This window comes from Chiloscyllium punctatum, chromosome 2, assembly GCF_047496795.1.
Source record: "Chiloscyllium punctatum isolate Juve2018m chromosome 2, sChiPun1.3, whole genome shotgun sequence".
Taxonomy (NCBI): domain Eukaryota; kingdom Metazoa; phylum Chordata; class Chondrichthyes; order Orectolobiformes; family Hemiscylliidae; genus Chiloscyllium; species Chiloscyllium punctatum.
Window position 1 is genome coordinate 12,521,459 of NC_092740.1, and position 144,179 is coordinate 12,665,637.

Sequence of the window (144,179 nt, forward strand, 5' to 3'; positions counted from 1 at the left end):
TCCTTTCTGCAGAGATGCTGTCAGACCTGCTGAGTTTAAGAAGTTTAAAGGAATTTATAGTATCGACGGAGATGGTGGTGATGCAGTTGGCAGTAATCTTTCCAAGAGTCCTCAGATTCTGGATAACTGCCAGCGGATTGGAAAACTGTCAAAGTTATACCTTTATTTAAAATGGGAAGAGACAGAATAAAAAAGGATAACTGTACATTAGTTAGCTAAATAGGTGTCATCTTGAAAACCTTACAGTCTATTAGAAAGCATGGCAGGAAGCAGTGGGTTTAGAGAGGATTTGAAGAGTTTTTCTTTCACCCAGGGGGGTGGTGGAAGTCTGGAGTGTACTGACTAGGAGAGTAATTGAGGTAGCAAGTGTCACAGCCTTTAAGAAGTCCTTGGATGAGCACTTGAAATGTTATAACATTCAAGGGTACAGGGCTAGTGCTGGAAAGTGTTGATTTTGTTAGTACACACTAGAAGGGTGGAAGGGCCTCTTCTGCACTTTGTGATTCTATGATTCTTGATTTAATAGCAACGTAATTAGAAATATATCATATGGTCAGAGTCAACATTGGGGACATCATGACAAATTTAGAACATAGAACACAAAACATAGAACATAGAATGATACAGCGCAGAACAGGCCCTTCAGCCCTTGATGTTGCGCCAACCTGTGAACTATTCTCAGCTCGTCCCCCTACACTATCCCATCATCATCCATGTACTTATCCAAGGATTGTTTAAATCTCCCTAATGTAACTGAGTTAACTACATTGGCAGGCAGGGCATTCCACGCCCATAGCACTCTCTGAGTAAAGAACCTGCCTCTGACATCTGTTTTAAATCTATCACCCCTCAATTTTGGCCCCTTGTACAAGCTGACATCATCATCCTAGGAAAAAGACTATCCTCTGATCATTTTGTGTGTCTCTATCAAATCCCCTCTCAGCCCTCTTCTTTCCAATGAGAACAGACCCAAGTCTCTCAGCCTTTCCTCATAAGACCTTCCCTCCAGACCAGGCAACATCCTCGTAAATCTCCTCTGCACCTTTTCCAATGCTTCCACATCCTTCCTGTAATGTGGTGACCAGACTGTACACAATATTCCAAGTGTGGCCACACCAGCGTTTTGTATAGTTGCAGCATGACATTGCGGCTCCAGAACTCAGTCCCTCTCCCAATGAAACCTAACACACCGTATGCCTTCTTAATAGCACTATCCACCTGGGTGTCAACTTTCAGGGATCTATGTACATGGACTCCAAGATCCCTCTGCACATCCACACTACCAAGAATCTTTCCATCGACCCAGTACTCTACCTTCCTGTTATTCTTCCCAAAGTGCATCAGCTACCTTCCCCCCAACCCCACCCCTCTCCCATTTATCTCTCAGCCCCCGACCCACCAGCCTCATTCTGGATGAAAGGCTCATGCCCAAAACGTCGATTCATCTGCTCCTCAGACGCTGCCTGCCCTGCTGTGCTTTTCCAGTGCCACACTCTTGACTCTGATCTCCAGCATCTGCAGCCCTCACTTGCTCCTGCTGATAGAAGTTGCTGCCCATTTCTTCTGGTGGCACATTGTGAACTGGTCCTCAGAACGGAGGACCCATTCACAAAGAGCCCTACCCCAACCCATATCCCAGAACATTGCCATATCATTCCAGATGGATTTGCCAATGGCTGGGCTGCTGGGTATATCCAAGAAAGAAATTAATACATTTTTAAAGAATATGGTATTCACGTTGAGGATCAGCCATGATCATATTGAATATTGGAGCAGGGTCAAAGAGCCTCATGGCCTACTCCTGCTCCTGGTTTCGATGGACAGACAAAGAAATATGTCAGACCAATAGAGAAAGGCAGCACTATCATAGCAGGAGTTTTGGATAGACTGCAGTATTGTGAGATGAGGCTCTGGTCTCTTTGGGACAATTGCAGACGCTGAGGATGCTGGAGATCTGAAAGAAAAACAAAACAGAGTGCCGGGAGAACCAGAAGGCATAGTATTAGAAGGCCATTCAGCCCATCAAATCTGCTTCACCATTCAATGAGTTCACAGCTGGTCTGATAATCCTCACCTCCACTTTCCTGCCTTTTCCCCATAACTTTTGATTCTCCTTACTGATTAAAAATCTATTTCAGTGTTGAATTTACCTAACAATCCAACATCAACAACCTTCTACCATAACGATTTCCAGATTCACAATCCTCTGACAGAAGGGAAATCTCTTCATCCCCCAGTTTAAATGTATGACCCCTTATTCTGAGATGATGCTTCTGATCCTAGACTCTCTCACAAGGGGAATCAACCTTTCTGCATCTTGTCTGTCAACTCCCTGAAGAAACTGATATGTTTCAATAAGGTCACCTCTCATTCTTCTAAACTCCAATGAATGCAGGCCCAACCCCACTTCTCCTCTTAAGTAAATCCCTCTACACTCAATATCGGCCTTGTGAACTTTCTCTGGACTGCCTCCAATACCCCTATATCTTCCCTTAAATAAGGACACCAAAACTGTTCACATAATTCCAGCTGTGGTCTGACTTGTGCTTTGTAGGAGGTCTTCCTTAGTTTTCTATTACAGTGTTATATATATTGAAATAATTGTGGTCTCTGTATTGATCCCTTGGCACACCACTAGCTACAGGTTACCATTCCGAAAATGTCCCCCAACTTTGTCTTCTATTTGTTAGCCAATCCTCTATCCATGCTCAGACCCTATGTCTAATACCATTGGCTTTTATTAAGTAACTTTATTTGCAGTTGATTATCAAATGCTTTTGGAATTCCAAATATATTGCATCTTCTTGTTCCCCTTTATCCACTACAATTATTTACAGTGTGTATTAATGACATGGATAAGGCAAGTGAATGTGCTGTTTCCAAGTTTGCCGATGAAACGAAAATAAATGGAAGTCAAGTGGTGAAGGTGATGCAAAGAGTCAGCACAGGGATACAGGCAGTTGTAGCAATTGGACACAAACAGGAAGAATAGAAGAGGTGGATATTATTGAAATGGAGAAAGACTGCAGAAAGCTAGAGAGCAGAAGGATTTTGGAATCCTCGTCCATGAATACAAAATGCTAGCATCGGAGTTCAGCATGTTCAGCAGGTTAAAGGAAAAGCGAATGAAGTGTTGGCTTCTATTTCAATGGGAACGCAATACAAACATAGGAAACTAGTGAAACCACAGCCGGAATACTGTGAACTGTTTTAGCCCTCTTACCTAAAGAAAGATGTACTGACATTGTAGTAGGTCCAGAGAAGGTTCACGAGACTGATACCAGGTATGGAGAGATTGTCTTATGAGGCGAGGTTAAGTCAGTTGGGCATGTGTAGTTGTTGGAGCATCAAAGAAATTATTGAAATTTACAAGATTCTTAGGGAATTTGAGCGGGAAGGTTGTTTCCCCTTGTGGGGGAGTCTAGGAACAGAGGACAAAATCTCAGAATAAGAGGTTGTACATTTAAGACAGAGAGTGAGGAGGAATTGATTCTCTCAAAAGTTAGGAAATCTGTGGAATTCTTTACTACAGAGGGCTGGCAAGGGTGAGTCATTAATGTTTGTTCAAGGCTGAAGTAGACAGATTTTTAATCAGGAAGGGGTATCATGGGTTAAGGGGAAAATGCAAGAAAGTGGAGCTGAGCATTATCAGTTCAGCCGAGATCCCATTAAATGGCAAATAGACTCATTGGGCTGAATGGTCTACTTCTGCTCCTATGTCTTGTGATGGCTGTAACCTGCTTGTTACCTGCTCAGAATACTGTAGCAAACAGATATTGCGTGTCCTTGATAGTATGTCCCTGTCAGGCAGGGAGGAAGTGAGAAGGTAAGGGAACCGTGGTTTACTACAGATATTGCATCTCTTTTTAAGTGGAAGAAGGAGGCTTATATGTTGATGAGACAAGATGGTTCAGATGAAGCGATGGAGAGTTACAGATTAGCTAGGAAGGATTTAAAGAGAGAGTTAAGAAGAGCAGAGAGAGGACATGAGCATTTTTTAGCAGGTAGAATAAAGGACAACCCTAAATCTTTCTATTGTCATGTGAGGAATAAAAGGATGACGAGGGTAGGAATTGGGCCAGTCAGAGGCAGAAGTGGGAAGTTGAGTGTGGACCCTGTGGAGATCAGAGATGTGCTAAATGAACATTTCTCATCGGTTTTCACTCAGGAAAAGGAGAACATTGTAGAGGAGATGAATGAGATACGACATATTTGACTAGAAAGGATCGAGGTGAGTAAGGAGCAGGTGTTATCAATTCTAGAAGAAGTGAAAGTAGATAAGTCCCTTGGACTGGATAGGATTTATCTGAGGATTCTCTAGGAAGCTAAGGGAGAGATAGCTGAGTCTTTGGCTTTGATATTTGAGTTGTCATTGTCAACAGGTTTAGTACCAGAGGACTGGAGGATTGCAAATGTGCCCTTGTTCAACAAGGGCAGTACAGATGACCCAGGTAATTATAGACTAGTGAGCCTTACTTCTGTTGTAGGAAAGGTTTTGAAAAGGATTATAACAGATAAGATTTATAATCGTCTAGTCAGCTCAGCCACATTAGGGAGATTTAAACAATCCTTAGATAAGCACATGGATGATTTTGGGATAGTGTAGGGGGACGAGCTGAGAATAGTTCACAGATCGGCTCAACATTGAGGGGCCGAAGGGCCTGTTCTGCGCTGTATTGTTCTATGTTCTAAAGCAATAGGTGGATGAAGGTGAGGGAGAAGGTGATACATTAGAGGGGGAGGGGGAGCAGATAGATGGGAAAGGTGATGGACAGGGCAGGAGGGTGCTGCCGAGTTGGAGGCTTGGGACTGGGATAATGTGGGGGGAGGGGAAATGAGGAAGCTGTTGAAATCCACATTGATCCCGTGTGGTTGCAGGGTTCCAAGGCGGAATATCAGGCATTCTTCCTCGGGGGGGGGGGGGGGGTTCTGTCCTTGTTGCATTGGGAGGGGTGGGGTTCAAGGGCGGTGGTGTGTGAAGTAGAGGAGATACGCTGGAGGGCATCGTCAACCACGTGGGAAGGAAAGCTGCAATCGTGGAAGAAGGAGGCCATCACAGACTTACTGAGGTGGAATTGGACGGTACGGTGGCACTACTGCCTCACAGCGCTAGAGACACGGGTTCAGTTCCTGCCTCAGGCGACTCTTTGTGTGGAGTTTGCATATTCTCCCCATGTCTGCGTGGGTCTCCTTCGGGTGCTCCAGTTTCCTCCCACAGTCCAAAAATGTGCAGGTTAGGTGAATTGGCCATGCTGAATTGCCCATAGTGTTAGGTGAAGGGGTAAATGTAGGGGAATGGGTCTGGGTGGGTTGCGCTTCAGCAGGTTGGTGTGGACTTGTTGGGCTGAAGGGCCTGTTTCCACACTGTAAGTAATCTAATCCTGGGAACAGATGCAGTGGACTTGGAGGAATTAGGAATAAGGGATGGCGTTTTTACAGGAGGTAGGGTGAGAGGTGGTGTAGTCTATGTAGCTGCGGGAGTCGGTGGGCTTGTAGTATATGTCTGTGATTGGTCGGTCGCCAGAGATGGTGATGGAGAGGTTTCGGAGATGGTCCAGGTGAATTTGAGATCAGGGTGGAAAGTGTTGGTCAAGTTGATGAACTGTTCAACTTCCTCATGGGTGCCGATACAGTCATCGATATAGCTGAAGAACAGGTGGGGTGTGGTGCCGGTGTAGCTGTGGAAGATGGCCTGTATTAGGAGATCCGGTAGTGACAGAGAAATAAGGAATTGGTACGGCACAGAAAAAGGCCATTCAGCCCATTGTGGCTGCATTAGATCTTCAAACAAGATTCGTCACCTAGTGCTAACGTCCTGCCTTTTAACCTGTATATTATTGCTATCCAAATAGACATTCAAAACCCTCTTGAGTGCCTCAATTGAACCTGCCTTCATCACGTTTCCAGGCTGTGCTTTCAAACCCTAACTACTCACTGTGTGAAAGAATTTCTTCTCACATCACCCTTGCTTTGTGTGCAAATCACTTTCAATCTGTGCCCCCTCGCTTTTTTTATTTTACAAGTAGGAATACAATAGTCTCTTTCCTATCTGCTCTCTCCAGCTGCTCATGGTTTGGAAAAAATATACCAAATCTCCTCTTAGCTTTCTTCTCTCCAAGGAGAATGGCCACAATTTCTTCAGTCTATCCTCATCGCTGAGGGGAATGTCTATGAATGTTGTTTATACGTACATCTAGAAGGCATTTACTAAGAGTTCACACAAAAGATTAGAGCAACATTGAGAGCAAATAGAGCTGTAGGTGACCTGAGGACATAGAGGCTGCCATTGGAGGGAAGGTAGACACAGAGAATAGGTACAGAGGGAATGGCAGAATATGGCAATTTCCACCGATCCATCCTGGGGATTCAGCTTTTCACCTTGCATTGGCTGATGAAGTACAGTTTATAGGTGACCCTAGCTTAACAGGAATAGCAGTTCATCCAGACAGGGTGATTAAAAATTGCTCAATCCTTTGAGCATAGGAGTAAGGAAGTCATGTTGAGATTGTACAGAACATCGGTGAGGCCTCTTCTTGAGTACTGTGCAGTTGAATTGAATTGATTGTCACATGTACCGGGGCACAGTGAAAAGCTTTGTCTTGCGAGCAATACAGACAGATCACAGAGTTAAGTAGTACTGATAAGTAAATAGTAGGTAAACAGCGGCAAAAACCAAAACACAGGAACAGCTGAATGCTTAGGGCTTGTGAGTCCATTCAGTATTCTAACAACAGTAGGGTAGAAACTGTTATGAAACCGGCTGGTGTGTGTGTTCAGGCTTCTGCACCTTCTCCCCGATGGTAGAGGTTGTAGAAAACCATTGCCAGGGTGGGATGGATCTTTGAGAATGCTGTCGGCCTTTCCTTGACAGCGGGCCTGATGGATGGATTCTGTAGATGGGAGGTTGGCCTTTGTGATTGTCCGGGCCAAGTTCACCACTCTCTGTAACCGTCTCCGATCTTGAATGATACAGTTGCCATACCAGGTAGTGGTACATCCAGACAGAATGCTTTCGATGATGCACCTATAAAAGTTGGCAAGGGTATTTGTCATCATGACAAATTTTCTCAGCTGCCTGAGGCAGAGGAGATGTTGTTGGGCCTTTGGAACCAGTGTGTCCACATGAAGAGTCCAAGAAAGCTTGTTGTTGATGACCACTCCCAGGAGCTTGACACTCTCCACTCATTCCACCTCTGTGCTGTTAATGTGTAGGGGGGGCATGAGTAACATAGAACATTACAGCGCAGTGCAGGCCCTTCAGCCCTCGATGTTGCGCCGACCTGTCATACCAATCTGAAGCCCATCTAACCTACACTATTCCATGTACGTCCATGTGCTTGTTCAATGACGACTTAAATGTACTTAAAGTTGGTGAATCTACTACCGTTGCAGGCAAAGCATTCCATACCCTTACTACTCTCTGAGTAAAGAAACTACCTCTGACATCTGTCCTATATCTATCACCCCTCAATTTAAAGCTATGCCCCCTCGTGCTCGCCATCACCATACTTGGAAAAAGGCACTCCCTGTCCAGCCTATCTAACCCTCTGATTATCTTATATGTCTCTACTAAGTCACCTCTTAACTTTCTTCTCTCTAACAAAAACAGCCTCAAGTCCCTCAGCCTTTCCTTGTAAGACCTTCCCTCCATACCAGGCAGCATCCCAGTAAATCTCCTCTGCACCCTTTCCAAAGTCTCCACATCCTTCTTATAATGTGGTGACCAGAGCTGTACACAATACTCCAAGTGCAGCCGCACCAGAGTTTTGTAAGCTGTAGCATAACTCATGGTTCCCGAACTCGATCCCTTATTAATAAAAGCTAAAACATTGTATGTCTTCTTAACAACTCTGTCAACCTCGGTGGCAACCTTCAAGGATCTGTGTACCTGGACACCGAGATCTCTCTGCTCATCTACACTACCAAGAATCTTATCATTAGCCCAGTACTTTGCATTCCCGTTACTTCGACCAAAGTGAATCACCTCACACTTGTCCGCATTAAACTCCGTTTGCCACCTCTCAGCCCAGTTCTGCAGCTTATCCATGTCTCTCTGTAACCTACAACATCCTTCGTCACTATCCACAACTCCACCGACCTTAGTGTCGTCTGCAAATTTACTAACCCACCCCTCTACGCCCTCATTAAGGTTGTTCATAAAAATGATGAACAGCAGTGGACCCAACACCGACCCTTGCGGTACACCACTAGTAACTGGACTCCAGGATGAACATTTCCCATCAACCACCACCCTCTGTCTTGTTTCAACAAGCCAATTACTGATCCAAACTGCTATATCTCCCACAATCCCATTCCTCCGCATTTTGTACAAGTCTACTGTGGGGAACCTTATCGAACGCTTTGCTGAAATCCATGTACACCACATCAACCAGTTTACTCTCATCTACCTGCTTGGTCACCTTCTCAAAGAACTCAATAAGGTTTGTGAGGCACGACCTACCCTTCACAAAAACTGTGCTGACTATCCCGAATCAAATTATTCTTTTCTAGATGATATAAATCTATCTCTTATACCCTTTTCTAACATTTTACTAACAACTGAAGTAAGGCTCACTGGTCTATAATTACGAGGGTTGTCTCTACTCCTCTTCTTGAACAGAGGAACCATATTTGCTATCCTCCAGTCTTCTGGCACTATTCCTGTAGACAATGATGATTTAAAGATCAATGCCAAAGGCTCGGCAATCTCCTCCCTGACTTCCCAGAGGATACTAGGATAAATCCCTTCTGGCCCGGGGCACTTATCTATTTTCACACTCTGCAGGATTTCTAATACCTCTTCCTTGTGAACCTCAATCCCACCTAGTCTAGTAGCCTGTATCTCAATATTCTCCTCAACAACATTGTTGTTTTCTAGAGTGAATACTGTTGAAAAATATTCATTTAGTGCTTCCCCTGTCTCCTCTGACTCCACACACAACTTCCCACTACTGTCCTTGATTGGCCCTAATCTTACTCTCGTCATTCTTTTATTCCTTAAACACCTTTAGAAAGCCTTAGGGTTTATCCTGATCCTATCCTCCAACAACTTCTCATGTCTTCTCCTGGATCTTCTGAGCTCTCTCTTTATGTCTTTTCTGGCTACCTTGTAACCCTCAAGCACCCTAACTGAGCCTTCACATCTCATCCTAACATAAGCCTTCTTCTTCCTCTTGACCAGAGATTCCACTTCCTCCGTAAACCACGGCTCCCGTGCTCTACAGCTTCCTCCCTGCCTGACAGGTACATATTTATCTAGGACACACAGGAGCTTTTCCTTGAATAAGCTCCACATTTCTAATGTGCCCATCCCTGGCAGTTTCCTTCCCCATCCTATGCTTCCTAAATCTTGCCTAATCGCATCGTAATTGCCTTTCCCCCAGCTGTAACTCTTGCCCAGTGGTATACACCTATCCCTTTCTATCATTAAAGAAAACATAACAGAATTGTGATCGCTATCACCAAAGTGCTCACCTACTTCCAAGTCTAACACCTGGCCGGGCTTATTACCCAGTACCAAATCTAAAGTGGCTTTGCCCCTTGTTGGCCTGTCTACATACTGTGTCAGGAAGCCCTCCTGCACACACTGGACAAAAACTGACCCATCTATAGTACTTGTACTATAGTATTCCCAATCAATATTTGGAAAGTTGAAGACCCCCATGACAACTACCCTGTCTCTCTCGCTCATATCGAGAATCATCTTTGCTATTCTTTCCTCTATATCTCTGGAACTATTCGGAGGCCTTTAGAAAACTCCCGACAGGGTGACCTCTCCTTTCCTGTTTCTAACCTCAGCCCATACTACCTCAGTTGACGATGCCCAAACATCCTTTCTACAACTGTAATATTGTCCTTGACCAACAATGCCACACCTCCCCCTCTTTTACCATCTTCTCTGTTCTTACTGAACCATCTAAATCCTGGAACCTGCAACAACCATTCCTCTCCCTGCTCGAACTATGTCTCCGAAATGGCCACAACATCGAAGTCCCAGGTACCAACCCATGCTGCAAGTTCACCCACCTTATTCCAGATGCTCCTGGTGTTGAAGTAGACACACTTCAAACCAACTTCTTGCTTGCTGGTGCCATCTTGTATCCCTGAAACTTGATTTCAGACCTCCCTACTCTCAACCTTTTCTATACTTGAACGACAATTTTGGTTCCCATCCCCCTGCCGGATTAGTTTAAACCCACCCCAATATCCTTAGTGAATTTCTCCCCCAGGATATTGGTACCCCTCTGGTTCAGATGAAGACCATCCTGCTTGTAGAGGTCCCACCTACCCCAGAAAGAGCCCCAATTATCCAAGAATCCAAAACCCTCCCTCCTGCACCATCCCTGTAGCCACGTGTTCAACTCCTCTCTCTCCCTATTCCTCACCTCACTAGCACATGGCAGGGGCAACAAACCAGAGACAACAACTCTGTTCGTCCTAGCTCTAAGCTTCCATCCTAGCTCCCTGAATTTCTGCCTTAAATCCCCATCTGTCTTCCTACCTATGTCATTAGTGCCTATGTGGACCACGACTTGGGGCTGTTTCCCCTCCCCCTTAAGGATCCCAAAACCACGATCAGAGACATCATGAACGCTGGCACCTGGGAGGCAACACACCAACCGTGAGTCTCTCTCATCCCCACAGAACCTCCTATCTGTCCCCCTAACTATGGAGTCCCCAATGCCTACTGCTCTGCTCCTCTTTCCCCTTCCATTCTGAGCAGCAGGGACAGACTCTGTGCCAGAGCCCTGTGACCCACTGCTTTCCCCTGGTAAGTTGCCCCCCCCCCAACAGTATCCAAAACGGTATACTTATTGTTGAGGGGAATGGCCACAGGGGATCCCTGCACTGCCTGCCGATTCCTTTCCCGTCCCCTGACTGTAACCTATCTGCCTTTTTCTTGTACCTGAGGAGTGACCCCTCCCTGTAACTCCTCTCAATAACCCCCTCTGCCTCCCGAATGATCCGAAATTCATCCAGGTCCAGCTCCAGTTCCCTAACGTGGTTTTCGAGGAGCTGGAGTTGGGTGCCCTTCCCGCAGATGTAGTCAGCAGGGACACTAGTGGTGACCCTTACCTCGCACATTCTGCAGGAGGAACATTTAACTGCCCTAACCTCCACTCCCACTATTCTAAATTCCCAAAGAGACTGTTGAAAAACTAAGGAATAAAAAATAAACTCTTTACCAATATGGCGCTCAGAACGTTTTTTTGGTTAGAGGAGGAGGATGGGTGGGAGACACTACCCAAGTAGTGTTTCGGGTAACGCAACTACACAAATATATGAATTCCCAGAAGTCCTTAAGACCATAAGACATAGGAGTGGAAGTAAGGCCATTCGGCCCATCAAGTCCACTCCGCCATTCAATCATGGCTGATGTGCATTTCAGCTCCACTTACCAGCGTTCTCCCCGTAGCCCTTAATTCCTCTAGACAACAAGAATCTATCAATCTTGGCCTTGAAGACATTTAGCATCCCGGCCTCCACTGCACTCCGTGGCAATGAATTCCACAGGCCACCACTCTCTGGCTGAAGAAATGTCTCCGCATTTCTGTTCTGAAATGACCCCCTCTAATTCTAAGGCTGTGTCCACGGGTCCTAGTCTCCTCGTCTAACAGAAACAATTTCCTAGCATCCACCTTTTCCAAGCCATGTATTATTTTGTACGTCTCTATTAAGTCTCCCCTTAATCTTCTAAACTCCAACGAATACAATCCCAGTATCCTCAGCCGTTCCTCATATGCTAGACCTGTCATTCCAGGGATCATCCGTGTGAATCTCCGCTGGACACGTTCCAGTGCCAGTATGTCCTTCCTGAGGTGTGGGGACCAAAACTGGACACAGTACTCCAGATGGGGCCTAACCAGAGCTTTATAAAGTCTTAGTAGTACATCTCTGCTTTTATATTCCAACCCTCTTGAGATAAGAGACAACATTGCATTCGCTTTCTTAATCACAGACTCAACCTGCATGTTTACCTTTAGAGAATCCTCGACTAGCACTCCCAGATCCCTTTGTGCTTTGGCTTTATTAATTTTCTCACCATTTAGAAAGTAGTCCATGCTTTTAGTCTTTTTGCCAAAGTGCAAGACCTCGCACTTGCTCACGTTAAATTCCATCAGCCATTTCCTGGACCACTCTCCCAACCTGTCTAGATCCTTCTGTAGCCTCCCCACTTCCTCAGTACTACGCTCCTTCACTCCTCCCTCGCACCTCTCGGCAAATGGAGGCCCGACTTGTGAGGTAAGTCCCTTTTAATGCGGGAAATCTCACCCTTTCTGGCAGCCCTCACTTCACCACTCCTTCTCTCCTCGCTGCTCTGGCAAAAGTCAATAATGAATTCCTTGGTTTTGCCAGCATTGAGAGCTAGGTTGTTCTCAGTGCACCATTTTTCCAGGTCTTCCACCTCCCATCTGTAGTCTGTTTCGTCACCATCTGAGATTCAACTGACTATGGTGGTGTCATCAGCGAACTTGCAAATGGCATTAGTCTGGTAATTGGTGACGCAGTCATGGGTATACAGTGAGTACAGTAGGGGGCTGAGTACACACCCCTGGGGGCTCCAGTGTTGAGTGTTAGTGAAGATGAAATATTGTCCCCAATCTTCACTGATTGGGGCCTGTGGGTCAGGAAACTGAGGATCCAGTTGCAGAGAGTGGGGCTTAGTCTGAGATCACTAAGTTTAGTAATCAGTTCTCATTATAGGAAGGATATTACTAAAGTGGAGAGGGTTCAGAAGAGATTTGTCAGGAGGTTGCTGGGTATGGAATGTTTATAAAGAAAGGCTGGATAGGATGGAACTTTTTTCACTGGAGCATAGGAGATTGAGAGGTGACCTTATCGCAGTTTACAAAATCATGAGAGGTATAGATAGGGTTAATGGTAGGTTGGTTTTATCCTGAATGGGGGATTTCAAGACTAGGAGACAGATGTTTAAAGTGAGAGGAGATAGAGATTTTAAAAAGACATGGAGGCTTTTTTTTTTAGAAAATGATGGTTCGTATGTGGAATGAACTTCCTGAGGAAGTGATGGATGTAGGTACAACGTTTAAAAGACATTTGGATAAATACATGAATAGGAAAGGTTTGGAGGGATATGGGCCAAGTGCAGGCACATGGGACTCGTTAATTTTGGGATTATGGTCAGCATGGATTGGTTGGACCAAAGGGTCTGTTTCCGTGCTGTATGACCCTCTGATTCTATGTCTGTATGACTAAGAGAGCATGAAATTCAGAGAGAGACCCAAACTGAGTGTGTGGGAGAAACTGTGGCAGATACAGTTCAATATGAGAGCGAATCCATTTTGGATCTGCAAAGAACAAATTGGGGCATTTTCCTCATCATAGGAGATTGCCACCTGTGGAGGATGAAGAGGGTTTAAGGTTCATAACCTTAGGAAAACAACCGGTAATAGTGACAATCAGCCCTTAAGTGGCTTTTAAAAGGCCCAAGGTAGAAGTGCCACAGAAGGCAGATTGGCATGGTGACCCCCTTGCCAACCAATCTTATTTATGTACCTTACCCTCTACCTGCCAGGCCACATCCAGGGTGGGGGGTGCAGTGTGGGTTGAGGGGGGACCATGAAATATAGGAGCAGAATTAGGCCATTTGGTCCATCGAATCTCCTCCACCATTCGATCATGGCTGATATGTTTCTCAATCCCATTCTCCTGCCTTCTCTCCATAACCCTTGGTTCCCTTACTAATCAAGAAACTTTCAATCTCCGCCTTCAACACACTCAATGACTTGGCCCCACAGCCCAAAGCGGCAATGAGTTCCACAGATTCCCTACCCCATGGCTGAAGAAATTCCCCCTCATCTCAGTTTGAAAGGGCTGCCCCTTCACTCTGAGGCTGTGCCCGAATCCTAGGCCCTCCTACTAGTGGAAACATCTTCTCCTTGTCCACTCTATCCAGGTCTCTCAGTATTGTGTAAATTTCAATCTGTGAGGTTCAAAGGAGTTGCCTAATTTGGGAGCTAAAATGACTAAAAGACTTGATAGAGTGGATACAAAGGAACATTTCCACTACTGGAGTAATCTGGAACACTATAATGAGAGCCAGGCCACTTAGGATTAAAAGTAGAAAAAACTATTTTTGCAGAAGGTGGTTGAAGTTTGGAAACCAATCACATAAAAGACTGTGGATTCTGGGATTCAATTGACAGTTTCAAATTTGGGATCCATAGATTATTACACTCAAATAAAGGCAAAATGCAGCTGATGCTGGAAATAAAAACATAAGAATTACGAGCAGGAGAATTCAGCGCCTCCAGCCTGCCACACTATTCAATGGCTGATCATACCTCAGCCTTAACTCCACTTTCCTGCCGGCCCTTCAGAACCTTTCAGCAGTTTACTAATTGATCATCTGTCTGTCTCCTCCTCAAATCGACTCAGTGTCCCAGCATCTCCTGCACTCTGGGGTAGTGAGTTCCACAGAAGCCTTTGACAGAAGTTGTTTCTCCTCACTTCTACTACCCCTTCACCTATAACTATGACCTCTTGTTCCAGATTCTCCAACAGAGGAGTTCTCAATATTGAATTCATTAACTTCAGAAACTGCATTATGTCTGCATTGCATTTTTTTTAATTCCCCATTCTCCAACACCCACCCACACCAGACTCTGCAATAATCTTGTTACCTTTCTGTCTTGTTTACTTACTCTTAGTAAAGAGGACCCAACCTCCCCTTTTCACAGCTTAATTCTCGCCCAGTTTACCTCTCTTTTTCTCTTTCTCTGCCATTGACAACTCTTTTATCGTTGGCACTGGGCCTCTGCCTCTGCCAAGAGTATATTTTAAAAAAAAACATTTTCCAATCCCTTTCAGTTCTTAAAAGGAGCCATACCAGGCTCAAAACATTAACTCTGTTTCCAGTTCCACGGATGCTGCCAGACCTTCTGAGTTTCTCCAGCATTCTCCGTGAGGGTTTGAGCTACAGGGAAAGGCTAAATAGACTGGGAACCTTTTCCCTGGAGCGTCAGAGGCTGAGGGGGGACCTGATACAGGTTGATAAAATCATGAGGGGCATGGATAGGGTGAATAGTCAAAGTCTTTTTCCCCAGGTGGGGAAGTCCAAAACTTGAGGGCAGAGGGGTAAGGTGAGAGGGGAAAGATTTAAAAGTGACCTAAGGAGCAATTTTCCATTCGGAGACTGGTGAACGTATGGAATGATGATATGGTGGAGGCTGGTACAATTTAAAAGGCATTTGGGTGGATATATGAATAGAAAGGATTTAGAGGGATATGGGCTAAATGCTGGCAAATAGGACTAGATTAATGTAGGATATCTGATCAGCACGGACGAGTTGGCCCAAAGGGCCTGTTTCCGTGCTGTACATCTCCATGACTCTGACTCTAAAAGAATTTTGTTGGGTTAAGGGCTGTAAAGCAAAGGCAGGCAAGTGGAATTGAGATCTATTTTGGCCATGATCCAGCTAAAGGGCTGAATAGCCTCCTATCGTCCAAAGTGCTAAAAATACATGTCATCCACAAAACTTGAGATAAAATAAGTACTGGCCTTTCAGCTGATGACTAAACAAGTTGTACGAACCTATTACAACACAGATACAGACAGATGAGTTAAACAGTTTCAAGGAAATTAAATCTCAATGAGAGCCATTATCATTAAAATCGCTGCCTGCAATCCTTATGATAGACAATTTAATCCACTACCCACCTTAATTGTCCCTGCAAGCTACTGATGTCAGATACTTACTCAAAATAAAGTGCAACGGATCTTTACTGCACTGAATTTATCAAAGAAAGGCAGGGTTAAATGGAGATTACAGAGCTGCTAAATCCCATCATGACATCTTCTGCTTAAAATCAATTTCACTCAAATCTTGTCCCATAAAGGAGAAGAGGGAAGCTAGAGATGGTGTATACTTGATGCAGAGTTCTTGTTTATATTAGAACTCAGGCTATACTCAAAGTCGATCTGATCTTTTCACGTCAGGTAGAGGCACATTTAATACTTATCTCAAACAGGTGGTCAGTGACCAAATTTCAGGAAGATAATCCTAGAATCCCTATAATGTGGAAACAGGCCATTTGGCCCAACAAGTCCACATTGATTCTCCGAAGTGTATCCCACCCAGACCTATTCCCCTACCCTATTGCTCTATATTTCTCATGACTAATGCATCTAACCTGCATCCAAACAATGTACATGTTAGGTGAATTGGCTATGCTAAATTGCCCATAGGTTAGGTGCATTAGTTGAGAATGTGTTGCTGGAAAAGCACAGCAGGTCAGGCAGCAGCCAAAAAGCAGGAGTGTTCCTGATAAAGGGCTCTGGCCCGAAACATCAATTTTCCTGCTCCTTGGATGTTGGCTGACCTGCTGTGCTTTTCCAGCAATGCACTCTCAACTCTGATCTCCAGCATCTGCAGACCTCACTGTCTCCAGGTTAGGTGCATTAATCAGGGGAATGTAGAGTAATAGGGCAATGGGTCTGGCTGGGATAGTCATTACATTACTTACAGTGTGGAAACAGGCGCTTCGGCTCAACAAGTCCGCACCGACCCGCCGAAGCGCAACCCACCCAGACCCATTCCCCTACATTTACCCCTTAACCTAACACTACGCCTTAACCTAACACTACGGGCAATTTAGCGTGGCCAATTCACCTAACCTGCACATTTTTGGACTGTGGGAGGAAACCAGAGCACCTGGAGGAAACCCACGCAGACACGGGGAGAATGTGCAAACTCCACACAGTCAGTTGCCTGAGGCGGGAACTGAACCCAGGTCTCTGACGCTGTGAGGCAGCAGTGCTAACCACTGTGCCACCGTGCCACCCACAGTCTTCAGAGAATCAGTGTGGACTGGTTGGGCCAAATGGCCTACTTCCACACTGTAAGAATTCTAATTCTAATTCAAATCCCTGAATATCATGGACAATTCACCTAACACGCACATTCTTTGGATTGTGGGAGTAAACTGGAGCACACCCACACAGACACTGGGAGAATGTGCAAACTCCACACAGACAGTCACCTGAGGCAGGAATTGAACCCGGATCCCCGGCCCTGTGAAGCATCAGTGCTAATCACTGAGCCACCGTGCTGCCCATAACATATAGAACATAGAACATTACAGCGCAGTACAGGCCCTTCGGCCCTCGATGTTGCGCCGACCTGTCATACCATAAGGTTTGGCACAACAGTAAACATTAAAATTACTTTTAAAAATTTCTGAAGCAATACATTGATCTTTAAAATAAATTGGTAGTTAATAATAAACACCATTAAAGAAGCACCAAGCAACAGAATCAATCAATAAAATCTTGATTTGCTGTTTTGGTTGAGAAGCAGAGATAGCAAGAGAGACAGATAAATCAGGTGTCCAAGGCCTAATGAGGTAAGGAGGGTACTGTGTCTAATTGAAAAACTGGGGTTATCTAAATAAAAACTGAAAAAAAACTGCAGATGTTGGAAACCAGAAACAAAAACAGAAGTTGCTGGAAAAGCTCAGCAGCTCTGGCAGAATTAGTGAAGAGAAATCAGAGTTAACATTTCAGGCCAAGTGACCCTTCCTCAGAACTGATGGCAGCTAGGCAAATAAAAACCAAAAGAGCTGCGGACGCTATAAATCAGAAACAAACACAAAAATTGCTGGAAAAGCTCAGCAGGTCTGGCAGCATCGGTGAAGAAAAATCTGACTCTGGATCTAAAATATTAACTCCAATTTTTCCTCACGGATGTTGCCAGGCCGGCTGAGCTTTTCCAGCAATTTATGTGTTTGTAGCTGGGAAATTGGTGTTTTTATGGGGAAGACAGGGTGAGGGAGGGATAAGGAGTAAACTATAGGTGGGGATATAGCCTAAAGAGAGAGAGAGGAACAGTTGGACAGACAAAGTGGATAACGATCTGGCTCGGAGGGTGAATAGCTGTTGATGGGAACTGTTAGTCACTAACAATGGGGTATGTGTAATAGCAGACTACGTGATAACAAGGCCTGGTGAATGGGAGTCAGTGTAAGGTCATGAGAGAACTCTTAAAGTCTTAAAGTTGCCAAACTCAGCATTGAGTCCAGAACACAGTAGGATTGGATTCTGCAATGTCAGCAATGGGATAACACCTACCCTCCTAGCCTTGCATGTTCCCAAAGTACTTTTGCTATTTTTCTGAGTTTTCAGCTCCATGTAAAAATATCATAGTTACAAATCACACAAGACCAGGTTATTCTCCAACAGGTTTATTTGCAAGTACAAGCTTTCAAAACCCTGCTCCTTCGTCAGGTTTCGGGCTCCAAAAGTTTGTGCCATTTTTAACTTTGTCCAACCCAGTTCAACACCGGCACCTCCAAATCAGAAAAATATCTTGACTGAAATCTAGTATGAGCTCAAATTAATTTTGAAATGATACAGTCAAATGAGCTCTCCTTTCCCAGTGTCCCAGTTGAAAAAATGGCCAGGAGGGTCCTCTACTGATGCCTATCACAAACGAATCTGCACAGGTTATTACCGTCACTGGATCCTCTAAAATCAACATCATGGGCATTATCATTGATCAGAGACTGAAGTGGACTGGATATAAAACTCCTGTGGCTACAAGAGCAGATCAGAGGTTAGGAATATACCTTCTGATTCCTCAAAGCCTGTCCACCATCCACAAGTCATAGGTCAGGAGTGTGTTGGAATACTCCCCACTCACCCGGATGGGTGTGGCTCCATTAACACTCAAGAAGCTTGACACCATCCAGGACAACACACACTCTTCTTGGGGGTTGACACCACATCCATAAGCATCCACTCCCTCCACCACTGACACTCAGTAGGAGCAGTGTGTGCTATCTACAAGGTGAACTGCAACGTTCAAGCAAGGCTTCTAAGACAGCATCTCTAACATAGAGGGACAAGGACAGCAGCTACATGGGGACAGCACTCCCTGCAAATTCCCCTCCAAGCCACTCACCATCCTGACTTGGAAATATATCACCATTTCTTTAGTGTCACTGGGTCAGAATCCTCCTTAGTCATCCACCTATAAAAATTATTGCTGCAGTTCACAAAGGCAGCACCTCACCACCTTCTCAGTGGTAGTGTCCAAACCTCCAGACTATAAGGTCACAATTCAAGCCCTACCTGCCCTGGAGATGTATTATAACATATTTGAGTGGGGAACATGGAGAGGAATTTCACAGATTCTAATTTCCCCCACTGCCCCCTTTCTCACGGACCCTGGATGTTTGCACACACTTGTTTGACTGTTCTGGTGAGAAGGTTACATTGCCGCACCAGCGATTTAGGTCTTATCGAGTCAGCGTGCTGCAACCACTGTGGGATGTGGTCCCTTTCATAAAATATTTTCACGGTGGAGAACATAATTGGTGAGGCCAGCATTTGTTGCCCGTCCCTAATTGCCCTGGAGAAACTGGTGCTGACCTATCTTCTAGAACCACAACAGTCCATGTGGTGCAGAAACGCTCAGAGTGGCATCACGGAGGATTCAGATCCAGGAACAGTGAAAAGCCATTGTTGTTCCAAAGCTGGACCTCCAGAGGGGGAAAAGCAACAAACAATAAGCAGCAATACTTGGAAACGAATGTGCTGATCCTCCATTTTGAAGTATACAATTCAGACCAGCATGTTCCGTTCACCAGCTTTACTGGTTTCTCCTTCTGGGAAAATAAAGACATATCAGGCTGCGGTCTTGGTAGTATCACAGTGAATGCAGCTGCAAAAAGCAGGCTGCCCACTTAGTGGTGGGGATTGCTGTGAAATTGTGCTCATTTCATTTGAAATATGATACGGAGGTGAGTAACTTCTTCCCACCGTCACCAACACTCAAAGGACAAGGCTTGTGTTGCTAGTTGCACGCACACAGATAAATATTGAGAAACAAGTATTTTTGCTCACAAGCTGAGCAAAGAGGGAGGAGGAATTATGAGAAAACAGTGATCAATAGTGCTTTTTGTTTCCCATGGGGATGTGGGTGTCTGACACGCACAGCACATACAAGGGAGGCTAAGTAATGGATGAGCTAATGAAAGAAACTACAATCTGTTACAGAAGTTAATTCCAGGTCACTAACTGCTATGTATGTTGGTTAAATTATTCAATTTATTGCATTATTCAATTTCTACATCCATGCTTTCATTGCAACCAGGAATCTTCTGGAAATGTCCTGTGTTCCTCCTTCCTACTAGGAAAGGCTGAGGGCCTTGAGGCTGTTTTCATTAGAGAGAAGAAGGTTGAGAGGTGACTTAATAGAGAGACATAAGGTAATCAGAGAGTTAGATAGGGTGGACAGGGAGAGGCTTTTTCCAAGAATGGTGATGGCGAGCACGAGGGGGCATAGCTTTAAATTGAGGGGTGATAGATATAGGATAGATGTCAGAGGTAGTTTCTTTACTCAGAGACTAGTAAGGGTATAGAATGCTTTGCCTGCAATGGTAGTAGATTCATCAACTTTAAGTACATTTAAGTCATCATTGGACAAGCATATGGACGTACATGGAATAGTGTAGGTTAGATGGGCTTCAGATTGGTATGACTGGTCGGCGCAACATCGAGGGCCGAAGGGCCTGTACTGCGCTGTAATGTTCTATATTCTATGTTTCTTTGCCACTGAGGTTTTGTACAGCTCTGCTGTGAGTATCAATTTGTCCCATTGACCCAGCAACTCCATGCTTGGAACCTATAATAGCTACTGGTCCACCAGCACCACAAAGTTTAAAATTCCCACCCGGTGTTCAAATCCATTCAGGCACTCATCCCTTCTTAGCAATCAATCTCTCGCAGTACTACAGCCTTCCTGAAATTCTGTACTCCACCAATTCTTCCTCCCTCTTCCACATCCTCCACTTCCCTTTGCTCTTTTTTTTATTTATACATGGGATGTGGCTGCTGCTGACTAGGCCAGCATTTATTGGCCATCGTTAATTCACCTCGATGAACTAGGTGGGTATTCACAGAACACTTCCGTTCTGCCCACAAAAGAGAGCCTGAGCTTCCAACTGCCTACCACTTTAACATCCCACCCTATTCCCTGACCAACATCTCTGTCTCAGGCTTACTGCAGTGCTCCAGTGAAGCTCAGCACAAGTTGGAAGAACAGCACCTCATTTTCCGCTTGGGAGCTGTACAGCCTTCTGGACTCAATATCGAGTTCAACAATTTTATGACTTGAGGCACCTCCACATGTGCTTACCTCAACCCTTACACACCAGGCCTTGTTATCACATGGTCTGCTAAACACCCAAGTGGCCAGTGACAAGCAGTGCCTTTCACATCAAAGGGCAATGCTGTGTGATCAAACAGTGAAGGGGAGGGCAGGGACTAAATCAAAATAGAGTTGGAGGGGGAAATAATGCACTCCACTCCCTGCAAGCACCCACCTCTCCCTGAACAACTCCAGGGTGTTGGTGGAGACCACGTGCTCCTTCTCCAGAGACACCCGGGCCCGAACGTAACCCCGGAAGAGGGGCAGGCAGTCGGCCCTAATGACCCCCTCCACGGCCCACTGCCTGGACCTGTTGATGGCCAGTTTGGCCAGGCCCAGGAGCAGACCCACGAGGGGGTCTTCAGAACTGTCCTCCCTCCTTTGTGGGACTGAAGTGCAACCAAAAGCAGAGAAAGAGGTTTTTGAGAAAATCAAAAAGGGAGTGCAAACGCCCACACCCAATTTATACATGGTCCACGGACTCCACAGCACCACAGAACAAGCAGTTGGGCTGGGAGTCCGTGAACCACAGAAATCTGCGGTTGCAGGGGACCGCTGCGTGCAGCACCCTCCACCCCAGATCCCCGAGAGAAAGGGGGAGGACCTCCGTGTAGAGAGCCCTCCACTGGGGATCCCCACTGCCCGGTGGCAAATGGACAACATGGCTTGCTATTACACACCACCCATCATTAGCCACCAATTGACCACTAATAGCTATTTATCCTCCCAGGTCAATTGCTATCCACTCCTTTATCTGTCCAACTGTTCTTCTCTCCCTTTGGGCTCTATCCCCACCTATTGTTTACTACTTACCCCCTCCCCCACCCTATCTTCTGTATAAAAACCAACCTTTTCCGAGCTACTATCAGTTTTGAGGAAGGGTTTTTGTACCTGAAACATTAACTCTGATTTCTCTCCACAGATGCTACCCCAGACTTGCTGAGTTTTTCCAGCCATTTCTGTTTTTGTTTGTGAGACTCCTTCAGAACTCAATAAATCCATGCTGGTTTCAGGAATATAAGATGATACCTCATACAAGAAAGAATCCAACTAGCATTACCATCGCTGAGTACCCACTATTAGCAGATTGGAGGTTACCATTGACCAGAAACTGGACTACACGGCACAGTGGCTCAGTGGTTAGCACTGCTGCCTCACAGTGCCAGGGACCTGGGTTCAATTCCTGCCCTGGGTAATTGTCAGTGTGGAGTTTGCACATTCTCCCCGTGTTTGCGTGGGTTTCCTCCGGGTACTCTGGTTTCCTCCCACAGTCCAAAGATGTGTAGGTCAGGTGAATTGGCCATACTAAATTGCCCATAGTGTTAGGTGCATTAGTCAGGGGTAAATACAGGGTAGGGGAATGGGTCTGGGTGGGTTACTTTTCGGAGGGTTGATGTGGACTTGTTGGGCTGAAGGGCCTGTTTCCACACTGTAGGGAATCTAATCATATAAATACCATGTCTACAACAGCTGGTCAGAGACTAGGAATCCTCAAATGAGTAACTCACCTCCTGTTCCCTCAAACCTGTCTATTATCTCCAAGGCACAAGTCAGAAGTGTGATAGAATATTCCCCACTTGCCTGGAGGGGTGCAGCTCCAACAGCACCACCCAGGACAAAGCAGCCTGCTTGATGGTACCACGTACATAAACATCCACTCCCTCCAACACCCAAGCACATTAGCAGCAGTGTGTACTATCTACAAGATACTCTGTGGCCACTCACCAAGGCTACTTGGGCAGTGCCTTCCAGGCGCATGACCACTCTCATTTGGAAGGACAAATGCAGCAGATACATGGAAACACCACCACCAGCAAATTCCCCTCCAAACCACTTACCATCCTGACTTGAAAATACATCACCATTCCTTCAGCCTTTCTGGGTCAAAACACTGGAATCCCACCCCCACCCCCCCCGCCAAGGGCATTGCAGGTCTACCTACAGCACACGGACTGCAGCAGCAATTCAAGAAGGCAGCTCACCACTACCTTCTCAAGGGATGGGCAATAAATGCTAGCGTCATCCATATCACATGAAGAGGTTTACAGTACAGTACAGCATCTGAACATCTTGCGGACCATGCTCCAGCCGTTTGTGCAAGCCTCCTGTCTTCACCAGGTCAAAATCAGAATGACTGCCAGAGCTCGTCCTGCCACAATGCACAACCTCTTTAAGAACTGCAGCCTGGTAGCTGTGGTACTAACCTCTGATGGTTTTGTACCTCCTGCTCAGCCATGCAGCCACTTAATGCTGGCAACAATTTTTTACATCAGTACACAGCATGAAGTCTGCTTTAGAATGGTGCTAGAAAAGCACAGCAGGTCAGGCAGCATTCAAGGAGCAGGAAAATCAACATTTCAGACAAAAGCCCTTCATCAGGATGAAGGACCTTTGCCCGAAATGTCAATTTCCTTGCTCCTCGGATGCTGCCTGACCTGCCGTGCTTTTCCAGCACCACTGTAATCTTGACTCTCATCTCCAGCATCTACAGTACCCACTTCCGCCTAGCATGAAGTCTGCTGACTGCCAGCATTGCAATCCTCGATCCGGAATTTGGGCACTGTCCAATTTCATGGACCATGGACTTTTGATGGATTGTGGTAACCCAAACAGAACAGACTGACTTCAGGAGGATTCACTTAACTGAGGTTTGACAAGGCCACACAGCTGATTACCTGCTTGGCCAGGCTCGGGAATGACTTTATTCCTTCTTCTCCTGGGAAAAGATGACGGTAGATGACATCCATTGACACCACGATATGACTGAGGTGGAGGCAAGGTGTGGAATGTGGAAGTGATGTACTCACAATCTACCAGTATCATGCTGTTATTTTAATGTTAGCTTCTTTAACATAAAAATGATAAACAGAAAGGGTCATGTAACACTGCCAAATACAGCACCTGGTCTCGACACGGGTACATCACGATTTCAGGGATGCAATAGCCTAGTGGTATTATCAGGAGAATCGACGTTTCGGGAATGAAGAAGGGCTTATGCCTGAAATGTCGATTCTCCGGTTCCTTTGATGTTGCCTGACCTGCTGCGCTTTTCCAGCAACTCAATTTTAAGCTCTGATCTCCAGCATCTGCAGTCCTCACTTTCTCCTAGTGGTATTATCCCTAGATTATTAATTCAGAGACCCGGCGAATGTCCTGAAGACACAGGTTCAAATCAGCCACAGTAGACAGTGGAATTTAAATTCAATTAGAGAAAAATCTGGAACGAAGAAGCTACTGATGACCATGAAACCCATTGCTGATTGTTGGGAAAGCCCATCCAGATCACTAATGTCCTTCAGGGAAGGAAATCTGCCATCCTCATCTGGTCAGGCCGACATGTGACCCAAACCCATAGCAATGTGGTTGACTCACAAGTGCCCTCGGAGATGGCACAGCAAACCACTCAGTTCAAGGACAAGTAGGGACAGGCGATAAATGCTGCCTCAGCCAGGGATAGCCACTTCCAATGAATGATTGAAATAAACGGAACATAGAAATGCAATTCAGAAAATATCGTTCTAAGAATGCTAAGATGACTCAACCCAACTTTTCAGGTTTTCTATAAACTGGAAGTCAACAGCTCTCATTCACAACATCTGATGAGGGACTAGATTTGGTTTCTTAACTGAACATAGGATAGCCAGCTGGGTATGGACTTTTATTTTTAGATTCCCCACAGTGGAAACAGATCCTTCAGCCCGACAAGTCCACACCAACCCGCCGAACAAAAACGCAACCAGACCCATCTTCCGCTGGCTAATACACCTAACACTATGGGCAACTTAGCGTGGCCAATTCACCTGACCTGCACACCTTTGGACTGTGGGAGTAAGCTGGAGCACCTGGAGGAAACCCATGCAGACACAGGGAGAATGTGCAAATTCCACACAGACAGTCACCCAAGGCTGGAATCGAACGGGGTCCCTTGTGCTGTAAGGCAGCAGTGTTAACCAGACAAAAGTGAGTACTGCAGATGCTGGAAACCAGAGTCTAGATTAGGGTAGCGCTGGAAAAGCACAGCACGTCAGGCAGCATCCAAGGAGCAGAAAAATCGACGTTTAGGGCAAAAGCCCTTCATCAGGGCCTCCATTCTTGATGAAGGGCTTTAGCCCGAAACATTGATTTTCCTGCTCCTCAGATGCTGTCTGACCTGCTGTGCTTTTCCAACACCATTCTAATCTAGAACAGTATTAACCACTGAGCCACCTTGCTGTCCCTTGGGGAAAGAAAAGGTCATGTAGCTCTTTGAGCCTGTTCTTCCTATTGCTTTGGTCACGACTGACCTGGATCTTAACTCCATTTACTCATTTTCATTTTATATCCCACCATCACTCAACCAAATAAAGATCTACAAATCCTCAATTCTTATATTTGAAATTGACACTCAGCCTTGACAACTTGCCGGAGAAGAGAGCTTCAGATTCCCACGCAGTACCTTTGCTCCTAGTGGTCACATTGAACTGATCGTTGTCCATCCTCGCCCAGTCGTCATGTCACTGAAGCCTTTCAGAAAACCTACTCGCTGATTGTCTAACCCACACAGTACCTCAGCCAGTGAGTCATCAGCACTATCTCAGCTCACCAACTAGTCACCCTGCACGTCCTCCCATTAGCTTCTGACCGAAGAGCTCTATCCCAACACAGAGTTACATTGTATTTACAACACAAAACCAGACCATTCAGCCCATCTGATCCATGCCAGAGTTTATAAGCCAGATGAGCCTCCTCCCTTACTACGTTACGAGTTAACAACACAGCTGGCTCAGTAACGTCCATTTTTGCAGGAGCAGTAGCAGCAGCAGTGACAGTGAAGACCAGGGGGCTGCTGGGAAGGTAAATTAATCCTGGAATAACTTACCTCATGAATAGGCAGAGCATCCTCTGAGCAGGAGTGGACACGGGAATGCTGAGTAAGTGAGGTAATATATTTGGGCGGTTGCATTACCCTAAACACTACTTAGGTAGTGTCTCCCACCCTTCCTCCTCCTTTAACCAAAAAAAGGTTCTGTGCACCGATTTGGTAAGGTTACTAGTTTTTTCAGTAGTCTCTTTGGGAATTCAGAACAGTGGAATGGATGTTTAGGGAGTTGCCCATGCTGCACCTGTAGGATGTGGGAGGGAAGGGTCACCACTAGTGTCCCCACTGACTTCATCTGCGGAAGTGCACCCAACTCCAGCCCCTCAGAAATGTGTAAGGGAACTGGAGCTGGAGCTGAATGAACTTCAGGTCATTTGGGAGGTGGAGTGGGCAATAGAGAAGAGTTACAGGGAGGTAGTCTCACCTCAGATACAGGAGAAAGGTAGACATGTTGTCAGGGAATGGAAAGGGAGAGTGCAGGGATCCCCTATGGTCATTTCCCTCAATATTAAGTACACTGTTTTAGATATTGTTGGAGGGGATGACCTACCAGAAGAAAGCCAAAGTGGCCAGGTCTCCGGCACTGAGCCTGGTTCTGTGGCTCAGAAGGGAAGGGGGAAGTAGAATAGAGGAGCACTATTGGTAGGAGACTCAATAATTGGAGGAACAGACAGGAGATTCTGTGGTTGTAAACAGGTCTCCCGGAAAGTATGTTGCCTCCCAGGTGCCAAGGTCCGGGATGTCTCTGACCAAGTCAACAAGATTCTGAAGGGGGAGGGTGAGCAGCCAGAAGGCGTGGTGCACATTGGCACCAATGACGTAGCTAGGAAAAGGGATGAGGATCTAAAATATGATTTCAGGGAGTTAGTTTGGAAGCTAAAAAGCAGGACGAGCAGAGTAATATTCTCAGGATTACTACCGATACAATGTGCTAGTGAGGCGAGGAACAGGGAGCGAGTGGAACTCAACATGTGGCTACAGGTCTGATGCAGGAGGGAGGGCTTCAGATATTTAGATCATTAGGGTACCTTCTGGGGAAGGTGGGACTTGTACATGAAGGATGGATTGCACTTAAACTGGAGAGGCACCAATGTCCTGGGCTGGAGATTTGCTGGGGCACTTTGGGTGGGTTTAAACTATTATGGCAGAGGGATGGGAACCAAAGCTATAGATCAGAAGACAGGGTAGTTGTTGAACATCAGAAATAGAAGGCAGAGAGTCTGTCAGGAAAGATACACAGTTGATAGGGCAAAGGGATGGGTTAAAGTGCGTCTGTTTCAATGCAAGGAATGTCAGGAATAAGAGTGATGAACTTTGAGCATGGATCCGTACTTGGAACTACAATGTTGTGGCCACAACGGAGACATGGATTTCACAGGAGCAGGAATGGTTGCAGGATGTTCCAGGGTTTAGATCTTTTGAAAAGAACAGAGAAGGGGAGGGGGGTAAAAGAGGAGGGGGAATAGCATTGTTAATTAGAGAGTGCATCACAGCTGCAGAAAAGGAGGTTGAGGAGGGTTTGTCTTCTGAGTCAGTATGGGTAGAGGTCAGTAACAGGAAAGGAGCAGTTACTTTATTGGGTGCTTTCTATAGAGCTGAAAATATGTTGCTGGAAAAGCGCAGCAGGTCAGGCAGCATCCAAGGAGCAGGAGAATTGACGTTTCGGGCATGAGCCCTTCTTCAGGAATGAGGAGAGTGTGCCCAGCAGGCTAAGATAAAAGGTAGGGAGGAGGGACTTGGGGGAGGGGCGTTGGGAATGCGATAGGTGGAAGGAGGTTAAGGTGAGGGTGATAGGCCGGAGTGGGGGTGGGGGCGGAGAGGTCAGGAAGAAGATTGCAGGTTAGGAAGGTGGTGCTGAGTTCGAGGGTTGGGACTGAGAAAAGGTGGGGGGAGGGGAAATGAGGAAACTGGAGAAATCTGAGTTCATCCCTTGTGGTTGGAGGGTTCCTAGGCGGAAGATGAGGCACTCTTCCTCCAGGCGTCGTGTTGCTATGGTCTGGCGATGGAGGAGTCCAAGGACCTGCATGTCCTTGGTGGAGTGGGAAGGGGAGTTGAAGTGTTGAGCCACGGGGTGGTTGGGTTGGTTGGTCCAGGTGTCCCAGAGGTGTCCTCTGAAACGTTCTGCAAGTAGGCGGCCTGTCTCCCCAATATAGAGGAGGCCACATCGGGTGCAGCGGATGCAGTAAATGATGTGTGTGGAGGTGCAGGTGAATTTGTGATGGATATGGAAGGATCTCTTTGGGCCTTGGAGGGAAGTAAAGGGGGAGGTGTGAGCGTAAGTTTTGCATTTCTTGTGGTTGCAGGGGAAGGTGCCAGGAGTAGAGGTTGGGTTGGACGTGGACCTGAAAAGGGAGTCACAGAGGGAGTCGTGTTTTCGGAACGCTGATAGGGGAGGGGAGGAAAATATATCCCTGGTGGTGGGGTCCGTTTGGAGGTGGCGGAAATGACGACGGATGATATGATGTATATGGAGGTTGGTGGGGTGGTAGGTGAGGACCAGTGGGGTTCTGTCCTGGTGGCGATGGAGGGGCAGGCTCAAGGGTGGAGGAGCGGGAAGTGGAGGAGATGCAATGGAGAGCATCGTCAACCACGTCTGGGGGGAAATTGCGGTCTTTGAAGAAGGAGGCCATCTGGGTTGTTCGGTACTGGAACTGGTCCTCCTGGGAGCAGATGCGGTGGAGACGGAGGAATTGGGAATATGGGATGGCATTTTTAGAGGGGGCAGGGTGGGAGTCGGTCGGTTTATAGTAACTGTCCGCCTTGATTCGGTCGCCCAAGATAGAAATGGAGAGGTCTATGAAGGGGAGGGAGGAGTCTGAGACGGCCCAGGTAAATTTGAGGTCGGGGTGGAAGGTGTTGGTAAAGTGGATGAACTGCTCAACCTCCTCGTGGGAGCACGAGGCAGCGCCGATACAGTCATCGAGGAAAAGGTGGGGCGTGGTGCCAGTGTAGCTGTGGAAGATGGGCTGTTCCACATATCCTACGAAGAGACAGGCATAGCTGGGGCCCATGCGGGTGCCCATGGCTACTCCTTTGGTTTGGAGGAAGTGGGAGGATTGGAAAGAGAAATTGTTCAGAGTGAGTCATGTTGCTATGGTCTGGCGATGGAGGAGTCCAAGGACCTGCATGTCCTTAGTGGAGTGGGAAGGGGAGTTGAAGTGGGGTTGGTTGGGCTGGTTGGTCGAGGTGTCCTAGAGGTGTTCTCTGAAACGTTCCACAAGTAGGCGGCTTGTCTCCCCAATATAGAGGAGGCCATATCGGGTGCAACGGATGCAGTAAACGATGTGTGTGGAGGTGCAGGTGAATTTGTGGCGTATACGGAAGGATCCCTTGGGGCCTTGGAGGGAAGTAAGGGGGGAAGTGTGGGAGCAAGTTTTGCATTTCTTGCGGTTGCAGGGGAAGGTGCCGGGAGTAGAGGTTGGGTTGGTTGGGGATGTGGACCTGACGAGGGAGTCACGGAGGGAGTCGTCTTTTCGGAACGCTGATAGGGGAGGGGAGGGAAATATATCCCTGGTGGTGGGGTCCGTTTGGAGGTGGTGGAAATGATGAACGTGTTGCTATGGTCTGGCGATGGAGGTGTCCAAGGACCTGTCGTGTTGCTATGGTCTGGCGATGGAGGAGTCCAAGGACCTGTGAGAAATCACTCAGATTTCTCCAGTTTCCTCATTTCCCCTCCCCTCACCTTGTCTCAGTCCCAACCCTCGAACTCAGCACCACTTTCCTAACATGCAATCTTCTTCCTGACCTCTCCGCCCCCACCCCCACTCCGGCCTATCACCCTCACCTTATCACCCTCACCTTAGCCTCCTTCCACCTATTCCCCCAAGTGCCCCCTCCCTACCTTTTATCTTAGCCTGCTTGGCACACTCTCCTCATTCCTGAAGAAGGGCTCATGCCCGAAATGTCGATTCTCCTGCTCCTTGGATGCTGCCTGACCTGCTGCGCTTTTCCAGCAACATATTTTTCAGCTCTGATCTCCAGCATCTGCAGCCCTCACTTTCTCCGAGATGCTTTCTATAGAGCCCCCAATAGCAGCAGAGAAGAGCGTATTGACAGCTGATCTTGGGAAAGGTGCCGATGGAACAGTTGTTGTTATGGGTGACTTCAACTTCCCCAATATTGATTGGAACCTCCTTAATGCAGATGGTCTGGATGGAGCTAATTTTGTCTGGTGTGTCCAGGAAGGATTTTTCATTCAACTTGTAGATAGGCTGACTGGGGGGAGGCCATAGTGGATTTGGTGCTCGGCAATGAGCCAGGCCAGGTGTCAGATCTCTTGGTGCGAGAGCATTTTGGTGACAGTGACCACAACTGCCTCACCTTTACCATAGCCATGGAGAAGGATAGGAACAGACAGTATGGGAAGGTATTTAATTGGGGGAGGGGAAATTATACTGCTATTAGACAGGAGCTTTGGGTATAAATTGGGAACAACTGTTCTACAGGAAATGCACAACAGAAATGTGGAGGCTGTTTAAGGAGCACTTGTTGCGAGTGTTGGACAACATTGTCCCACTGCGACAGGCAAGGAATGGTAAAGGTGAAGGAGCCTTGGATGACAAGAGACGAGGAGCTGCTCATCAGGAGGAAAAAGGAAGCTTACGTAAGGTTGAGGAAGCAAGGATCTGGCACAGTTTTAGAGGATTATAGGGTAGCTAGGAAAGAACTCAAAAACGGACTGAGGACAGCTAAGAGGGGGCATGAAAAAGCCTTGGCGGGAAGGATTAGGGAAAACACAAAAGCGTTCTACACGTATGTGAGGAATAAGAGAATGATCAGAGAGAGGGTAGGGTCGATCAGGGATAGTGGAGGGAACTTGTGCCTGGAGTCTGAAGAGGTAGGGGAGGCCCTAAATGGGTTTTTTGCTTCAGTATTCACTCGAGATAGGGACCTTGTTGGGAGTGAGAACACCGTTGACCAAGCTTGAACAGATTGATATTAAGAAAGTGGATGTGCTGGAAATTCTGGGAAGCATCAAAATAAATAAGTGCCCAGGACCAGACCAGATATATCCAAGATTAGTACAGGAAGCATGGAATGAGATTGCTGCGCCTCTGGCGATGATCGTTGGATCCTCTCTATGGGAGTAGTACCGGATGATTGGAGGGAGACGAATGTTGTTCCTCATTAGGGAATAGGGAAATCCATGGGAATTACAGACCAGTCAGTCTTATGTCTGTGATAAGCAAGGTAAAGGAAATGGTTCTGAGAGATAGGATTTATGACTATTTGGAAAAAGTTTGATTATAGATTTTGTGAGGTCACTTATTGAGCTCTTTGAGGATGTGACGAGACAAGTTGAAGAAGTTCGAGCAGTGGATGTGGTGTTTATGGATTTCAGTAAGGCATTTGATAAGGTTCCCCATGATAGGCTCATTCAGAAAGTTAGGGACACAGGGAAATTTGGCTGCCGGGATACAGAATTGGTTAGCCGAAAGAAGATAGTAATGGTGGATGGAAAGTATTCCACCTGGAGATCAGTGACTAGTGGCGTCCTCCAGGGATCTGTTCTTGGGCCTCTGATCTTTGTAGTGTTCATAAATGACTTGATGAAGAAGTAGAAGGATGGGTTAGTAAGTTTGCCAATGACACAAAGGTCGGTGGTGTTGTAGAGAGTGTAGAGGGTTGTTGGAGACTACAGCAAGATACTGACAGGATGCAGAGCTGGGCTGAGAAGTGGCAGATGGAGTTCAACCTGGAAAAATCCAAAGTGATGCATTTTGGAAGGTCAATCCAAATGCTGAATTAAAGACAGGTTTCTTGGCAGTGTGGAGGAACAGCAGGATCTTGGGGTCCACATACATAGATCCCTCAAACTTGCCACCTAAATTGATAGGGATATGGTGTTTTGGTTTTCATTAACAGGGGTATTGAGTTTAAGAACCGCAAGGTTTAGCTGCACTTCTATAAAATCCTGGTTACAGCACACTTGGAATATTGTGTCCAGTTCCAGTTGCCTCATTACTAGAAGGATGTAGATGCTTTTGAGATGTTACAGAGGAGATTTGCCAAGATGCTACCTGCATTGGAGGGCTTGTCTTATGAAGAGAGGTTGAGTGAGTTAGGGCTTTTCACACTGGAGAGAAGGAATAGAGATGACTTGATAGAGGTACACAAGGTAATGAGAGGCATTGATAGAGTAGATAGCCAGAGACTTTTCCCCAGGGCTTAAGTGGCTGTCACTAGGGGTCACAATTTTAAGGTGATTAGAGGAAGGTCTCGGGGAGATGTCTGAGGTAGATTCTTTACACTGAGAGTGCTGGGTCCGTGGAATGCACTCCCGGCAGTGATAGTAGAGTCAGAGACATTAGGGACATTTAAGCGACCACTGGACAAGCACATGGATGGTAATAAATTAAAGGGTGTGTAGGTTAGGTTGACCTTAGGCTAAGATAAATACTCAGCACAACATCGAGGGCCAAAGGGCCTGTACTGTGCTGTACCATTCTATGTTCTATGAAACTGCCATTCGTATCTGGACTGGCCTACGTGAGACTCCCCACCCACAGCAATGGGGTTGACTTAACTGCCCCTGTTGACAATTAAATGTTGGCCCAGGCAGTGACACCCACATCCCGTGAATGAATGAAAATATGACACCCTACCCCGTCATGGACTGATCTATTTTCCTCTCAAGGGCAATAAAAAATTAGAACACAAAAAATTTAACAATAGTTGAACCAAACTAAAAGGAACTGAGAAAATGTAAGTTTGAAATCACAAAACTTGCCTGCACCATTCTATCATCTAGTGTCAAACTCCTGCTTTTTTCCACCTATTCCCGCCCACCTTTTCTATCCAAATAACCATCCAATGTCCTTCTTGAAGGCCTCAGCTGAACCTGCCTCCACCACATTTCCTGGCAGTGTACTCCAGACTCTAACTACTCGCTGAGGGAAGAAGTTATTTTTCACATCACACTTGCTTTATTTTGATTTTGAAAACCTCTATCAGATCTCCCCTTAGCTTTCTTCTCCCTAAGGAGCACAGTCTCAACTTCTTCAATCTATCTGCATCACTGAAGTTATAAAATGTCCACCCATCTATTTTGACACACACTGATGGATTTCATGTGTAGTTTCAGAGTTTTATGCTGTAAGGAAGTGTTTCTGTTTATTAATTTATAATTCATCAAAGTGAGTAAGTGAGAGTTGATGTTCCTACTCTGCCATCTTTCAGTTCTGAGCGAAAGCTCAGCAGATAATAGGCAGAAGCTTTAAATATTTAACGTCGTTTCAACATCAGGTTTTGTAAATGTTGCATACTTAATATAACGTCCTATAATTTTCCATCAAAATAAAGATGAGGCTAACAGAGCTCAGTGTTATTTATATGCAGTTTACATCTACTCCACTCCAATCTAAATGCCATGTTACATGATAATTGTTAATTACGGCTAATCAACCTCTACAGCAATAAAAATTACAATATTAAAGAGTGGAGAATTTAAAAGTGCGAAATTAAAAATCCATAAACTTTTTAAAATCCTTTGGGTTGAATCTTATAGAGGCGTGAACAACCAATGTGGACCAAATCACAGACGTTGGGTGAGGCCTATCTACAGAAACATAAAAACAGAAAATATGAGCTGAAGTAGGCCATTCGGCCCCTCGAGCCTGCTCCACCATTCTATAAGATCAGGGCTAATCTTCCAACTCTGTCCCGAGTACCCTCTTTTTCCCCAAACTCTTTGATCTCTTTAGCCCCAAGAGCTATATCTAACTCCTACTTGAAGACATTTAGTGTTCTGGCCTCAAATACTTTCTGTGGTAGTAAATTCCACAGGCTCACCACTCTTTAGGTGAAGAAATTTCTCCTCATCTCAGTCCTAAATGGCGTGCCCTGTACCCTTAAGACTGTGACCCCTAGTTCTGGACTCCACGGTCTTCAGGAACATCCTTCCTGCACCTACACTGTCTAGTCCTGTTCAAACTTTACGGTTTCTATGAGATTCCACCTCATTCTTCTAAACTCCAGCAAATACATTAGGTGAATGACAATGGTCTTTTCCCTTGGGTTGGAGAGTTCAAAGCCAGAGGGCATATTTTTAAGGTGACAAGAGAAAGATTTAAAAAGGACATGAGGGGTAATCTTTTTAAACCTGAGAGTGGTTCAGAGATAGTGGTCGTTGTAGATACAGTTACGACATTTGGTTAAGTTCATGAATAGGAAGGGTTTGGAAAGATATGGGCTAAGCGCAGGCAGGTGGGACTAGTTTGGAAAGATAGTTGGCATGGACTGATTGGATAAAGGGATCTGTTTCCATGTTGTGTACCTGAGAATTGGTTCTCAGGTAACTGAACAGCTTGGGACTGGGAACAAGGTGTGGAGAGGCATGATCAGATCTCCCAAAAGCTCAGGAATTGTCTCTGTTCTCTATCATCAAAACCCAATTTAAACCTGAAGAAAACCAATTTCTCTTTTCTTCAGCAGCTACTGTGACTTTTAGTTGACAGGTCAGAGCCTTTTCTAAGTGAACCACCCACCCTGTGCCTTTAGCAAATCAGGGGAACATTCATAAAAAGCCAAGAAAAAAATCTTCTGATCAGCAAGAATCAATTCAATAGATCTTGTGAAAAGAGACTATAGAATGTTTTTTCCAGTTTTCCCTCTGCCAATTTCTTTCCCTATCTATATCTGTGTACATGTAAGGGAAAGTCGATAAGGGGTTTAGAGTTTTAACTGGTGGAGTTGTACACTAATGGTTTATTACTGTTTACCTGTAGCGAGAGACGAATTACTAGGAATAGATAGTGAATCCTGTTAAGGAAAGAAACCTTGCCTGTGTGTTCTATCAACATTAAGGAAATTAAGGCGTCTTTAATAGAATTATTTTAAAATATTTAGTTTTTAGATGGCTCCACAAATTCTGGCTTCATTTCCAATGTGCTGCCCCATTTGACTCATGACACCACTCTAACAAACAGTCCCCCACTTTACAGGCTCCCACCCACCTCCTCCTTCCTTGTCATTGTTCTCATTCAGAAAGTCATAGCAGCTTTCAAGGTTCAAAATGGAAAAACGTTTGGGAACCACTGGGCTAAGACTTCAGCTCGACTGCTTCTGTATTGAAACGTTATTGAGGGAAGATTACGTCTAAATTAACTTCATGAAATATTGTGATATATCAAAGAGAGTCGATGAGTCTAGTACAGTCGATAGAATTGACTTGATGAAAAGCTTTTGATAAGGTTCCAATACAGAAGAGGTCAGAAAAGTAACAACCCATGGGATCCAAAAGGCAATTTGTATCCAAAAATTGCTTCAGTAGCAGGAAAGAAAAGATAATGGTCGACAAATATTTTTGTAACTGAGGAACTTCATGCAGCTCAGTGCTGGATCCTATGCCTGGATTCTGAGGGTGATCCTGGAGAATTACAAATATTACAGCCTTGATCCAGAAAAGGTTGTTAAAGTAGGCCAGTAATTACAGACCAGTCCCTTAAATTCATTAATGGAGAAATTTTGAAAAACAATCAGTTGGGATACCATTGATAGTTGGACAGCAAAATGTTAGTTGCTTCAGATATGATGTGGAAAAGCACAGCCAGTCAGGCAGCGTCCAAGCAGCAGGAGAGGCAATGTTTCAAGCATAAGCCCTTCATCAGGAATGAGGGGGTGGCCCAAGGGGGGCTGAGAGATAAACTGAAGAGAGTGAGGCTAGGGGGAACGTAGCTGGGAATGAGATCAGTAGATGAAGGTGAGGGTGAAGATGATAGGTCAGAGAGGAGGGTGGAGCAGAAAGGAGTGAAGGAAGATGGACAGGTAGGACAGTTCAAAGAGGGTAGTGCTGAGTTGGAAGGTTGGATCTGAAATAAGGTGGGGGGGGGGGAGGGGAGGGGAAACTGGTGAAATTCACGATCTTGTGTGGTTGGAGGGTCCCAAGGCAGAGAGCTCGAAACATCAACTCTCCTGCTCCTTGGATGCTATCTGACCTGCTGTGCTTTTCCAGCACCACACTTTTCAACTCTGATCTCCAGTCCTTACTTTTTCCATGTTTCAGATGTGGCAACATGGAATCGATCAGGTACACCCTGTAACTAATTTGGAGGTTTTTGTTTTGCACAGGCAGTCGTGCAAAACAGGAACAGGAACGGGAGAGGTCACACTGCTGGGAGTTTTTTTTATAGGCCTCCGCAGAGTTCCTGGGATGTGGAGGAGAGGATTGGCAAAACAATTCTGGGTAGGACTGAAAGGAGCAGGGTGATCATTATGAGGGACTTTAACTTCCCGATCATTGACTGGAAATATTATAACTCTAGTACATCGGATGGATCAGTTTTTGTCCAATGTGTGCAGGAGGGTTTCCTGACACAGTATGTCGAATGGCTGACGAGAGGGGAGGCCACACTGGACCTCATACTTGGTAATGAACCTGGCCAGGTGTTTGATTTAGTTGTAAGTGAGCACTTTGGAGAAAGGGACCATAATTCAGTTACATTTAGTTTAGCAATGGAAAAGGATAGGTACATTCCACAGCACAAGAGTCATCAATGGAGGAAGGGCAATTACAATACAATTAGGCAAGACTTAAGATGCATAGAATGGGGCAGTAAAATACAGGTTTGGGGACAATGGAAATGTGGAGCTAGTTTAAGGATCAGATACTGCATGTCCTTGATAGGTATGTCCCTGTCAGGCAGGGAGGAAGTGATAGGTAAGGGAACCGTGGTTTACTACAGAAATTGTATCTCTTGTTAAGCAGAAGGAGGAGGCTTATATGATAATGAGACAAGATGGCTCACATGAGGTAATGGAGAGTTACAGATTAGTTCGGAAGGATTTAAAAAGAGAGTTAAGAAGAGCAAAGAGAGGGGACACGTACAGTTTTTAGCAAATAAAGGAGAATCTTAAAACTTTCAACAGGTATGTGAGGAATAAAAGGATGACTAGGGTAGGAATAGTGCCAGTCAAAGACAGAAGTGGGAAGTTGTGTGTGGACCCTGTGGAGATCGGAAAGGTGCTAAATGATTATTTCTCATTGGTTTTCGCTCAGGAAAAGGAGAATATTGCAGAGGAGAAGAATGAGATACAAGACACTTGACTAGAAAGGATCGAGGTTAGTAAGGAGCAGGTGTTATCAATTCTAGAACAAGTGAAAGTAGACAAGTCCCCTGGGCTGGATGGGATTTATCCGAGGATTCTCTGGGAATCTAGGGAAGAGGTTTTGGAGCCTTTGGCTTTGACCTTTGAGTTGTCATTTTCCACAGGTTTAGTACCAGAGGACTGGAAAATTGCAAATATTGTGCGCTTGTTCAAGAAGGGCAGTAGAGATGACCCAGGTAATTATAGACCAGTGAGCCTAATGTCTATTGTAGGAAAAGTTTTGGAAAGGATTATAAGATACAGGACTTATATTCATCTAGCAAGCAACAGTTTGATTACAGATAGTCAATATGGTTTCATCAAGTGCAGTTCATGTCTCACAAACCTCATTGAGTTTTTTGAGAAGGTGACCAAGCATGTGAATGAGAGTATGGAAGTTGACGTGGTGTACATGGACTTCAGTAAAGCCTTTGATAAGATTGCACGTTAGGCTGTTGGAGAAAATGCAGAGGCATGTGATTGAGGGTGATTTAGCAGTTTGGATTAGAAATTAGCTTTCTGAAAGGCGGCAACGAGTGGCGGTCGATGGAAAATATTCAGCCTGGAGTCCAGTTACTAGTGGTGTGCCACATGGTTGGGACCACTGCTGTTTGTCATTTCTATAAATGACTTAGACACAGGCATAGGTGAGGGGCTAGTAAGTTTGCAGATGACACTAAAGTCGGTAGAGTAGTGGACAGTATGGAAGAATGTTGCAGGTTGCAGGGGGACTTGGATAAACTGCAGAATTGGGCTGAGAGGTGGCAAATGGAGTTCAATGCAGCTAAATGTGAGGTGATTCACTTTGGGAAGAATAACAGGAAGGCAGAATACTGGGTCAGTGGAAAGATTCTTGGTAGTGTGGATGTGCAGCGGGATCTTGGGAGTCCACTGGTCTATAATTACCTGGGTCATCTCTACTGCTCTTCTTGAACAAGGGCACATTTGCACAACATAGATCCCTGAAAGTTGCCACCCAGGTTGATAGTGCTGTTATGAAGGCATGTGGTGTGTTAGGTTTTATTGGTAGAGGGTTTGAGTTCTAGAGCCGTAATGTCATGCTGCAGCGATGCAAAATGCTAGTGCAACCTCACTTGAAATATTGTGTGCAGTTCTGGTCGGCCCGATACAGGAAAGATGTGGAAGTATTGGAAAAGGTGCAGAGGAGATTTACCAGGATGTTGCCTAGTCTGAAGGGAAGGTCTTATGAGGAAAGGCTGAGAGACTTTGGTCTGGTGTCATTGGAAGGAAGTAGGCCTAGAGGGATTTGATAGAGACATACAAGATGATCAGAGGATTAGATAGGGTAGTGAAAGTCTTTTCCCAAGGATGATGACGTCAGTTTGTAGGAGGGGGTATAGCTACAAATTGAGAGGTTATAGATTTAAGAGGAATGTCAGAAGCAGGTTCTTTACTCAGAGAGTGGTAAGGGCGTGGAATGCCCTACCTGCCAACGTAGTTAACTCAGCCACATTAGGGAGATTTAAACAGTCCTTGGATAAGCTCATGGATGATGATGGGATAGTGTAGGGGGATGGGCTTAAATTAGTTCACAGGTCGGCATAACATTGAGGGCCTGTTCTGTGCTGTATTGTTCTATGTTCTATGTGACAATAATATGACTTTAAGAGATATATTTTGTCCTGGTGTTTTTTTTGCTGAGGAGAGGTTTTAAGAAAGAGGTAACGAGCTGTGTATTTGAATCCAAAAAACAGCTTGTGAGGTCTTGGGTTTTATTTTTTAAAAGTTGGAACAATAGAAGCAGCCTGAGTGGGTGGGCTCAAGCTCTCCAGGAACCAGGATTTATAACTTTAAGTTTTTAGTAGTAGTTGCTGGGGTTTTGAAGCTGGAATTACAAGCTGCAGTATGTCTCTTCCTACTACTCCCTCTCTGATGTTTTCCTCCTGGACTGGACAACTGTCCGTGAGACAATCTATTTCACTAGATTCAACTTTGCTAAGGATGTGTTTATGGGATATTACTATATTGGAACAGTTGGCCAGGGGCTGCTCACACATAAAAACAGCAAGCTTGTTAACTGAAGTTACCTGAATACTGGATTAGTGGTGCTGGAAGAGCACAGCAGTTCAGGCAGCATCCAACGAGCAGCGAAATCGACGTTTCGGGCAAAAGCCCTTCATCAGGAGTTACCTGAACCCCAGCAAGTAGCTTGGGCAGGATTGAACCAGATCAGCTCTGAGGATGCCCTAGGTGCAAGTCCTTATTTGGAGAAAGAATAATGAAGTAATCCTACAAGATGTCATTGGAGTGAGCCTACAGTGAAAAGACACTGCTCTCGGATGAGCTGAGGAACAGACAAGCACAAGACACCACAGTTCAGAAAGATAAGAAAAAGGATAAAAATGAAGGATTTCAGTGCACCATCAGTTAAACATTCCGCAGAACAATCTTTGCAAGGTGCAATCCATACTTAGGTGTGGAGGAGACCTGGAAGAGACTCCCAGGCCAGCTTAAAAAGTTCAATTACCTTGGAGTGCAGGTACATAGCCCCTTGAAAGTGGAGTCACAGGTAGGTAGGATAGCGTAGAAGGCATTTGGTATGCTTTCCTTTATTGGTCAGAATATTGAGTACAGGATTTGCAAGGCCATGATGCAACGGCCTTGAGGCCGTGGTACAGGCCATTGGTTAGGCCACTGTTGGAATATTGCGTGCAACTCTGGCCGCCTCCTTATCGGAAAGATGTTGTGAGACTTGAAAGGGTTCAGAAAAGATTTACAAGGATGTTGCCAGGGTTGGAGGACTTGAGCTACATGGAGAGGCTGAACAGGGTGGTGCTGTTTCCTCTGGAGCATCAGAGGCTGAGGAGTGACCTCATAGAGGTTTATAAAATCATGAGGGGCATGAATAGGATAAATAGACAAGGTATTTTCCCTGGGGTGGAAGAGTCCAGAACTAGAGGGCATAGGTTTAGGGTGAGAGGGGAAAGATATAAAAGAGACCTAAGGGGCATTTATTTCACACAGAGGGTGGTACTTGTATGGAATGAGCTGCCAAAGGAAGCGGTGGAGGGTACTACAACTGTAACATTTAAAAGGTATCTGGATGGGTATATGAATGGGAAGGGTTTGGAGGGATATGGGTCGGGTGCTGACAGGTGGGACGAGAACAGGGTTGGGATATCTGGTCAGCATGGACGAGTTGGATCGAAGGGTCTGTATCAGTGCTGTACATCTCTATGACTCATTTAGCTTTTGTTTTGCTGACTGTTCTGGGAACATCAAGCTTAGTGATAAATTGCATGCTTGTTCTTAAACCTTTTCTAAACAAATTGGTGGGACATTGGTGAGCCCACTATTGGAACACTGTGTGCAATTCTGGTCTCCCTGCTATGAGAAGGATGTTGCGAAACTTGAAAGGGCTCAGAAAAGATTGACAAGGATGTTGCCAGGTTAGAAGGTTCGAGCTACAGGGAGAGGCCTTTGGATGGGTATATAAACGGGAAGGGTTTGAGAAAGATTTGGGCCAAATGCTGACAAATTGGACTCGATTAATTTAGGATATCTGGTCAGCATGGATGAGTTGGACTGAGGGATGTATTTTCATGCTGTACACCTCTATGACTTGAAATGATGTGAATTGTAAGTCTGCTTTAACCAAAGTAATAAAGGTAGTGGTTAGTTGTTATAGACTTGACTCTTGTCCTCTTTGTGCCCAGCCAATAACTACTGTCAAGGGAAGCAAATGGGCAACAGAACAGTTACTGTTAAGTTGTTATTCCAATTTCTTCTTTCTCTTATTGTATTTTAACTACAGCGTATTTTGTTTCAACTACAGCGTATTTTTGCGTAGTTTGACCAATCAAATTGCATCACCTGGTATTTGCCTTTAAAATATGATAAGATTAGGGACAAGGCTATCTTCTTAATACATGTTGAGGGTTTGCTTATAATTCATAATACAATAGTGAGAGCTGATGAGGGCAAGGCTGTTGATGTGGTACACATGAACTTCCAAATTACCTCAAAGCACCACAAAGCAGACATGTAAAGAAAGTGATAGGCTAAGGATTATGCTGACAGGGTGCAAACTAAATGAAACAACGAATGCACATGAGCAGAAACTCAGTGTTGCAGTGCAATGTTTCCTAGTTAATTGTATACAGTTTTGTTTAAACTAAAAACTTCTTGCAGCATAGTGCACAGGAACACAAGCCCTACATAGTACGCACAGGGAACTTGTAGAGGAAAGTCACAAGACCAATTTATCCAAATCTGCTCACATCCATCAAAAGTGGTTACCAGGCAAAACATCGCTTCTTGCAATGCTATGCTCTTGCCTTCTAGCGTACCTACAGTGTATGGACTGCAGCAGTTCAAGAAGGCAGCTCATTGTCACCTTCTCAAGGGCAGCTAGGGATGAAAATATACAGTAAATCCAAATATCTCACATCTACCACTCCCTTTTTTAGTGCTCCTCGGTTGCTGCCTGAACTGCTGTGCTTTTCCAGCACCACTAATCCAGAATCTGGTTTCCAGCATCTGCAGTCATTGTTTTTACCTATCCTGTTTGTTACCTCTTCAAAAATGTAATAAATGTGCAGACATAAGTTGGCCTTCATGAAGCCACAGGTTCTGGTTACTTATATCATGCATTGCTAAATGGTCTGCTGTTACATTCTTCAAAATAAACTCTAACATTTTCCCAATGATAGATGTTAAGCCTATAGTTACCTTTCTTGTATCTCTCTTTTTGGACAATGTGATAAATTGGTTGTTTTCAAATCTTGCAGATTTTCGAACCTTTCAAATCTGGACTTTTCCAGAATCTAAAGGCTTGCAGGAGATTACTACCAATGCATTCATTATGTTCCACGATTGCATGGATTATTTTTAGAAGGTAAGAGGGAGGCAAGAGTAGACACTGCACTGCTGAAAATGGGCTGGAGAAGTAGTAACGGGGAACAAAGAAATGGCAGAGGAACCGAAAAGGCATTTCGCATCAGTTTTCACACTATCAACATACTAGAACTTCAAGAGAGTCAGGTGCTGGGGAAGCTAAAAAGTCTGTAGGTGGATAGATCAACCTAGACTAGATAGACTACACCCCAGAGTTCTGAAGGAGGCTGTACAGGCATTGGTGGTGATTTTGTCAGGAATCACTAAAGTCAGGGAGGATCCCAGATGTCTAGCAATGGCTAATGGAACATCCCTATTTAAGAAAGGAGGGACGCAGAAGATAGAAAACTAAACGTTAGTTAGCCTGACCTCAGTCATTGGTAAGATTTTAGAGTTCATTATTAAGGATAAGATTACAGTATATTTGGAAGTGCATTGTAAAACAGGACAGAGACAGCATGACTTCAAGGAGAGATCATGTCTGACAAATAGGTTGGAATTCTTTGAGGAGATAATGAGCAAGTTAGACAATGGAGGGCCAGTGAACATGATCTAATTGGGTTTCTAGAAGGCCTTTGACAAGGTGCCACACAGAAGGTTGTTACGTAAGGGCCAATGATATTAGGGGCAAGGAACTGGCATGGATAGAGGATTGACTGACTGGCAGAAGGCAGATAGTTGGGATAAAGGGGTCTTTTTCAGGATGACAGCTGGCAACTAGAGGAGTTCCACAGGGGTCCCTATTGGGACAACTACTCATGTTAAACATTAACAGTCTGGATGAAGGAACAAAGAGAATTGTTGCTAACTTTACAGATAATAAAAGATAGGTGGCGGGGCAGGTAATGTTGAGGGAGTGGGGTGGCTGCAGAGGGACGAGGACAGGCAAGGAGGAGAGTAGGCAAAAACACTGCTGATGGAATACAGGGAAAGTGTGAGGTTATGCACTTTGGTTGGAAGAACAGGGGCATAGACTATTTTCTAAATGGGTAAAGGCTTCTAAAATCAGCAGCACAAAGAGACTTGGGAGTCCTAATTCAGGATTCTCCTACAGTTAATATTCAGGTTCATTTGGCAGAAAGGCAAATGCAATATTAGATTTCATTTCAAGAGGGCTAGAATACAAGAGCAGAGATGCACTGCTGAGGCTGTATAAGGCTCTAGTCAGACTGCATTTGGAATATTGAGAGCAGTTTTGGGCCCTGTATCTAAGGAAGGATGTCTAATGCGTTGGAGGGATCCACAGGAGGTTTATAAGAATGATCCCAGGGATGAAGGGCTTGTCATGTGAGGAGTGGATCTCATTGAAACTTACAGAATACTGAGAGGCCTGGATACAGCGGATATGGAGATGATGTTTTCAGTATTAGAAGGGCACAGCCTCAGAGTGAAGGGTCGACTCTAGAACTGAGGCAATGAGGAATTTCTCCAGATGAGGGTGACAAATCTGTGGAGGCCAAATCATTAATGTATTTGTAACAGAGATAGATAGGTTCTTGATGAGTGAGGAGATCAAGGGCTACAGAGAGAATGCAGGAAAATAGGATTGAGAAAAATCTTCATGATTGAATGGAGGAGGCAACTCAATTGGCAGAATGGTCAAATTCTGCTCCTGTATCCGTTTTTAAAAATCGCTGCAGCTGTCTCCATTAATATTCTCAGATACATCGGATCAGATCCAGGGGACATATTGACCTTTCATCCCATTAGTTTCCCTCGCACTTTTTCTTGAGCGATAGTTACTTTATTTATTTCCTCCACACTACTGCCCCTTGATTATTTAGTGCCTTCTACCATGAAGGCTGATGCAAGGTATTTCTTCGATTCCTCTGCCATCAATAATGCCTTGAATGAAAAAGCTAGCTGCATGTACATACCGTTCCAGGGAGACAGCACACATCAGCTTGTGAAGTGCAATCTTTTTAAAATTTAAAACTGAACTGTGGTTATAACTACTCTGACAAAGAGCTTTGACAGCTCGCTGAGGTGATTAATCTTGGACATTATATCCCATCAACATTAACTGGGTCCTGGGAAAAGTGACTACCTGTACTCCTGTTCAATAAAGGTGCAACATGCACAATGCTAATCAATTGCATTCTGAACCTTCACATTTAAAACAAAATTTTAGTATAAAAGAAACATTAGCGCAATGCCAAAGAGCTTGTAGAAAAAAAAGCTTCGACTGAGATATCTCCATTCACACTTTAATGCAATCCCCTTTATGCAATCTGCCAAAGGAGGTGGGATTTGAAAGCAGTCACAATCAATGCAGTTCAATCCCTGTTCATATCCTCGAGGGAAAATCCAATAAGGACGCATTTACTAGCCCTGCTTGGCCCCAGTGCAATCTGATCTTCCAGGCAAGGCAGAACAAGGCTTGATGGATATATCATCGAAAGGCACGACTCCTAGCTTAATGCAGTGCAATCAAATCTCTTCAACCCACCACCAGGGAAATACATGAAATACTGAGAGATGAGAGGTCAGTAATCATCATAAAGAGGAAGAGGCACGTTACTGTTTAAGTTGGATACCCTCAGTCAGAATGGGTGATGGTCCTGCAGTGTCTGGTCGTGGCATTCCCTGTTGTTAATTCACATTTTCAGCACTTACACGTTTCGTTTTATTAAAATAATACATATTTAATTAATGTGGGATTGTTGCATGCAATTCTGCTAGCGTGGGATTAGCAACTGGTTTTATGCAAGAAGTTTTTTCAAAATGAATGATCCATAAATTAAAAGACAGATTTACATTTCTGTAGCACCTGGACCTAGCCTCACGATGTATCCAAAGTGCTTTACAACCAATGCAGTGCTGCTGATGCAAAGTCTCTGTTGAAATGTAGGAATTGCAGCAGTTATTTTGTGCACAGCAAGCTCCCACAGAGATCAATGAGTCAAGGGAGAAATAATCTATTGTCAGTATTGATTAAGGAATAAATACTGACCAGACACAGTGGGACAACTCCCTTGCAGTGCATCAAAAAGTGCTCTGATGCTTTTAAATCTACCTGAGAGAGGAGACAGGTCTTGGTTTAATGTCTAAATCAAAAGAAATGATGTCTGACAAATATGAGACGTGCCCCTCAATACTGGAGGGGAGAGCACTAATGAGGAGGTAGAGGGTGACCATACAATTCAATGACGAGAGGAGGTAGCAATCGAGGAATGAATTTAAGGTGGAACGGGGGAAACTTAAAAACTCCCAAAATCATTTAGGAGAAGCCAGCTGGAGGGGACAGGGAAGGAGACATTGTCTATTCATTCTGAACAGAACAGCAATACCATAGTGTTAATAACCATCAGCATATAGATGTGCTTGCGGTTGTCCAAATGCACTGATGTGGCCCAGATGGATTCCCATCATTGTGACAGTCACGACTGCTGCAGTTTCATTGACCAGTTCCAGCTCGGGCTCCTCCCGCAACAAGAGGGTATAGATTTCAGAATCTCTCCGTAGTCCGGACACCAGCTTGCGCAAGGTTCCTCCCTCTCCGACATTCAGGTAAAAGTGGGGACCAGAGACGGCTTCCTTGGTCGACCTCTCAAAGTAAACTTTGTTCAGCACCATCTGAGCGATGGCAAACGGGACAGAGGATCCTCCCGTGCTCACCACGGCCACGAGATCATCCCCGCCCCCAGTGGTCAGCACTGCCGGACAGGCCCAAAGGTGGATGTCAGAATCCATTCTCCTGGTGAAATCACTAAGGAAAATTCCTGTGGAAGGAGACAGGAACCCCGCCCCGAAGGCACTATTCAGGGAGCCCACCATCGCCAACATGTTACCAGAGTGGTCAATAACCACAACCTGACTGCCGGCCGGAGATGTCTTGTTGGAGAGTTTGTTCTCTCTCTGTTTCTGGCGGCTCCAGGGAGCGGGTGACGGGAAGCTGGATTGGCTCTGGTAAACCCGGCAGGCTGCATCCAGAATATCCCGGTAAGCGGCGGACGCGTTTTCTGAGCCGGAAAGGCGCGAGAGCGAGAGGTTGAGTCGCCCAGCCTGCTTCACGATCCATGCCAGGATACCCCCCGAGGCAGGAGGGGGGGCTGCGAAGAGTGAGAAACGACCAAGCCCGCTCACCAGGGGGTTGACCAGGGCAGCCCGCTGCCCCACGGCAGCCCGCACAAATTCCTGCTGACCCTTCCTCGGTAAGTCTCGGGCCAGCCGCTGAGCGAGGGACTCTGGGAAGTTGGCCTCTCCCATCTCTGTGCTGACCCTCTCAAGGACGTCGGCCAGCTTACCGTTGGTGGTGTTGACCCCTGCTCCTTTCAGCTGCCGCCCCCCGTCACAGAGGATCGGGCACAGGTCAGTCCCCCGTATCGCCGCCTCTTTTGCGGCTCCCGCCAGGACGCGATCGACAGGGAAGCCCTTTCTCGCCAGCTCCACCGGCCGCTGGAACAGCTCGGCCCAGGCCAGGCTGCCGTGCTCTCGGTGCAACAGCCGGAGACCCTGGAGGGTTGATGGGATACCGAAGCTCAGGTTCAAGGAGTCCACGGGATAGGCGTTGAGAACCTTCGTCACCCCCAACATTTTGCTGTGGAATATTGCAGAGACAGCACCACCTGCAGCAAAAACACAAGTCATGAAACTGGACACATGTGACCAAGTCACACACACTGCAGACGGCAAAACTCCTGCCTCAGAGTCAGAGAGGAAGATAGATTCATGTTCCGTTTCACCAACTCGAGTGTGAAAGCTTACTGCCCTCCTGGAAATGTTATCTTGCAAGTGAAAACCGAGGCACAGTCTGTCTTCCCACTTGGACTGAAAGATTCCAAAAAATTTATTTTGTTTGATAGCAGGAGAATTATCCTCAACTGAACAAAGAAAGCAGGAGGAGGAGGCCATTTGGCCCTTCGAGCCTGTTCAATCATTTAAAATGAGTGTGGCTGATCATCCAATTCAGTCCCCTGTTCCCACTTTCTCCCCATACCCTTGGATCCCTTTGGGATCGTAATGCATCGAATCCCTACAGTGTGGAAAGAGGCCATTTGGTACATCAAGTCTGCACTGACACTTCAAAGTTAAGAGTGTGTTGCTGGGAAAGCACAGCAGGTCAGGCAGCATCCGAGGAGCAGAAAAATCGCATGTCAGGCATAAGCCCTTCATCAGGAATGAGGCTTGTGAGTCAGGACCGACAGATAAATGGGAAGGGTTGGTGTTTGGGGAAAGCTAGCTGAGAAAGTGATAGGTGGATGAAGGTGAGGGAGAAGGTGATAGACAGATCAGGAGAGCAGTGCTGTGTTGGAGGCTTGGGACTGGGATAATGTGAGGAGAGGGGAAATGAGGAAGCTGTTGAAATCCACATTTATCCCATGTGGTTGCAGGGTCCCAAGGTGGAATATGAGGCATTCTTCCTCCAGGTATCGGGTGGTAACGGTTTGGCGGTGGAGGAGGCCCAGGACCTGCATGTCCTTGATGGAGTGTATGTCAGTGCTGCCACCCCAGGAATCCATCTGGAGACCTTTGTTGCACTCCCTCCCTGGCCAGAACATCCTCCCTCAGATACAAAGACCAAAACTGCACACAATATACCAGGAGTGGCCTCATCCACGCCCTGTATGGTTAGAGCAAGACATCCCTGCTCCTGTACCTGAATGGGATGATGTGTTCAGCCTTGGGGCAGTGAGGTTGGTGGGTGCAGGTGTCCCAGAGATGTTCTCTGAAATGATACGAAAGAAGGCGTCCTCACTTCTAAGACCACTCTTTTCCTGTAACCCTGCATTTTTACCATGGTTAATCCACCTGATGTGCACATCTTTGAACTGTGGGAGGAAACCAGAGCACCCGAAGGAAAGCCATGCATACATGGGGGAATGCACAATACAGACAGTCACCCGAGGGTGGAATCAAATCAAAGTTTCTGGCACTATTTAACCCTAATAAGATTAGATTAGATTACTTACAGTGTGGAAACAGGCCCTTCGGCCCAACAAGTCCACACCGCCCCGCCGAAGCGTAACCCACCCATACCCCTACATCTACATTTACCCCTTACCTAACACTATGGGCAATTTAGCATGGCCAATTCACCTGGCCTGCACATCTTTGGACTGTGGGAGGAAACCGGAGCACCCGGAGGAAACCCACGCAGACACGGGGAGAACGTGCAAACTCCACACAGTCAGTCGCCTGAGGCGGGAATTGAACCCGGGTCTCAGGCGCTGTGAGGCAGCAGTGCTAACCACTGTGCCACCGTGCCGCCCACTATAGCTAATCCCTGAAAACATTTAATGTTTTGGCCTCAACTGCTTTCTATGCCAGAGAATTCCACAGGCTCTCTTGGTAAAGACATTTCTCCTCATGCAACCCCAGGCTCTGATCTCCCCGGTCATCAGGAACATCTATCCGGTCGAGCCCTGCTGGAATATTTATGGATATCTATGAAATCCCTCTCATTCTTCTGAACCCCAGTGGATATTGTCTTAACCGATCCAGTCCCTCTGTGTATGTCAGTGCTGCCACCCCAGGAATCCATCTGGAGACCTTTGTTGCACTCCCTCCCTGGCCAGAACATCCTCCCTCAGATACAAAGACCAAAACTGCACACAATATACCAGGAGTGGCCTCATCCACGCCCTGTATGGTTAGAGCAAGACATCCCTGCTCCTGTACCTGAATCCTTTCACTATGAAGGCCAGCATACCAGTAGTCTTCTGCACCACGTCCCTTGTTCCTCAATTAGGAATTTATCTCACTCTTCATGGGAGCTTGCTGTGCACAAATTGGCTGCCAGCTTTCCTGATATTGATGTGCAGCCACTGTTGCATTAAGTATTTCAAAGGTCACTGGAAGTTGTGAAAGGTACTATCTAAATAAAAGTTCCTTCCCTTTAAACCATGTTAGTCAAGGCATTGAATAATGAGTATCTTGAACAGATAAAAGGATAAGATCTCAGAGACCCTCAGTGGAAACACGGAAACAAGAGGAGAACACTTAACCCCTCAAGTTTCTTCTACAATTTGTTTGAAGCTTTGCTGATCTGCCCCGATTCTCATTGTCTCGTTATACATTCATTGTTAACTTAAGAAATATTTGTTGTGCACAGCCTGGAAAATAACGAGGGTGCAAGTTCCAGATTTCCACAATCATCTGTCCGAAACAGTGCCCGTTCACACATGGAGTTAAATTGAAAAACATATTCTTGGCTCTTTTTTAAATTGAGTCTTTCATGGGACATGGCAAAACTGATGTTTAATGCCCATTCCTAAGTTTCCCTTGATTTGTGGGGTTTGCTTGGCTTCAGTGCTTTGTTGAGACTTTGTCGCGATTGATACGACTGAGTGGGAGGGCAGGTTTCAGTTGGCAGCTGAGAGTCAACCAAATTGCAGTGGGTCTGGAATTCTACATGGGCCAGACCAGGTAAGGATGGCAGATTTCCTTCCCTTAAGGTTATTAGTACAACATAGAACATGACAGCACAGGCCCTTTGGCCCTCAATGGTTTCACAGGGCAGTACAACAACCTGAAGCCCATTAAACTTACACACTTCCATTCTCTTCCATATGCCTTTCCAATGACCATTTAAATGGCCACGAAGTTGGCAAGTCTACAACTGTTGCAGGCAGTGAGTTCTGCACCCCTACTACTCTGAGTAAAGAAACTACCTCTGACATCTGTCCTGTATCTATCAACCCTCAATTTAAAGCTCTGCCCCTTTGTGCTAGCCATCACCATCTGAGGAAAAAGGATCTCACTGTCCACCCAACCTAACCCTCTGATTACCTTATATGTCTCAATTAAGTCACCTCTCAAAGTCTTCTTCTCTGATGAAAACAACCTCAAGTCCCTCAACCATTCCATCCTTGTAAGGCCATGTCTCTATATCAGGCAACATCCTAGTAAATCTCTTCTGAATCCTTTCCAAAGCTTCCACATCCTTCTTATAATGCTGTGACCAGAACTGTACACAATACTCCAAATATGGCCACAAGTGAACCAGATCGGTTTTCATAGCAACCAGTGAACATATAATGGTCATTATTATGGAGGTTGGCTTTCAATTTTAGAATTATTAATCTAATTCCATGAGTTGTCATAGTGGGATTTGAACACATGACCCCCCGAGGCCTCTGGACTCCTGTCTCCTCTTAGAATACTTATAAAAGAAGACCCAATATTTGAACAGAGTCTGGTTATAACTAAGAAATTTCCCATCTTCTCAGTCCTAAAAGGATAAGGGGAGTATACCTTCTAGGATTGAGATGAGTAATTTCTTCACCAAGAGAATGGTGAACCTGTTCATCCTGAATTGATGGTACAAAGATGAAGGAATACAGGTTTAATGTCGTGGCAAAAGATGCAGGGCAAATGGGAGGAAAGTTTCTGCTTCTGCAGGCAGTGTTAACAAACAAGGTCTTGCAGGTGGTCGAAGTCAGAATAGTCACAGGAATCTGAATGGACACTTAGAACTTACAGGGCTCGCGGTGAGAGAATGGGATTCTATTGTTCATCAGGGAGCCAGCATTGACTTGATGGGCCAAATGGTTTCCTGCTGTGTTACGAATGACTTTTCGATTCTTTCAGGTCATCCCTCAGTCATCCCTTTTCGAAGTTAAAAGGTGGATTTATAGTGTTTCATACAGTGACTGTGAAAGTCATCGCTTCACAATTGCTACGACATCAATAAATACTCAGTTGCTGGAAGTGTGTGTCTTCCACTTTCTGAGTGAGAGATTTAATGTTGACATTAGCGGAGTTCCAATGAAGCTGAACGGTCAAATTCCACAGCTGATTATTAACCATCTTTCTCTCTTCAACCTTTTCTCACTGATTCTCTCCCTCTCCCAGCTTCCTCCCTGAAATAGACAATTTGTGCATCACCTGCAAACATCTAAGAATCTCCACTCTCCCTACACTTAATCATTGATCTATTCTATTAGCAGTGAGGGCTCCAATACTGAACTCTGAAGAATTCTGCTAGAAACAATTACAACTTTTGCTTCCTGCCACGTTGCCTCAGAGGTTCTAAGCAAATAATCTTGGGGCTGTGGGTGGGCTATTTAACCTTGCAGTCGAGAGTGTAGTGCTAGAAAAGCACAGCAGGTCAGGCAGCATCCGTGGAGCAGAAGAATCGACGATTCAGGAGTAAGCCCTTCATCAGGAACCTTATGCCTGAAACGTCAATTTTCCTGCTCCTTGGATGCTGCCTGACCTGCTATGCTTTTCCAGTACTATACTCTGGACTTTGAGCACCAGCATCTGCAGTCCTCACTTTCTCCTATTTAAACTTGCAGATAATTGGAGCCTGTATTAACCCCAAATGTACACAAACACTCTGAGGCTCTACATAATAACTGAGACATGACCTGTTAGCCTTCCATCAGTTGCAGGAAAACTATAATACAAATCTATAATAGAAGGATCTATAATAGATAGAGACCTGGTTGACAGTGATTTGATTTGTGTTTGCGGAATGTGATGATCCTGTGGCTTTAAGAGATGTGTTTTGTGTCCTGGTTTCGTTTAGACAGAGATTGGGGAACAGGTGCTGAGCAGTCTATGAGTAATGATAAACAAATTGTGAAGCATTGGGTTTTCTTCTTTGAAAGTTGGAACAATAGAAGCAGCCTGAATGGGTGTGATCGAGCTCTCATGGAACCAGGGACTTTAGGTTTAGTTTCCAGCAGTTGCTGTTGGGGTCTTGAAGAAGTGGAAGCTATTTTTCTCTCTCTCTCTCTCTCTCGATCACAGCCAAAAGCTGCAGGTTGTCTTCCTGGGCTGTTGGATTGCATGAGAGACAAAATCTGTTTTTATGAATTTACCTTTTGCCAAGGATGTGTTTATGAGATGTTACGATACTGGAACAAGGTTAAAAAGTCACACAATGCCAGGTTATAGTCCAACAGGTTAATTTAGAAGTATTAGCTTTCGGAATGCTGCTCCTTCATCAGGTAACTAGTGGAGTAGGATCATATTGGAACAATTATTTAGTTAGTAAGTTTTCCAATAGAGTTAAGTTAATCCAAGTTCTTCTTTCTTTTGTTGTATTGTTATTATAGTGTTTGAATAAATTGTGTTTTGCTTAACACTGAATAATTTGAGCAATTGAATTTCACCTGGAACACAGCACTTCCCTCTTTAAAATAAAGAGAGTCTGGGCTTTCTTCTCAATATATTTTGAGAGGGTCTGGTCTGGTCCATAACAGGAAATTGAACTTTTTTGAAGATGTTACTAATGAAACTGATAAAGAAATGGCAATGGATTTTGTATGCTTAGCTTTTCAAAAGGCTTTTAAGTCATGCACAGGAGGCTAGTTAGAAAGATTACAGCACACTGGATAGGAGGTAATGTACTGGCATGGAAAAATGATTGACTAACAGATAGAAAATAGAGTGTAAGAATAAATGGCTATGTTAGGGCGGCACGGTGGTTAGCACTGCTGCCTCACAGCGCCAGAGACCCAGGTTCAATTCTCCCCGTGTCTGCGTGGGTTTCCTCCGGGTGCTCCGGTTTCCTCCCACAGTCCAAAGACGTGCAGGTCAGATGAATTGGCCATGCTCAATTGCCCGTAGTGTTAGGTGAAGGGGTAAGTGTAGGGGTATGGGTGGGTGGCAGGTCGGTGTGGACTTGTTGGGCCGAAGGGCCTGTTTCCACACTGTAGGATATCCCAAGGATCAGTACTTGGCTTCTAGCTATTCACTATAACATATGTATAAATGATTTGAAGTTGGGGATGTAATATTTCCAAATTTGCAGATGATACAAAGTGACGTGGGAATGTGTGTTATATCAAGATATAAAGCAGCTTCAGGAGGACTTGGATAGGTTTAATGAATGGACAAGAACATGGTAGATGAAACATAATGTGGAAATATGTCAAATTATTCACTTCAGTAGGAGAAACAGATGTGCACAGTATTTTTTAACTGTAAGAGGTTAGAATGTGTAGAGGTACAAATAAACCTAGGTGTCCTTTTCAATAAGTCACTGAAGGCTAACATGCAGATTCAGGAAGCTGTTAGCAAGGCGAATGGAATGTTAGATTTTATCGCAAAAGGATTTGAGTACAGGAGGAGTGTGGTGTTGCTTCATAGAAGCAGAGAAGACAGGAGTAAGAGTAAACCATTCAACCCCTCAAGGCTGCTCCACCATTCATAAGACTATGGCTGATCATCCACAATACCCTAATCCTACACTCCCCCCATATCCTTGATCCCTTTAGCCACAAGAGCTATATCTACCTCCTCTTTGAAAACACGCAATGGTTTTGACTCAATCACTTTCTGTGGCAGTGAATTCCACACGCTCACCACTCTCTGGAGGGAATAAAGTTCTCATCTCAGTCCTAAAATGTTTACACCTTATTTTTAAATGATGACGCCTGGTTCTGGACTCCCCCATCATTGGGAACATCTTTCTTGCATTTATCCGGTCTTGTCCTGTTAGAACTTTATAGGTTTCTATGAGATCACTCTGGTCCTTCTAAACTCCAGTGAACACAATACTAACCAACCGAATTGCTCCTCATACAACAGCCCTGCCATCCCAGGAATCAGTCTGGTAAACCTTTGCCGCACCCCCTCTGATTCAAGAACATTCTTCCTCAGATAAAGAGACCAAAACTTGACACTATATATTCCAAGTGCGGGCTCACCGAGGCCCTGTACAAGTGCTGCAAGACATCCTTGTTCCTGTACTCAAATCCTCTTGCCAAGAAAGCCAGCATACAGTTTGTCTTCTTTGCCATCTGCTGCCCCTCCATGCTTACTTTCAGTGATTGGTGTACAAGGATACCCAGGATTCATTGACCAGTCCTACTCTCAATTTACAGCCATTCAAATAATAACTTGCATTCTTATTTTTGCAACCAACACACACTCTGTCTATAGGAGCTTAAATAAACTGCACCTACAGTACAGTGTGTAGTTTTGGTCTCTTTATCTCAGGAAGGACATTATTTCAGAGAGGGAGCAGCGTGAAGGTTCACCAGACTTGTTCCTGGGGTGGGGGACTGTCCTATGGAGAGCAATTGGGCAAACTGGGCAAGTATTCTCAGAAGTTGTGAAGAATGAGAGATGATCTCATAAAAACTTACAAAATACTTAAAGGGATTGACAGGTTAGATATTTCCCCTGACTGGGAATCAAAAGCCAGGGACCACTATTGAAAAAATGAGGAGGATGCCATTTCGATTCAAGATGAGGAGAAAATAGGCCATTCTGTCTGTGGAGAATTCAAATGTGAATTTACTCAGTAGGTTGTGAATCTTTGAAATTTGCTACCACAGAGTGCTATGAAAGCTGAGTCTTTGAGACTTTTAAGGTAAAGATGATAGATTTCTGATTACTGATGGTGTACAGGATTAGAGGGATGAGGGTGAGGAAAATGTATCAAGCAACCACGATCACACTGAATGGCAGGTCAGGCTCCACAGGCAGAATGGCCTATGCTTTCCGATGGCTAAACCTACGTTATTCATTCAGAAGTTAACTTAAATAATCTTCACTGTCATCCTGGATAGGATCAACTAGCGGCTCCAACCATGCCTATTTCTGGTCAGGCTTGGATGTGACCATAGGAGGCATAGTTAGTAAGTTTCCAGATGACACCAAAATTGGAGGTGTAGTGGGCAGTGAAGAAGGCTACCTCAGATTACAACAGGATCTTGATCAGATGGGCCAATGGGTAGAGGGGAGTTTAATTTAGATAAATGTGAGGTGCTGCATTTTGGAAAGGCAAATCAGGGCAGGACTTATACACTTAATGGTAAGTTCCTGGGGAGTGTTGCTGAAGAAAGAGGCCTTGGAGTGCAGGTTCATAGTTCCTTGAAAGTGGATTAACAGATAGATAGGATAGTGAAGAAGGCATTTGGTATGCTTTCCTTTATTGGTCAGAATATTGATTATAGGAGTTGGGAGGTCATGTTGCAGCTGTTCAGGACATTGGTTAGGCCATTTTTGGAATATTGTGCGCAGTTCTGGTCTCCCTCCTTTAGGAAGGATGTTGTGAAACTTGAAAGGGTTCAGAAAGGTTTTACAAGGTCAGAGGGTTTGAGCTATAGGGAGAGGTTGAATAGACTAGGGCTGTTTTCCCTGTAGCTTCAGAGGCTGAGAGGTGACCTTATAAATTCATGAGGGGCATGGTTAGGGTAACTAGACAAGGTCTTTTCCCTGAAGTCGAAGAGTTCAGAACCAGAGGGCATGGGTTTAGGGTGAGAGGGGAAAGATTTAAAAGGGACTTAAGGGGCAACACTTGGATGCAGAGGGTGGTGTGTGTGTGTGGAATGAACTGCCAGAGGAAGTGATGGAGGCTGATACAATTACATTTAAAAGGCATCTGAATGGGAAGGTGAAGAGAAACAGTTTTGAGGGATATGGGCCAAATGCTGGCAAATGGGACTACATTAATTTAGGATATGTGGTCGGCATGGGCGATTTGGACCGAAGGGTCTGTTTCCATGTTGTACATCTCTACAACTCTTAAGGAGTAGATATATTGAGGTTTGTTATCAGAGAGGCATCGAGGAATTCACTGGCTCAGACAGTAAGTATCTCTAAATCCATGCACAGGCAGGACCCCCACCACACCCTCCCTGAAACAGAAACTCCACATTGCCCATTATCAGTGCCCTTGAGTCTCACGGACCTATTCCGGTACTGTGTGGATGCACCACTCCCAAACACAGCATTGCTGCAACTCCAGCATCGACTGCATTCCCACCTTCAATCAGGATCTCCTTCGCAAAGCTGGAGCAGATTTCTTCATGGTGTAGGAAAGAAACAGATGGCATTCAATTAGTATAGTGCTCACCGCTGAGCATTCCAGAAATAACCATTATTGCAAGTTAGAATTTATGACCTGAAGGAGACAGTAAACAGAAGAGGTTGGCAGGGAGTGATTGCAATAATAACTATACCACCTACAAACTAATCAATAGATCACATTATTGGAATCTCCAGCAATGAAAGATGCTTAATCTCCAGCTCACTGCCACAGAACAGCACAGCATGAGAAATGGTCTATTTTTCATTTCCATTATATATAATATTGTTCAAGAAAGACTGAAAGATGCTACTCAACTGGGTTGAGCAGTTGGAGGATGTTATGTGATGAACCTTCAGCAATACATCCAGGTTTGGGAGCTCCCTGGGTGGTATTATCACTAGGTAATCAATCCAGATTTGTTCTGAAGACCCAGGTTCGAATGCTGTCTTGGCAGATGGCGGATTGTGAGGTGGATAAAAATCTGGAACTAGAAGTCAATTGTCAGAAAAACCTATTTGGTTTACTAATGAGATTTAGAGAAGGAAATTTGCTGTTGTTCTCTGGTCTGTCTCACACACAAGTCCAGACCCACAGCAATACGCTGCCCTCTGGGCAATCAATGCTGATCAAGCCAGTGAATGAATGAATAAAATTTGGCTGATGAGCTTGAGGGACTGGGATCTGGAAAGGCTCACAGAGTTGCATAAAGTCATTGTAGTCTTTTTGAGTCCAGGTTTCGGTCAGATGCACTGTGTGGGTCTGAATGTTAACCTGTAGACCTGAGGAGGCGACTTCAAATGATTTTGTGGGATCACATGTCACTAACTGCAAACACCTCTTTTGCTTCACAAGACATCAAGAGATGGGGTAGCACAAAAAAAAAGTGCTTTTGTGCTTCCCATACTGGATTGATCACTACACAACATTTAACACACATCCTAATGGGCAGCCATGTGACATTAGTAATAATCAAGAATGCTCGTGGACCTTAAGCAGACTGGCAGGCACATTCCAACTCATTAGCTACCTGGTGATTCATTTGTCATCATTTCAGGAAATTTTCACAGCTTCAGCCTTCACTGATGAGTAACAGGCATATTGAAAAGCCAAGCTTCACAGCACAGAATTGCTACTTCTTGTCTTATTTATTATCTTCTCACAATTATCTTTTCTCCAGCCTGTTTTATTGGCTTTGACCCTGGTTTCACTAAAACACAATCTCTTAAAGTGCTCCTTGATAAGCTTACTCCTGAAGAGCTGCACTAATATTTTTTAGGACATTCTTCTGAGAACTTTCCATAGAAATCAGACCTGCTACTTTTGTTCACTTCGTCTGGAACCCTCACCCATTTTTAGCTGACACTACCAATGCAGCACTGAGAGAACTTGCAAGATGACTGCTGCTCCCTCAGTCAGGCTGCAGATATCCCAGGGTGCTATTCCATGGCAGCATTGGAAGTGGTGTGCAGGGATATGGAGAAGAGGCAGGAGATTGGCATTAGGTAACAGAACTGGCACAGGCATGATAGGCCAAATGGCCTCTTACTTCTCTGTAACAATTGTGGCTCTATTTCAAAGGCAAGTAGTCAGTAAGGGGTGCTGGACAAGATTTATCCTTTAATCAGGACCACTGAAGGCAGATTATCTGCTCGTTAACTCACTGCTATATATGGGAGCTTGCTGTGCATAGTTTGCCTACCATATGTTCAATACTGCAATAGTAGCTACACTTCACTGGGATTTTAAGGGGTAGCAAATGCTTTAGGACTTCCTGGGAATGCGAAAGGTGCTATATCAATGTAAGGATTCTCTACTGAGCTTCACTGTCCTCTCCACGCAGACTTTTTTTCTAAGTTAATTCATGGGATGTGGGCATTGCTGTCTCAGCCAACATCTATTGTCCATCCTTAATTTCTCCAAAGGGAAGTTAAAAATCAGCACACTACTGTGGGTGTAGGGTCACGTGGAGACTAGATGAGGTAAGGTTGGCAGATTCCCTTCCCTTCCCCATGAGTGAACTAGATTTCATTTTGATAATCGACAGTGATTATGTAGTCGCCACTGGCCTAACACTGGTGGGCAGCACGGTGGCACAGTGGTTAGCACGGCTGCCTCACAGTGCCAGAGACCCGGGTTCAATTCCCGCCTCAGGCGACTGACTGTGTGGAGTTTGCACGTTCTCCCAGTGTCTGCGTGGGTTTCCTCCGGGTGCTCCGGTTTCCTCCCACAGTCCAAAGATATGCAGGTCAGGTGGATTGGCCATGCTAAGTTGCCCGTAGTGTTAGGTAAGGGGTAAATGTAGGGGTATGGGTGGGTTGCGCTTCGGTGGGGCGGTGTGGACTTGTTGGGCCGAAGGGCCTGTTTCTACACCGTAAGTAATCTAATCTAATCTAAATTTTAATTAAGTACTTCTATTGAATTTATCACTTAATTCCAATTAAGTAAGTAATGCCAATTCCAAAAAATATATGACAAATGAGATCACCAAGACTTGCCTGACTGATTGCTACTCAGGACAAAAGCATCGTGTTTCATTAGTAACAGAAAATAACTATTTATTATAACAGTTAACTGTAACATAAGAAAAAGAAAGGATTGTTAATCTTTTTGTGAAATTATCACGATACCCCTTCAAACGTATTAACATATATATTAATGTAAACAAAGTTTGAAATATCACATGTCCAGACAACAGATGGAAAGTTTTTTTCCACAGTCTTTTTGGTTTGAGCAATGATAATACACTATTGTCTGTGGGTTGATAGACTTTCTTTGATTTCATACTTGATCAGTTTGACTTAGGTTTTTTCTCTTGTTTTGAATTCTCTCTCCAAAGCTTCCTTGGTTTTTATGCTGCTTTCCCAGATAGCGTCCAAGAGGGAGGGAGGGATGATTTCTATTTGTAGGCTCTGAATGTTTGTTTAGTTATATTGTCCAACGCCCATTTCAGTTTGTAGTCCCCACAATAAAACATTTGGTCTCTTATAGTGAAATCTGAATTTATATGCCACAGTGGGACCCATACCCCTGCTTCCAGAACATTAGTCCGGGGTCTGGACAATGAGACCGGTGACATTAACACTACATCACTGCTGGTAAAAACAATGACTGCAGATGTGGAAAGCAAATACTGGATTGGTGGTGCTGGAAGAGCACAGCAGTTCAGGCAGCATCCAACGAGCAGTGAAATCGACGTTTCGGGCAAAAGCCCTTCATCATTCCTGATGAAGGGCTTTTGCCCGAAACGTCGATTTCGCTGCTCATTGGATGCTGCCTGAACTGCTGTGCTCTTCCAGCACCACTAATCCAGTAACTACATCACTGCTGCCCACTGCAAAACGGAGTCTTCAGCACTACCACTCAAATTTCAGTCCTGATAGACCCCACTGTCATTTCAGTCTTGCAAGATGGGCAGCATGGTGGCTCAATGGTTAGCACTGCTGCCACACAGTGCCAGAGACCCAGGTTCAATTCCCACCTCAGGCAACTGTCTGTGTGGAGTTTGCACATTTTTCCCCATGTCTGCGTGGGTTTCCTTTGGGTACTCCAGTTTCCTCCCACAGTCCAAAGATGCGCAGGTCAGGTGAATTGGCCATGCTAAATTGCCTGTAGTGTTAGATGCATTAGTTAGGGGAATGGGTCTGGGTGGGTTGCTCTTCGGCAGGTCGGTGCGGACTTTTTGGGCCGAAGGTCCTGTTTCCACACTGTGGGGAATCTAAATCTAATCTAAAACCCCTCTGGCCAGAAGAAATAGGAGCAGGAGTAGGCCAATCGGCCCATCAAGCCTGCTTTAACATTCAATAAAATCATGATTGATCTTACTGCAGCCTTAACTCTTCTTTCCTGTTCCCTATAACCCTGCGCTCCTTTTTGATCAAAAAAAATACAGATTGTTTTTGGCATTCAGTTAAAGCCCTGCCACTTATTTGCTAGTTCCACGTATCCTATTCTTCAAACGATCGTGATATATGAAGCCCAGTCTTAACAAAGACCCTGCCTGCTCAGTATTTTCAAAATTGGAAACAGAAGACTTGGGGGCAGAAAAGTGGGATCAAGGTTCAATCGTTTAGACAGACACAAGTCTCTGAAAGCCTCTTCCCCAGAGGGCAGTGAAGACAGTGAATATTTGTTTTAAGGCAGAGATAGATTGACTCCTTTGTCAATTAAGAATCTAAGGGGAAAAATAAGAGGAGGGCAGGAAAGGCTAGAGACAGATCAGATTTACGAGGGGCAATGACCTAGTGGTATTATTGTCAAACTATTAACCCAGAAAATCAGCTGATGTTCTGAGGACCTGGGTTTGAACCCAAACACAGCAGGTGGTGGAATTTAAATTAAATTATAAATATCTGGAATAAATCATGTATATATTGATGATCATGAAACTATTATTAATTGTCAGAAAAACTGGCTCACTAATGTTCTTCAGGGAAGGAAATCTACCTTCCTCACCTGGTCTGGCCTACATGTGACTCCAGACACTCAGCAATATGGCTGACCCTCAACTGTCCCCTGAAAAACAAACCACCCTCTCATTCAGTTGTATCAATTGCTACGATGTCTCAACAAAGTAGTGAGAAGAGACAGACCACCTGGCATCAACCGAGGCATCGGAAAAGACAATGGTGGAAACAGCCATATCAGCCTGCAAAATCCTCTTCACTAACATCTGGGAGCTCGTGCCAAAATTGGAACAGCTGTCTCAGAGTGGTCAAGAAACAGCTTGACCAAGTCATGTCTCACAGAATCATACCTTACAGACAATGTCCCAGGCACCACCATTCCTGGATATGCCCTGTCAGGTCAGACTCAGAAGTGGTGGCACAGTGGTGTACAGTCAGGAGAGAGTTGCTCTGGGAGTCCTCAAAATGAGGTCTCATGGCTTCAGGTTAAACATGGGCAAGGAATCCTCCTGCTTACTAACATATGCCATCCTCCCTTGACTGATGAGTCCGTAATCCTCCATTTTGAACAACAGTTGGAGGAAGCACTGAGGTTGGCAAGGGCACAACGTGTACTCTGAGTGGGGGATTTCAGTGTGCACCACCAGTAGCAGCTTGGCAGCAGTACTGCTGATTGAGCTGGATGGGTCCTAAAGGAGGTGGCAAGGGAACCAACAAGAGGAAAGAACACGTTGACCACACCCTTACCAATCTGCCAGCTGCAGATGCATCTGTCTGTGACAGTATCGGTAAGAACGACCACTGCGTAGTCCTTGTGGAGACAAGTCCCACCTTCACATTGAGAATGACCACAACCAACTGATCAGACCTAAGCTTTGCCACATCCAGTTATGAATGGCAACGAACAATTGAGCAACTCAGTGGAGGAGGAGGTTCCACAAATATCCCCATCCTCAGTAATGGAAGAATCTAACACAAGTGCAAAATGTAGGCTGAAGCTTTCGCAACAATCTTCAGCCAGAAGTGCGAAGTGGATGATCAATCTTGGCCTCCTCCCAGCCTTCAGCTACCTCGATTCATTCCACGTAATATCAAGTGTGGCCGGACAGGCCGCCCAAAATGATGGACTTATGAATAAATGAACAATAAATGAGACAAGCCTTGGCCAAAAGTGACAGTGCTCAAAGACTTCACAATAAACAAGCTGCAGAATCCAGACAGGCTGCAGCTACAGACAGACAGTACACAATTGAGGGTAAAAACAATGACTGCAGATGCTGGAAACTAGATTCTGGATTAGTGGTGCTGGAAGAGCACAGCAGTTCAGGCAGCATTCGAGGAGCAGTAAAATCAACGTTTTGGGCAAAAGCCCTTCATCAGGAATAAAGGCAGTGAGCCTGAAGTGTGGAGAGATAAGCTAGAGGAGGGTGGGGGTGGGGAGAAAGTAGCATGGAGTACAATGGGTGAATGGGGGAGGGTTGAGGGTGATAGGTCAGAGAGGAGGGTGGAGCGGATAGGTGGAAAAGAAAATAGGCAGGTAGGACAAGTCATGGGGACAGTGCTGAGCTGGAAGTTTGGAATTAGGGTGAGGTGGGGGAAGGAGAAATGAGGAAACTGTTGAAGTCCACAATGATGCCCTGGGGTTGAAGTGTTCCGAGGCGGAAGATGAGGCGTTCTTCCTCCAGGCATCTGGTGGTGAGGGAGCGGCGGTGAAGGAGGCCCAGGACCTCCATGTCCTCAGCAGAGTGGGAGGGGGAGTTGAAACGTTGGGCCACAGGGCAGAGTGGTTAATTGGTGCGGGTGTCCCGGAGATGTTCCCTAAAGCGCTCTGCTAGGAGGCGCCCAGTCTCCCCAATGTAGAGGAGACCGCATCGGGAGCAACGGATACAATAAATGATATTGGTGGATGTGCAGGTAAAACTTTGATAGATGTGGAAGGCTCCTTGAGGGCCTTGGATGGAGGTGAGGGAGGAGGTGTGGGCACAGGTTTTGCAGTTCCTGCGGTGGCAGGGGAAGGTGCCAGGATGGGAGGGTGGGTCGTAGGGGGGCGTGGACCTAACCAGGTAATCATGGAGGGAACGGTCTTTGCGGAAGGTGGGGAGGGAAATATATCCCTGGTGGTGGGGTCTTTTTGGAGGTGGTGGAAATGTCGGCGGTGGAAATGTCGGCGGTTGATTTGGTTTATGCGAAGGTTGGTAGGGTGGAAGGTGAGTACCAGGGGCATTCTGTCCTTGTTACGGTTGGAGGGGTGGGGTCTGAGGGAAGAGGTGCGGGATGTGGACGAGATGCGTTGGAGGGCATCTTTAACCACGTGGGAAGGGAAATTGCAGCCTCTAAAGAAGGAGGCCATCTGGTGAGTTCTGTGGTGGAACTGGTCCTCCTGGGAGCAGATACGGCGGAGGCGGAGGAATTGGGAATACGGGATGGCATTTTTGCAAGAGGTAGGGTGGGAAGAGGTGTAATCCAGGTAGCTGTGGGAGTCGGTGGGTTTGTAAAAAATGTCAGTGTCAAGTTGGTCATCATTAATGGAGATGGAGAGGTCCAGGAAGGGGAGGGAGGTGTCAGAGATGGTCCAGGTAAATTTAAGATGAGGGTGGAATGTGTTGGTGAAGTTGATGAATTGCTCAACTCCGCGTGGGAGCATGAGATGGCACCAATGCAGTCATCAATGTAGCGGAGGAAGAGGTGGGGAGTGGTGCCGGTGTAATTACGGAAGATCAACTGCTCTACGTAGCCAACAAAGAGACAGGCATAGCTGGGGCCCATACGTGTGCCCATGGCTACCCCTTTGGTCTGGAGGAAGTGGAAGGATTCGAAGGAGAATTCTTCGAATTGAGTACACAATTGTACACAATTGAGTACACAATTGACTCAGCAGCTGCAGACAATACAATTTTTCGAAATGAATAGAATTCACCTGAATGCCATCCCCAGGACAATCGGAAGCATTGAGTTGTTTACCAGACGAAGAGACACCTCACATCCTTACATGGAAAGGGCTACTTGACCTACTGGCCCCAACACGTCCAGGAATGGATACCATCGACATGTCAATGCCTGGTGGAGTCCAATCGATCAGCGTGATCGAACCCTGATCGATCTATTGATGGACATCAAAGACCCTCCGAAAACAGCATAAAGACTTCTAGGTATAAGAATCGCCACCATACCACCCTCGGGGGGGAGGGGGCTGGAGGTGGTGGTGGTGGTGGTAGTAATGCAAGACCAACCACCGAGTACAGAAGACACTCCTTGGACTACTGGGAGAAGACGACCAGACGATCATTGCCACATGGATCAAGGCCTAGATCTAGTGTGGTGGGTTATGATCATCCAGAGTTGCATTAGAATACAAGATAGAGCATTAGCTTTATCGTGTAAATTGTTAGCTTATTAAGTATTTTGTTTTTATAATATTAGTTGTGTTAAATGAATAAATACTATCGTTTATTACTATTACGAGTTGACTTGCTGTTTGTTTGCTAAATATAGAGTTAAAACACCCCATGTGGGAGGTGCAACATAGGAAACTGTTAAGGCACTGATCATACAAAGGCTAATGGGCCTGACGACATTCCAGGAACAGTACTGAGGGCTTGTGCTCCGGAACCTGCCAATCTCCTAGACAAGCTGTGCCAGTATAGTTACAACACTGACATCTACCTGACAATTTGGAAAACTGTGTATAGATATAACCTGTACACAAAAAACAGGACAAACCCAACCCAGCTAATTACTGCCCCATTCGTCTACTCTTGATCATCAGTAAAGTGATGGAATATGTATCAACTGTGCTATCAAGCAGCGATACCCAGTTTGGGTTCTGCCAGGGTCACTCAGCTCCTGACCTCATTACAGCCTTGGTTTAAACATGGACACAAAGGGCTGGATTCCAGAAGTGAGGTAAGAGTGACAGCCCCGGATATCAAAGACACATTCAACCAAGTGTGGCATCAAGGAGCCCGAGCAAAATTGGAATTGATGGGTATCGGGATGGGGGGGGGGGGGGGCGGTGTCAATTTATCCCCTGGCTGGAGTCATACCTGGCACATAGGAAGATGGTCATGGTTGGTGGACGGCAGTTGTGTCAGCTCCAGGGCCCCTCTGCAGGAGTTCTTCAGGATTGTGTCCTCAGCCCAACCATCTTCAGTCACCTCATTAAAGACCTTCTATCCATCCTAAGGTCAGATTGGTGATATTTGCTAATGATTGCACAATGTTTAGCACCATCCATGGCTCCTCAGATACTGAAGCAGTCCATGTTCAAATGTGGCAAAACCTGGACAATATCCAAGCATGGGCTAACAAGTGGCAAGTAACATTAAGGCACACAAATGTCAGGCAATGATCATCTCCAATAAGAGACAATCTCACCACAACCCCTTTACATTTAATGGTGTAATCATCACTGAATCCTCCACTTTCAACATCTTTGGGTTAACATTTACAAAAAACTCAACTAGTCAAAGGTTAGGAATAATGCAGCAATTCTAAACCCATTTTCCATGACTTGACAACATGTATGTTATGGTGTTTCAAGCGCTCATCTAAATATTTCTTCAATATCTTCATTGAATGCCTGGATTGTTCATGAACGTGTGATGATGAGAAAGACCTTCTGAGTCACATACTTGGAGAACTAGTGAACAGGTTTAGTCCAGAATCTCCATTATTTATTGGCTGTCCAAACCATCTCCCCTCCCCCTACCACTGCTCCATATTGGCAATGCCTTCATTCAACTATCTAGTCTTGAAAGCTCCAACTGACCATGACGATCTAAAGTCTTTTCACAAACACTTTCAGATATGCATTACCTTTTGCGTGAAAAAGTGTATGCTGGCATTACACTGAATGGTCAAACGCCAATTTTAGGATTATGTTGCCTGACTTATGATTCTAACAGCAGAAAAAAAGGTTTATCTTTATTTACCTTTCCAATTCCCATCATCCTTTTAAATACCTCAATTAGAGCTTCCATTAATCTCCTATTTTCAGGAGAAATGCAACTAAGTCTACACGACTGGTGCTTAGAGTTAAACCCTTTTTACCTTCTTCATATAATGTACATTATGTAACAGAAGATGGTGTTTTGTACATTATAGATCTATATATTAAATATTGTCAGAGTGCAAAAAATGTATGTGTACATCCTGTCACGCTTTAGAGTTGAGGTGTCATAATAATGTGCTCATTCAGCAAAACTAAAACTGAAACAAACACACTGAAGTGAACCAACTGTCAGGGTGCTCAAAACTGTAAGTAATTCAATTTCATGGTTCTGCAGATTAATTACTCGAGGTTTTGCTGGCTTAATGGCTTTAATCAAGGACTTTTGACAGAGTTACAGACTTTGCAACTCCTCACCAGTGATCTATTAACCCAGAGATGATCTGTATGGGGAAGATGTGGAAGATGACAGCAGGAACACACCAAGAACTTTTTTTTTTAAAAAGCCTCAAAGCAAACTCACTCATTCACTAATTTCAGCCAGCAGAACCTCAGGCAACTGACTGTGTGGAGTTTGCACGTTCTCCCCGTGTCTGCGTGGGTTTCCTCCGGGTGCTCCGGTTTCCTCCCACACTCCAAAGATGTGCAGGTCAGGTGAATTGGCCATGCTAAATTGCCCGTAGTGTTAGGTAAGGGGTAAACGTAGGGGTATGGGTGGGTTGTGCTTCGGCGAATTGGTATGGACTTATTGGGCCGAAGGGCCTGTTTCCACACTGTAATGTAATCTAATCTAATCTTAAAAAAACTATATAAACATACAAAGGTAGGAGCAGGGCTAAGCTAGTTCACCCCTCTTTTATTCAATAAAATAATGACTTATTGTTTTTTGACAAGATTTGTAGCTCAGGTTGATGGTAGTATGTCAGTTAGCTCACTGAGCTGGAAGGTTTGTCTTCAGATGTTTTGTCACCATAACTAGGCAATATCATTACTGAGAGCCTCCGGTGAAGTGCTGATGGTATGTCCCGCCTCTCTATTTACAGGTCTTGCTTTCTTAAAGTGGGTGATGTCATTTCCAGTTTTATTTTCAAGGGAAGGTATCTGGGATTGTGTTTATTGTCGGAGTTCTGGTTAGAATGTCACACCTATAAGAATTCTCGTGTGTGTCCTTGTTTCACCTGTCCTAGAATGTGTGTGTGTTGTCCTAGTCAAAGTGGTGTCTTTCTTTGCCTGTATGTACGGAAACTAGTGATAGTGGGTTGTGTCTTTTGGTGGCTAGTTGTTCATTCATCCTGATGGCAAGTTTCCTGCTTGTTTATCCAATGTAGTTTTTTTTTAAACAGTTCTCATGTGGTATCTTGTAAAAAGACATTAGTTTGTTGGTAGTAGCTAATGGATCCTTTAGGTTGTTGTGGTTGTGTTCGCCGAGCTGGGAATTTGTGTTGCAGACGTTTCGTCCCCTGTCTAGGTGACATCCTCAGTGCTTGGGAGCCTCTTGTGAATCGCTTCTGTGATCTTTTCTCCGGCATTTATAGTGGTTTGAACAGCCAGGGAATTCCTATAGGCATGGCACTCTCCACTGATTCAATCAACAAGCACATCAACATGGACCCAATATACCGGCCACTGCAACGGACAGCTGGAGTTGACAACCGGAAGCGGCAGATTCAAACCACTACAAATGCCGGAGAAAAGATCACAGAAGCGCTTCACAGGACGCTCCCAAGCACTGAGGATGTCACCTAGACACGAGACGAAATGTCTGCAACACAAAATCCCAGCTCGGCGAACACAACCACAACAACGAGCACCCGAGCTACAAATCTTCACACAAACTTTGGATCCTTTAGGTTCATTAGTTGCTGTTTAGGATTGTGGGCTGATGCCAAGGGGTCTGAGTAGTCTGGAAGTCATTCTGATATGTCTTCAATGTAAGTTAATGTGGTTATAGTTTTTGGTTGCATGCGTCTGCTGGTTGGGGTTTGTTTCTGAGGAATCGGCTGATTGCGTTTATTGGGTACTCGTTTTTCTTGACCGTGTCTTCGATTCCACATTCTCACCTACCCTGATCATGTTTGACTTCCTGGTTAGGCCAAGAATCTACCTACCTCTGCCTGAAAATGACAGTGATGTCATCTCCACCACTCTCTGGGCAAGTGACTTCCAAAGACCCAGGACCCTTGAGAAAAAAAAACTCCTCCTCTCAATCTTAAATTGAAGACCCCTTATTTTCAAACTGTATCCCCGAAGTCTAGTCTCTCCCACAAGGGGAGACACCCCTTCTGCACTTATCCTGTCAATTTTGCTCAGGGTCTTACGTGTTTCAATCTCATCTGTCTAAAATCCAATGGACAAGGTAAGCCTACATCCAACCTTTCCTCAAAAGTAACCGTCACCCCCTGCAAAGCCTGAGCCTCTTTTGGTCCATTGGCCTTCACTGTGGGGTCATAGCCTGAGAGATACTCAGGTCATGGGAGCCAGTATGAACGAGAAAGAAGTGAGCAGAATCGGTTTGAAATTGAAGAGTGTGGAAACTCTCCACTGACCTGAATCAGAAATCACAGCGGCATGGTGATAAACTCCATGTTCATGGTGGTGATCGGGAGCTACTTTGTCGCCCTGGTGACGATGAGCCTTTGCATCATTGGCACTGCTGCCTTTCCCGGGAGACTCCAGGCTGCCATAGCTTAAAACGTGGAATCCAAAATAAAGGCCAATGCCAAGCAACACCAACGATGCACTGACACGGACGCAAGACTCCCGCCTCTGACGAGAAAGTAAGGACCGTGCTGATGCCCTAAAAAATAGAGAAAACCATTGTTGCATTCTAGCCCATATTTATTTGGGATAGGGGAGGGAAGTGTAGGTAAGGACAAATAAATTCAGATAGCACAGAAGACGACCATTCAGCCCATCATTCCAGTTTCTGGAAGCGGAGACTCACTGTCTTCGTCCACATTCTTTTTCCATGACCTAGCAAATATTCCCCTTCTGAATCACATAGGGAATTGAAATTACTTTGGAATTATTGAATGTGCTTCTATCACCCTTTCAGGCAATGTACTTGAGGTCACAACAACTCGCTGCATGTGAGATTTCTTTCCTTTTTAAATAAAGAAAATATGTGGAGTGAGATAGAGCCTTGAAGTGATCATACTTTGTTCCTTGCTTCCAGCTCCAGGCTGCTATTTGCACCATGAAAGCCTTATCTTTGCTGTTGGGATTCAGGCCAGTTTCAGTACTCAAACATCCTGGCAACACTGTGCTCTTTATTTATTCCATTCAGGCTCAGTCTTATAGGTTCCTGAAATCAAGAATAGGCATTTTACTATTATCTACTCCTTTTCACCATTTATATAAAGATGTCAATATAGGAGATGACAGATTACACCAAAATAGGCGGTGTAGTGGACAGCGAAGATGACAATGGGGCTTTGATCAAATGGGGCAAAGGTCTGAGGGGTGGCAGATGGAGTTTAATTTAGATAAATGTGAGGTGTTGCATTTTGGTAAGGTAAATCAGGGCAGGACTTATACACTTAATGGTCAGGCCCTGGACAGTGTGGCCGAACAAAGAGATCGAGAGGTGCAGGTGCGTAGTTCATTGAAAGTGGAGTTGCAAGTAGACAGGCTGGTGACGGAGGCATTTGGCAGGCTAGTGAGTATAGGAGTTGGGACATCATATTGTGGCTGTACAGGACATTGGTGAGGCCATTTTTAGAATACTGCATACAATTGTGGTCACCTTTCTATGGGAAGAAAGTTGTTAAACTTGAGAAAGTGCAGAAAAGATTTACAAGGATTTTGCCAGGACTGCAGAGTTTGAGCGATAAGGAGAGGCTGAATAGATCTTGTCCGTGGAGCAGCAGGGGCTTAGGAGATGATGTTATAGAGGTTTATAAAATCATGAGGGGCATAGATAAGGTGATTATCCAAGATCTTTTTCCTAGGGTTAGCAGTACAAAACTAGAGGGAAAAGGTGTAAGGTTTGAGGGGAAAGATTGAAAAAGGACCTAAACAATAACTGGAATAAAGAATCCAATTATGACCTTGAATCCATTGCTGATTGTTAGAAAACTCACTTGGCTCACTAACGCCCTCTTGGGAGGGAAACCTGGTCTGGCCTACATGTGAGTCCATACCCGCAGCGATGTAATTGACTCTTAACTGCCCTATGGGGAATCAGGGATGGGCAATAAATGTCGGCCTAGCCAGAAACACCCTTATCCTATGAATGAATTTTTTAAAAAGGTCCAAAAGAGGAAAATGGAGTTTAATCTGGAAAAATGCAAGATGCTATATTTTGGTGAAGTGAACCAGGGCAGGACTTGCACAGTTTGTGGTAGGTCCCTGGGAGCGTTGTCAAACAGAGAGATCTTGGGGTTCAGGTACATACGCATCACAGTGGACAGGGTGGTAATGAAAATGTTAGACATGCTTGCCTTCATTACTCATGGTGCTGAGATTAGGAGTTGCGACATCATGTTACTGTTGTACAAGATGTTTGGTGAGGCCATTTTTGGAGTACTGTGTACAGTTCTGGTTGCCCTACCATAGGAAGGAAATTATTAAATTGGAAGCGGTGCAGAAAAGATTTACAAGGATCTTAATGGGACTGGAAGGTTTGAGTTATAAGAAGAGACTGAATAGCCTGGAACTTTCTTCCCTGAAGTGTAAGAGACTCAGGAGTGACCTTACAGAGGTTTATAAAATCATGAGGGGCTTGAATAAGGAGAATAGCAAAGGTCTTTTCCCTAGGGTAGGCGAGTTCAAAACTAGAGGTGACAGGAGAAAAAGACTTAAAAGAAACTTGAGGGGCAACTTTTATCACATAGATGGTGGTTCGTATGTGGACTGAACTGCCAAAGAAATTGATAGAGGCAGGTACAGTTACAACATTTAAAAGACATTTGGCAGGTACATGAATAGGAAAGGTTTAGATGGATATGGGCCAAGCACAGACAAATGGGACGAATGTAGTTTGGCAAACCTGGTTGGCATGGATGAGTTGGACCAAAGGATCTGTTTCTGTGCTGTATGACTTTATAAACGTTGAGAATAAACTTGCAAGTAATATCAAGACATACAGCAAGAGCTTCTTTGAATATATAAAAAGGAAGTGAGGGGTCAAAGGAAACATAGACACTTTACAGAATGAGACAGGAAAATAATAAGGGAGAAATTAGGAAATAACAGGGGTGTTGAATAAATACTTTGCATCAGGCTTCACAGTAGAATAATACTGATTGTATTTCAAAAATACTAAATAAAGAGAAGAAATACATACAATAACTACCATGGGAGAAAAAGTGCTCAAGAAACTAATGGAGATTAAAGATCGACAAATCCCCTGGACCTCATGGAATGCATCCTAGGATGTGAAAAAAAAGTAGCTACAGAGATAAGTAGCTACAGAGATAGCGTAGTAACCTTCCAAGAATCCTTAGATTCTAAGGATTGTCAGATCAACCCCATGATCTTATTGACTGACAGAGCAGATGTGATGGGCTGAATTGCCCACTTCTGCTCTTATATTTTACAGTCTAATTGTTAATGTAGAGAAGGTCATCAATTAGCCCATCGTATCGGCACCATCTCTCCAAAGGACCAATTCACTCTGTGCCATTCTCCTACTTTCTCCCTGTATTCTGGCACATTCTTCATTTCAGCTAATGGTCTAATTCCCTTTTGGATGCTTCCTGTTCTAAACAGTCCTAATGTCTACAATCTCTCTTCACAATTGAAGATTTCTATCCCTTAAAACATTTGCTTTATTTTTTTTCGCTTTCTATGCAAAGTGTTCACATCCTTCTGCAAGTGTGGAACCCAGCACGGGACACAGTACTCCAGCTAAGTGGCATTATCTTGGCTGAATTCCCCACTATCAAACATTCATCCGAAACTGACCTGCACCTGTCATACACTTACTTTGGCTCCAAGAACAGGTCAGAACCTAGGAATTTTGTGGCAAGTCGATCAGATTCCCCAAAGTCTATCCACCATCTACAAGGCACAAGTCAGGAGTGTGATGGAATACTCCCCACTTGCCTGGACAAATGCAGCTCCAACAACACTCAAGAAGCTTGACAGTATCCAGAATAATGTAACACTTGATTGGAAACATATCCACAAACAGCACACACTACTGGAAGGAGGAGTGAATATCTACAAGGAACACTGCAGAAATTCACTAAGGCTCCTTGGACAGCACCTTCCAAACCCACAACCTCAACTAATTAGAAGGTCAAGAGCAGCAGATACAAAGGAAACCACCAAATGCAAGATCCATCCAGATCACTCACTATTTGCCATTACTATAGTGTCACTGGATCAATATCCTGGAATTCCTTTCCTAATGGCACTGAGGGTGTAACTACATCAACTACAACATAGCAGTTTTTGAAAGCAGCTCATCACTAGCTTAAGGACAATTACAGATGGGAGAAAATGTTGGACCAGTCAGTGACACTCACGATCTGTGGGGGGAGAAACGTACATTTTTAAAAAAGGACATCCGATGGCATTCATTCCTTAGGTCCTTCACTGGAACCACTTTTGTATGCGAGGTGTCTACATTACGTACAATATCCCACCAAACTGAGTCCTGGGTAACAATCCCTCTTGTTATTTTCTCTGCTTCACGGACCTCAGGAGACAGTGACTTCCAAAACCAAAAGTCAATACTTGGAATGGTTTTGGCACACCAATGAGTGCATGCCGAACCTCTGAATGGCTGCCAAGCAGTTCAAAGGCAATGTCGTACCTGGGACCAAGGGAAACAATCCCAAAGCAAGAAAGATCTTGAGAGAGGAGGAAAGAAAAATCAAACTTTTTCTTAAATTAATTTACAGGATGCAACGCCGCTGCCCAGACCAGTATTTGTTTGTCATCCCCAAATGCCAATCACATTGCTGTAGGTCTGGAGTCACATTTAGGCCATACCAGGTAGAGCCAGCAGATTTCCTTCCCCAAAAGGGCATTAGTGAACCAAATGGGTTTTCACAACAATTGACTGTGTTTATGTGGGCAGGCTTTTTATTCCAGATTTTGTTCCTATCAAATTCAAATTTCACAATCTGCCATGGTGGAATTCAAATCCACGCCCACAGAACATGAACGTAGGATTCTGCACTATTAGTTCAGTGACACTTCGACTATGCTCCCACCTCCTTTTAATTGATATCGCGTCTCTCAGATCATTCCCTGGCCAATGAAGTAAGTTTGAAATGTAATCTCTTTTGCAAACCTGTGCCACAAACAAAAATGAGATCCAGTAGCATATATTGAGAAAGAAGGCACACTTAGTGATCTTTGGGTGAAGGATACGTCAGATCATAAATTTAACTGAGAGACATCCTGGTTTTCATGGAGTCAATACCACAGGATCTTTTACATCCACCCAAAGAGAGCAGAAGGCACCTCAGTTTAGTGCAGTACTTGGAAGACAGCACCTCTAACATTTCAGTGCTCTCTCAGTGCTGGCCTTTGAAAAGCAGCTGAGATTGAGACCTTGAGTCTATGTATCTAGTGCTGGAAGGTGGGACTAATGTAAGTTTAGTATAGCTTTGGTGGTGCTGACTTGATGGGCTGAAGGGCCTCTTCTGCACTGTGTGATTATATCATTCCAGGCTTCCTAAACAGGGAGTGAACTCATGGAGTTTCTAACTCAGGGGCAAATGATCAAATAAAGGCTGCGAACTCTGTTCTTAGAGGCTGAAACCTAAGTGAATAATTTATGCAGTTTAGACATATAGTCAATATGCAGAAGCACGTATGTGCTAAAATCTAATAAAGGTGTATAAAGAAGTGAAGAAGCATTCAGAACATGGCAGAAATCTAATCAAAATAGTGCCATAAATCTGGAGAGCTAGGTTTGAATTGCTTATGGCCATTATGAAAACTAAATCTTAATTGAAGCTTTGAAATCATTCCGCTGCATTGGACCTCAATAGGTGCATTGTTTGACCTGGGGTCTCTTAGCTAGCATATACATTTCCCTGAGCTCAGCAAGAACATTCACAAGGAACTCTGCTGTCGGTGCAAATCAAGTCTCGAGTAATCAGATGGTGTCAGGGAACCCAGATTATCAACTGAAATGTAACGACTACAGATTTGTCAAGGGAACATCTGCCACCAATTTCTTCAAAATACTTGCACCGATGACAAAAGTATTGGTGAACTGCAAGAGTATAGTCCTCTTGAAATATATCTGATGAGGCAATTAAATAACAGTAGAGGCCAAGCCATTTATATAAATTAATGTGCACCCACAGCATGTTCACTGACAGTTTGACGATCTGTCACAGATGATAAATTTTTGATATATCATGGGCTGTCATTTATTCCTCTCGATTGTGAATTAGGTGGAAGGTCAGGTTCCATCATACATTTCGCACCAAGTTTGAACAGTATTAATCAGAAGACTAAGCAAATTCAGAGCTTTGAGCAAAAGATCCAGACTTACAGTTCCAGTGCAGTACTGAAGGAATCCTCATGTATTAATGAGGAAGCCCTAGTGCAATACTGAGGGAATCATGTACTGTTGGGGGTGACATTACTTCAAGTTTCTAACTTGCCTCTTGGAAGGCCAGTAGTGATCCCATGACACTATTTCAAAGAGGAGCAATGGAGGTCTTCCTCGGCTTAGTATCGATATTTGTCCTTCAAAATCAGCAACATTAATACACGAACCAAAAGTAAAATAACTTTTGTTTCAAAAAATGTGATGAGAATATCACTGACAGGGTCAGCATTTATTGCCCATCCCTAACTGCACTCCAGAAGGTGCATTCAATGACAATAGAGTGCCTTGCTAGGGAAGTTCAAAAGATGGTTGAGATTAAGAAAAGTAGATAGGGTGAATTAAGCAGGATGCTTCGTCCTGAATAGTTCCAGTGTTGTTGGAGCTACACCCCTCCAGGCAAGCGAGTAATATACCATCAGACTCCTGACTTATACCTTTTGGATGACAGACAGACTGTGGGGAGTCAGGAGGTGCTGCAGGAATCTAGCTCTGTCCTCTTTGAAGAGAGTGAAAGAACAGAAAGGCAGATTCACAAACCTTTGATGATAGGAGGGCAAGATGTGAATACAAAGTCTGATCGCAAAAGCATTTTTTCGGTATGTGAAGAGAGATCAATTAGTGAAGACAAATGTAGGTCCCTTACAATCAGCAACAGGGGTAGGTATAATGGGGAACAAAGAGATGGCAGACCAATTAAATACACACTTTGGTTCTGTCTGCACAAAGGAGGACATGAATATAGTCCCAAAAATGTTGGGGACAGTCTAGTGAGAGGGAGGAACTGCTGGAAATCATTATTAGTAGGGAAATGGCATTGGGGAAATTGATGGGATTAAAAGCTGATAAATTCCCAGGCCATAATAATTTACATCCCAGAGTACTTAAGAAAGTGGCCCTAGAAATAGTGAATGCACTGGTGATCATCCTTCAATATTCCATTGACTCTGGAACAGTTCAGATGGGTTGGAAGGTAGCTAATGTAACCCCCCTATTTAAAAATTGAAGGAACAGAGAAAACAGAAAATTATAGCCTGCCATCAGTAAAAGGGAAAATGCTGCAGTCCATTATAAAAACAGAGCACTTGGAAACCAGTGACAGAGACCGCATGGATTTATGAAAGATAAATCATGCTTGATGCATCTACTGGAGTTTTGAGAGTTTGCAGAGTTTTTGAGAGTTGATAAAGGGAAGCCAGCGGATTTTCAGAAGGCTATCAATAAGTCCTACATAAGAGATGAACATGTAAAATTAAAGTATATGGGATTGGGGATAGTGTACTGACTTGTATAGACATTGGTAGTCAGCAAACAAAGACCAGGAGTAAATAGACCTTTTTCACCAAGTACTGGATTAGTGGTGCTGGAAGAGCACAGCAGTTCAGGCAGCATCCAACGAGCGGCAGCCAGTGACTGGTAGGGTATCACAGGGATCAGTGCTTGGCCTCCCACTATTTGTAATAGACATTAATGATTTAGATGAGAAGCTAAATGCAATGTCGCCAAGTTTGGACACAGTACAAATTTGGGTGGGATGGTGAACTGTGAGCAGGATACAGATTCTTCAGTGTGATATGGACAAGTTGAATCAGTGGGCAAATATATGGCAGATGCAGTGTAATGTGAGGATAAATGTGAGGTTATCCGTCTTGGCATCAAAGAAGGCAGATTATTTGCTGAATGAGGATAGATTGGGAAAGGGGGAGGTGTAACAAGACTTGGGAGTCCTTGCAAACCAATCGTTGAAAGTAGGTATGTAGGTCAATAGACAGTGAAGAAGGCAAATGACACGTTGGCCTTCATAGTGAGAAGATTTTGGTGAGACCACACCTGGAGTATTCTGTGCAGTGTTGGTCTCCTTATCTGAGGATAGATGTTCTGGTGAAGGAGAGAGTGTAACAAAAGTGCCAAGACTGATGTATAAAGAGAGACTGGATTGGTGAGGATGATATTCATTGAATTTTAGAAGAATGATTGGAAATCTTGTTGAAAGCTGTAAAATTCTAACAGGACTAAAGTAGTTCCTAAACGTAGGATGTTCCAATACAAGGGAGTTCAGAACCAGAGGTCACAGGCTAAGGGTATGGGGTAGGCCTTTTAGATCTGAGATGAAGAGAGTGATGAGCCTGTGGAATTCTCTGCCACAGAAAGCAGTTGAGGCCAAAACATCGAAGGTTTTCAAGAAGCAGATAGATATAGTTCTGAGGCTTAAAGGGATCAAATGGTAAGGGGAGAAAGTGGGAAAAGGGTACTGAGTTGGATGATCAGATATGATCATATTGAATGGGGGAGCAGGTTCAAAAGGGCCAAATGTCCTACTCCAAATACTAGTTTGTATGTTGCTATGTTTGTTTCTGAAGGTTCAAAGAATCAGTACAAGCGCCATGTTTGAGTATATTAAAAACAAAATCTAGGTAAACTAGGCAGCATCAAGCTTGAGATTTAAAAAGCTACAGATACATAGCAAGAGAGGTAAGGATTAGCAGAGTTCTGAGACAGCATTCCAAGTAGGAGACAGCAGGATTAAACTATGTGTTGTCAAAACTGTGCTTTCAGAACACGTACGTGGTTACAAGGAAATGAGGTGCAGCTTGAACAAAAGTGAAATTCACACTCGAGAGAGAGAGAGTCCATGTCAGAGTTCCTTCTTATTATCTGGTGGCTAGACATGAAAGTGTGGCCAGCAGGAGATCTAACAGAATTCAAAGACTAACCATATTAATTTCCTCCTTTCCTTAAAGGCTGTTGTGATGAGTAGCCTAGCCTGTGTTACATTCAGTGCCGTATGGAGGCTGCTTGTTCAATGATATATTCATCTACAGACCCACGCCTATTATTTACCAATGAATTTAACTTATCCTTTCACGTCGTATGAGTCAACAGTGAAAATACAAACATTTAATTGAACAAACCATGTTCATCTGCACATTGAAAATTTTAGCCTTCACCAAATAAATCCTAATCAATTTAATCTGTGCTGATGAGGTTTTAATAGCAGCTGGTTCAATTGGTGTTTAACTTTGACTGCCTTATCTAAATCACCTTCAGTCTTGGAAATACAATCATTCAAGTCAAGCCTGGTCATAACAGCAGAATTCATTTCCCACTGGCAAAGTTTGTAAACGCTATAAACAACACAAGGAGGAAATCTGGACGAGCACTTAAAATGCCAGGCTGCAGTAGGATACGGACTAAGTGCAGGTAAATGGGATGAGTACAGTAGGTGTTTGTTAGTCAGCACAGACATGGTGAGCCGAAGGGCCTCTTGCTGTGCTGTATGACAATGAACTCAATGAAGAAATGCTAGACATTAACAGCTAGAACATAGAACAATACAGCACAGAACAGGCCCTTCGGCCCACGATGTTGTGCCGAACATTTGTCCTAGCTTAAGCACCTATCCATGTACCTATCCAATTGCCGCTTAAAGGTCACCAATGATTCTGACTCTGCCACTGGGCAGCGCATTCCATGCCTCCACCACTCTCTGGGTAAAGAACCTACCCCTGACATTCCCCCTATACCTTCCACCCTTCACCTTAAATTTATGTCCCCTGGTAACACTCTGTTGTACCCAGCGAAAAAGTCTCTGACTGTCTACTCTATCTATTCCCCGATCATCTTACAAATCAAGTCACCTCTCATCCTTCGCCGTTCCAATGAGAAAAGTCCTAGCACTCTCAACCTATCCTCATACGACCTATTCTCCATTCCAGGCAACATCCTGGTAAATCTCCTCTGCACCCTCTTCAAAGCTTCCACATCTTTCCTAAACTGAGGCAACCAAAAGATGACAAGGAGAAAGGAAGACGTATATTTATAAAGCCAATGAAGTAATTAATAGTCACTTAAAGTTGTAGGAATGTATGAAACGCAGCCACTTTGAGCACAGAAAGCTCCCACAACCAACAACATAACAACCAGTATCTGCTTTTGTGGTGAAGATTGAGGCATAAATATTGACCTAACACATCACTCCCTTGATGGTCTGAAATAGTGCGATTTTACATTTGCAAGGGTTGGCAGTTGGAGCTCAGTTCAACAGGTCACCTTAAAGTTAGGGAAAAGTGAGGACTGCAGACGCTGGAGATCAGAGTCAAAAAGTGTGGTGCTGGAAAAGCACAGCAGGTCACGCACCATCTGAGGTGCAGGAGAATCGACATTTTGGCCAAAAACCTGATGAAGAGCTTGTGCCTGAAACTTCAATTCTCCTGCTCCTCAGATGCTGCCTGACCTGCTGTGCTTTTCCAACACCACACACTCAACATTTTAAAGATAGCCCTGACAGGACCGCACTCCTTCAGTACTGCACTGCACTGTTAGTCTTGACTTTTCTGCTGAAGTCTTGGAGGCAGAGCTTGTGACTTAGAGGCAAGTGTGCTACCTACCAAGCCACAGCAGACACAAGCAAATGCGAATGGCTAAGGCAGGCTCACATTCTGGATGGAAGCAGATCTTCATACTTGAATTCGCTGTTGACATTGTTCTCTTCACAGATGCTGTGTTTTCTGCCTTTATCTATCTCTACGGACACCAGTTGGTTCCACAGGTGTCGCTCTGCAGTCAACAGACCGATTGCAGTGCTCGCGGGGAGCACTCTCAGAATTACTTCATTGAGGGGGTCGGTCAGGTCAGTTGATGGGACAGCTGGTTTGCAACATAGATTGACACCCAGTGCACGAGTGCAATTCCCACACCAGCTGAGACTACCATAAAGAACTCTCACGGAAAATACAACAGTACTGCACAAAGACAGGCCTTTTGGCCCACAACGTCCAATTCCATCTGCCTGCACATGGTCCATATCCCTCTATTCTCTGCTTGTTCATGTGTCTTAAACATTACTATCATATCTGCTTCTACCACCTTGCCAGCAGCATGTTCCTACAATCCTCTGTGTAAAGGAAACATGCTTCACACATCTCCTTTAAAACTTACCTCCCTCTTACTTTAAACCTGTGCCCTAGTATTTGATATGTCCACTCTAGGAAAGAGACTGACTACCTGCCATTTCCACACCTCTCATAACTTGATATATTTCTACCAGGTCATCCCTCAGTCTCTGATGCTCCAGCAAAAACAATCCAAGTTTGTCTAGTCTCTCCTTATAGCTAACACATTCCAATCTGGACAACAGCCTGGTAAACCTCTTCTGCACCCTCTCCAAAGCCTCCACATCCTGCCTATAGCTTGATGACCAGACTGTGCACAGTCCTCCAAATATGGCCTGACTAAAGTCTTATAGAACTTTTATTCATTCATAGAATGAGGACGTTGCTGGCTTGGTCAGCATTTATTAACCATCCCAGAGGGATGTTAAGAGTCAACCACCATTGCTGTTGGAGTGAAGTTATGTTCAGACCAGGTAAGGATGGCAATCTCTTTCCCTGAAGGATACATCTGAACCAGATGGGTTTTTCCCACAATTGATAATAGTTTCATTGATCTGCCAGACCTGCCCTTTTCAACCAAATTTCAGTAATGGCTACAATGCCCTAAATTCATGCATTAATTCAGGCGCTAAGCTCATCTGCCTTTTCTGTTATACTCCTTGCATTAAAATAAATACACTTCACACCACAAATCCCACCATGTTCGTTAACCCGGCCCTGCCTGTTACTCCCACTTGACGTCCTTGATTGAGCCCCTCTCTTCTCTTCAAACATTCCACACGCTGATCGACTGCTCCGGTTTCCACAACTGCACACCCTCCCCCCTCACCAACCACACTACTTTAAACCCTCCTGAGTCACACTAGCAAACCTCCGTGCTAGGATATTGGTGTCCCTCAGTTTAGATGTAACCCGTCCTTGTTGAACAGGTACCACCTGCCCTGGAAGAAATCCCTTATTCCAGATATTTGAATCCCTCCCTCCTACACCAGCTCTTCAGCCATGCATTCAACTGCATTATCTTCCTACTAGCATGCCTTGTTAGCATGTGGCACAGGGAGTAAACTCAAGATTGCCACTCGAGAGGTCCCCCTTTACAACTTTTTACCCAGCTCCCTAAATTTGCAGGACCTCATCTCTCTTCCTGTCTATGTTAATAGTACCGTTATGAAGGTGTTGAAGTGTACTGTACCTTTAAAAGACTGAAGGACTTAGCAAGTGCACAGGGTGCTAGAGAATATACAATGGAACATTTGGTCCAACAACTTGCACTGGCTGAGCTGCTATGAGACAAAAAAAAACTAATTCAAATTCAGCATAATTTATACCCCAAAATATCAACCTCCAATCAAGTTTGAATTTAGCATATTGACAATATTAAAAACCTATGACACAATCCAATCCTTTGGGGTATAAAACCAGGAAAAATTGAACAGATGAGGAAGAACTGCCAAGCCATCAGCATGTACAGACTGTCCAGAGAATAGCTCTCTTAAGGGTACCTTTTTCGATCAATGAGCTGTGAAACAGAAATCCCTAAGGTAAAAGGAAGACAGAGGAAGATACCAAGAGAAGATTCAACAGCTGACTGGTTTTGAAATTTGAATTTTTTGGTAAATCTTGACTGGGGGTTTTATCAGACCAGTATTGTAGAAAGGAAAGTAAAAGATAGGTTAGTTAATATTTTATGTTAGACTTAAAGAATAAAGTTCTTATTTTTTTTGTACTTTAAATAGTGACTTTTGGGATAGTTCTTTGCCTCTTGAATTTTAACAGTTTCCAGCACGGGTTAAATAATTTCTATGTTACAGATTTAAATTTGCGTGGGGTGGGGGGGATAGTGTTCACCCCATGTCGTAACAGTACCAATGTGGACCACAACCTCTGGCTGCTCACCCTCCCGCTTCCTTCAGAATATCCTGTGGCTGCTCAGAGACATACTTGATCCTGGTACCAAGGACACAAAACCATCCTGGATTCTCACTCGTGGCCACAGAAAGCCCCCTCTGCGCCCCGGAGTATGGAGATCCCCATCACTACTGCTCGTCTACACTTTAATCCTCCCTGCTTTACATCAGAGCCAGTCATAGTGCCACTGATCTGGCTGCTGCTTTTCCCTGAGAGGACATTCCCCCAATTGTACCCAAAATGGTTTACTCTATTTGAGGGGGAATGGCCACAGGGTGGTCACCCACATTTCTTTGGCTATTGTAGCCCTTACAGGTAGTGACCAGCTCACTAAACGTGCTATCCATACTATTCTCCGCCTCAGGGATGCTCCATAGTGAGTCCATCTGCAGCTCCAGGTGCTCCGTGCAGCAAATCAGGACATGCAGCTGAAAACACTCCCTGCAAAAGTCAACACCATGGAGACTGCTTTCCCACATATTGAGGAGGAATATTCCACGGTGCCAAATTCTCCTGCCATTTTGAACCTTCGCAACTGTAGACAATAATCTAGGAACACATTACACAACCTTATCCAATACTCACTAAAATCAGGTTTCTTATCCTCACTATCTATTCCTCCTCAACTCTCCCCTCACCCGAGGCATGGTGACCTTCAGATTAATCCCAGCACCAGCCATCTCTCTCTTTCTTTCTTTCTTTCTTTCTTTCTGTCTCTCTCTCTCTCTCTCTCTCTCTCGCAGATGCCCTCATAATCATTTGAAATGTTTTTGTGCTCCATGTCTGAGTTTACGGAACAAGGATTCTTTATACACATTTCTTCTTTAAGAAAGAAGAACAGACCTTGTCCTATCCAATCAGCTACATTGATCCAGAAATGGCACAAGGATAACTCCATGTGCTGTGAGCTGTGGGCTGTGGGAGTCTCAGGCTCAAGTACAATGTGAACCCCAGGCAGAGCCAATATGATATTAATGTGCTCATTATTTGATGCAGTTATATCCTAATCGTTTTAGCTCAAGGAAAATTATGCAGACTGCACTTCAGCCCAAATCAATTTCAGCCGAAAATGTTGCCAGTCCTGGAAGACAGACAAACTTGCAATTACATTGGGCCTTTTGTGATCTTAGGGCATTGCAAAAGGCCTATTAACTACTTTGGAAGCATGGTAGCGCTCATGTCAATTAGCTCAATTGGTTGGACGGCTGGTTTGTGATGCCAACAGTGTGGGTTCAATTCCCGCACTGGCTGACATTAGCATAAAGAAGTGTCCTTTTCAACCTCTCCCCTTGCCTGAGGTGCAGTGACCCTTAGGGTAAACCACCACCTTGAGTCACCTCTCTCTCATGAAAGAGTAGCCTAAGGGACTACAGTGACTTTGCTTCCTTACTTTAGTTGCTGTCATGTAGGAATTGCAGCAACTCGTCAAGGTCTCTCAAACAGCAAGGCAATAACAATAGATCATCGATTTGCTAAGGATGTTGGTTAGGGATAAATACTGCCCAACACACCATTAGAACGCTCCTGTTCTTTAAGAATAGTTATCTGAGAGGTACATCAGATCTTTAATCAAGTCTGCTTTCCACTCTGTTTCTCCTCAAATGGTCAGGCTGTGTATGCCAGTATAAATGGCACTACTGAACTAACATAAACATCTACATTCTTCATGATGGTAAACTCACCTCCTGAGCACTCAAAGCAAGTCTGAAGCGTGAGGTACCAAGATGACAATCCACATCAGCCTTCTCAAGATTCCAGTATCAGATGCCAGCCTTTGACCAGTCCGTTTCACCCCATGTGATGTTACAGACTTATTGGTCCTTTGGTTTATAAATGCTTTGGGATTATAAAATCTTATAGGATCCTTGGGTTTATAAATATTGGCATCAAGTATAAAAACAAGGAAATGATGCTACACTTCTACAAATCATTGGTCAGACCACATTCCACATATTGTGTTCAGTTCTGGGCACCTGATTTCAGAAAAGATGTGAAGGACCTCGAGAGATTGCAAAGGAGATTCAATAGAACAGGAATGAGAGATTTTAAACGCGAGGAATGATTGGAGAATGTGGGCTTATTCTTCTTGGAGCAAAGAAGATTAAGAGGTGACTTTATGCAGCGCTAGGCTCAAAAATGGAACCAGATCATTAAACATCAATTGTTCAGGATTAGTTGGACATGGCAATAAGCAATTGAAGGAAAATACATGAAAAACATGCTTAGCGTAAAAGCAGCCTATGTTGGCAGGAAGGTAACTGCAAAAACCTTGAACAAAAACAAAAATTGCTGGAAAAACTTAGCAGTCTGGCAGCATCTGTGGAGAGAAACCAGGGTTAACACTTCAGGCGCAGTGACCCTTCTTCAAATGGTAGCTAGGGAAAGGTCAAAGTTAAAAAAATCACACAACAGGTTATAGTCCAACAGGTTTAACTGGAAGCACTAGAGTTCGGAGCGCTGCGCCTTCATCAGGTGGTTGTGGCCCAAAATACACCGGCGTCCAACACTGGTGCCTCCAAATTAGGAAAAGGTCAGTTTTTTTATTAGATTCCTTACAGTGTGAAAACAGGCCCTTCGGCCCAACCAGTCCACACCAACCCTCCAAAGAGTAACCCATCCAGACCGATTTCCTTCTAACTAATCCACCTAACACTATGGGCAATTTAGCATGGCCAATTCATCTTTGGAATGTGGGAGGAAACCGGAGCACCTGGAGGAAACCCACGCAGACACAGGAAGAATGTGCAAACTCCACACAGACAGTCGCCGGAGGCTGGAATCGAACCTGGGACCCTGGTGCTGTAAGGCAGCAGTGCTAACCACTGAGAATGGAGAGAGGGGAAGGGGGAAGAGTAAATGATAGGTGGAGGTAGAGCCCAAGGAGACAGAAAACTAGTTGGACAAACAAAAGAGTGGGTAAAGGTCAGTCTGGGGTCCATATTAGTAGCTGACAATGGATTGTATGTGGTAGCAGCCCATGTGATGACAAAGTTTGATGTGTGGAGTTGGGGGGAGGGGTAAGGACATGGGAGAAGGTGCCTCAAGTCTTTGAGTGATGAATTTAGAGGGTCACAGAGGTAGAACTGGAGAATACGACTGGCTGAATAGTTCTTCTGGGAGCCAGTACAGACTTGATGGGTTGGATGGCCTTCTGCACTGTAAATTCTGTGATTTGATGTTGAGAGCTCAGTGAAATGGATATAGCAAAGGCTATGGAAAACATCCAGTCTGTACTGCTAACTGTTATACTCCAGAACGAACCAATAGCTTCAGTCAAGCTGTTCAGTAAATCTAGAGAATTGAAATCTAATGGACAAATGTGGATCATTTCCCAAGTATGACCCTGTCACAAAACCAAGACATATCCAACCTGGTCAATTACTTCCCCATCCGTCTAGCTAATGATAATCCCAGACCAGCTCAAAGCCAGATCACAGAATGGAACACTATTTGAGTCACCTCTTAATCTTCTCTGCTCCAAGAAACTCTTAAGTTTTGATGGCCCATGCTTTTTCAGTTGTAACAAATTAAACAAGACAGTATGTTCCTGTTCAGGTGAAAGGCAAAGTTGGGAGGTGTAGGGAATGCTGAATGACTATGGTAAATGAGGTTTTGGTCAAGAAAAAGAAGGAAGAATATGTCAGGTATAGAGAGCATAGATGGAGTGAATCCTCAGGAGGAGTATAGAGATATTAAGAGTATACTTAAGAGGGAAACCAAGAAGGCTAAAAGGGAACATGAGGTAGTTTTGGCAGATAGGATTAAAGAGAATGTAAAGGGAGTTTATAAATACATTAAAGACAAAAGGGTAACTAAGGAAAGAATAGGACCCCTCAAAGATCAGAAAGGCAGTCTATGTGTGGAATAGCTGGAGATGGGGGAAGATACTAAATGTGTACTGTATTTTGCATCAGTGTTTACTGTGGAGAAGGACAGGAATAGATGTAGACATCTTGAAAAATGTTGCTATTACAGAGGTGGTGGTGCTGGATGTCTTAAAATGCATAAAGGTGGATAAATCACCAGGGCCTGATCAGGTGTACCCTAGACCTCTGTGGGAAGCTAGGGAAGTGATTGCTGGGGCCCTTGTGAAGATATTTGGATCATCAATAGTCACAGGTGAGGTGCTGGAAAACTGGAGGTTAGCTAATGCAGTGCCAGTATTTAACAAAGGTGGTAAGGAAAAGCCAGGGAACTATAGAAGGGTAAGTCTGACATCAGTGGTGGGCAAGTTTTTGGAGGGAATCCTGAGGAATGGGATGGTATTCCAACCAGAGCTCGATCAACAAACACACAGACCCCATTTACCACCCTTTGAGAAAAATAACAGGAAATGACATCAGCCCAGGAAATGCGATCACCAACTCAAGGAAACCTAAACACATAAATAGAAAGCAGGTCACTAGATCAGTGCATCACCAGAGGCTGACTGATGATGTTACTTAGTATGGTGACAAAACGTCTGAAAATGAACTTTCCAGCTCAGCGTGCAAACTTACATCCAGAACCTCAACCTGAGCTATAAATCTTCTCGAAACTCGCTAGGATTTACATGTATTTGGAAAGGCAAGGACTGATGAGGGGTAGTCAACATGGCTGTATGTGTGGGAAATCATGTCTGACAAATTTGATCGAGTTTTTTGATGTAACAAAGAGGATTGTTGAGAACAGAACAATGGATGCGATCTATATGGACTTCAGTAAGGCGTTTGACAAAGTTCTCATGGTAGACTGGTTAGCAACATTAGATCACATGAAATACAGGGCGAACTAGCCATTTGGATACAAAACTGGCTGAAAGGTGGTGGTGGAGTGTTGCATTTCAGACTGGAGGCCTGTGACCATTGGTGTGCCATAAGGATCGGTGCTGGATCCACTACTTTTTGTCATTTATATAAATGACTTGGATGAGACCATAGGAGGTATGCTAAGTAAGTTTGCAGATGACACCAAAATTGGAAAGCGAAGAAGGTTACCTCAAATTATAACCAGATCTTGGTAGATGAAGTTTAATTTAGATAAATGTGGGTTGCTGCATTTTGGAAACGCAAATCACAGCAGGACTTATACACTTAATGGTAAGGTCCTGGGAAATGCTGCTAAATAAAGAGACATTGGAGTGCAGGTTCATAGTTCCTTGAAAGTGGAGTATCAGATAAGATGGTGAAGACGACATTTAGTATGTTTTCCTTCACTGGTCAGAGTATTGACTATAGGAGTTGGGAGGTTATGTTGTGCCTGTACAGGACACTGATTAGGTTACTTTTGGAATATTGTGTGCAATTCTGGTCTCCCTGTTATAGGAAGGATATTGTGAAACTTGAAAGGGTTCAGAAAAGACTTACAAAGATGTTACCAGGGTTGGAGGGTTTGAGCTACAGAGAGAGGCTGAATAGGCGGGGGCTGTTTTCCTTGGAGTGTTGGAGGCTGAGGGGTGACCTTATAGAGGTTTAGAAAATCACAAACGGCATGGATATGGTAAATAGAAAGGTCTTTTCCATGAGTTGGGAGAGTCTAAAACTAGAAGGTATATGTTTAGGGTGAGAGGAGAAAGATATAAAAGGGACCTAAGGGGCAATGTTTTCATGCAAAGGGTGGGGCGTATATGGAATGAGCTGCCAGAGGAAGTGGTGGAGGCTGGTACAATTACGACATTTAAAAGGCATCTGGATGGGTATATGAATAAGAAGGGTTTAGCGGGATGGGCCAAGTGCTGGCAAATGGGACTAGATTAGGTTGGGATATCTGGTCAGCAAGGGCATGTTAGACCAGAGGGCCTGTTTCCATGCTGTACATCTCTATGACTCTACTTCTATCAAAACACCCCCAGCTTAGAAGCTCCACAGACTAGAAATCACTTCTGCTTAGAATGATGTGTTCCCCTGAATGGATTTGATTTTCCTCCTGGGAGAAAATATTCTATCTTCTGAATGGAACTCTGGTTTCTTCTGAACAAAAGTTCTTCTGAATTTTCTGTTCTGAATGCAAAGCCAAACTAATCACCTTAATGTGTTTGCTGGGCCTATTGTATACCCAACAGTATAAACATTTTTCCATTAATGATGCAGCGAGGTTTCCTAGGCCCTATTGCAGTTCCATACTTAGTTGTATCTGATGCATTTAGTCACTGTTCCAAAGTGATTTTCTGACCATTTAAAAAAACCTTCACAGAACGTACCTATATCCACATCCCTCTACTTTGAAATCCAAATCCAGAAACATATATTATCGACCTTTCCTCACGGTGGTGGAAGATGTTATCGATTATGCTATGACAGTAACGTGGGCCAAGTCAGAGTCAAGAGAAAAACCTGGCTTGTTAGTTTGTAAATTTTTTTTTAAATTGCTTAATGTGATGGTTAGTCACTAATCATATTCACAGGAGGCTGCCAAAGTACTTTAACAAAAGAATGTAAAGTTTGTACACAAAAGGAAAAACAAACTACATTACACCAAAAAACAACTATGTGAAGCACAGTCTTATTTCAAGCCTCATAAATAAAGATTAAACCCACCCACCCTTGACAATAGTCTCACAGAGATTCAAATCTCCATGATGGGTCAGCTTGTTTCTACTTTAAGGTTTCTGCTCAACAGACATGGCTGTACTGGGTTTCTTTCTGGCAAACATTTGCATTCATTCAGTGCTATTCACAAGCTCCTTAAACTCCTCACACTGCTCATTTATTCCTCAACAAGTGTTAAACTACACTCATGTTACAAGCCTTTTCTCTGAAAGAGACCAACACTCTCGCTGCTCGCTGACCATCAGGAGGGTCTGTATTTTCTATAAAAACTTTTATCTGTCTCCATTTCCCCTTGTCATTTGCCAATCTTGTTGCTAGGCAACAGCCCAACCATTTTCCTCCTCTAAATCATTGAACTAAAAAAAACCCAAGTTTTATTTGAAAAGCCTCAATTAAACACAAACAATTTAACAGACAATGCACTACCAGTCACTGAACGCAAAAGTGAAATTAAAACAGTTTCCCTTTTTAACACAGAATATAGAAATACTAATCACATTTAAAGCTAGACTTGGTCTGTCCACTTTCAGAACACTACTCTCCAAATAATAATACTTTTATCGTACAGTCATGGAGCTCTACAGCACAGATAAAGGCCCTTTGACCCATTGCATCTGCGTCAGTCAAAAACAAGCCCCCTAGCTAATCTAACTTCATTGTCCAGCTTCTCACTATCAAGCAGCGCTTAGCAGCAAACTGCTCAATGATGCTCAGTTTACGTTCAGTCAAGACCACCTGGCTCCAGACCTCTTGACAACTTCGGTCCAAACACGAACACAAAAGGCTGAGTTCCAGGGATAAGGTGGGCGCGACTGCCCTGGACATGGATGTAGCAGTTGACCAAGCACTGCATCAAGGAGTCCTAGCCAAACCGAAGCCAATCAGGATCAAGGACAGGGTTTTTCACTGGTTGGAGGCAAATTATAGTTACCAGAGCAAATCATCGCTGTACCAGGATATCTGTGCATGAGTTACTCAGGGTAGTTATTTTCTAATCAACCTGTTCAAAAAAAGTCATTACGCAACTTTGGAGTAGGTGGCACCTGAACCCAGAGGTGGGACCTGGCTCAGAGATAGGGACACTAGCAATGCACCACAAGAGACCCAGCTCCTTAAGGTAGTGTCCTATGCCAAACCACCTGGAGCTGTTTCATCAAGAGGTTCTTTATCCTCAAAGGTGTCCAGGAGGCGAGAGAGAGGCGGGGAAAACTGTCCCAGCTCCAGGAAAGTATGCAGAACCTGCTCCTGCTGCAGACGATGGGGGTCGATGTCATGGAGGACCTCAAGGAGGTGAAGGGCCAGCAAGCCTCGCTCTTTGCCTCGGAGGCCTCCAGGATAATCTTCCAGTCCAGGGTCCGCTCGGTGGAGCAGGACGAGATGTGCTCACGTTTCTTCTTCCAGAAGGTGCACAAAGAGAGCTCCGTGCTCAGCAGCCTGAAGAAAGAAGATGGCTCGGTAACGTCATCTCAGGCTGACGTCATGAGGATCAGCAAATCCTTCTACGCCAGCCTGTATGACTCGAAGCCAACCGACAGCGCGGCCTCCCAGTCGTTCCTGTCCTCTATCACGGAGGTCCTAGATGATGGAACACGAGAGAGGCTGGACCAGCCGCTATCTCTGGATGAACTGACCAAGGCCCTCGAGTCCTTCGAAAAGAATAAAACTCCCGGAAGCGACGGCTTACCGGTCGAGGTTTATTCCGCTCTTTGGGACTTGATCGGCCAGGACCTGCTGGAGGTGTATGTCAGTATGCTTCGGGCAGGTACCATGAGTGAATCCATGAGGAAAGGTATCATCACCCTCGTCTACAAGCGGAAGGGGGAGAGGGAGGAAATTAGAAATTGGAGACCGATCTCACTGTTAAATGCAGACTACAAAATCTTGTCAAAGATCATCGCCAACCGGGTCAGGTCCGCTCTGGGATCGGTGATCCACCCGGACCAAACCTGTGCTGTACCGGGCAGGAAGATCTCTGAGAGTCTCGCACTCCTCAGGGATACGATCGCCTACGTGCAGGACAGGGGGGTGGACACCTGCCTCATCAGCCTGGACCAGGAGAAAGCCTTTGACAGGATATCGCATACATATATGAGGGATGTCCTCTCCAAAATGGGCTTTGGGGAGGGAATCGGAAATTGGATCAGACTGCTCGACACCAACATTGTCAGTGCAGTCTCAATCAATGGGTGGGAATCAGATAGCTTCCCTGTAAGATCTGGAGTCAGGCAGGGATGCCCCCTCTCACCCGCCTTGTTTGTGTGTTGCATAGAGCCATTTGCCGAATCCATCAGGAAGGATGCGAGCCTGAGAGGGGTGACTATTCCTGGCAGCAGGGGCCTGCAGGTTAAGGCCTCCCTGTACATGGATGACGTCGCTGTTTTCTGCTCGGATCCGCTGTCCGTGCACAGACTCGTGTGCATCTGTGACCAGTTCGAACGGGCCTCGGGGGCCAAGGTAAACCGAGGCAAGAGCGAGGCCATGCTCTTCGGGAACTGGGCCGACCAATCCTCTATCCCCTTCACCGTCAGGACTGACCACCTGAAGGTGCTGGGTATTTGGTTCAGGGGGGGCTGGGGCGTGCGCCAAGACCTGGGAGGAGCGGATCAGGAAGATGAGACAGAAACTAGGCAGATGGGGGCAACGGTCGCTCTCCATCGCGGGAAAAAACCTGGTCATCAGGTGTGAGGTACTCTCAATATTGCTATATGTGGCACAGGTCTGGCCTATCCCCAGGACCTGTGCCGCCGCACTCACCCGGGCCATCTTCCAATTCATTTGGAGATCAAAGATGGACCGGGTCCGAAGAGACTCTATGTACAAAGACCGGTGCAATGGGGGATCACCTGTCCTTCGTGGAGAAATTTATGAGGAAAAACACCTTTGACCACAAGTCCATCAGGAATGGTCAGCACGTAGCGTCCTTGAGACCCTTCGGGAAAAGGAGAGGGCGGATCCTGTCGAGCGGTTCCCTGAGCAGACTGTCAAAGCCATTTGGCAGAATACCTCATCGCCAGAACTTTCCAACAAGCACCAAGACGTGGCTTGGCTGGTGGTGAGAAGGGCTCTGCCTGTGAGATCCTTTATGCACGCCCGGACTCTCTGCCGCACCGCACGCTGCCCTCGAAGTGGCTGCGGGGGGGACGAGACTGTCACACACCTCCTTCTGGAATGTGCCTATGCAGAGGAAGTCTGGAGAGGAATGCAGTGGTGCTTGTCGAGGTTCGTCCCGAGCAGCGCCGTGACGCGGGACTCCGTGCTCTACGGCCTGTTCCCCGGGACTCACACCGAGACGAACATTAACTGCGCCTGGAGGATCATCAACTCGGTGAAGGACGCTCTCTGGGCGGTCCGAAACCTGTTGATCTTCCAGCTGAAGGAGTTGACCCCGACCGAGTGTTGCAGACTGGCACATTCCAAGGTCCAAGACTACGTGCTGAGGGACGCGCTGAAGCTTGGGGCAGCTGCCGCCAAGGCGCGGTGGGGAAAGACCACAGTGTAAGATCGGCCTGCCTAAAGAAGAACAGGGGGCCCATGCGGACGTTTTTTTTTGGGCTCTGCTGATGCCTCAGCCAAATATATGTATATGTACAAGATTGAAAAATGCACAGGATTGTAAATGACAAGGACAAGGATAAATTCGAATCTGTGTTTGTAAATATGGACATATGTATGGCATGATCAAATGTACAGACCATCAAATCATTTTATGAATAAAGTATATTTTTGAAATAAAAAAAAAACCTGGAGCTGTTTCATCAATGGCCTTCTGTCCATCAAAAAGTCAAATGTGGGTCTGTTTGCTGATGATTGCAATATGCAAAACCATTCACAACTTCTCAGCTAACTAAGTAGCTCTTACATGCGTACAGAAAGAATTGAATAACATTCACATGTGGGCTTAAGTAGCAACTGACGAGCAGGTTACACAAGCATCAAGTTATGATCATTTTCAAAAACAGTAAGAAACTCTGAAGTTTCATGACTTGATCACCAAATCCTGTCACTGCCATTGCCCAGAGACGTCCCTTGGTTGTTCATACAAATACTATAGATACAAGAACAGTAAGAGGTTAGGAATTCCGTGACGAAATTCCCCTCCTGACTCCCCAAAACCTTCCCACCATCATCAAGGTACAAGTTAGGAGTGTAATGGAATACACTTGTCTGGATGAAGGAAATTCTAACAACACTCAAGAAGCTTGACACTATCCAGATTAAAGCTTGATTGGTACTCCATCCACTACCTTCAAACAGTGCGCACCATTTGCAAGATGCTCTATAACAACTCAATCTCCTTCCATAGCACCTTACAGAACTGCAAACTTGACCATCTCTAAGGACAAGAGGAGCAGATGCATGGGAACGCTGCCTAATTCCATTTTAAGTCACACACCATCCTGATTTGGACACACATCATTTGGTCCCTTCATCATCACTGGGTGAAAATGCTGGAACTCCTTCCCCAACAGCACTCGGAGCATACTCTCTCCACAAGGATTGCAGCAGTTCAAGAAAGCAGCTCATCACCATCTTCAAGGAGGGGAATAAAAAAAAAAGTCGTGCCATAAATCCCAACGACTCTCCAATAGATTTTTTTTGTTAAAAATTGCAACACAGACCACAGGAGAGGCGCAAGGAAGGAATTTATTATACATATAGCAGATATTTATAGGCCAACAATTTTGAACTGTCAGTGCGCAGTAAGAAGTCATAGGCAATCTGCTGGTTCACTTCCGCCTGATGAATTAGTGAGAGAAATCAAATTAAATTGAAATGGCTACAGTCACTTAAAATTTATTGCTATCATTACTCGAAGGCAGCAGTTTAAAATCCTTATCTCTCTGCAACAGATTACTTCCAAGGGCCATGTTGTAAATACTTAGTCTATTTGTATCACCCACATGATGACATAACCTGTTATCATTAGCCCTGGATTGTTAAAATCATCAAATCCCTTCTTGATCCTTTGTGTTTTGTACTCCTATTTTTGTCAAGTTTATAAAACAAGAACTCTCCGCATCCCTATAGTGTGGCGACCATTCCAAACTTGATGAATAACAAGCAATCTTCATGATGGTGCTGAAAGTAACCATCCGGATAAAACTCTTATGGATGGTTAAAAACTTTGCATTTGTTTTAAATTTACTCGCAGAATGTGGCCACTTTTGGTTTGGCCAGGATTTGTTTACCTGTCCCTAGCTGCCCTCAAGAACGTGGTGGTGAACTGTCTTCTTGAACGGTGGTAGTCCATATGTTGTAGATAGCCCAGTGTTGTTAGAAAGGGAAATCTAGGTTTTTGATGCAGCGACTGATGTGATGCGTTACAAGAATGGATCTGTTAAGTGACCAATAGTGGGAATACATGGATAAGACCATAAGATATCAGAGCGGAAGTCGGTCATGTAATCTGCTCCACTATCCAATGTGATCATGACTGATCTGAAAATCCTCAACTCCACTGTCCTGTGTTTCCCCCATAACTCTTGATTCCCTTACTGATTAAAATTCTGTCAATCACAGCCTTGAATGACTCTACAAACTCTATGGTAAAGAATTCCAAAGATTCACAGCTCTCAGAGAGAAGAAACTCTCTGTCTTATTCTGAGATGGTGCAGCTGGAGTAAGATCATGTGATGAAAATTCTAAGATGACGACTAAGCAGAGGGTGGAGGAATCCATCTTTGATTGAAGATCACAGAATCTTACAATGCAGGAGGCAAGGTGGCACAGTGGTTAGCATGCTGCCTCACAGCGCCAGGGACCCAGCCTCAGGCAACAATCCGTGTAGAGTTGGCACATTCTCCCTATGTCTGCGTAGGTATCCTCTAGGTACTCTGGTTTCCTCCCACAGTCCAAAGATGTGCAGGTTAGGACAATTGGCTATGTTAAATTGCCCAGTGTTCAGGTTTGGTGCATTAGTCAGAGGTAAATGTAGAGTGTAGGGTAGGGGAATGGGTCTGAGTGGGTTACTCCTCAGAGGGTCAGTTCAGTGTTGACTTGTTGGGCCAAATGGCCTGTTTCGTATTCTATTCTAAGGAGGCCATTCAGCCATTGCTAGCTCTTTGAAAGAGCCATCAAAAATGGGCACACTAAAGATATCAATGATTCTCACAGTGAAAACAGCTACTCTTGAATAAATCCCCTATAATTTGACTATCTCGAAACATCACCTTAAACATGCATATTCGAAGGCAACCCCCAACCCGAGCTTCTCCTATCTTAGCCCCTCATCTTCTGCTATCATTCCAGTAATTCTCTTGGAAAAGCCAGTTTGTTTACCATACCTTTCCATGGTGTCATTCAAACACACAGACACATCTTGGGCCAGTCATAACCTTGTGGAAGATACAACAAGATAGCTACCACTTATAGTACCATCAAGGAGACAATGACTTAGTCAGGAGACTACAGGGTTTGTGTTTTTAACCCAAGGCCATACATCTTAAGGTCATGCACACTTCATTTATTTCATCAGCTGCTTCTATTCAGATGATAGGCACCCAATACAGAACATAAAATTGTTCTTGGTGTTGAGTGTATGCTACCAAGATATAACAATCTTAAAATCAAAGCTAGGCCATGCAAAGTGAAGATGTACTTTCTCAGACAATGGATTATGGGACAGTGCCCTTCCATCAGACCCTAGAAAATGTGTGGAAACTGTGGAGCATTGGGAGTTTTCAAGCCTGAGATTGTCATACTTATATTTGGTAAGTGATGTCAGAGACCCAGAGCGAAGGCAGGCACACAGAGTTGAGAGGCTGATCAGTCATGATCCTGTTCAATATTTCAATGTCAGAGATTTGGTCCGTCCACTTAGAGGAAATAGCAAAACAGGATCAGACATGAAATAATCCACAGGTAGTCTCATTCCAGTGTGAAACAGACACAAGACCGCAGTGAGTTTGTGCATATAGATCGAGCTAACAATTAAACAGGAAATTTCAATTCTAATCAATCAAACTCCAAGGACAGATTTGGGCTTAGAATTAAAGTACTGTAGAAGTATTTAGTGGGCTTGTGCAAAACAAGTATTACTCTGTGTCAAACCCGGTCCTGGGAGTGTTTGATGGGAACAGTGCAGAGGGAGCTTTCTTACAGATGAAAAGAGTTGAGGGAGCTTTACTCTCTATCTATTCTTGTGCTGACCCTGTTCTGGGAGTAAGCGGGACAGTGTCAAAGGGGCTTTATTTTCAATTTTAAAAAAAGAGTAGAGGGATTTTTAATTTCATTGTAAAAGAATAGAGGGAGCTTTGCTCTATATCTAAACCTGTGCTGTCCATATCCTGGGAATGTTTGATAAGGAGATGTCTACAATAGCATAGGAAATAAGAGCGAGTGTAGCACATTTGGCCCCTTGCATTGCTCCAGCATTCACTGCTGATCTTCTACCTCAATGTCATTTTCCCGCATTCTTTATGTATCCATTGACCAATGAAGAAATCCAGCCACTTCTATATTGAATACAATTCAGAATTTCTGTAGTTTCTAACCCACGTTGGGATGGGAGGCCCTCCATACCTGGTGTCAGTCTCTCATTCTTTATATTCCAACCAGTAGAGCCCCATTTTATTCAAACTCACCTGCAAACCTGGAATCAACCGAGTGAACCTTCTCTGGATTGCCTTCAATACGGGTATATCTTTCCTTAGATAGGGGGACCAAAACCAGGTTTTTTACTTATTCATTTCGTGGGACATGAGTGTTGCTGGCTGGGTCAGCATTTATTCCACGTCCCTAGATGCGCCTTGAGAAGCTGGTGGTGAGCTGCTTACTTGAACTGCTGCAGTCCACCAGCTGTGGGTTGACCCACAATGCCATTAGGGAGGGAATTCCAGGATTCTGACGCAGCGACAGTTGTAGGAACTCCAATATATTTCCAAATCAGAATGAAAAGTAGCTTGGAAGGAAACTTGAAGGTGGTAGTATTCATATATATCTGCTGTCTATGTCCTTTTAGATTGAAGTGGTCATTGGTCTGGAAGGTGCTGAGGATCTTTGATGAATTTCTGCAGTACACACTGCTGCTACCAAGCATTGGGGGGAGTGAATGCTTGTGGATGTGGTGCCAATCAAGTTGGTTGTTTTGTCCTGGATGGTGTCTAGCTTCTTGAATGTTGTTGGGGCTGCAATTATCCAGGCAAGTAGGAAATATTCCATCACATTGCTGACTTGTGCCTTGTAGATAGTGGACAGGCTTTCAGGAGTTAGGAGGTAAGGTACTTGCCACAATGTTACCTAGCCTCTGACCTGCTCTTGTAGTCACTGCATTCATGATAACACCCAGGATGTTGATTGTGTAGGATTCAGTGATGGTAATACAGTGATGGTATGTCAAGGAGCAGTGGTTAGAGTGTCTTTTATTGGTAATGGTCATAGCCCAGTATTTGTGCGGCACGGATATTACTTGCTACTTGAACCTGGCTACTGTTCAAATCTTGACGCAGTTGGACATGGACTGCTTCAGTATCTCAGGAGTCACGAATGGTGCTGAACATTGTGCAATCATCGACAAATATCTCCAATTCTGACCTTATGTGGAGGGAAGGTCATTGATGAAGCAGCTGAAGATGGCTGGGCCTAGGACACTACCCTGAGGAACTCCTGCAGAGATGTCCTAGAGCTGAGATGACTGATCTCCAACAACCACAACCATCTTCCGATGTATTTGGTATGACTCCAACTACCGGAGTGTTTGCTCTGCTACCCATTGATTCCAATTTTGCTTGGGCTCAGTGATGCCACACTAGGTCGATAACAGCCTTTGACATCAAGGCTGTATCTCTCACCAGACCTCGGGAATTCAGGTCCTTTGTCCATGTTTGAACCAAGGCTGTAATGAGGTCAGGACCTGAGTGACTGAACCCAAACTGGGTGCCACTGAGCTTGACAGCACTACTGATGACACTTTCCATCACTTTATGGATGACTGAGAGTAGACTGATGGTGAGGTAATCGGCCGTTTTGGATTTGTCCTGCTTTTTGTGTACAGGACATACCCAGGCAAATGTCCATGTTGTCGGGTAGATGCCAGAGTGGTGACTGTACTGGAACAGCTTGACGAGGGGAGCGTCAGGTTCTGCAGCACAAGATTTCAGTACTATTGCCAGAATGTTGTCAGGGCCCGTATCCTTTGCAGTATCCGATGTCTCCCACCGTTTCTTGATCTCACATGGAGTCAATCGAATTGGCCGAAGACTAGTATCTGTAAAGCTGGGGAGCACTGGAGGAGGCCAAGAGGGATCATCCACTCGGCACTTCTGGCTTAAGATTGCTGCGAAAGCTCAGCCTTACCATTTGCACGGATGTGTTGGGCTCTTCCATTGTTGAGGATGGGAATATTTGTGCAGCCACCTCCTCCAGTGAGTTGTTTCAATTATCCACCACCATTCACGACTGGGATGTGGCAGGACTGCAGGCTCTGTCTGTCACATGCTGCTTAAATTGTTTGGCTGTAAATAGTCCTGTTTGGTGGCTTCACCAGGTTGACACCTCATCTTCAGATATGCCGTGTTGCTCCTGGCATGCCCTCCTGCACTCTCCATTGAACCAGGGTTGATCCCCTGGCTTGATGGGAATGGTTGAGTGGGGGATATGCCGGGCCATGAGGTCGCAGATTGTGCTGGCATACAATTCTGCTGCTGGTGATGGTCCACAGCACCTCATGGATGCCCAGTCTGGAGTTGCTAGACCTGTTCAAAGTCTGTCCCATTTAGCACAGTGATAGCGCCACACAACATGACGGAGATTATTCTCTATGTAAAGGTAGGACTTTGTCTCCACAAGGATTGTGCGGTGGTAGCTCTCACCAATATTGTCCTGAACAGATGCATCTATAGCTGGCAGATTGGTGAAGATAAGGTCAAGTATGAGGTCAAGTATGAGGTCAAGTCCCTCTTCTTGTTTCCCTCACCACCTGCTGCAGACCCAGTCTAGCAGCTCTGTCCTTTAGGACCTGATAACTCGATCACGTGTACTACTGCCATGCCACTCTTGGTGGTGGACATTGAAATCCCCCACACAGAGTACATTTTGTGCTACACTCACAGCATTCCAGCTGTGGTCTGACCAGCACTTTGTACAGATTTAGCAAACCTCCCCACTTTTATACTCCATTCCCTTTGAAACAAAGGTCAACATTCCATTTGCTTTTCCTGTTACCCAAATACTAGCTCATTTAGTAATCTTCAGAGCTGGATAGCTATTTTGCCAGCCAAAGATAAAGAATGATATGGATCCAAGGCAGGTGGCTGAGGAGAAGATGAATCATAGAACAGACTCTAATAGTTGACTGGCTCACTGTACCCCTCATTATCAATCAATTATAGGCTAGATCAGAGAAATCTGGAACTGTGCCTGTTTGAAATTTTTTGGTCTCCTCTCAGCCACCACATTTCAACCAGATCAATGGCAATAACAAAAGTTAAGCAGTCCAAAAGCAACCCCATCTGCAGCATAATGTTGTCCTGAATGTTTTTCCTGAAAGGGTTTTGGAAGCAGATTCAATACCAATGTCCAGAAGGGAAATAGATAACTCCTTCAAAAAGAAACAGTTTGCAGGGCTTTGGGGAATGGGACAGACTGGATGGCTCTTTCAGCATCTGAATAGGAACAAAGGATTGAGAGACCTCTTTCTGTGCTCAATGAATGGGACTATCTTCAGGTGCTCCGATTTGAAGAGGGGTCAGGACGGAAACCAGAAAAAACAGATTCATTTGTCTAATACAGCTGAGCGTATTTGCTGATGTAAGGATCCTTGCATTTTACAATAGGCTTTAAAGGGGTATGAATGTGTTGTATAAACACAAATTCAAAATCTTTTATTCAGAGAATTTTTTTTGGAGAAAGATCAACAAACTTTCGAGAGGACAGTATTCAATTCATTATGTGGGTAAAGAACCAAACTGGAGGAAATACAAATCGGGAGATGAAAATAGATTTGTTCGCACATCGCACAGTTCACCACTTCACACCCAAAGCACTTTACAGCCAATTAAGTATTTTTTGGAGTTTAGTTACTGTTGTACATAGGAAATGTGGCAGTTAATTTACAGCCAGCAAACATCCATAACCAGCATGGTAATAATGACAAGCTCATCCTGTTCACTGATGATGGATGTGGGATAAATACCCAGAACATTATGGGAGGCCTTCCTTGCCCTTCTCCAAAATAGCTCCAGCACAGGAAGTGGATAGGATAAAAGGCTAATGTTTTGTTAGAAATATGAATATTTCACATTTACCTAGATGGGTGCAGCTCCAGTAACACTCAAAAAGCTTGACACCATTCAGGATAAAGCAAGCCACTTGATTAGCACCACAGCCACAAAAATTCACTCCCTCCACCACCAGTGCTCAGTAGCAGCAGTGTGTACCAACTACAAGATACCTGCAGAAATTCTGCAAAGTTCCTTAGAGAGAACCTTCTAAAACCCTAACCACTTCCATCTAGAAGGACAAGGACAATAGGTACATGCAAACACCACCACCTGCAAGTTCCCCACCAAGCTATTCATCATCCTGACTTGGAAATCTCTCACTGTTCCTTCAGCGTTGCCCAAAATCCTAGAGTTCTCTCCTAACAGCATTGTTGGTCAACCTACAGCACAGTGACAGCAGCAGTTCAAGGAGGAACCGCCACCTTTGCAAGGGCAACAAGGGACAGGCAATAAATGCATGCCCAGCCAGCAACATCCATGACTGAACAAATAAATATTGAAAACGTGTCAATTGCAGACTAGAAACTTGTCATTTGGCCCAACCAATCTATGTTAATAATTACTTTCCTCTCAAATGTTGCTTTCTGGCCCTCTCCCATCTAATTTTAGCTGTTGACATAGTTTCTGCCTTCACTTCTAGCTCCAGTCTGTCAGTTTTGTGACAGAAAAAATGTTTCTCTTCTCCTCTATTCCAAATCACTTTCATTTAATCTGGTCTCAAAGGTTAAATGGTGCCAAGATTTTGCAACTGTGACCCTCATCCATTAACTGCACTTCCGTGTGCTTTAAAAATTGAGACAACCTTTAGCAAGCACTTAAAGCCCTGGAGAAGTATCAGCAGAGAGCAAGATCCTCCAAACCCAGTGACTAAAAAGACAGTGTGACAAAGTGACAGTGTCCTCTCCATGATAGCTTACCCAGTGGCAAGGTACAAATTACTCAAAAATCAGTTCTCCTGGGCAGGACTTGCAGTTCAGACGAAATGGACTCCTCAAGGAGCTGCTGCACTCCAAATTCAGTAGAGGCAGGAGACTCCTGGGAAGACAGTAGAAACACATTAGGGATATCCTCAAACCACTGTTGAGGAGGGGAAGTGATCCCCAGTTACTCTGGAACATGTAAAGGCAAGGCATCGGAGGATTGCACAAGCCTCCAAACACCATATTAATCCAAACCTTCAAACACCAGGTGCCCCACTTATAAAGTCACAATCGTAGAGATATGTAGCACGGAAACAGATCCTTCGGTCCAACCTGTCCATGTTGACCACATATCCTAAATTAAAAAGTCCCATTTGCCAGCTTGTGGCCCAAATCCCTCTAAATCCTCCGTATTCATATACCTGTGACAGAATCTGCAGATTGCTCACTGGATTTATCAGAACCCACTGAATCAGGAGTGGAGGTAAGTTATTCTCAGTTGCTCAAGAAGATGCCGAATGGTCAACAGCCTTAAAGCTTCTGTCTCTTGGAGGTTTGCCAGAACAATGGCACAGGTTTGGAGGTATGACCTAGCCATGTCCCAAGAATGACCTTCCTGCAAGTGATGCAGCTTTCAAAACAGCAGGTCACCTCGCTCACTGGCACAGGAAGCAAAGGAAGACTTGATTGGATTTGACAGCCTTTCCTTAATTAGGTTTGTGCCAAAATTAGTGACCTGTTAGATGACACAGAAAAAGGGAGCATGAATTATAAATTGCTTGGTCTAATTCTGGGTTCGATCTAGGAGGAGGAAGGCACTACACTCCCAGGATCCAATGTAACCTTTAGAAAATGACATCAGTAGACTTCCTGTATTAACTCCAAATGCCCAACATCACAATTTAATAGATGCGTTAAATGAGCAAAAACAGAGACAGCTGCAGAATACAGCTGGATGATCATTTAAAGGAGCAGCTACTTATTTCACACATCCCTGCCAATTGAAACAAATTTCACCCTCTCTACATAAATCCCTCATAATATCAACGCACAAACCAACCAAACCCCAGTTAAAATTCTCAGCAGTATTTCAGCAGAGAGTGCTCAATAAGCCTCTGTCAAAGCTAACTCACAAGATCAGAGATATGAACTTGACTGACATTCCCCTGTCACTGGGGATCACTTCCCCTCCTCAGCAGTGGTTTGAGGATATCCCTAATATGTTTCTGCTGTCTTCCCAGGAGTCTCCTGCCTCTACTGAATTTGGAGTGCAGCAGCTCCTTGAGGAGTCCAGTACGTCTGAACTGCAAGTCCTGCCCAGGAGAACTGATTCCCCATTCCTGAAGAAGGGCTCATGCCCGAAACGTCAATTCTCCTGCTCCTTGGATGCTGCCTGACCTGCTGCGCTTTTCCAGCAACACATTTTCAGCGCTGACATTCCCCTGTCTCTCCCAAGATGAGTAATGAGAAAAGGTGGGTGTGTGATGGGGTCAGCACGTGTAAACCTTTACTCTAAACTCTGGGGTGCCACTAGATTTTTGATATGCAACAGGGTATGTAAATATTTGCAAACAGGCAAGTCAGAATGCAGCATCAATCAAAATGTCATTACACAGAGGACAATAGATATCTCAGTGAATTACAAGGCAGTAATCCAATTGAGTGGTTTAGATAATCCCATAAACCACCCAAGCAAAGATATTTCAGTTTGTATTTGCTGCCTCCACCAGTGAAACCCGAGTTTTAAATCTGACAGTCATTTGCCAGCAGGGCTTGGAGTGCACCGTGTTGTTAATTTTATTTACAGTTCTTTGTTTTTTTTTTAGAAATCATTTATTATTCTTTAAAGCAGTGAAGCTTAAGCAGATATTGAAGGAGAGTTTTAGTGCAGTAAGTAAGGAGAGACTATTTACAGAGACGAGAGTATTGACTGGACACAGATTAAAAGGTGAATGGCAAAAGAACCAGAGGTGAAGTTAGAGGAAAGATGTTGTGTGCACTGAAATGCTTCCTATCACTCGGAAATGATTGACTACAACATTCAAGACTATTCCTCATAAAGCCTTTAAGGTAGTATGGCACATTAGATTGGTAATTGGAAGATTTTGGGTTCAACCCATCAATTGGCATTGAATGAGGCTGTTGGTCATCACATTTGGGGAGTAAATTATAAAATCCTGTAGCAGAGGAGGGTACAGTTTGGAGATGGACCAGACTGGGAGCAGAAGAGAAAGAGAAGGAGCGTGGTCTTTATCTCCCTGACAATTGCCCAACTGCATCCTGTACACAAAGAACAGGATAAATCCAACCCAGCCAATTACCATCTCATCAATCTACTCTCGATCATCTAGGAAAGTGAGGGAAGGTGTCATCAACAGTGCTATCAAGCAGCACCTGCTCAGCAACAACCTGTTCAGTGATGTCCAGTTTGGGTTCTACCAGGGCCACTCAGCTCCTGACCTCAATACAGCCTTGGTTCAAACATGGACAACAGAGCTGAATTTCAGAGAGGAGGAAAGAGTGACAGCCCTTAACATTAAGGCTGCATTTGACTGAGTGTGGCACCAGGGCGCCGTCACGGCAATCAGGGTTAAAACACTCTGTTAGTGGGAGTTATATCTGGCAAATAAGAAAACGGTTGTTTGTGTTGTTAGTGGACAGTCTGCTCCTGGACTTCTCTGTAAGAGTTGCTCAGCGTAATGTCCTAGGTTCAACTACCTTCGGCTCCTTCATTAATTACATTCTCTCCATCATAAGGTCAGAAGTGGGGATGTTCATCAATGACTGTGTAATGCTCAGCACCATTCATGACTCTGCAGATACTGAATCAGTCCACGTCCAAATGCAGCAAAAACTGGGCAACATCCAGGACTGGGCTGACAAGTGGCAAGTGATGTTCATGCCACACAAATGCCAAGCAATAACCACCTCCAATTAGGGAGGAGCTAACTATCACCCTCTGACATTAAATGGTATCACCAACACTATCTCCCACTATCAATATCCTGGGAATTATCACTGACCAGAAATTGAATTAGACTAACCATATAAATGCAGTGGGTAAAAGAAATGCAGGTCAGAGGCTAGGAATCTAGCAGCAGCAATCTTGCACCTCCTGAACTTCAAAGACTGTTCACCATCTACAAGGCACAAGTCAGGAGTGTGATGGAATACTCTCCACTTGCCTAGACAGGTGCAGCTCTAACAACACTCAAGAAGCTTGACACCATCCAGGACAAAGCATCCCACTTGATTGCACTACATCTACAAATATCCATTCCATCCACCACTGCCACACAGTGGCAGCAGTGTGGAACCCCACCCACAAGACGCATAGTAGAAATTTAATATTACTCCTTAGCACCTTCCAAACACGGAACCGCCGCCATCTAGAACAAGAAGGGCAGCAGATGCAAAGGAATCACCTGCAAGTCCCCCGTCAAGCCACTAATCATCTTGACTTGGAAATATATCACCGTTCCTTCAGGGTCACTAGGTCAACATGGTGAAATTCCCTCCCTACTAGTATTGTGGATCCACATACACCACTTGGTCTGTAGCAGTTCAAGATGGCAGCTCACCAACTTCTCATGGTGCAGGTAGGGATGGACAGTAAATGCTAGCTCAGCCAGCAACGCTCATGTCCTGTGAGTGAATGAATTTAAAAAAGCAAGAAACACCTTCTGATCTTTCCAACCTCAGTGCAGACTGGTGGTGGGTGGGGTGGGGAGCAGGTTTTACGATACACCCTTCCCTACAGTTCCAAAGGCTTCCACCAAAACTCTTGGTCACAAATGGAAAGGAATTATACCCATTGAACAAAATCTCTCCTACTTTTATCTTACATAGTATCAACTCTAGCTCGTTCTTTGCTGAGCATTGCATCCAACTTGGATCACCACATGCTAAAAGAATGTAACTCAGAAAAGGTTTACAGGAATGGTTACAGAGCTGAGGGACTTGGTTGTATCAATATTGATGAAGCTGGGGCTGTTCTCCTTTAAGGAAGGATGATAAATTATGGGGGGTATGGGAAGAGAGAAGATATGGGGAGACAGAAACTTGGCAGAATGAACCAAAAGACACTGATTTCAAGCAACTGGCAAAAGGAGCAACATTAACATGAGCAAATTATTTTTTTGTTGATGATTAGGATCTGGTATGTGCTGCCTGACACAATGATGAAGGCCAATTCAGTTGATCTTTTAAAAGTGGTTGGATAGCTATCTGAAGAAAAAAGGTTTTTTACATTTGTTGACAAAAAGACACAGAGTGCATCCAGCTGAGTTGCTCTAGCAGAGAACCATGATGGACACTATGGGGCAGGTGGCTTCCTTCTGTTCTCATTCTAAGCTTCTTACAGTCATTTACCCCTGAGCATGTTAACATCATTCCATATAATGGTGTAATGCATAACTGCTGTTTCAGCACAGAATGCAAAATCCCTCAGATGTGATGGCTGAATTGTTTTGCATTACTGGGATGGAGTCAGAGGCTCGACTGGAATTCTGTCTCAGCAGGGTAGCTTTCCAAATTAGTGAAAGAAAATAAAACTGATATTTTTTTTAAAAAACTCTACAAGGAAGTCACAAAAATAGATGACAAATTCTAGAATACCAACTTGGAAGGCGGACCTTGGAATAACAGCAATGCCACCTAGTGTAGGGAGATCAGACAGATGAGTATAATGATATCCTAAATCTTAACATCACATTAGAAGGGATGCAAAGGCTGTGACACCCAGTCAGAACAGAAATTGCATGACACAACATGACAGACAAAAGAACTTGATACATGAGGAGGTCCAAGTGTTTTACAAATGGAATTGCAAGTACCTTCAACACCATCTTCAAATAGACTTATAAAGATTAGACATTTTATGAATCTGGACGTTTTCAGAGGCTATTAATAATCCATGCTAGATAAACTTAGAGTCTCCTGGCACTTCTAGAAATGGTAATGAATGCTCTTAAACCAACACGATTAATAAAATGCTCTTTAATCCATTTCATCAGTCAGCTTATGAATTTATCAAAATAAATTGGGTGATTTAAATGGCACTTATTATGCATCAAAATGTGACTAATGCAGGAGCCAAGAGGCTTTATATATAAATATAGAATAAATGTTGCAACTATCTATTCACAGGAAAGGTGTAAATATTGGGACATAGTAACACAGCAGATTAATGTACAAGGCAGCTGTATAAAGTTTTAGGGTCTGACTCTCTGATTGTGACAGTGCTGTTGAAAACAAACTTACACTCTGGATGTCCTGGGGCTGTGAATGGGCTTGCAAAGAATTTCACAACCAATGAAGTACTCCAGAAGCACAGACGTTGCCAGAACATGTTATCACAAGATATGTTACCACATTCAACAATGAAATAAACGATGATTGATGTTGGTTGAGGGATAAGTGCTCACAAGGGCACCGTGACCTTGTTTTTCTTCTGAATTATGCATTCACTGAAGGAAGAGATGGGACCTCATTTTATTGATCAACAAAAGAATGTAGGAATGAGGTATCAAAGACCCAGCCAGCAATGCCCACCATCCCATGGTTGACTAAACAAAAAAACTACTACTACCTTCCAGACTTCTTTTTCCCTCAAATACACTGGATGTCCAACAAGGTTTTGGGGTTCTGGTGCACAACTCTTCAAAATATCACAAACAGATACAGAAAATAGTCAAGGCAGCTAATGAAATGCTGACCTTCCTTTCTGAAGGATTGGAGAAATGGCGGCAGGTGTTATGCTGAAGTTGTGAAAAATCCTAGTTATTCTCTACTTATACTGTGAGCAGGTCTGGGCACCACAGCTTAGGAAGGATATTTCAGCCCTGGAGGGAGTTCAATGCAGGTTTACAAGGATGATACCTGTACCTCAGGGATTACAGTATGAGGAGAGATGAGACAAATGAGGCCTTCATCCTCTAGAATTTAGAAGGTTATGGGGTGATTTAATCAAGGTCTTCAGGAGGTTAAGTGGGAAAGACAGGGCAGATAAACAATTTCCACTGGTTGAAGATTCCAAAGCCAGGGGCAAAGTCTAAGAATTAGTGCCAGACCATTCAGGAGAGATATTAAGAAGCATTTCTACACAGAAAGAGTAGTGGAGGTTTGAACTCTCTTCCTCAAATGGGAGTAATGTTAATTCAACTGTTAAATTTAAATACGAGACAGACAAATTTTTATTAAGCAAAGGGATATGGGTCCAAGGCATACCCACCACCGTGGTAGGATAGATATCAAACAATGAGTCAGAATACAGAAAGGAAATAGAGGGCTTGGTGACATGGTGCAATGGTAACAACCTCTCTCTCAATGTCGGCTAAACTAAAGAACTGATCATTGACTTCAGAAAGGAAGGAGAACACATCCCCATCTACATCAACGGAGTGGAGGTTGAGAGGGTGGAGCAAGTCAGATTCCTCAAAGTGACAATAACCAACAACCTGTCCTGGACTTCCCACATAGATGTGACGGTCAAGCAGGCATAACAACACTTCTTCATCAGGCACCTCAGGAAATTTAGCATGTCCATAAGGACCCTCACCAATTTTAACAGCTGCATCATTGAAAAGATACTGTCCGGGTGCATAATGGCCGGGTATGGCAACTGCTCTGCCCAGGACCATAAGAAACTAAAGAAGGGATGCCATGGACGTCCCTGCTGATTACATTTGCAGGAGGTGCACCCATCTCCAGCTCCTCCAAGACCGTGTTAGGGAACTGGAGCTGGAGTTGGATGAACTTCAGATCATTCGGGAGGCAGAGGGGGTCATAGATCGGAGCTATAGGGAAGTAGTAACTCCAAAGATGGCAGATAGATGGGTGACAGTGAGGGGGACTGGGAGGAAGCAGCCAGTGCAGGGACCCCCTGTGGTCATTCCCCTCAAGAACAAGTATACCGTTTTGGATACTTGTGGGGGGGACGACTTACCAGGGGTAAGTAACGGGGCTCAGGCCTCTGGCACGGAGCCTGTCCCCGCTACTCAGAAGGGAAGGGTGGAGAAGAGCAGAGCAATAATAATTGGGGACTCGATAGTTCGGGGCACAGATAGGCGGTTTTGTGGGAACGAGAGAGACTCACGTTTGGTATATTGCCTCCCAGGTGCAAGGGTACGTGATGTCTCTGATCGTGTTTTCCGGGTCCTTAAGGGGGAGGGGGAGCAGCCTGAAGTCGTGGTCCATATTGGCACCAATGACATAGGTAGGAGGAGTGCTGAGGATGTTAGACAGGCTTTTAGGGAGCTAGGTTGGAAGCTCAGAGTTAGAACGAACAGAGTTGTTGTCTCCGGTTTGTTACCCGTGCCATGTGATAGAGAGTCGAGGAATAGGGAGAGAGAACAGTTAAATGCGTGGCTACAGGGATGGTGCAGGAGGGAGGGATTTCGGTACTTGGATAACTGGGGTTCTTTCTGGGGAAGGTGGGACCTCTATAAACAGGATGGTCTGCACCTGAACCTGAGGGGCACCAGTATCCTTGGGGGGAGGTTTGCTAGTGCTCTTGGGGGGGGTTTAAACTAACTCTGCAGGGGCATGGGAACCCAGACTGTAGCTTTAGGGTGCAGGACCTGGAGTGTAGGGAGGTTAGGAATATGGCATCAATCTTAAAGGAGGGTGCCTGTAAACAGAAGAGTGGCTTGAAGTGTGTATACTTTAATGCCAGAAGTATACGAAATAAGGTAGGTGAACTCGCACCGTGGGTTGGTACCTGGGACTTCGATGTTGTGGCTATTACGGAGACATGGCTAGATCAGGGACAGGATTGGCTGTTGCAGGTTCCAGGGTTTAAATGTTTTAGTAGGGTCAGAGGTGGGGGTAAAAGAGGGGGGGGTGTGGCTTTGCTTGTCAAAGATAGTATTACAGCGGTGGAAAGGAAGATGGACGAAGATTTGCCATCTGAGGTAGTTTGAGTTGAGGTTAGGAATAGGAGAGGTGAGGTCACCCTGTTAGGAGTCTTTTACAGGCCTCCTAATAGTTCTAGAGTCGTTGAAGAAAGGATTGCGAAGATGATTCAGGAGAAGAGTGACAGTAATAGGGTGATTGTTATGGGAGACTTTAACTTTCCTGATATTGATTGGGAAAGCTATAGCTCAAGTTCGTTAGATGGGTCAGTGTTTGTGCAATGTGTGCAGGAGAGTTTCCTGACACAATATGTAGATAAGCCAACAAGAGGTGTGGCCATACTGGATTTGGTTCTGGGTAACGAACCAGGCCAGGTATTAGAACTAGAGGTAGGTGAGCACTTTGGGGACAGTGACCACAATTCGGTGATTTTTACTCTAGTGATGGAGAGGGATAAGTGTGTACTACAGGGCAAGAGTTATAGCTGGGGGCAGGGAAATTATGATGCGGTGAGGCATGACTTAGGATGTGTGGATTGGAAAAGTAGATTCCAAGGCAAGAGCGTAATTGATATGTGGAACTTGTTCAAGGAGCAACTATTGAGTGTCCTTGATAAGTACGTACCTATCAGGCAGGGAGGAAAGGGTCGTGTGAGGGAGCCGTGGTTTAATAAGGAGTTGGAATCCCTTGTTAAATGGAAGAGGGCGGCCTTTGTAAAGATGAGGCGTGAAGGTTCAATAGGGGCAATTGAGAGTTATAAGGTAGCCAGGAAGGACCTGAAGAGAGAGCTAAGAGCAGCAAGGAGGGGACATGAAAGGTCCTTAGTTGGTAGGATTAGGGAAAACCCTAAGGCTTTCTATAGGTATGTTAGGAATAAAAGAATGACTAGGGAAGGAATAGGTCCAATCAAGGATAGTAATGGGAAGTTGCGTGTGGAGGCTGAAGAGATTGGGGAGGCGCTGAATGAATACTTTTCGTCAGTATTCACTCAGGAACAGGACATTGTTGTCGATATGAATACTGAGGCACGAATAAGTAGAATGGATGGCTTTGAGATATGTAGAGAAGAGGTGTTGGAAATTCTGGCAAGGGTGAAAATAGATAAGTCCCCTGGGCCTGATGGCATTTATCCTAGGATTCTCTGGGAAGCAAGGGAGGAGATTGCAGAGCCATTGGCCTTGATTTTTGTGTCCTCTTTGTCGACAGGAGTAGTGCCAGAGGACTGGAGGCTAGCAAACGTGGTTCCCTTGTTCAAGAAGGGGAGTAGGGATAATCCTAGTAACTATAGGCCAGTGAGTCTCACTTCTGTTGTGGGCAAAGTCTTAGAGAGAATTGTAAGGGATAGGATTTATGCACATCTGGATAAGAATGATGTGATCAAGGATAGTCAGCATGGTTTTGTGAAGGGCAGGTCGTGCCTCACAAACCTTATTGAATTCTTTGAGAAGGTGACTAAGGAGGTAGATGAGGGGAAAGCGGTAGATGTGGTATATATGGATTTTAGTAAGGCGTTTGATAAGGTCCCCCATGGTAGGCTACTGCAGAAAATACAGAGATATGGCATTGAGGGTGAGTTGGAGGTTTGGATTAGGAATTGGCTCTCTGGAAGAAGACAGAGGGTAGTAGTTGATGGCAAAGGTTCATCTTGGAGTGCCGTCACTAGCGGTGTTCCGCAAGGATCTGTTTTGGGACCATTGCTGTTTGTCATTTTTATAAATGACCTGGAGGAAGGGTTATAAGGTTGGGTGAGCAAGTTTGCGGATGATACAAAAGTCGGAGGAGTTGTAGACAGTGAGAAAGGATATGGCAGGTTACAGCGGGATATAGAGAAGCTGCAGAGCTGGGCAGAAAGGTGGCAAATGGAGTTCAATGTAGCTAAGTGTGAAGTGATTCACTTTGGTAAGAGTAATAAAAAGATGGATTACTGGGCTAATGGTAGACTACTTGGTAGTGTGGAAGAGCAGAGGGATCTTGGTGTACATGTACACAGATCTCTGAAAGTTGCCACCCAGGTAAATAGTGCAGTGAAGAAGGCATATGGCGTACTGGCTTTTATTGGTAGAGGAATTGAGTTCTGGAGTCCTGAGGTCATGCTGCAGTTGTATAAGACTCTGGTGCGGCCGCATCTGGAATATTGTGTGCAGTTTTGGTCGCCATACTATAGGAAGGATGTGGAGGCACTGGAACGGGTGCAGAGGAAGTTTACCAGGATGTTGCCTGGTATGGTAGGAAGATCCTATGAGGAAAGGCTGAGGCACTTGGGGTTGTTTTCATTGGAGAAAAGAAGGTTTAGGGGTGATTTGATAGAGGCGTACAAGATGATTAGGGGGTTAGATAGGGTTGACAGTGAGAACCTTTTTCCACGTATGGAGTCAGCTATTACAAGGGGGCATAGCTTTAAATTAAGGGGGGGGGTAGATATAGGACTGATGTTAGGGGTAGGTTCTTCACTCAGCGAGTCGTAAGTTCATGGAATGCCCTGCCAGTAGCAGTGGTGGACTCTCCCTCTTTATGGGTATTTAAGCGGGCATTGGATAGGTATATGGAGGATAGTGGGTTAGTGTAGGTTAGGTGGGCTTTGATCGGCGCAACATCGAGGGCCGAAGGGCCTGTACTGCGCTGTATTCTTCTATGTTCTATGTTCTATGTTCTAAGATTGTGTGCATAGCCCAGACCATCACAGAAGCCAACCTTCCATCCATAGACTCCACTTATGCATCGTGTTGCCACAGAAGATCTGCCAACATCATCAAAGACCCCTCCCACACCAGTAATGCTCTCCTACGACCTCTTCTATCAGGCAGAAAATATACAAGCTTGAACACACTCACCAGCAGCTTCAAGAACAGCTTCTTCCCTGCCGTTATGAGACAGCTGAATGGAGTGTCCAACTCCACATAATGCTGATCCTGCCTAGTGCATCCTGTGAGGTGTAACCTGTATACCTTACTCTGTGCAAGTTTTTTTTTCACCCTATGATCTGCCTGAACTGCTTGCAAACAAAGCTTTTCACTGTACTTAGGTACATATAACAGGAAATCAAAGATCAATCAATATGCAGTTAGGCCACAGATCAGACTGAATGGCAGAGCAGGCTCAAGGGACTGAATGACCTACTCCTGTTCCTCTCTTCCCTTCATGATTTATTCTTACTGAGTGTTTGGCCTCAAAGGTAGGTGGCAGTGTTGCCCATCTGCCGTTGACATCTCAGTTGTCATTCTAATCTGACCTCCAGTTAACTTTTTTAAATCCTGTGAAAACCTATGTTCATTTGTAACCTTACAATTGTTCCCATGGTCAACTGTACAAAGATAACCCAGCACCTATTCTTGGCCTCCAGCAACACAGTCATGTCTACTGTTTGGCTCCTGCCTGGATTCCCTCCTCCCTTGTCTTCAAACCCCTCAGGGCTCCAGCTGCACCCACTGTCTTTGTGGTTTTAACAAACAACCACTCCCTCTATAGATTGTCAGCTTCCCACCAATACACTGATTAATCATCAGTCAGCTTGGATTGATCTTTTCAGGTCTGAGAGCTGATGAACAGCAGGGAGAGACGAGATGAGAGAATAGGTAGAGGTGAGGAATTGAACTGAAAAAAATAGCTCCTTGTCATGCATTCAGGGAAAATATGCCTGGGAAGTTATATCCCAGATGCATCCTCCATGGCAGTACAATGACCAAAGTCAAGTTGCCAAAACAAAGTGCACCCTTTTTCTCATGAAGTATAACTTGTTGGCCCCTTTGAAATTTGGTCTTCTTGCATCTCTCCTGATAAGTATCATTTTTTTTCAGCAATATTCAACTCACCAACAGAGCTTTTTTCTAATTTATTCATTTGTAGGATGTGGGTGTCACTGGCTGGGTCAGCATGTACAGCCTGTCCCTGGTTGCCCTTGAGAAGACAGTGGTGACCTATCCTCTTGAACTGCTGCAGTCCGCATGCTATAGGTTGACCCCAATGCTATTAGGGAGGAGTTCCAGGATTTTGACCCAGCGACAGTGAAGGAACAGTAATACATTTCCAAGTCAGGATGGTAAGTGGCCTGGAGGGGAACTTGTTGGGGAGGGGGGTTTCCCATCTATCTGCTGCCGTTGTCGTTCTAGATGGGAGTTGCGGGTTTGAAGGTGCTGTCTATTCCTGCAGTGCATCGTTGAATAATACTCAGTAGCAGCAGTGTGTATCAGTGGTGGAGGAAATGGGTGTTTGTAGATGTGGTGCGAATCAAGCGGGCTGCTTTGTTCTGGATGGTGTCAAGCTTCTTGAGTGTTGTTGGAGCTGCAACCATCCAGGCAAGTGGGGAGTACTCCATCACACTCCTGACTTGTGCATTCTAGATAGTGGACAAGCTTTCGGCAATCAGGAGGTGAGTTAGTTGCCACAGTATTCCTAGCTACTGACCTGTTCTTGTCATCACTGCATTTATGTGGTGAATCCAGTTGAGTTTCTAATCAAATAAATAATAACTCCCAGGATGTTGCCAGAGGGCGATTCAGTGACAATAATATTATTAAATGTCAAGGGGCGGTGGTTAGATTGTTTCTTGTTGGTGATGATCGTAGCCTGGCATACATGTGGCATGAATATTACTTTCCATTTGTCAGCCCAAACCTAGATATTGTTCAGATCTTGATGCACTAGGACAGCTCCATGGACTGTTTCAATGTCTCAGGAGTCATGAATGGTGCTGAATATTGTGCAATCATCAGCGAACATCCCCACCACTGACCTTATGATGGAGGGGAGGTCATTGATGAAGCAGCTGAAGATTGTTGGGCCGAGGATACTACCCTGAGGTACTCCTGAAGAGATGTCCTGGAGTTGAGATGACTGACCTCCAACAACCATGACCATCTTCCTATGTGTTAGGCTTGACTCTAACCCCTGGAACGTTTGCCCCTGATACCCATTGATTCCAGTTTTGCTAGGGCTCCATGACGCCACACTCAGTTGAATGTGGCCTTGATGTCAAAGGCTGTCATTCCCACTCCCCTCAGGAATTTAGCTCTTTCCCTGTTTGAAACAAGACTGTTATGAGGTCAGGAGCTGAGTGGCCCTGGTGGAACCCAAACTGGGTGTCACTGAGCAGGTTATTGCTGAGCAGGCGCTGCTTGATAGCACTGTTGATGACACCTTCCCTCACTTTACTGATGATCAACAGTGGAATGATGGGGCGATAATTGGCCGGGTTGGATTTGTCCTGCTTTTTATGTACAGGAAATACTTGGGCAATTTTCCATATTGTTGGGTAGATGCCAGTGATGTAACGTTACTGGTACAGCTGGCTGGGCGAGCAGCAGGTTCTGGAGCAGAAATCTTCAGTCCTTTTGCCGGAATGTTGTCAGGGCCTGTAGCCTTTGCAGTATCCAACAATCTCTAACTGTTTCTTGATATGTGCAGTGAATCGAATTGGCTGAAGACTGGTATGTGTCAAGCTGGGGTCCACTGGAGGAGGCCGAGATGGATCATCCACTTGGCACTTGCGGCTGAAGATTAATGCGAAAGCATTATCGGGTCATAGAGATGTACAGCATAGAAATACACCCTTTGGTCCAACTTGTCCATGCTGACAAGATATTCTAAATTAATCTAGTCCCATTTTGCTGTCATTTGGCAAAATCCCTCTAAATGCCTACTATTCATATACCTATCCAGATGCTTTTTAAATGTTGTAATTGTACCATCCTCCACCACTTCCTCTGGCAGTTTGTTCCATACGCAGACTACCTGCTAAATGAATATGTTGTCCTTCAGGTCCCTTTTATATCTTTCCCTTCTCACTTGAAACATATGGCCTCTGGTTTTGGGTTCCCTGGCCCTGGGAAAAGACCTTGACTATTCACTCTGTCCATGCCCCTATGAGGTCACCCCTCAGCCTCCAATGCTCCAGGGAAAAAGGCCCCAACTTAATCAGTATCTCCCTATAGTTCAAATCCTCCAATCCAGGCAACATACTTGTAAATCTTTTCTGAACCCTTTCAAGTTTAACAACATCTTTCCAATAGCAAGGAGTCCAGAATTGAATGCAGCATTCCAAAAGTGGCCTAACTGATGTCCTATACAGCCACAGCATGACATCCCAACTTCTATTCTCAATGCACTGACCAATGAAGGCAAGCATGCCAAATGCCTTCTTCACCAGCCTGTCTACCTGTGACTCCACTTTCAAGGAACTGCACATCTGCACCCCCAGGGCTCTTTGTTTGATAACATTCCCCATGGCCCTACCATTAAGTGTATAAGTCCTGCCCTGGTTTGCCTTACCAAAATGCAACACTTCACATTTATCTAAATTAAATTCCATCTGCCATTCTACGGCCCAATGGACCTTCGGATCATAGTCCCATGGTACTCTGAGGTAAACGTCTTAGCTGTCCAGTATACCACCAATTTTAGTGTCATCTGTAAGCCTACTAACCATATCTCCTATATTCATATCCAAATCATTTATATAAATAACGAGAAGCAGTGGACCCAGGACTGATACCCGAGAGAGAGAGAGAGAGAGACAGAGAGACCTGCAAGTCCGTGGCAGAATGTCCCGGAATGCTGAAGTGTTCCACGACTGGTTGTTGTCAAAGTATCAACATGGGTAACATTATACGTGGGGACACCTCCCACCATATGCAGCAAGCACTCATGTGACTTGGCCAATGTGGCCTATCTCATATGCTACAGGCAAGGATGCCCTGAGGCATGGTACTTTGGCTACAACAATGGATGATTGGACACTGCACAACAATCACCAGACAGGGAACACTGCAGCGGTCTTGGACATTTATACCTTTGGGTGACCATCCTTCAAGGTGGACTTCAGGACAAGCAACAACGCAGGGTGGCTGAAGGAGCAGGGTGCCAAAAGCTAGTGCTTCCAAATCAACCTGTTGGACTATAACCTGGTGTTGTGTGATTTTTAACTTTGATCAGAAGCTAATAGCAGTTTGCAACCCATGGAAACGGCCTCACCCAGGACTTTGGGTTCAAGTCACAGTACAGGTGACCCCACTGCACGATGCACTCTCACACACAGACATACACCTACCCACCCACCCACCCACACAGACCCTCCCTCATATGCAAACATACACCCCCTGCACTCAGACTAACACACACACCCTCTCACATATACCCTATCACACACACACATACACTTAACTAAGCTTACACAAACATACACACACACTATCACATGCACTCACACCCACACACTCAATCTGTCACTCCTACATGCGCACACCTATAAGCTTGGGGGGTGAATTTGTTTTTGCAGAATTAAATTTTATTTTGCTCAAAAACTGCATGAATCCATGTAAAACTTTAAAACTATACAGAGGGTTTGTCAGTCTGACATAGCATTGGGACACAGGCAGACTTCACACCTCACATTTAAAAAGTTGAGCTATCTTGAAAATGTAATTTAAAAGGAAGTTCTGGGATTTATATATCAAAGAACAGAAGCCAGCATATCCCATTATAAAAGCTGAAAGTTTTAATCTAAGATTATTTACTGTGTCACATCTCCATGACACTGGACTCCTTTGGCTATAAATTCTGTGAGCATGATTTTAACATCCACAACCACCTGATGAAGGAGCTGCGCTCCAAAAGCTAGTGCTTCCAAATAAACCTGTTGGACTATAGCCTGGTGTTGTGTGATTTTTTGAACTTTGTCCACCCCAGTCCAACACCGGCACCTCCAAGTCATAACTCATTCATGACTTTGAAAACTCTGTCAAATTTCCACTCAGCCTTCTTCTCTCAAAAGGAGCTGAACTGACACAATTTAATAATTTAAATTTATTGCAAGATTAAATTGGTCAGAAGTTTCTGTTTGAAACTTGGACAACTAATCATGACTGGAATGAACTCCTAGCATTTTCTCAGGTTAAATATCAGATAAACATTATTCACCGAGCCTCAAACATGCACACTGTAATGAGCCTCTGTCTATGAACACAAGCTCCTCTTCCAAGGTTCCCCCTTTCCTGTCACTTGGTCAGCTGCCACAGATTCTGTCACCCATCTACCACCTCTCAGTCCGAAAGTCGTCTCTGTGATATTGGACTTTGGTCACAATAAAATCTAAATATAGTCAGGAAATATTCTGCTTTATTATTTGTTGATATGGTTTTGGTTTAACATTTAAAGCAAGCAGTGCACCCCTAACATTCTCCCGGTAGTTTTCTTTTGAGCAGTCTGTTCTTTGAGTGACTTATACTCACGAGTGTAGGTAGATGGTGACTTCCTCCTCCTCCTCCTCCTCTTCCTCCTCCTCCTCCTCTTCTTCCTCACTCCAGTCCTCGGCCTGCACCCTTTGGTAACGGGCCCCTGAAGCCGAAATCATCTCCCTGGATAGTCCTTGGGCGCTTCCACCCTCCTCAGACCCTTCCCTGGGGCTTTCAATCCCTTCGGTTCCCAATCTTGTTTTCTCTTTTCCCGGGCCTTAGCGAATTCAGGTAACTTCCAGGCGGCGACAGGTGAGCCAGGCCACACCTGTGACAGGCAGCGGGCGGCTGAGGGACAAGTCGCCCCGGCGCCTGAATAACGCATAAGCCGTCCGCCCCGGAATCTGAAAGCCGTACTCTCATCGCTTCCCCCGAACCCTGAATACTGGATAACATCCACCCCTCAACCTGAATGCTGTATGGCCCCTCCACAAACAGCAACGAGGAACAAACCAGGAAGCCACCAACTCAATGCAACTTTTTTTTAATGCATCTATGGGGTGGGGGCATCACTGCCCAGGTGGGCATTTATTCCCCATCCCTAATTGCCCATGAATTGAGTGACTTGCTTGGCCATTTTCAGGGAGCTGTTAGGAGACCTAAAATATGGAAACAGGTGAAGGCCATTCAGCCCTTCAAACCTGTGGGGCTTGATTGACCAGAACCTGCTGGAGGTGTATGACAACATGTTTAAATCCATGAGGAAAGGTATCATCACCCTCATGTACAAGCAGAAAGGGGAGAGGGAGGAAATTAGAAATCGGTGACCAATCCCATTGCCGAATGCAGACTACAAAATCCTGTCTAAGGTCATCGCCAACCAAGTCAGGTCACCTCTGGGATCGGTGATTCACCTTGATTGAACCTATGGTGGACCAGGCAGGACAATCGTTGAGAGTCTCGTGTTCCTCAGGGATATGATCGCTTATGTGCAGGATGGGACAGTGGACACCTCCCTCATCAGGCTCAACCAGGAGATGGTCTTTGACAGGATATTGCATACTGAAATGTGGGACATGCTATCCAAAATAGGCATTGGGGAGAGAATCTGCCATTGGATCTGACTGCTCTACACCAACATCTCAATCAATGGGTGGGAATCAGAAAGCTTCCCGATCAAATGCAGAGTCAGGCAGGGCTCCCCACTTTCTCCTGCCTTGTTTGTGTGTTATATAGAGCCCTTAGCTAAGTCCATCAGGAAGGATGCAAGCCAGAGAGGGCTGATTATTCCAGGCAGCGGACACCTGCAGGTCAAAGCCTCCCTGTACATGGATGATGTTGCCATTTTCTGCCCGGCTCTGCTGTCAGTGCATAGACCCATGAGATCTGTCACCAGTTTGAACTAGCCTTGAGGGCCAAAGTAAATCGAAACAAGAGTGAGGCCATGGTGTTTGGGAAATTTAAGGAAATGCGTCTGAGTGGGCTACTGTTTGGAGGGTTGGTGTGGACTTGTTGGACTGAAGGGCCTGTTTCCATATGCAGGGAATCTAATCTAATCTTATCAAAACCTGGGCAACTAATCCTTCGTTTCCTTCACTTTCATTATAGATTACATGAAGGTGCTGGGAATGTGGTTCCGGAGAGCCGGGGAATGCACGTAATTTTGGGAGGAGCTCATCAGCAAAGTGAAACAGAAACTGGTGATCTGGGAGCACTGCTTCCTCTCCAGCGCAGGTAAAAACCTGGTCATCTGGTGTGAGGCATGCTCTCTGTTATTGTATGTGCACAAGTCTGGCCCATTCCCCAAAACTGCACTGTTTCAGTCACCCAAGCCATCTTCCCCTTCATCTGGAGGTCTAAGATGAACCATGTTTGCAGGAAGATTAGAATGGTGCTGGAAAAGCACAGCAGGTCAGGCAGCATCCAAGGAGCAGGAAAATCGATGTTTTGGGCAAAAGCCCTTCATCATGAATGAAGGCAGAGAGCTTCCTCTCCACCCTGGAGGTTCCCTGCCTTCATTCCTGATGAAGAGCTTTTGCCCAAACGTCAATTTTCCTGTTCCTTGGATGCTGCCTGACCTGCTGTGCTTTTCCAGCACCACTCTAATCAAGGCTCTGATTTCCAGCATCTGCAGTCCTCACTTTTGCCATGTCTGCAGGAACTCCATGTACAAACTCCAGATAAGGAGGGAACGAACATACCCAACATTACCCTCATCCTGATGGCCACCTTTGTGTGTGGCTGCATCAAGCTGTGCGGAGACCTGAGTACACAAACACCAAGTGTCACTATATAATGAGGTTCTACCTGTCCCCAGTGTGGTGAAGGATGGAACTGGCCTCATTGCCGCAGAATGCTCCAAGTAGTTGGACCGTTCCGTATCACCTGTCCTTCATCGAGAAATTTGCAAAGAAAAACACCTGTGACCACAAGTTCATCAGGAAGCGGTCAGCAAGTAGCGTCCTTGACACCCTGTGGGAAAAGGAGAGATGGATCCTGTCGCGTGGTTCTCTGAGCAGACTGTCAAAGGTCAGGTGAATTGGCCATGCTAAATTGCCTGTAGTGTTAGGTAAGGGGTAAATGTAGGGGTATGGGTGGGTTGCGCTTCGGCGGGGCGGTGTGGACTTGTTGGGCCGAAGGGTCTGTTTCCACACTGTAAGTAATCTAATCTAATTTGGCAGAATGCCTCATCACAAGAGCTTTCCAAGACCAGCAAGACATTGCTTGGCTGGTGGTGAGAAGGGTGCTGCCTGTGAGATCCTTCATGTATACCCAGTCCGTCTGCAATACTGCACACTGCCCTCAAAGTGGCAGTGGAGAGGGTTGAGATTGTCATGCATTTCCTGCTGGAATATGCCTTTGCAAAGGGAATCTGGAGAGAGATACAGTGGCTTTTGTCGAGGTTTGTCTCAAACAGCTCCATGATGTGGGACTCAGTCCTCTATGGTCAGTTGCCCAGATGGATACCGAGACAGATGGAGAAGACCAAAACTTGTTGGTCTTCCAGGACAAGGAGTTGACCTTGGCTGAATGTTGCAGACTGGCACGTTCTGAAGTCCAGGACTAAATGCTGAGGGATGCACTAAAACCTGAGGCAGCTGACACCAAGGCTCAATGGGGAAAGACCTCACTGTCTGAGGTCTTCCTGCTGAAGGTAAATCAGGGTCTGTTCAGTTATTGGACCTTCCTGGTGTCTCAAATGTATGTAAATATAGTCTTGTATGTGTAAGAGAGGTCTTTAGTTTTTTTAGATAGAGTCAAACTCCAAGTTTGTTTGTTTCCTTAATATACAACAGTATAGAACCGAAGTGGATTTGTGACTATTGTTATGAAGTTGAAGACATGTATTGTACCTTTAATAGAGAGAAAGAATGCTGTTCTGAACTGAGAGCTTCCAAGCACCTGTGTATATGACTAGATGGCAGTCCCAGAGTGTACTGGAAAATTGAAGATATGTAACACTTGGCTATGAAATGGATACCTGAGTTTTGGTTGCTGTTTTGACAACAATTCGAATTTAACCAATCAGTTTAAATTGTGCCCCAGGATACTAAAACCCAATCGACTTTGAATTTATTGTTTTACCAACATCAAACCAATGCAACTGTATGATGTTGGGTGGTATAAAAATGTGGACAATTTGAAAATTGGTCAAAGAATAACTGCCATTGAGAGAGAGAGAACGAGAGAGAGAGACTCATGTAGGCCTAATTGCCCATCTAAAATAGAGTCATTGAGTTATAGAGATGTACAGCATGAAAACAGATCCTTCGGTCCAACCTGTCCATGCCAACCAGATATTCCAACCCAATCTACTCCCACCTGCTAGCACCCAGCCCATATCCCTCCAAACCCTTCCTATTCATATATCCATCCAAAAGCCTTTTAAATGTTGCAATTGTACCAGCTTCCACCACTTCCTCAGGCAGCTCATTCCATATACATACTACCCTCTGCATGAAAAAGCTGCCCCTTAGGTCTCTGTTATATCTTTCCCCTCTCACCAATGCTCTCTAGTTCTGGGCTCCCACACCCCAGGAAAAGACTGTCTATTTATTTTATCCATGCCCCTCATAATTTTGTAAACCTCTATAAGGTCACCCCTCAGCCTCCGACACTCCAGGGAAAACCCCAGCCTGCTCAGCCTCTTCCTATAACTCAAATCCAGGAGTCCAGAACTAGAGAGCATTGGTTTAGGGAGAGAGGGGAAATTCTGACCACCAGACATAACCTCTCACCAATATCATCATTTAGGAAACCCCTGGATGACCCTGGAGGAGTTCAGCCAGTATCTGGCAGTGACCTTTGGTTGGGACAATCACTCTTGCTCCCCATAATGCCATCCTCTGTGGTGATTTGGTCTTGCCGGATCCAAAAATGTTCCAATTCTGGTTGTGATGACCATTTGGTTTCCCCGATCGCCATCTGTTTCAGTTTTTGGTCATCTATAAGGCTTAATTTAATTGTGGCTACAATTCCCCATCTTGAGCATCTAATTGCCTCTTCTTGGAGCCTTCATATATCCAAAATGCTGCATCCAAAATCTGATATTATCAGCTGTGACTGGAAGTGTATCCAGAGAATTTAAAGCCATTACAGAATCTTCCAGTGCTAGTATTACTGGTGGTGTATCTGCCAACGGGGGGCAGTTCAGTGAATCTGTATTTGCTCCTGGCCTCCCAGATGGTGTTCTAATTTGTAATTATATTCACTTATTATTAGAACCCACTACTGAATTCAACCTGAAGATATGGGCAGCACTGCCTTGTGTTCTTTCAGAAGACTTAGCAGGGATTTGTTGTCTGCTATTACTACAAACTTAGTGATAATGTTAATGGAACATCCTGACTCCAAATATGACCACCAACTCTTTCTTTTCTATCTGGGTATATTTACGCTCTGCATTAGTCCACATGCTGATGCATCCGCTATTGGGCGTTCCTCTCTAATGGGCCACTTGTGAGCTAATACTATACCGATGCTCTAGGAGCAGGCATCACATGTCAATACCAGGTCTCGCTTGGGATCATACTGAGCCAACACCTCAGGGAATGCTAGCTATTTCTTCACTTCCCTGAAAGCTATAGCTTGGCCATTTTACCATTTCCAAGGCTGACCCTTTTTTAGGAGTTGATGCAAAGGTGCCAGGATGGAGGCCAGGTTATGTATGAACTTTTCATAATAATTCACCAACCCAAGGAAAGACCTAAGCTCTGGTGCTGATGTGGGATGTTCAAGGAGGTTATTGGAAATTTGTTTCGACTGAAAGGCTTTTACAAATGAGCAATGCAAACAGCAGCTATGTATTAGGTTTTCAGTTTTGAGAATTGGGATTGTCTTTTTTTTTCCCTTTTGATTAAGGGAAGCATCCATAGTTTGGAAATAAAAGCTTTATAGTTCCAATTTGGAATAATTTGTGGAAGTCTTGGTTGCTGAGGATGAATTATGAAACAGTTGTTCCTGAGAACAACCTAAGGACAGTTAAGAAAGCCATTACCTCAAGGTAAGGAGCTTAATTTGAAAGTTCCAGTCCAGAGGTTTCTGGTTAAAGCCCTCAGAAGTTAATGTGAAGCTGAGAAAGTCTAAGCTCAGTTATATGAAGGCTCCAAGAAGAGGCAATTAGATGCTCAAGATGGGGAATTGTAGCCACAATTAAATTAAGCCTTATAGATGTGAAACAGAATGAAATTCTCTCTGGTGCAAGTACTGTAAAGGAGTGCTGTTGGGATTAATGAGATTTATTTTAGCATATTTCAAAATCTTTAATTTTGTGTTATATATAAAATGCTTGATTTATTCTATTTTATCTTCATTTCACTTGATTAATAAACTTCTGTCTTATTGTTGAACCCAAATCTATAGCATTGCATACTTGTGTTTCAGTGAAGGATTACCTCATTAACGCTAAAGAAAATCTATCAAGCCATGTTTCATTCTGATCTAACTTGTCCAGTAATAACATCAGTCAGGAACATAACACTGGAGAAAGTGACTTGAGAATTAATAATGGCACATAAAGAGATGACAGAAAAATTGAACAGATATTTTGTCTTCATTTTCACTGTGGAGGGTGCAAGTTACATCTGTGAATCAGGAAACAGAAGAGGGGGAGGAACTCAAGAAAAATACGATCACCTGGGAATTGGCACTGAGCACATTGCTGGAGCTGCATTTTCCATCAACACCAATTCAACAACATTACCCTCATTGACTCTTTCTGCTACCTATTCAGAAAAAAACATTAAGTTTGTTAAAACTTGTTCTCACAGCTTTCCAGTGAGAAATTTATGCTAGTTCACTTTAATCTCCCTTTCGCCAACAATTATCCTCAACAATTGCTTCTCAGATGTTTCCCCACCACTGATTTTAAATGGATTAGTTGAACTGTAATCATACCTTCTCAATAAGAGTGTACTTCTATGTACTAATCCAACACCAAATTCATATGTTTGTACATTTATATACTTCAACCCTCTTGCAGTAACAATGAACATATCTTTTATGTCCCTGATTATTTTCTGGAGCTGCATGTTAACTCATATACATGGACACCCACATCCATCTGCACCCCAGCGGTCCACAGATGCTCTCCATTTTAAGTAATATTCTGTTTACTATTCTTTCAAACAAAGTGGACAACTTTGTCCTTGCCCATCTACCAAACTTTCCCCCCTCACTTAACCTATCTATATCCCTTATAGACTCTATATCCTCCTCACATCTTGCTTTACTACCTATCTAAGTCAATCGCTTCATCCAAGTCATTAATGTAAATAGCTGAGGCCCTAGCACAGGTACCTGTGATATTTCACAAGTTGGAGTTTGCCCATCTGAAAATGATCCATTTGTCTCGACTTTGTTTTCATCCGCTAATTCTCTATTCAGCCTATATAGCAGCTAACCTCTCATGTGGTAACTTACTGAATGTCTTTTAGAAACCCAAATACATTACATCTACCGATATCCCTTTATCCATCATGCTTGTTAATTTCTCAAAGAACTTGTACTTTGTCAAAATCAATATCATGTGTGATTCTGTCGAAAGGACACTATAATTCCTAGGTCTCCTACACATAGATCATGACTGACTGGTTGATGACAGAGTCTCTGACATTTGATCTCACTATTCCTTGTCGCACACATGTCAATTACTATATTACATGATCTCACCTTTTGGAAGTCACAGGTTAGTGGAATGTGTGTGCTCTTAATAGGTTTTGCCAGCTCATTGTATCAATTTCAATTTGGTCTAGATGGACTGTCAATGAAGGGTAAAGGAAATTTCAGCATAACAGTGCCACTAAATGAATAAGGAATACATTGGGATCTCTATATGTGAATCCAGTATATGACATTACTGGAAACCTAGGAGGTTATTCAGCCCATCACATCCATACACACTCTACAAAAGCTGTTCAGCCAGTCCTGAGCCTCTGCCCATTTTCTATAGTCCTGCAGATTTTTTCTTCAACTGCTTGTCTAACAGGATGTAGAAAAATAACAGAGAATGCTGCAGTGGTCCACATCCACATTCGGCTAGGGGCCCCAGAAATGACGTCCACCTTGAAAGCAGCAGCAACGTTCGGGATATTTCAGAGACCTGCCTGCGGTATGCCCAGTGGCAGAGCGATGTCATGAATCACAAGGTAAAGCTACAATGATGAGTGATGAACCTGGACCAACGAAATATAAACCAAAATGTACAACTTCCACAGGAATAGGAACGTAGATTTCTGTTCACAACTGCAAAAAATTAAAAGCATTAGCCTTATATATCATTAAATAATATTCTTTAATAATTTTACCATCCGTAACCATTCCCAGTACTTTGCCAGAGGATGACAAATACAAATTTATGTTCCAATTCAGGCCGTTTACGAACAAAAACAGGAATTGTGGAAAAGCTCAGCAGGTCTGGCAACATCTGTAGAGACAAATCAGAGTTAATGTTTCGGGTCGAGTGACCCTTCCTCAGAATTCGTGGTAGCTCAGAAAATGCTGGTTTATATGTAGAAGAGAAGCTGGGGGGAGGGGGTCATGAGGAAATAATAGGTGGTGATAGAGCCCAGAGAGAGGGAAGAACAGTTGGACAGACAAAGGAGTGGATAACAATCTGGCTCGGAGGGTGAATTTCTATTAATGAGGAGTAAAAGGGAAATTTGGAATGACATCACACAACAACATATAGTGAATTCAAGGGTAGTTTTCCCTGGAACAGCATGTTTTGGAACAAGGACATTGACAAGCTGAAAGCAGTTTTGAAAGCTCCATAGTCTTTTTCTTTTGTGAATCAGCAGTAAAAGCAAAAAAGCGAAGGACCCTGAATTTCCAGTTGCCTCCCACTCCAACTCACCACCGTGTTCCTTGGCCAACATCTCGGTCTCAGGCTTATTGCAGCAAAGCTCAGCACAAGCTGGAAGGACAGCAGCTCATTTTACACTTGGGGACCCCTGGAGCCCTCTGGACTCAATATCAAGTTCAAAAGCTTTAGGGGTTGAGTTCTCCCATTACCTTACTCCAATCCCCACACACCAGGTTTTGTCATTACATAGTCTGCCATTACACACCACCCATAACACTCCTCATTAATAGAAATTCACCCTCCGAGCCAGATTGTTATCCACTCCTTTGTCTGTCCAACTGTTCTTCCCTCTCTCTGGGCTCTATCACCACCTATTATTTCCTCATGACCCCCTCCCCCCAGCTTCTCTTCTACATATAAACCAGCATTTTCTGAGCGACCACGAATTCTGAGGAAGGGTCACTTGACCCGAAACATTAACTCTGATTTGTCTCTACAGATTTTGCCAGACCTGCTGAGCTTTTCCACAATTCCTGTTTTTGTTCGTAAACGGCCTGAATTGGAACATAAATTTGTATTTGCCATCTTCTGGCAAAGTACTGGGAATGGTTACAGATGGTAAAATTGTTAAAGAAGTAACGACTGTGGCCTCTAACTCTTTACTCAAAGACTTTAAGAATAAAAAAAATCCAGAACACGTAACTTGCTGCTTCTACAAAAGCAAGTCACGTGGAATCTTTGTCTGAAGATGTCTTTCAGCAACTACAGTAGGACTGGAAGGCCTGTGAATTCATCTCACTGCAGGTCAATGAATCCATACAGTCATTCTGAATTTGAAACATTAACTATGTTTCTCTCTCCACAGAGGCTGCCCGACCTGTTAAGTTTCTCCTGCGTTTCTTGCTTCCATTTCAGATTTCAGGAATTAGGTGTGATGGAATAAATCACCATATTTGTTTCAACTCCATTCCATCAGTGGATTGGCTACCAAATCCCATGGGCTGTTTGATTTGCAAAACAGTGGGAGCTGATATGGAGACAGATAGTTTGCAAAGTGATATTGAGCTGAAAATGAGATCAATGGACAGTGGCTTTTGGGGACTTGGAAACAAAGTAAAATACCTATTCTGTGTTTTAAAGTGAGAGTTTACTTTGGTCACACACACATCAGCGAGAGTGCATTATCACAAATAGAGATAACCAAGTTTAGATATTGGACCCACCTCGCAGATATCCACTCGATGGACTGTAAATGACTCACTGTCTCAAACTACAAAGCACTGTGCAATCTCAGGTATCACACTAAGATTTAATGAGTGAGGAAAAAAATGAATAATTATATAAACTTGGTTTTACATTTACATTACACTAAAATAAACTGTTAATTCGAAATTTTATTTTGGGTGCATCCTGGGTGACTCTTAAATTTAAAAAGTGCTGCTTTAAAACCTTGGAGACCGCTGCTCTAATTCTTTTCTTTATTCATCCTTTCATGTGTGAGAAACAAAGCTCACTCACTTCAATAATTTCAGTCCGAGACAAGATCTGAATCAGTAGTGTCATTTATTTAACACTTGCAAGTGGGTGTGATGTCCAGTGTCTATAAGGCAGAGGACATACACACCAAATTCAATTCATACACAATATTTATATAATTTGGTTTCTTTTGTTTTACATTGCTCCCCCCCACCCCCGTTTACATCCAACACTTCCACATCCAACACGGCACCCATTACTCCTGTTTATCTCTTGCCTTATTCGGCCTTGTCTGTGACAAAATGCTTATTTCTGGCCTCACAAGGTCGTTTGACCTCATCCTGCTGTAGGTCATTGTTGGGCATATTCTTTCTTCAACATTATCTACCCCCTCCATCTGTGCCTTTCCCAAGGCTGTTCTGATCCCTATGATCCTTTTAATTGGGGTTTGTTCCTCTGTCTCTGTAAAAGTGGGAAACAGATGTTTATACTTACTGTTTGTACAGGCGTATCTAGCTTAACTTCATCCCCTCACAACATCTAATCTACTTGCCCGTAATGTCTACCATTGTTTTGCAGTCACATTTCATTCTGACATACAATTTTAGCTAATACAAAAACAATTATATATTTCCTCCACATTGTTTCCATTCTTGTTGACTCAGCTCGTGGCTAAAACAATTACACACTGGTGTGAGTTCATTTTACTTTGTAAAATGGAATTGCAGAATTGCAGAAGTAACATTAATTTACCTATATCCCACAATTTCCCCCTTTTCTTTAATTACCATTTGTTATCTTCTGCATTTTTCTTTTAGGGGCATCTGTTTCAACAAGGCTGTTTCAATCAGTCTTTGGGTGAGCCCTCATATACAGGGTATGATACAACAGTCAATGGTCACCAATACTCTGACTACGACTATCAGGGAAGTAAGGATAGAAACCACCACCCCCTTCTGCCTTCCAAACCAGGACTCAAGCCATCCTGTAAGAGATGTGTCTACTCCTGGATTCTCAGCCAATTCCTCTGCTAAGGTAGTCAATCCCCTTAAGGCCCGAGTAATTGAACCATCAGGTGCAGTGTTATTAGGAATAAAGGTACAACAGCTTCCTCCTAACATCACATACATACCCCCTTTCTCTGCTAAAATCATATCAAGGGCCATTCTGTTTTCCCATGCTATCCTACTTGTCGCATCAAGCTGGTCTGATATTCCTTTAACCGCATCTCTTGTATAATTTATAAATCGCTGTTGATTATAGAACATAGAACATAGAAAAATACAGCGTAGTACAGGCCCTTCGGCCCTCGATGTTGCGCCGACCGAAGCCTACCTAACCTACACTAGCCCAATAACCTCCATATGCTTATCGAATGCCCACTTGAATGACCATAAAGAGGGAGAGTCCACCACTGATACTGGCAGGGCATTCCATGAACTCACAACCCGCTGAGTAAAGAATCTACCCCTAACATCTGTCCTATACCAACCTCCCCTTAATTTAAAGCTGTGTCCCCTAGTAACAGCTGACTCCATACGCGGAAAAAGGTTCTCACTGTCAACCCTATCTAAACCCCTAATCATCTTGTACACCTCTATCAAATCTCCCCTAAACCTTCTTTTCTCCAATGAAAACAGCCCCAAGTGCCTCAGCCTTTCCTCATACGATCTTCCTACCATGCCAGGCAACATCCTGGTAAACTTCCTCTACACCCGTTCCAGTGCCTCCACATCCTTCCTATAGTATGGCGACCAAAACTGTACACAATACTCCAGATAAGGCCGCACCAGAGTCTTATACAACTGCAACATAACCTCAGGACTCAGGACCTCAATTCCTCTACCAATAAAGCCCAGTACGCCGTATGCCTTCTTCACAGCACTATTTACCTGGGTGGCAACTTTCAAAGATCTGTGTACATGGACACCAAGATCCCTCTGCTCATCCACACTACTAAGTAGCCTACCATTAGCCCAGTAATCCATCTTCTTGTTACTCCTACCAAAGTGAATGACTTCACACTTAGCTACATTGAACTCCATTTGCCCCCTTTCTGCCCAGCTCTGCAACTTATCTATATCCCACTGTAACCTGCCACATCCTTCTTCGCTGTCCACCACTCCACCGACTTTTGTATCATCCGCAAACTTGCTCACCCAGCCTTCAAGCCCCTCCTCCAGGTCATTTATAAAAATGACAAACAGCAATGGTCCCAAAACAGATCCTTGTGGAACACCGCTAGTAACTGCACTCCAAGATGAACCTTTACCATCAACTACTACCCTCTGTCTCCTTCCAGCCAGCCAATTCCTAATCCAAACCTCTAATGCACCCTCAATGCCATACCTCCGTAGTTTTTGCAGTAGCCTACCATGGGGTACCTTATCGAACGCTTTGCTAAAATCCATATACACCACATCTACTGCTTTACCCTCGTCCACTTCCTTAGTCACCTTCTCAAAGAACTCAATAAGGTTTGTGAGGCACGACCTGCCCTTCACAAAACCATGCTGATTATCCTTGATCACATTATTCCTATCCAGATGTTCATAAATCCTATCCCTTACAATTCTCTCTAAGACTTTGCCCACAACAGAAGTGAGACTCACTGGCCTATAGTTACTAGGGCTGTCCCTACTCCCCTTCTTGAACAAGGGGACCACATTCGCTATCCTCAAAATGATAGAAAATGTAATTTATCCAATCTACATTTTTATTAATTGTTACCCACCAAAAGAGAGCTGACTCAAAGCCTGCTGCAATCTGGTTACGAGCCTTGAATTCATCAGGTACCCCCCTAGGGACTCCGACCGAATCGAGATAAATCCTGTCATCGAAAGAAGTCTCTTACCCCTTCCCTTTTTTTCCTACTATCTTTTCCTTCTCAAATGCCAGGGTAAATGGAATTGCCAATTGTACAATTGCACATATCCCTCTCCAATCTGGAGGTAGGGTGGGTCTCAATATTTTGTCTCCACAGTCCCACCACAGATCCGCTCGGGGAACCTTTAATGCTGAGTAGTTCCCTCCCTTCTCCGTTTCGGTAACATTCTTAATCTCTGTACATAATTTCAGCTGCCCAAATCTCTCGACCAACTTGTACCTCGTCTATGCACACAAGATGTGTGATTTCCAACTGCGACGGAAAATATGGGGGGATCTTTTGCATCTTTCTTCTCCAAGGGAGGGAACATCAGAGATAGGGAGGTACAATTTCTATCATTCCATGCAGTCTCATCCTGATACAGGGCTATCATACATTTCATGCCCTTCCTGTCTCGCTTCCACCCAAGCGGAAAGGAAACCACCTGGGCCACTGGCCTACCGGAGGCACATGCATAGCAATTGCTCTTGTTCAGACTTTTTACAGTATACTTTACCCATTCAACCCAGGCATTTACATCCCCGTACCCAGTTTCTATTTCAATGGTCTGTTTCAAGTCCTTTACCTCTATAAATTTTACTACTTTAGGATCAGCGGGAGGGGTGAAAGATTGTATCTTATTACCCAGTAGTTCTACCCGTTTTCCCTGTCCTACACTAATTCGGAAACAACAGCCCAAGAAATCCTTCCCATTTGCATTCATTTCTATCCCAAATGTTTCATTTAATTGTATCTCATAGGTGGCCCCACCCAGGATTGTTTCGTGCCATATGGTTTTCCTTATTGGCAGGTATATTGGGTTACACTTTTTATCAGGGCAATCGCGAGCTGGTCGGAAGGGGTCCCGGTGTACTGTGACAAGACCATTATACCAGGTACCGTCCCCAAGGCCATCCCCATAGGACTTAAGATGTATCTCAGAGCTGCGGTACTGTCTCTGATTATCTACGTCCCCACAATTTACTAAGCTGCATACATCAGCGTCTATTACTTGTGGATTATCAGATTCAGGAACCGTTAATAATACATATGAAAATGATATTTGACCAAATCCCAATACTAAGAGGGCTAGCATCATAACTCTAAGCATTCCCAGTATTCTAAACATCATGCTGAAGCACAAAACGACTTAATATACAATCTTACAGAAATAATCCCGCGCTCGCGTCGCCACTGTATAATTAGTTACTCAAAGTCTCTTTAGTCTGAGTTTCAGCGGGTCTTGCGTTGATCCGACTGTCCAGACTTCTTCCTCCATGGGAGGGTCCACTGGCCCTTTGATCCGAGTGTAATGAGTCCAGCCTTTCTCCGCCGTCCTTATTGCCGTTTCGGGAGTCAAACGAGCCTGGTACGGCCCTTCCCAGTCCGGCTGCAATTTAGTCTATGTCCATGATTTTACTAAGATCCAATCGCCCGGCTGGATGGGATGAACGGTGAATTCAAGGGGTGGAGTCTGTGCCAATAAACCCTGTTTCCTGAGGAAAGACAAAGAGGAGGACAAACCCAGTATATACTTCTTTAAAAACAAATCTTTAGTTTCGGGAATTGGCAATTCTCCATTCGTTCCCAAGTAAGGTAATCCAAATAAGATTTCATAGGGGGATAGTCCCAAATCTTTCCTTGGGCCTGTTCGTACTCGCAAGAGAGCTATAGGTAAACATTTGGTCCAAGGGAGTCTGGTGTCTATTATCAATTTAGAGAGCTGTCGTTTGAGTGTTTGGCTCATTCTCTCAACCCTTCCTGATGATGGCGGGTGCCATGGAGTATGGAACTCCAAGGAAATTCCCAACCCTTTCATTACCCCCTGTAACACTTTAAAGGTGAAGTGAGTTCCTTGGTCGGAATCAATATGGTTCATGAGCCCATATCAGGGAATTATGTGCTCCAATATTGTTTTAGACACTCCACTCGCAGTGGCAGTAGCTAGGGGGTATGCCTCAACCCAACCAGATAAATGATCTACTATGACCAGCATATATTTTAGTCTCCCTACCCTGGGGAGTTCAGTATAATCCACTTGTATACTCTGGAAAGGTCTCAATCCTGGGTCTCTTCCTCCCGGGGTCTGCTTTCTCAAGACTTTCTTATTTACATCTTATTTACATCCCTCACATATTTGTTTAGCAATTGTATATATTCCTTTACATCCATATTCCCTAAGAACCAAATCACACATTGCTTGTACTCCCCAATGGCTGCCTTGGTGTAAGACAGCCATAATCTCTCGCATCATCATTCTGTTTAACATTCTCCTTCCATCAGGTAACCTCCAATGCCCGTCTGCTGTTTTTACAGCCCCTAAATCTCTCAATTCATTTTCTTCGCTTTCAGTAAATATAGGAGCTTCCCTAGGACCTGGGACAGTAGGTATTAGGGAATGAATCACCACTTCTTGTGGGTTCAGGGCGGCTTCCCTAGCCACTTCATCGGCTAATCTATTCCCCCTAACTTCTGGTTCATTTCCTTTCTGATGACCATTTACATGCACTACTGCTATTTCTCGGGGGAGTAATAGGGACTCTAAGACCCGTTTAATCAATTCTTCATGTACTAATTCCTTCCCCCGGCTATTGATCAGCCCTCGTTCCTGCCATACCTTGCCGAAAGTGTGCACAACACCAAATGCATATTTAGAGTCAGTCTATACTGTTCCCTCTTTATTTTCTAATGCCCTAACGGCTCTATCCAATGCATAGAGTTTGCAGGTCTGAGCTGACCACCCATTTGGCAACCTTCCTGCCTCCACCACACTACCGTTTGTCCCGTCTATGACTGCATACCCATTATGTCTTTTCCCTTCAGTCACCCGGGATGATCCGTCTATAAAAAGTCTAGCCCCTGCATGAAGTGGAACATCTGTCAGGTCCATGCGGACCTTAGTTTGGTATTCTATAATGTCAAGGCAGTCGTGCCCTGGATTCTGAGGAGAGTCTCCTTCCCCTTTCCAAAGAAAGGCAGCTGGATTTAAACAATTGTCCATGACCAACACTAGATCATCCTTTTCTATTAACTTTTTTTGGATTAGATTAGATTAGATTACTTACAGTGTGGAAACAGGCCCTTCGGCCCAACAAGTCCACACCGCACCCGCCGAAGCGCAACCCACCCATACCCCTACATCTACCCCTTACCTAACACTACGGGCAATTTAGCATGGCCAATTCACCTGACCTGCACATCTTTGGATTGTGGGAGGAAACCGGAGCACCCGGAGGAAACCCACGCAGACACGGGGAGAATGTGCAAACTCCGCACAGAGAGTCGCCTGAGGCGGGAATTGAACCCGGATCTCTGGCGCTGTGAGGCAGCAGTGCTAACCACAGTGCCACCGTGCTGCCCATATTGCCTCATATTTCAGAATCCGCGAGTCTGTCAACCATCGCCCAGCTTTTTGGTTTAGGATCGTTCTCACTTGGTGTGGAGTGCTTACTCTTAGGGGTCCCCCAAATGTAAGCTTTCTGCTTTCCTCCACCAACAGTGCAGTGGCAGCCACAGCCTGCACACACTCAGGCCACCCCCGGGATACTGGATCCAATAGCTTCGAAAGATATGCTACTGGCTGTCTCATTCCTCCCCACCTCTTGGTTAATACTCCCAAAGCCGCTCCCTTATCTATGGTAGCAAAGTGGTGGAAAGGTTTATCTAGGGAAGGTAAGGCTAACACAGGGGCATGGATCAGATCTCTTTTGAGTTTCTCAACTAGTTCTTTTTCCTCATCATCCCAACTTAGACATTTTGGTTCCCCCTCTAATAGTTTGAGATATAATTTCTTAGTCTTTTGAGCATAAGAATCAATCCACAATCTGCAATAACCCATGAGACCCAAAAATTTACGTAACTCCCGTTTAGTGCTGGGCAGCGGCATCCCCACTGTTCCTTCTATCTGTTCCGGCCTTAACTTTCGCTTTCCCTCACTAACTAAATGTCCCAAGTATTTCACTTCTCGCTCCACATGTTGTGGTTTGTTTTTAGATACTCGCAGTCCCTGCTGACCCAGGAAATTCAATAATTTGTTCGTGGCTTCTACTACTCTTTCTCTTCTTTTTCCTGTTACTAAGAGGTCGTCTACATACTGCAACAGGGTAGTCCCTTTGGGGCTGCTAAGTTTCTCCAATATTTATTCTAACATCTGTCCAAATAAATCCGGGGATTCCGTAAACCCCTGGGGGAGCACAGTCCACCGGTATTGCTGTTTCCGTCCTGTCTTAGGGTCTTCCCACTCAAAGGCAAACAAATTCCTACTTTCCTCTGCCAAGAGACAAGCCCAAAAGGCATCCTTTAAATCTATCACACTAAACCATTTGTGGTCATGAGGGATCTTACTTAATAACATATAGGGGTTGGCACCACTGGGTGCCTGATCTGTACTATTCGATTTAATGTTCTCAAATCCTGCACCAATCAATAAGTTCCATCGGATTTCCGCACTGGTCGTATTGGGGTATTATAAGGAGACATACATGGCTCCAACAGTCCATCTCTAATCAATCCTTCAATTACTGGCTGCAGTCCTCGTTTACCTTCTATGGAAATGGGATATTGTCGCTCACAGACAACGTCCCCTTTCCTTATTTTTTAAAATTTATTTCAAGGGGAGGGATCTGTAGTTTTCCACGATTCCCTTCCCTAGCCCATACAATAGGGTCTATCTCTCTCTCCACATCCTCTGTCAACATTGCCATTTGTACAATTAATTCTTTTTCCTGAATTCCAATCTCCAGTCCTAAGAGGATAATTAAGTCTCTCCCTAGTAAGTTACTTCCTATATCAGGGATATACAACAATTCCCCTGTGACCCTATCCTTAGGACCTTCCATCATCATAGGTTCAAATACTGGAACAGTAAAGCCCTCCCCTTTTACCCCCGAAAGAGTAATTGACCGTGTCGACATTTCTACTTTCTTTGGTTTAAAATTCAGTGATGACCGTGCTGCCCCGTATCTACTAGGAAGACTACCTCTTCCCTACAGGGTCCAACCTTCAGGTTTATCAAGGGTTCCTGGTGGGCTCCCGAGGGCAGGAACCCCTGACACCCCTATTCTTCATCAAAATTCATAAGCGGAATTGCCCTCTCTTCCCTTTTCAGAGCAGGACACTCCCGCTTAAAATGCCCTATCTTTCTGCAATAATAGCATCCTGCCTATGGAGACCTCCAGCTCTGCCCCTGTCACTCGAACCCTCTATCAAATGCTCCCCCTTGTCCTCTCCCTCTCCCCCTTCCTCTCTGTCGGACATGCTGCCACCCGCTGCTCTGTTTGCTCACTATTGGTTCCATTCTTTTCTTAACTACCTCATCAACCGCAGCTACCATCATTTTCACCTTCTGTTTCTGTCTCTCATCCTCTCTCTTTACAAACACTTTCTGTGCCTCTCTTAACAATTCATCCAATGGCTTTTCACTCCACCCTTCTATCTTCTGTATATTTCTCTGTATGTCTGGCCATTCCTTTGTCACAAAATGTACTTTCAAAAGACCCTGTGCCACTGGGTCCTCAGGATTCATTCCAGAATATCTCCGCATTGAGTCTCTTAATCTCTGCAAAAAAAGCTGAAGGAGTCTCATCTTTCTCCTGTCTAACTTCAAAGGCTTTAGTCAAATCCTGTGACTTTGGAACTGCCTCTCTTATTCCTTTTAGAATCAGGTCTTTCAATTCCCTCATTTCTTCTCTATGCTCCGGGTTTTGATCTTCCCACTGGGGGTCTCTGAGGGGAAACTTCACCTCTCCCTGTCCAGCATCCCCATCTCCAATGGGGTGTTCCCTGTCCCATATTTTAATGGCTGCTCCCCGTATAAGTTCCCTTTCCTCCCCAGTAAATAGTATATTCAAAATAGACATTAACTCAGCCCATGTACACAGACTGAGCCCCAAAAATTGATCAATTTGTTCAGACAACCCTACCGGATCCTCAACCAGGACCTTCATTTCTTTTTTAAATGTTCTGACCTCCCCACTGCTGAGGGGGACACTTACAAACCCAATCCCTATTTGTCCCCTATTGGTACCTCCCGAAGGGGATAAGTCATTACGTTCTTCCCCTTTTTCTTTTTTTTAAAGAAATATCGCAATATTTCTAGCTCCCCATAACTTCAAACACCAATTCATCAATTCATGCTTGACTAACTTTAAAGCCTGTTCCAAACTTGTAAATATATTTATATATTTACGTTCATTTATTCAGTATTTAATATTTAAAATGTAAAATGCATACAGTTCCCAATTTTGTAAACCACTGTAATCACCCAGTTTTAGTCCCTTAATTTAAATCCAAAATTAGTTTTCTTAAGTAGTGCTGACCAATCATTGCTCAATTACAATACTATAGGTCGTGAAATAATCAGAGCTGCCTTAAAAGAATTTGTCTATTCAAGTTAAAAAAATACTTCTAATGTATGAACAATGGCCGAATCCAAGGTCACAGATATTAACCATAGAATTTTGTTTTTACTACAATCTAATGTTGAACTGAAACTTCAACTGTCCTCCATAAATCGCTTTTATGTAAAGATAAAAGAGATTAGTTAGAAACTGATAGTAAGGCAGTCATGACCTGTAAGAAGAACAGGAGTTATCTTTTTTTTTCATAATTTCTATAGAATCCTTAACCTTAAAAGAAATCATGGTAAGTTTCCATAATAAAATTCAGATTCTAAACAGTCCCGGAACTCAAGCTCCAGGGAATAAAACGCAAATATTCAATCACCAACAGACAAATGTGCATTCAAACCAAATCACAAAGGATCAAACTTTCTACCAGCTGTACAGCTCGTTTCATTCTCTCTCTCTCACTCTCTCTGACAAATAAATTCAGATATTTACAAACCCAGTCTTCGTCCGACCTGTATTTTGGCCAGAAGAGGCGGGACGAAGAATGGATTCCTTAGTCCATATGAAGCAACAATATTTAATCATTTTTTCCCTTGTACAAGTATTATTTTGCCAATTCCACAACATCCTGCCCAAAGGACTTTCTGGAGGTATGTTGTAAGGGACCCCGCCTCCATTTCTGTTGCCTTTTCCTTCTTTTGTTTTCCCGGAGGCTTTTTCCTTACCCACGGAACAACCCATATTGAGTTCCTTCGTTAGTCCCTTATTAACTACTAAAACTCAATCCCGGCCACTAAGGCAATACTTAAAAGTCAATTTTCGTACCTTGGTCTGTGCACAGAGTTACCTGGCCCCTTTGTGCCGAATTTTCTATCAAGCTCCTATCACTGCCTGATTCAGATGTCTCTCTTGTGGGATTCGTACCAGTCGCCCAAGGGAGCGGACCAAACCGGGACACGAGACCGCTCCTCAATGGGGAACCGGATGCGTGTTCCCAGTGTCCAGGGCCAGCCAGTCCCCCCAGCGATGGAAGAACATCCCGGACGAGCCCCCAGTTGTGAGAAACAAAGCTCACTCACTTCAATAATTTCAGTCCGAGACAAGATCTGAATCAGTAGTGTCATTTATTTTACACTTGCAAGTGGGTATGATGTCCAGTGTCTATAAGGCAGAGGACATACACACCAAATTCAATTCATACACAATATTTATATAATTTGGTTTCTTTTGTTTTACATTGCTCCCCCCCTGTTTACATCTTCCACTTCCCTAAGACCGGCACCCATTACTCCTGTTTATCTCTTGCCTTATCCGGCCTTGTCTGTGACAAAATGCTTATTTCTGGCCTCACAAGGTCGTTTGACCTCATCCTGCTGTAGGTCATTGTTGGGCATATTCTTTCTTCAACATTATCTACCCCCTCCATCTGTGCCTTTCCCAAGGCTGTTCTGATCCCTATGACCCTTTTAATTGGGGTTTGTTCCTCTGTCTCTGTAAAAGTGGGAAACAGATGTTTATACTTACTGTTTGTACAGGCGTATCTCGCTTAACCTCATCCCCTCACAACATCTAATCTACTTGCCCGTAATGTCTACCATTGTTTTGCAGTCACATTTCATTCTGACATACAATTTTAGCTAATACAAAAACAATTATATATTTCCTCCACATTGTTTCCATTCTTGTTGACTCAGCTCGTGGCTAAAACAATTACACACTGGTGTGAGTTCATTTTACTTTGTAAAATGGAATTGCAGAATTGCAGAAGGAACATTAATTTACCTATATCCCACACATGGGATGTGGGTATCACTGGCTGGGCCAGCATTTATTGCCCTGTCCCCAGTTGCCCTTGAGAAGGTAGTGAGCTGCCATTTTGAACCGCTGTACACCCTGTGCAGGTAGGAAGATGCAATAACAGCTTCATATGTTTTTTTTTGCACTGGTTCCAATCTTCAAACTGAGAGACAATTGTAGGTCACATTTACTGTCAAAAATAGGAAGATTTGCATATGATGCTTTCTACAACCATCAGATGACACAAAGCACTTTACCAGCCAATTAAGCATTTTTTGAAGTGTAGTCACTGCTGTAAGTAGAAAATAAGGCAGATAATTTGCACTCAAACTCCTCCAAGCAGCAGTGTGCTAATGACATAATGTGCTAATCTGCTTTTCGGTGATGCTGATTGAGGGATAAGTATTGGCCACAGCACTGGGGGGGATCCTGAACTACACTGACCTTATCTCTTTTTTTTCAAACAATCTGTTCGGAGATGTTATTGCACACCTCTGGATCAGGTGGGATTTGCCTTATATACTCAATGAAAACCAAAAGCACTGCGGATGCTGGAAATCAGAAACAAAAACCGAGGTTGCTGGAAAAGCTCAGTGGCACGGTGACTCAGTGGTGGGGTGGCACAGTGGCTCAGTGGTTAGCACTGCTGCTTCACAGCACTAGGGTCCCAGGTTCGATTCCTACCTCGGGCGACAGTCTCGGTGGAGTTTGCACATTCTCCCAGTGTCTGAGTGGGTTTCCTCCGGGTGCTCCGGTTTCCTCCCACAGTCCAAAGATGTTCAGGTTAGGTGAATTGGCCATGCTAAATTGCCCATAGTGTTAGGTGCATTAGTCAGAGGGAAATGGGTCTGGGTGAGTTACTCTTCAGAGAGTCGGTGTGGACTTGTTGGGCCAAAGGGCCTGGGAATCCAAGGTAAGCAGCATCTGTAGAGAGAAGTCAGAGTTAATGTTTCAGATTGAGTAACCCCCTTCCTCAGAACTGGACCCAGAACCATCCTCCAGTTCTGAGGAAGGGCCATTCGGCCCAAAACATTAATTCTGATTTCGCTCCACACGTGCTGCCAGACCTGCAGAGCTTTTCCAGCAATTTCTGTTTTTGTGCCTTATTTACTATGCCATTTCAAAAGCTAATCTAAATAGTTCTTAAATGTCTTTTGACAATTCCCACCTCTGCCACGTTCTTTTCCTCAAATTCCCTCTAAGCCGCCTGCTCCTTACCCATAAAACTGTCCCGACTGGTTATTGACCCCACTTCTTAAGGTGAACATTTTTTTCCAAATCTGTCCTGTCTATGCCCTTTAGAACTTTGTCCGTCTCAATCAGATCCCCTCTCAGCCTTCTCTGCTCTACGAAAAATAACCCCAGTTTATCTCAAGTAAACACAAAGAAGTGCAGATGCTGGAAATCTGAAACGGAAATAGCTGGAGAAACACAATATCTGTTTGAAGGAAAAGCAGAGTTGACAATTCAAGTCCAGTAACCCCCTGATCGGAACAACCCTGGGGAGGTGACAGCCTAGAGATATTATCACTAAACTACAAAGTCAGCGACTCAGGAAATGTTCTGGGGAGTTGAGAATGTGTTGCTGGAAAAGCACAGCAGGTCAGGCAGCATCAGGGCTGATGAAGGGCTCCGGCCTGAAATGTCGATTCTCCTGCTCCTCAGATGCTGCCTGACCTGCTGTGCTTTTCCAGCAACACACTCTCAACTCTGATCTCCAGCATCTGCAGACCTCACTGTCTCCTAAGTGTTCTGGGGACCTGACTTCAAATCCCGCCATGGCGGAAGGTGGAATTTGAATTCATAAAGAAATCCAGAATGAATAATTGACTGATGACCCTGAATCTGTAATTGGAAAGACCCATCTAGTTCACTCATGTCATTTAGGGAAGGAAACTGCTGTCCTTACCTGGTCTGGCCTACACATGGCTCCATACCCACAGCAATGTGGTTGACTCTTAACTGCCCCCTGGGAAATGGACAATAAATACAACAAATCCTGTGAATGATTAAACAAGAACTAGGTCCATTGACCCTGCTCCAGTGCTTCAGACAAGCACTATTACCCTGTGCCAATCTTCGGCCATCTCCCCAGACCCTTGTACACTATTTCTATCCAAATAATCATCCAATGCTCTTCTGAATAGTTCAATTCAACCCGCCTCCACCAGGTGGGGCCAGCCAGAGCATTCCATCTGCCAACCCACTCGCTGAGATTCTCTCACGTCACCTGTGCTTCTTTTCCACATCACTTTAAATCTACACCATCTCGTTCCTGTCCCTTTTCCCAGTAGGACAAGCTTCTTCCTGTCAACATTATCCAACCCCACTCAAAACTTTGAAAGACACTTATCAAATCTCCTTCCAGCTTTCTTCTCTCCCAGGAGAACAGTCCCAATATCTTCAAACTAGCCTCATCACTGAAGCTCCTCGTCCCTGGAACCAATCACTTCCACATTCTCCCCAATGCATTCACATCCATTGTGAGGATATAGTGTCATTAAAGTGCACAAGCAGGCCATTCTGCCCAGTGAGCCTATGCCAGCTCTCTGCAGAGTAATCTAATCTGTTCTCTGGTTTTATCTCCTTGGCTCTAGAAGACTGAGTACACATGCAATTTCCTTTTTAAATCATTCGTCAGCTCTGTGTGCATCATCATCTTCCTTGGCTGTTGCTTCCAGGTCATTCATTAAATAATGTAAGCATTCTGGACATTCTCCCCCTATCTCTGTCTGTATCTCTTGTACAAATGATGAGTGTCCTGTACTCCTGGAAGCATCTGCTAAAAGGTACAACTTTTCTTCATCTACCTTATCTCAAAAAGACTTGTATATTCTTGTATATCTCCACAAAATACCACGCCCCCAGTGACAGCAAAGGAATGACAATATAATTCCAAGTCAGGATGGTGAGTGGCTTGGAGAGGAACTTACAGGGGGAGGTGTTCCCATGTATCTGCTGCCCGTCCCAAATGGAAGTGGTTGTAGGTTTGTAAGGAGCAGTCTAAGGATCGTCGGTGATTTTCTGTTGTGCATCTTGTACTGACTGTTGGTTGTGGAGGGAGTGGGTGTTCATGGATGTGGTGCTAATCAAGGGGCTGCTTTGTCCAGGATGGTGCCAAGGTTCTTGAGTGTAGTTGGAGCTACACTCATCTGGCAAATGTGCAGAAGTATCTTTTGAAATACTGCATTCAATTCTGGTCTTCCAGCTATCAGAAAGATGTTGTGAAACTTAAAAGGGTTAAAAACAATTTATAAGTATGTTGCCAGGATTGGACGGTTTGAGCTATAAGGAGAGGCTGAATAGGCTGGGGCTGTTTTCCCTGGAGCGTCAGAGGCTGAGAGGTGACCTCATAGAGGTTTATAAAATCAAGAGGGGCATGGATAGGATAAATAGACAAGGTATTTTCCCCAGGGCAGGGAAAGTCCAAAGGTAAAGGGCATAGGTTTAAGGTGCAATTTAAAAGGCACCTAAGGGACAACTTTTCACACAGACAGTGGGTACGTGTATGAAATAAGCTGCCAGAGGAAGTGGTGGAGGCTGGTACAATTACAGCATTTAAAAGACATCTGGATGGGTATATGAATAGGAAGGGTTTCGAGGGATACTGGCCAAATGCTGGCAACTGGGACTAGATTAGGTTAGAATATCTAGTTGGCATGGATGAGCTGAACCGAAAGATCTGATTCGTGCTGTACATCTCTATGACTCTATATCCTCCTAGGGTTAGATGAAATGGGGTAGGATTAGATGAGTATGGAGCATGAGCTGTGTGGTACTTTTGAGCTGAATGGCCTGTAAATTATTATCCAACTCCCTGAAATTTTTTCCCATAGAAATTTGGAGAGACATTTGAAGAGCCATTTCATGTGAGTTGATCTGAGCAAGTATTCCCTGCACCAGAAAACCTTGCACGAGGTACAGCTGCCCAATTAGAACGAGTACAATTGATCTCTGCCCTTTGTTTCCCATTGTTTAACCTATTCATTAGCCAATTTGCAAGATTCCTCCTTATCCCAGGAGCCACTTGTCTCTAGTGAGATGTTTTATCGAATGCTTCCTGAAAATCAAGAGATATGAAACCAAACACATTAACCTTTCAATCAAGTTCCTTATATCCTTAAAGAATCCAATACGTTTTGATAAGAACGGACTGTTTCTCCTCCATTTATATTGCCTTCTAACTATCAGTCTTAATCCATTAAAAAAAACTGTAACTGCTTTCTTTATAACAGTGACATTCCCATTACAGATCATGTGCTGCACCTGATTGAAACTTTGACAGGAAGTGAGCAATCCTCAGGCCGCCATTTTTTTCCATCCCAAATTGAGCTTGAATTGAATGGCTTGCTGGTCAACCAAAGAGAGCAATCAAGAGTCCATTAGGACCATTCAGCCCATCATGGTGGTAAAAACAATGACTGCAGATGGTGGAAACCAGATTCTGGATTAGTGGTGCTGGAAGAACACAGCAGTTCAGGCAGCATCCAAGTAGCTTCGAAATCGATGTTTCGGGCAAAAGCCCATCCATTCAGCCCATCATGTCTGTCCTGCCATTCAGTGAGATCGTGGCTGATCTGATCATCCTCAACTTCACTTTCCTGCCTTTTCTCTATGACCCTTGATCCCCATGCTGATTAAAAATCTATCTCAGCTTTGAATGACACAGCCTTAAAACAGCTCTCTGTGGTAAAGAATTCTGCTGATTTACTGCCTTCCGGTCTTAGACTTACTACGGGTTAAACAACAATGTTGTGGGTCTGGAGTCACGTGTAGGCCAGACCACGTATGGACAGCAGATTTCCTTCGTGAAAGGACATAAGTGAAACAGATGTGTCTTTATGACAATCAATAATAGTTTCAAGGCACCATTGCTGAGACAACCTTTCAATCCCAGGAGGGATTTTTTTTTCTTTACTCAGTCATGGGATGCCGGTGTCTTTGGATAGTCCAGCATTTATGGCCCAACCCTAATTGCCCAGAGAGCAATTAAGAGTTAACAACATTGCCGTGGGTCTGAGGTCACGTGTAGGCCAGACTGGGTAAGGACAGCAGATTTCCTTCCTTCAAGGACATAAGTAAACCACCATTAGACCCCTAACTCTAGATTCTTTACTGATTTCAAATTCCACCACTTGGAATGATTCGATTTGAACCTGAGTCCCCAGAACATTAGTTGGGTTCCTGGGTTAATAGTCTAGTGATAATGCCACTAAGCCATTACCTTCCTGATTTAAATTTAAATTGAACTTAATTTGAATTGAGTGGAATTTAAGTTCAACCAGGTGTCGTCTGATCCTGAGTCCAGTGCTTTAACTACTTCATCGCCACTGTCACCGTGTGCTGTCGCTGGAGGTGAACGACTTTCTGATTTCCTGACAACGTGTTCAGGCCCCAGTTTAGAATCTTTTGTGCATAACCCAGGCCTGACACTTTAGTAATATAAATAAATATAAAGCATTGGAGAAACTCAACAGGTCCAGCAGCATCTGTGGGGAGAGAGAGAGAGAAAGAGTTAATGGTTCGAGTCTTCTTCAGAACAGGTATCTACTGTATCTTACCTGACATTTCGATGCTGCATTTTTCAGTCGGGCAGACCAAACCTTACACTGAGCTCTGGTCTGGTGGGCATAAGAAATTCTCACGTCACTCTTCAAAGAGCAGGGAAGTTCTTCCCAGAGTCCTTGAAAAGGCATCTAGATGGGTATATGAATAGGAAGGGTTTGGAGGGCCAGGTGCTGGCAGGTGGGACTCGATTGGGTTGGAATATCTGGTCGGCATGGACAGGTTGGACTGAAGGGTCTGTTTCCGAGCTGTACATCTCTATGACTCTATGACTATAAGTAAGTAGACCCTTCTTTTATTATTCACTCATGTGATGTGGACATTGCTGACTGGGCCAGCATTTTTTTGCTAGAACCTAATTGCCTGCATTTAAAATCTTATAGTATAAACCCTCTGTACAATACAAACTCTTTTCTTTATTTGTTAATTTATTTGCCAAGGAATAGATGAGAAACAGCATTAATTTCCCGAATCTTCTGATTGCACTGACATAGGGCCATTGAATTGTCATGGAGCACACACTAATGGGCTGTTAACAGGATTTGCCTTATCTGTACAACTGTATCAGCAGATGTGGAAGAGCCGTACCTTGGATTAGACATTTGACCAAAGCTCCATCCTTGCTTTTAATTGGATGTTAAAGATCCGATAGCACTATTTTGAAGAGACGCGTTGGAGTGGGGCACGGGGTTGGATTCTCTCCAGTGAACCAGCCAATATTTATCACTCCATCAATATCGCAAGAAAAAGTACCTCACTGTTACCACGTTGCTACTTGCGGGAGGTGGCACTGTGCAAATTGACTGCTTCAGTTCTGGAGATCACTCTTCAAAAAGCTTCATTGACTGCAAAGCATTTTGGGACATCTTGAGGTCATGAAATGGACATCAGAAATGCCAATACTTCCTTCAAACCTCATTAATATCTCAGGGAAGGGAAGTGGGCAGTGTGTCAAAGAGGGTCTCAGCTGGCTCCTGGTTCTGCTAGAAGTTCCTTCAGGTAGATTTGTTGTCACCAATCTTTTTTTCAATACTACTCTACAAACATTAGTGATATAAATGAAGGATTAACAATGAATAAGTCTTACACAGAAGAGGAATGAGCTTGAGTAACAAGCTGTAATTTATTACATAATAAGAGGCATTTGTCACCTCTGAAGGGATAGTAGATGGGTCTATGGTACATGGTTGTAGAACTGACTAAAACAAACAACAAATGGACTAGCTCCTCCCTGAATCAGCAATTTATTTACCAGTGGACAGACCAATTCCAAAGCTTTCATGTTAACACCTTCAAGCCAACTGGCTTATACGTGTTTTACTATCCAGAAGATGCAATGCAGCAACTCACAAATATTCCTTCGACAGGAAGGCACTGCCTGAGAATGAGCTGGAGGCAGGTTCAATTGAAGTATTCATGTGGTCAGTGGATAATTACCTTAAAAGGAAGATGGTGCAGATGCAGCAGATCCACCACTTGCAAGTTATTACCCATCATGGGCTTTGCTAGTAGATACTCAACTGGGCTACCCTGGTGTTTTTGCTGGTGTGGGTGGCTCGTTAAAAAAAGTCACAGTGATTCTGATGGTGGGAAGGCATCAGTTGTGTGCGATAACACTTCTGGGTAGGGGAAAATAATTCAATCTGAAGGACTCTTGTGGCACATTGGTAGTGTCCAACCTTTCAGCCAGGAGGCCTGGGGTCAAGTCCCACCTGTTGCAGAGGTGTATAACAACATCCCTGAGTACATTGATGCCAAAATAGGTTGACAAAATACTCACCTGCAAGTTTCTCACGATCCTGGCTTGGAAATATATCGCTGTTGCTGGGTCAAAATCCTGGACTTCCCTCCCTCATGGTATTGTGGGTATCTGCACACCTCAAGGGCTGCCGCAGTTCGGGAAGGCACCCTCTGGAGGGCAATTAGGGATGGGCAGTAAATGCTGGCTCAGACAGTGACATTCACATTTCATGGTTACATTAAAGAAAAGATTTCTTCCCCCACTCTGTTAATCCCATTTAATATTTTCATGTTCCCCTTCTTTACAGCAATGTTTGTTTTCTGTTGTGTAAAATATTAGTTGAGAACCATGATCGTGTATCCACCTCCACCCACAAGTTACGTTCTGTTTTTGAACTGAACTCACACTTTCTTTGGTTATTCTGCTGCTCAGTGTGTACTTTAAAAGCTTTGAACTTTCTTTGATTTTAGCTGCCAACAGCTCTTCAAATTCTCTCACTGCTTTCCCAATTTACTCGGCCACCAGTTTACCTTCAATTCACTGTGTCCAGTCCACATTTTCCAAATCACATCTCAGCTGAGTAACATTTCCCACTTTGAAACTTTTCATCCTGCTCTACCCTTATCAGTTTCCATAACAACTCCAAATCTAACTGACTGTCGATTACGCTCATTGGTGTTGGCAGCTGCCCAGATTCATTCCTTAAAACACATTCCCAATGGCTCCTTTCTTGTTGTGCTTGCTACAATTGTCCAATGAAAGTTCTCCCTAATATGTTTAAAGGGGGCTGCATTCTCCGCACCTCTTAGCCTGAATTCCTGAGAGTTGATATTAAGATGGTTGAAACTCCTGACTTTTGTTCTTGAACTCGTCAGCACCTTGACCTTCTATTTGCTCTTTTATTGTCCTCTGACTGGTTTATTGTGCAATTGCCAATAGTGTAAACCCTCGCGACCAATCCTAGCGCACCTCCCTGACAGGACATTCGTCCTAAGCCAGTTGAGGTGCAACCCATCCAACCTGTACAGGTCCTGCTTCCCC

At 44.5% G+C, this 144,179-nt stretch overlaps 1 protein-coding gene across 1 annotated transcript; it reads right to left on the reverse strand.

Annotated features, from left to right (window-relative positions):
* Positions 1-44,166: 44,166 nt before the first annotated feature.
* On the reverse strand, positions 44,167-115,381 carry ggt6 (gamma-glutamyltransferase 6). Its single transcript, XM_072591719.1, has 4 exons — positions 115,102-115,381; positions 67,585-67,835; positions 55,568-55,681; positions 44,167-46,541 (listed from the first exon to the last, which is right to left on the reverse strand). The coding sequence occupies exons 1-4, from the start codon at positions 115,221-115,223 to the stop codon at positions 45,271-45,273; spliced, it is 1,758 nt and encodes a 585-aa protein (XP_072447820.1). The 5' UTR covers positions 115,224-115,381; the 3' UTR covers positions 44,167-45,270.
* Positions 115,382-144,179: the final 28,798 nt, after the last annotated feature.

Excerpts from the sequence above, each read along its gene's own strand:
- ggt6 (XM_072591719.1), bottom strand. The coding sequence starts at position 115,223 with ATGATTTCGGCTTCAGGGGCCCGTTACCAAAGGGTGCAGGCCGAGGAC. Across the intron at positions 67,836-115,101 it reads GTCACCATCTACCTACACTC|GGCATCAGCACGGTCCTTAC; the intron begins GTGAGTATAAGT and ends TCTATTTTTTAG. Across the intron at positions 55,682-67,584 it reads CGCTGTGATTTCTGATTCAG|AAATCTGCTCCAGCTTTGCG; the intron begins GTCAGTGGAGAG and ends TACACCATGAAG.